This window comes from Emys orbicularis, chromosome 14 (assembly GCF_028017835.1).
Source record: "Emys orbicularis isolate rEmyOrb1 chromosome 14, rEmyOrb1.hap1, whole genome shotgun sequence".
NCBI lineage: Eukaryota > Metazoa > Chordata > Testudines > Emydidae > Emys > Emys orbicularis.
In genome coordinates this window covers 8,673,970-8,818,148 of record NC_088696.1, presented here as the reverse complement: position 1 = coordinate 8,818,148, position 144,179 = coordinate 8,673,970, and the positions used below count along the sequence as shown (strand labels likewise).

General features: G+C 44.3%; 3 protein-coding genes across 3 annotated transcripts; 2 read left to right on the top strand and 1 right to left on the bottom strand.

The window, feature by feature from the left end:
• The first annotated feature begins 34,993 nt into the window (after positions 1-34,993).
• Positions 34,994-66,284, top strand: WFDC1 (WAP four-disulfide core domain 1). Its single transcript, XM_065416866.1, is given in 7 exon segments — positions 34,994-35,219; positions 35,222-35,466; positions 56,054-56,249; positions 58,041-58,124; positions 61,978-62,118; positions 65,229-65,270; positions 66,226-66,284. Coding segments are annotated over 7 exon segments (993 nt in total).
• Positions 66,285-77,496: 11,212 nt separating this feature from the next.
• ATP2C2 (ATPase secretory pathway Ca2+ transporting 2) lies at positions 77,497-122,616 on the top strand. The gene is made up of 27 exons (XM_065416342.1): positions 77,497-77,595; positions 92,548-92,658; positions 94,350-94,466; positions 96,550-96,639; positions 96,976-97,011; positions 97,121-97,182; positions 99,435-99,543; positions 99,631-99,780; positions 99,889-99,957; positions 100,421-100,496; positions 100,713-100,779; positions 103,226-103,350; positions 106,528-106,625; positions 107,569-107,670; positions 108,721-108,810; positions 110,435-110,536; positions 111,165-111,321; positions 113,653-113,823; positions 117,322-117,419; positions 117,521-117,571; positions 118,024-118,190; positions 118,790-118,858; positions 118,955-119,071; positions 119,768-119,915; positions 120,901-120,996; positions 121,340-121,481; positions 122,501-122,616. The coding sequence occupies exons 1-27, from the start codon at positions 77,497-77,499 to the stop codon at positions 122,614-122,616; spliced, it is 2,835 nt and encodes a 944-aa protein (XP_065272414.1).
• A 5,097-nt stretch (positions 122,617-127,713) lies between these two features.
• MEAK7 (MTOR associated protein, eak-7 homolog) lies at positions 127,714-142,521 on the bottom strand. Its single transcript, XM_065416827.1, has 7 exons — positions 142,354-142,521; positions 135,035-135,265; positions 134,115-134,259; positions 132,939-133,379; positions 130,200-130,318; positions 128,836-129,015; positions 127,714-127,836 (listed from the first exon to the last, which is right to left on the bottom strand). Exons 1-7 carry the CDS (start codon positions 142,519-142,521, stop codon positions 127,714-127,716), a joined length of 1,407 nt encoding a protein of 468 aa, XP_065272899.1.
• Between the last annotated feature and the right edge of the window lie 1,658 nt (positions 142,522-144,179).

Sequence of the window (144,179 nt, the reverse complement as noted above, 5' to 3'; positions counted from 1 at the left end):
ACATCAACCTACAGCCACTGCAGTTATTAAATCACTTGTGTGTGTGCAGTGCACACTTGGCTCCTTGTGTCGGCGGTGCGCGTCTCACCAGGAGCGCTCGTATCAATTGGACTATAAGGTGGATAGAAAGCTGGCTAGATTGCCGGGCTCAACAGGTAGTGATCAATGGCTCAATGTTTAGTTGGCAGCCGGTATCAAGCAGAGTGCCCCAGGGGTCGGTCCTGGGGCCAGTTTTGTTCAACATCTTCATTAATGATCTGGATGATGGGATGGATTTCACCCTCAGCAAGTTTGCGGATGACACTAAGCTGGGGGAAGAGGTAGATACGCTATAGGGTAGGGATAGGGTCCAGAGTGACCTAGACAAATCGAAGGATTGGGCCAAAAGAAATCGGATGACGGTCAACAAGGATAAGTGCAGAGTCCTGCACTTAGGATGTAAGAATCCCATGCACTGCTACAGGCTGGAGACCGACTGGCTAAGCGGCAGTTCTGCAGAAAAGGACCTGGGGATTACAGTGGACAAGAAGTTGGATATGAGTCATCAATGTGCCCTTGTTGCCAAGAAAGCTAACAGCATATTGGGCTGCATTAGTAGGAGCATTGCCAGCAGATCGAGGGAAGTGATTATTCCCCTGTATTCAGCACTGGTGAGGCCACATCTGGAGTAGTGTGTCCAGTTTTGGGCCCCCCACTACAGAAAGGATGTGGACAAATTGGAGAGAGTCCAGTGGAGGGCAACGGAAATGATCAGGGGTATGGGGCACATGATTTACAAGGAGAGGCTGAGGGAACTGGGATTATTTTTAGTCGGCAGAAGGATGAGTGAAGGGGGATTCGATAGCAGCCTTCAACTTCCTGAAGTGGGATTCCAAAGAGGATGGAGCTCAGCTGTTCTCAGTGGTGGCAGATGACGGAACAAGGAGCAATGGTCTCAAGTTGCAGTGAGGGAGGTCCAGGTTGGATATTAGGAAAAACTATTTCACTAGGAGGGTGGTGAAGCACTGGAATGGGTTACCTAGGGAGGTGGAATCACTATCCTTAGAGGTTTGACAAAGACCTGGCTGGGATGATTTAGTTGGGGTTGGTCCTGCCTTGAGCAGGAGGTTGGACTAGATGACCTCCTGGCGTCTCTTCCAACCCTAATCTTCTATGATTGTATTGTCAGTGTGGGGCATTGTGGGAGAGCTCCTGGAACCAGTAACAGTCCACGTAAACAACTCAGTGTCGACAGTGATGCGGCAGTGACCTAACTACATCTGTGACTCTACGCTGCTTGGGGAGCTGGTGTTACTAAATCGGCGTAGAGAGGCACTTACATCGGCGGGAGCCAAATTTAAGTGGAGACACTTCCACAGCGAGGTGAGCGCAAGGCAGCTTACATCGACCTAAGCAGGTAATGTAGTCCAGGCCTCAGGAAAATTAATCTGAGGGCTTGTCTATACTTGAAATGCTACAGCAACACAGCTGCAGCTGCTCAACTGTAGTACTTTAGTGTAGACACTACCTACATTGACAGAGGCAGTAGCTAGATCAATGTAAGAATTCTTCCATTGGTTTATATTGGTTTAACTACATCACTCTGGGGGTGGGGTGGATTTTTACACCCCTGAGCGACATAGCTGGGTCAAGCTAATTTTCTAATGTAAAGCAGCAGGGGAGGGGTCGGTGCCTATACAAGGAGCCGCTTATTAACTTCTGAAGAGCCGCATGTGGCTCCGGAGCCACAGGTTGGCCACCCCTGACTTAGAAGATGTCATGACATTTGAAGATGACACTAACAGCAGCATTACAAATAAATGGAATGCATCTTATCTATTTTTCTGAAAGGCTTTTACGTGAAAGTCATTAGGATGCCTTTTGGACTATTATCATTGAGGAGATTAACAGAGTATCATACATTTATATCGGTGTAATTTATCTTTCACCTTACTTGATATGACTGAAGCAATGGAGAATGTCAACTACAATTTAAGGTAGGGGAAAGGTTGGGTTATAAAATATAAGCTGCTATCATATAGGAAAGCAAAGAAGCCCTTGAAGATTAGAAATCTGGAGTTCCTGGCTTCCAGTTTATTACTCGGACGACTAGACCAGAAAGCTAGCTTGATCTACTGTAGAGCAAAATGTAGTGGTGTTGCTTCTCCAGGATTCTTGCAACTACATTTGAGATTAAACACACACCAAATTGAAATCAAAACTCCGTCCAAAATTTGGTTTAATCTCAAAATGGCAAGTTCCCCGTGGTTTTACATGAAACCATGAACCAACTGGCTTGCTCAGAATTAGTCTTCTCCACAAACCTATAGTGAGTGTCTTTTTAAAACCAGGCCTGTTTATGAGTTTGTAACAAAAACCACAAAGGAGGTGAATTTCATTGGGTTTAGGGATTTGCTGTGAACATTCCATATGGCTTCAGCTTGCACTGCGAAGAAAGAATGTAGTTGATTTGTGAAATGAGAATGTTTGCTATGGAAGGCACCAGTAGAGGATAAACATGTAGCTAGATGCAAGCTTGGGGTGTAGCATTCAGATCCTGATACACACTTCCCAGTTTGAACGTGTTTGGCCTGGGATTTTGGTTCAGTCCATTACCACATTTGAACTCTTCCAAGTTCAGAGTTTACTCAGACCTGGGATTCAAGCCCAGCTGTATATGGAATACCAAGGTCTTGTGATTTTACTCTCACAATTGTGGTATAATCATCCGCTTTAAACAGAGTCCAATGTGCTGAGTTATAACTCTTGGTAAAATGTTCATGTCATCTCACTTTGATAGCCCTGCACGGAGAGATTCACATGAAATGCACCTAGGTATTTAAATCCTGACTCTATTAAAACTGCAGGAAATGAATAACTCAAGTTGCAAAGTCAAAGAACCCTGGTTGTATGTGATCTAATAATATCTGCCACTTGAAGAAAGGGACCAAAACCAAAACACTCTCATTCAAAATATGTAACAAGCATATGTTTCCTTCCACAGCATCTCTATTTCCTTTATTACTTAATTAAGTAATTGCAAAGGCTGTCATTACAGACTGAAAAATCTGCAGTATGTTTATGAAACAGGCAAAAGATAAAAACTTCAGCCAGCTGTCTTATATCTTGCACTAATAAAGGAATGCCAACCTGTGATATACAGACAGATCTCAGTGCAGATCCTTATCTCAGTGACTCTTATGTAAGTTGGGGGTAGCGCCATTAAAGTGAATGGAGATGAACCAATGTAAATGAGATCAGAATCAGTCCCACAGAGTGTTATGGAAATCCAAAATCCAGTTCATGATCTGCATTCATTAGAGAATCATTTTAAAGTTTCAAAACAGTCCTGTGTGTTTTCTTTCTTTAATGACAACATCAGAGAGAGCTTCAGAGAGGAGAGAAAGAGAAGAGAGAGGCATGTTGTTCCCTGGGTTCTAAATGTGTTCAGGATGTGAATTTATACCTCGGGATCATTGCTGAAAGAGCCTACTCTTGATCCCACTGAACCCATTGGCAATTCTCCATCCTACTGATTTCTGAGGAAGCAGGAACAGACCAAAGTTGAGCTGTGAGCCGAAATTGAGCACAAAGTGCCACAGGATATAAAAACACAGACAAGTTTTTTTAATCACCTACCCCCCTCGTGTGCGTCTCTTTAGTTCAGCTCTAACCTGTGATGCTACAGAAGTACCCAAATATTTGTCTTCCCCCTTTGAGTAATGCCTGGGATACTAAAGCTCACATTTGTTTCTCTATGCCATTGACTGTTTGGAAATGCTTTGCATTTGTTCACTGGAAACTTAGACAGCAAACAGGCTACCTTCCTTTTCCAGTTCAAGTTCAGACTAATATCCTTTCCCAGTCAGTTAATCCAAACTGGACAATCAGTCATACTCCATTTTATAGGCTAAATGGTATTTCTAAACTTTTCACCTCTCTCTTAGATCTCACAAGTCTTTATTTGACATGTGGCATGGCTTCCAGGAGAGGGAGCTACAATCAAATCCAAAGCCTATCATCGGGCGGATGCTCTTGGGGAAAAGCATGTTTGCAAAAATCATTGCATGCAGAACGATCATTGTTAGCTCAACGCTACGGTTCCAGGCAGAATGATCAGTTTGTATGTGCAGCATCAATTAAAGTACGTGTCCTTTTTAGTGAAATTGTTCAACATGTATTCCTCGTTTTAAATATATTCACTACCTAAAGTGCCAAAGGTGTTTGAACACAGAACTCAAGTGAAATGACTGATGTGTTATACGTGTTATCCACTAGACTCTACTAGAGTGCATTGCTTTAAACTGACAATCATTAAAATACTCTTCTTTCTCCCCTGTCTACCAAACCTCTTTCTACTACCATCTTTCTTTGCTGTTGTCATGGGAAAGGAAGAGCGAACTTTACATTTTCTTCTGAAAGCACCAAGATCTGTGCTTATTTTAATCTCCCATGGAAGTGAGTTCCCCAATGCTGGTTCAGCTGTTCAGAATGCTGGCTCTCATGAATTTCACCCTTGTGATTGACAGTTCAGTAGTTCCACTGAGGGCTTTGAAGATTCGGACGGAGACTTTGAATCTGACCTGGTATTCTGTGAGGTGTCTGTGTAATGAGCTAGTGACGTGCTCTTGGTGGGCTGTGTTGCTGAGATGTGCAGACACATTGTGGACCATATCAGGCATCTTTTAAGACCATCATTTTCATTCCTAGATACAATGATCTACCGTAATGCAGCAGACTGACATGGTCAGAAGGAGGTGCAGTCCCCTGGCCACCAAAATTTAGTGGTGGACTTGGTTACTCATGCTATTTCTGTTGCTGAAAGGAGTGAAAATTCATTCTTACTCTGTCACTGGAAGGTCAATGTCCAGAAGAGGGATACTGTCTCTCAAGAAGGTCTCTGGTAGAGTGACCAGATGTCCCGATTTTATAGGGACAAGATTTTTGGGTCTTTTCCTTATATAGGCTCCTATTACCCCCCACCCCGTCCCGATTTTTCACACTTGCTGTCTGGTCACCCTAGTCTCTGGTAAAGAGAACAATATGAATCCCATTAGTCTGTTCTCTTTGAATCCTATGACCCATGCGCCACATAACAGCTCCCTGCATTTCTGAGGCTGGAATGGTTGAGCTTGAAGAATTCATGGAATGTTCAGCTGTTCTTAACTCACAGCCCTTTGAAGAGCTGCTTTCTTTTCTCTCCTGTCCTTTTTTCTGTCTCTGCTAATTGTGCTGCACTGAATCAAAGGAGTAAACCCTCCATCCCATATTTCTATTTATAATCACAAGCTCTTATTTGTGGCCAGCTGGGCTAGTGAACCTCTATTCTTTTAATTGGTCAAGTCATTTCATTTTGAAGCCCTCTAGAATATGTATGGTGAGAACAATAAGAGAAAAGGGCAGATGAACACAATTAAAATCATGTGCGAAGGAACAGTCATTGATGGTTATTTTTAATGCAGTAATTTTAATGGTCTCCCATTTCCTGCTATGGAAATGTGAAACTAATTAAATCTATGACATTTTTTAACTTGAGCAATAAAAAGTCCCTCATGTCAACAGAATTCTTTCCTAAGTAAGTGTCTTCCTGAAGGGGGGGAGAAAACCCCTTAAATGAAATCATAAAATAAATTGGCCGTAGCCTTTCTAGATTCTGATAAAGATATTGCTGACATTGAAGACTAAGGCGTCTCCAGTAACAAGAATGTTTCAGCCAAACAATATTTGGGAGTTGGGTTGGAAAATAATAACTCACCACGTGATCTGAGATTTGGTACCGAGATAGGAAGAGAAGAGGAAAGAGAAATGTTAACCTCCATAGCGATCATGCAGCGAGTTCACATAGTCATCTTGTACACTCAGGTCCTGGTCCTGTTCAGGTCTGTCTGCACTGCTATTAGACACTCATGGCTGGCCCGTGCCAGCTGACTCAGGCTTGCAGGGCTCAGGCTAAGGGGCTGATTAATTGCCAAGTAGGGCAAGTGCCGTGTAGGGGCTCGGGCCGCAGCCCAAGCTCTGGGACCCTCCTTCCCCGCAGGATCCTAGAGCCTGGGCACTAGCCCGAGCCGAAACGTCTACACTGCTGTTAAACAGCCCCTTGGCCTGAGCCCAAGTCAGCTGGCTTGGGCCAGCTGCAGGTTTTTAATTGCAGTTTAGATGTACTCTTAGTGAGCATCAGCTCTGAAATTGCCGTGAGAACCTTGTGTGGATATAGGTTATATTGCTGAACTTCTGAACCAAAGAAGAGATGGAAAAGATAAGACTAGAACTTTTCATCTCATGCTTCCTGGGTTTGTACAATGTGTGGCTTAGTGGATAAGTGCATTTGGGTCCCTCTCTATTAGCTAGTGCTAGTCCACTAAAAGGCTAAGAATCTACTATTACTACCAGCTAGCGAAGTTAGGCCTTTACCTCAAACAGCAAAGACTTGTGCTGAAGGTCCCTGCTAAAAACCCATGGTGGAGGTCATTGCATCTATCACTTCCCTATAGTAGGGAACTCCTTTTGTTCTCCATCTCGGAAATTTTCTATACCTACCTCTCAATATAGAGCAGTTTCTAGTTATAATGTCAGCATGATTTTCTTTTCTTTTTTTTACGGTTGATTTCATTGGCAACAAAAGTCAAAGGTCATGTGAAATCCAGGCTGTTTCCCATTCTTTTTATTTCATTTATTTTGTCAGTGAGGAAATTCTAAACAGAGCTGTTGGAATTAATAATAATATTTGAAATTATTAATATGGGAAATCACCAAACACCAATTTAGCCATAAATTCCTTTATTAAATCCAAAGGCCACAGGGTACTTTATGCAGTTTCTCTAAACATTCCAAAAAAGCCTAACTAATAAGCAATTTAATAGATCCAAACAGTCACAAAACATTTATAACACATTTGATCAATATACTTACAAATGGGCTAATCCCAGGGCTCAGTCCCATATTGATCGGCTCCAACGTGGTCAGGCAGGTATTAGCAATGAACCCTTTAAGAGTTTATTTTTTATACCCTTTAACAAACAAGTGATGTCATTGCCAATTACTGACTCCAGCTAAAAACCAATTTGAGACCATTCACCCTTATTTCCAGGCTTAATTCAGATAAAATTTAGTCTCATTTCTTCCCAAGGCATTTCCTTTCTTATCTTCTTCCCCACTCTTTGCTTACCAACAGAACAGTGGGAAGGTTTGGGCTTGTTTCTTTTAAGACAGTTTTTCTTTGTCTTCTTACTGCATCTCTTTATTTTATTGGTTACTTTTGAAACCATACATCCTTCCCACACTACAAGTAATACTACTTATTATTCTCACGGCCTCTTTTACTTGCTGATTGGGGCCTTCTTTTCAACACATATCTTTATCCTTAACCAAAAACTTAAGCTAACTTTAATTCTTTAATTTTATACTTATCCTTACAAGAGTTAAGGCTTTTCCTCCTCCAGCCCTCTTGAAATGAAGAAACCAACAGTGAAAGAGGAACTCAGGCAGGTGGGCAGGGCTGGGTTTGCTGTTTTCCAAAGAGTGCTTCTTGACACTATCAAGTTCCATGTCCCTCTTGTAAATTTCCTTCATCTCTAGCAGATACCGGCACCTGTAACGGCCTCCTGTACACCTTAGGGGCCAATCTTGAAAACACTGGTGCACATGATTAACTTTGCTCCATTAGCTAGGCCCGGTGATGGCAATGCAACTGCTCATATTCATGAAGTTACTTATAGTCTGTAGAAGCGTTTGTCGAATCAAAGCTCTAGACCGGGGGTTCTCAAACTGGGGGTCGTCATCACTCAGGGAGACATGAGGTTATTCCATGGGGGGTCCCGAGCTGTCAGCCTCCACCCCCAAAGCCCGTTTTGCCTACAGCATTTATAATAAATGTAAAATAAAACAATATAAAATAAATATTTAAAAAGTGTTTTCACTTTATGGGGGAGGGGTCATACTCATAGGCTTGCTGTGTGAAAGGGGTCACCAATACAAAAGTTTGAAAACCACTGCTCTAGACTATAAACTCTTTGGTGGCAGGAACTCATTTTTATTTTTACCTGTAAAGTAACCAGCACACTTTTGCGTTATTTACTCCTTCTCTTAACACAAGAACTGGGGCTCACCAAATGAAATTAATAGGCAGCAGGTTTACAACAAAGAAAAGGAAGTATTTCTTCACACAACGCACAGTCAGTCTGTGGAACTCTTTGTCAGAGGATGTTGTGAAGGCCAAGACGATAACAGGCTTAAAAAAACCTAGATAAATTCATAGAGGATAGGTCCATCAATGGCTATTAGCCAGTATGGGAAGGGATGGTGTCCCTAGCCTCTGTTTGCCAGAAGCTAGAAATGGGCAAGAGGGGATGGATCCCTTGATGATTACCTGTTCTGTTCATTCCCTCTGAAAGACCTGGCATTGGCCACTGTCAGCAGACAGGATACTGGGCTACATGGACTTTTGTTCTGACCCAGTATGGCCGTTCTTATGTTCTTATGTTGCCACTATACAAATAAAAATAATGGGCTCTATCCTGTAAGATGCTGAGCATTCTGTCCCCAATCCAGTACAGTCAGTGGGATTATTCATGTTCTTAAAGTAACCACGTGCTTATGCGCCTTGTTGGATTGAGGCCAGAGCTCTCAGAACCTTGCAGGACTGAACCCAAAAAGATCAAGTCAGAGAAAATAGAAAGAAATCCGAGAAGGAATCCCTTAGTTATTCCTGAAGTGAGATCTTCGGAAAGGTGTCAAGACAAACCACCAGTAAAACCTGTGTATTAGTTAAAGCAATTTACTGTAATTTAGTCTTCTGGAAGTTGCAGACATAAATCTCTTTCTGGCTGGCAATCTGGAAATTGCTAGCATTCTAAGTGTTAAATGTAGATTGTCCTGTAAAAAGCACAGAACAAAGAAGATGAAAACAGTTCTGTAAAATGTACTTTATTATGTATCATCTTCCCCTAAAGTGAAATCACTGTGAGCGTATTCAGACACCAGCAGGAATAATTCATTGTATCATCTCCGTGCAGGGTGGCAACTTGCTTTCATATCCCCTGTTGCTTTGAACAAATAAATGCTTTCTATGGTACCTGTTGTCATCAGACAACTCCGATAATAACAATGTCTAGCAAGGCTCGATGCGAGGAAATTATTGTAACTTGGGGGGAGGGGGAGAGGATGCAGCTGTTTTCCATTGAGCAAGCCAGTTTCAGAGCACTGCCCCAATTTCCCTTTAAGATAGAGTCGGCACTTGCACAAAGCAGGGGGATTTGCTTTGTGTCTGTTCGTGTTTCATTGCAAGTCCACCAAGCGTCTGACACGTAAACCGCATGCCGGACCCACATCACATACCTTCCAGCAAATCTAGTCATGGCTAATCATGCACAGTGGCAGGGCATATGTTTTGTTTAGTCTACTCAGTTTGCTTTGGTGCTCAGTATTACATAATTTATGCCTGGTAGTTCTGGGCAGTGTCTGTTGTTCCTAATTGAAGCGTATTGCAAGGGTCACAATAGAGAACAAAATGGGCAGTTTAGCTGAGCACGAGGTAATGAGTTAAAGTTGAAATAATGGACTTCAGAAGGGTTCCTCCTAAAACTCCCTATGACATCTCTACATTTCCTGCTGAAATCAGCATTGGGTGTAATCTCTGAAAGGATTCCAACAATGAAGTATGGGAGGGAGGGAGAAGAGAGCTGAACAATAATATAGAATGGACCTTTTGAAGTTTTTCATGAAAAACCAGAGAGAGACTCATCCCAGAATAGCCCAGTAGTTAGGAAACTCACCTCACAGACCCAGGTTCAAGTCCCTCTGAGAAGAGGGATTTGAATCAGGGTCTCCCACATTGCAAGAGAGTGCCCTAACCAATTGGCTATTTGGAGTAGGGTTATCTTTCTCCCCTTTTCTGGCTTTGACCAGAAATTCCATTCTGGACTTGAGAAACTTTCCCAACGAAACTGATAAAACTTTTCAGAGGAATGTGTTTTTGACAAATCAGCATTTTCCGTTGAAAACACGTCAAATAATTCCCCGACCAGCTCTATTCACAACAAGCATGCCAGCAAACCCCTCTTTCAGGGATCTCATCCTAAACACTGATCCCCCTTCCCAGGGAGCAACTCTGCTGCAAGAATTGACACCGGCTGCAGAGATTAAGGCAGAGAGCAAACTTCGTTGATGATTGCTGCAGCTCCCACAAAAAATCTGCCACAGAAAACCAACTCCAGCACAGCATTTTCTTCCAAGCCTGGAAACTTGCTCATGTACTAAGAAAAAGAACTTGTAAGACTCTGTGTGTTTCCCAAAAGCTTTCTTGTTTGCAAAGGACAATTCCAACAGAAGTTCTCACTCCTAAGATTAAGATGCATGGAGTGAAAGTTACAGATCTGTAACTTTCACTCCATGCATCTGAAGAAGTGAGGTTTTTTACCCACGAAAGCTTATGCCCAAATAAATCTGTTAGTCTTTAAGGTGCCACCGGACTCCTTGTTGTTTTTGTGGATACAGACTAACACGGCTACCCCCTGATACTAAGATTAAGAAAGATTGATAAATTTCTACAATAAAATAGGTGTGTCTCTGCAAAGTTATATTTCGCAAACTACCTCCTGCATGTCATATTGGAGTGTCATTCTCAATTTAAAATGCCATCATGAGAGTAATATGGTAACACAGAACAGTACACTCTAAATGGTATTTCCATCGGCTGTGAATATCCATCCAGTTCAACTGAAATATGCCAGTCTTGATGTGAAATTATTTATCTATTAAATGCAATATCATAAGATAAAATGTTTTAAAGGAGAAAAAATGGTTTAAGAGGAGACTTTAAACCTTTCTTTCTTTCTGTTTATAACTGTTTGGAAACTTGAAACTGCTTTCTAACCAAACTTTATATCCTCAAAACAAACAGTGGTTTGTTATTTACGGTTTCTCATGAGAAGCTCAGGTCCTGCTGGCTCTGAATTTTTTTTTTATTTGAGGGAATCACTGCAGCTGCTAATAAAAGTCTATAATGCATAACAGTGCTTAGTTTCTTGACCATGGGGTATTATAGTATAACATTTCTTCTAAAAGATGAACTAGTCTTTTTAATCTTTTCAGCTTGCCAGAAAAGTTAGATTTGAACAAGAAAGGAGGAATCTAAAATGAATTTTAAAAAGAAATCTGTCCGGTTTTATTTGTGGAATGTGTGATCTGGGGAAATTAAATCCATGTGGGTCTTCGTTGATCAAAATCTCCAAAGTCTACAAGCACTATAGAGATAAAGGACTCTAATGGCATTGATGGTCTTGGAATAAACAGATTTTATATTAGCTTTAACAATGAGTTTCATCTCATGTAGTTATAAGAAAGCCATCCTGATATCCTGCATGAGTGATTCTAACTGTTGTAGTGAAACAGACCAATGGTCCACCTAATCTAATATCCAGCCTCCAACAGTGACCCAGTCACAGATGCTTCAAAGGCAGGTATAATGTTCCCATAATACACATATTTTTGCAAAGATATGACACTGCATCATGGTATAAGGCAGTGCAGCTCTATGGAAATTAATGGATTTGTGCTGACACCAAGGCTAGATTTAGCATTTACTGTTCAGGCTTTAAAAGGATGTCACTGTGACATGTCATTCCATATTCTTTATGAAAAGATGCTTATGATAGGAATGTGATATAACTGAGATATACTTTATGCAAGATCACTCATGTGAGATATCATTGGAAAGGTTATGATTTACCGAATGCGTTATGCAATTTGTATGCCTGTGTCATTTCTGTATCTGAAGTTAGGAATATTGACTAGGTATCTGTAGTTCCACTATGCTACTTTGGGTGATGCCCACTGCTAACACTTCAGGTACAACAATGGAAAAGCCAGACAGGGCGGATGGCCCATCAGTGAGGACAATGGACTGTGAAAAGCTTGGCCTTCCTATGGAGGCTCCATACTGCCACTGACTCATGGACGCTGTGATCCTACAGAGTCAGGGGGTCTTGTCACCTGATACTAAAACATTACCTGGGACTTCTTGTAACTTTCCATTGGAAGGAAAGGGGGGGCAAGTTTGGGAAACGAAGGATTCCCTCCTTATGTAAATCCTATTTAAGGGTGAGGAGGAAGGCAAACTGGACTCCTCTCCACGGCTGTCTGCCCAAGAAGAAAGACTGCAAAAGCCACCTGAAGGGAAGGCAAAGGGGGAGTCCAGACTGAGACAGGGGTCCAGTCTGAAAAGGAATATAACTGGAACTCTGAACTACAGAAACTTTGCAACCTGCCTGCAACAACATCTAAAGTGAGAAATACTATTTGTAACCAATTTCTTTAGTGAAACCAGCTTAGTTTGAGTGTTTGATTTCATTTGGTCAGTAATCTGCTTTGTTCTGTTTCTTACCCCTTTTACCACTTAAAATCTGCCTGTTATAGTTAATAACATTTGTTTTGTTTATTATTAAACCCAGTTTCTGTAATTTCTAACTGGGGGGCAAGAAGTGTGCACACCTCTCTCCACATTGAGGGAGGGGGCGAATTTCATAAAACCTTTGGGTTTGCGCCCCTTAAAAGGAGTGAGCACCAGAGTGCTGGAGAATGTCCCTTAAGCTGAGTCTTCCCAGAGCTGATCTGCAGCTGGGTGTGGCTGTGCCTGTGTGTGTGTTAGAGCAGTGGTTCTCAAAGCCGGTCTGCTGCTTGTTCAGGGAAAGCCCCTGGCGGGCCGGGCTGGTTTGTTTACCTGCCGCGTCCGTAGGTTCGGCGGATCGTGGCTCCCACTGGCCGCGGTTCACTGCTCCAGGCCAATGGGGGCTGCAGGAAGCGGCGGCCAGTACATCCCTCGGCCCACCCCAGTTCCCGCAGCCAGGGCCGCCGAGAGCGGGTTCGGGCCCTGGTGAAAAAAAATTTTTGGTCCCCCCAGCAAAGGCAGACCGGCAAAAAATAATGATACTACCGAGAAAGACAAAAACATATGCAACATAGTCGGGCTCCGGGCCCCCTTCCGGACCGCCGGGCCCCAGTAATTTGTACCGGCTTCCCCCCCTCTCATCGGCCCTGCCCGCAGCCCCCATTGGCCTGGAGCAGTGATACTCAGTGGTATCTCAGCACATCAGGTGGCTTCCTAAGGGGCCACATAGCCCATCACAGCCACCTTATAGCCCTTGCCTAAACAATATGATACTGGTGCCCTCTGCTCCGAACTACAATTGCTGTCTGTGCATTATCATTTATAAACCCTTCCTTTGCCGTAACACCGAACAGTTCCTGGATCTAAAATGGACCTCAAATTACAGCCCTCTGAAGATTATACAGTGAAACTCCCACTGATTTTTGTAAAACAAAAAGGTTAAGTGATTTAAAAAAAACCTGATTTGAAAAGAAGCGTAATTCACATGTGGATAGTTCATTTTTATAAAAAAGAAGTCAGGTTGTAGCTGTGTGTATTCTTACCCAAAATTAGAACGAAGTGAATTTAATCCAAGATGTATGAAGAATCCATTATAAAGTTCAAAACACAAAAGGGAAAATTTCAGGGTGGGTTGCATTTCCCCCTTGAAAATAAAGCATCCTTCATCCATAAACAGCTGGCACAGTCTTTACTTACTCTTGGTGCTGACAAGCCTTTGAAACGATGGGAAATCCTGGGCTCATGTATCCCTGATATTCTGTTACATTGCAATCTGTGACCTTGCTGTCTGAGCCTGCTTGGGCACTGAAATATCTTTCTCCCTCACGGATTCCTGTCAGAGGTTGAGGTCATTAGGAGGGCAGTACACATAGCAACTACATTTTCTTCCTCTGAGTTGGGGACTCTTTGCTGCCAGTTTTCTGGCTTTCATGATCCCTGTCATTTGGTACCTTAAACAAAACAAAACAAAAACAAAAAACATTTTAGCATAATGCAAAAAATGTGTTCTCTGGTAGCTTAGAAGGGCCCTTTACATACAAGCAATGGATTTAATTCTTGCAGTAAGCAGCACAATATTTTACCTCCGTTGTACCATAGATGACAGGAAAGGGAAATCTCCCATAAATTACAGTTGCAATTTAAAATGTTGGCGACTAAGCGGTCATGAACTTCCTTTAGTCGTTGGAAGAGGCTCCTCTTGTTAGCTGCAGGGTACCTATTGTATGTGGTCTGGCTAGTGAAACATTCCAACGGCTTTCTCTGCTGTCCCGTGAGGGTCTACTGGCTGAAATGACACACACATTCAATCTCATTCATGAAGAACATGCTCATGCAGCGGAACAAGAAGACGCCCCACTAAATAACAAAGACATGGGGGCAGACTTTTATAGACTCAGCAACCACATCCCCTGCATTTTGCAAAAGACAAAGTAATCAATCCAAGTGTCAGAGGAAACCCTGATTCTTGGCTCCTGATCCCCTAGGGTCCTATTCTTATACAGTCAACAAAAGGGGTTTGTTCAGGGCCAACGACTCTGTTTTCCCAGTTTAGCTAAGTTTATGAGACTACAGGTGGAAGTATTCAAAACCTTATGCCCTCATTTATGTTTCTCTTTCTAGGTTTTCCTTAGCCCTCATTTCACAGCTGCAGCTGATTAACCATATCTCTGGGGCTGAGATTCGCCTTGGTTAACAACAGCATAAATCTGGAGTAACTCCCCTTTGGGACCCGAGTTTACACAAAATTGTCACTGTTCTTAAGGAATTTCCACTGCAGGGCTACAGTAGATGATTCTCCATGTACATTTTGGTTCTGGAATTGGTTCAGTATGGTTGGAACATTCCACTTGGTAGTTAGGAAGTTGAATGATGTAGTTAATTTTTTCCACTGTATTATAATATCTAACTGGTCTGTATTACAACATACAGTCTGTCCTTCCACTGATTGAACCACATTCCACTCTGATTCAGAACTGGGCAAGCCTGTTGAAGTTAATATGGGGTTACACAAGTGTACGTGATGGCTGAAGTGAGCCCCATATGGGTTGAAAGTGATGCTTTTATTCTGAAAACCTCCCAAGCGTTCCAACGTGCTTGGGAAAAATGAAGTGTCTGACTCCATGGCGCATTAACAAAACCTGCTAATGGTTTGAATCACAATTGATGCAGTTTTTCTAAAGGAAAAACCTTTCCTCAGAATCCCATCTCCACTCAGCAGGCAGCTTCCGCAATCATGCACTGTTGCTCCAGTCAAAAGAAATTAAGGCGACTAACAGCATTTCCCTAAGGCTTTCCAGTGGAAGCAGTGCTTGCTAATCTTTAGGAAATTATGCTAACAAGCTCTAGGCTTGAACTGCAGGAGTTCAATACACCAGTCTCTGAAATCATGCACAACCTTTAATCTATCAGGGCTTTAATGAACCAGAAAATTTGTGCTAAGCAGAGATAGGAAAGAGGCTGTAAAATTCCTCCTCTTCAGAAACTGGGTTGATGACAGTGAAATATGAAAGCGCTTTTTTCAGGGCTGATCCAGCCAGGGACTGAGAAGCTCCTGGTAAATTCGGAGCACTGTCAACTCCTACTGAAGTCACAGCATGTCAGCACGTCTCTGGATCAAGCCCATTGTGATTACAGATCAATAAGATGTTTGGTGTCAATGTCAGAAGGAAACTCACCTTTCAGACAATCTTCCATATTTCCTACTCTTTCAGGAGGCAGAAGCTGCGAGAGAGACCCTTAAAACACGTGGCTGATCAAAACACAATCACTAGAACTGGTCGGAAAATTTCAAAATAAAGATGAAATTTTGGCAAAATTTAAATTGTTTTTTAAAAAACATGTTTTGCCCCATTTTTCCCAATGACCCCTAAAAGTTACTTATTTCCTGTGCAGTATTCTAGCCTGCTTGATTTCTATGGAATAATATTGCTTGATTACTATGGAATAGTATTTCTTATTGGACAGCATGCAGGGTTGATTGGTCTGTAAAAGAAATAAGCTGCTGTTGTATTCATGGTAGACATCTGATTTAGTTTAATTAGAATCCCACACAATAGAAACTGGAGAGACTAGGAACAAATGATGAATGAAGTGTGGGGGGGCCTCCCCATTTAAGGGCTAGAAGCCTGGAGGTGGCCAGCCAGACCAGTACAATTATCCCTACCTGCCACACCTGGGAAAGGGGGTGGGGTTTAGTTAATAGAACCAGCTGGGTCTAGAGGAGATGATGCTCTGAGAAAGAACAGTGGGAAGGGGGATGTTTAGGGATAGGAAGCAGAGTTAAGCTGGGGGTGAGAAGGTTCAGCTGAAGTCTGCTAAAGCAGGAAATGGCTTCTAGGAGTAAATGGATTTCTGCTGGGGGCTCTGAGGTATTAGGTGGGAGCTGAGAGACTATAGAGTGAATTGGGAAAGATGATGCTAACTGCTGCAAGTGAGTAGGCTGCAGTCTTAGGGAAAAGACTCCGGGCAGGGAAGGCCTTGGAGGCCCCAGCATGAAGGATTACATGGGTGGACTTATGGGAGGTTTGAGAACTCTGTTTTGGGATTGATTTGGTTACTTTACTTGATAAATCCAGCCCCATGGAGGGGTTAGGTGAAACCAAAAAAGTCTTTGTTTTGGAGGTTGCTTTAAGGAGCCCTGAGTTGAAGGAGAGTGGGGAAACTGAGGTAGGGCTGCTGCAAACTGACCTCATAAGAGGGTACTTGGGAGCTGGCTGGCCTGGTTACAAAGGGTTTTACTTGCAAGGAATTCTAATGGGCAATCCACAAGCAGCTTGTTTTCATTTTCTCCTTAAAAGAAACAGCCTGAGAACTTATTTTTTTCACTGATCCTGCGAAGAGTTCAATCAGCATATTCATGTGCTTAAAGTTATGCACATGTAAGTCATTGCAGGATCAGTGCCTAAATTAAGGGGTCTCTGCTTTAAAGTTTATAGGACCACTGCCTAAGCCATCCTCCTATTATATCCAACAAACTATAAAGCCTGCCAAGAGTGAGGGTGGGGAATAACTAGCTGTTTTTAGAAGTTGGAGGAAAGTGTGGTGTGGTTTTTTTTTTTTTTTTTTTTTTTTTTTTTTTTAAGTTTCAGGGAAGGGGATCAGACAAATGTTGAAGGCTTTTTTTTAAAAAAAAAATAGAGGTGTGGGAAGAATCTTGGAGCTAATTACCATCCTTGTGGGGATGGGAAGGATATTTTCATTTGCTTCGCCCCCCTGCCTTCTATTTCAAACACTTGCATTCAAGTCACTGCATATGTTGGCCCCAACTCCAAACAGCTCTGCGGTGGTCTTCAGCAGCCCATCAATAGACTGTATACGCTGTTTGGCATAGCTCCAGCTTCTGCGTGATGTCTTCCCCTAGAGAAGGCCAGGGAAGTCTGCGTCTCTGTGTGTGGGCTTTATATTTGCAGTAATTTAAAAAATAATACACCATCTTTGTTTGTTTTTTGGGTCAACTATTTAGCCTTCTAATCTCTGGGGGCAGTTCATCTAAAACTAAAAGGCCCTCAGTGTCTCAGCTGTATTGGGATGAAAGGAGTGTCAATTCTATCTGGTGTTTTCTAATCGGGGACTGTTCCTCCTCTCTCATCAGCAGTTACTGCTTTGATCCTGTAATCTCTGCCAGGTACAAAGGGTCTAACAAAGCAAATTTAATGTTTATACATAAACTGCAAAGATATAATACAATAGAGCCAGGACTTTCACATATTTCTGATTGTCTTGACCCTTGTGAGATCACTTTGAAGCTTTTAATAAAATGCCTTTTATTTATTACATCATTCAATCTACATGATGAAAGGGAAAGCGCCAACTTAAACTTGGCTTCACATTGAAAATGTTGAAAGGAGATTCTGTGCCCCCTCAGACCGAGGGGAACGTTTCCGTGCACAAACTTCCCAATGAAAACTTAGCTGAAAGCTGGTATTCCCTCCCGTGCAGTGCTTACAACCCACCCATTTCAGCAGTGAGTGTAATTCTTGCCTTACTCGAGTCAAGGGGAGTTTTGCTGTTAATTTGGGTGGGGGTGCAGGATTTCACCATAAGGTTTGATGAGCCTATGACAATTTGTACCAGCTGAGGATCGCGCCTCTCCCCCCCCCCCCCACTTCTGTGAAATTGACCATAACTAAAAGCCAGAGGGTCACAACTTGAAAACCTAGCCGGTTTCAAAATACGAGTGAAAAGTCATTTCAGGACCTTGAGTTCCCATTGCCAAATGTTCTCGTTTTACAATCACGTTTCCCTTTTAAAGAAAAATGTTTTTCCTGTTTATTTTGTGAAAGACTCACATGGACAGCAGGGGCAACTGACTACTAGACACAAGGGGCCTGATTCTCAGTTCTTCTAAGGACACTACACTGACTCCTTAAGACACCTTTATGTTACCAGACCCATGTAAAGGAGCATCAATGAGAATCTGGCCCAATGTGCTGTCCTGAGCACAAAGTAAATTGAAAAGATAGGGAGCTCTATTTCAATACAGGGTGAGATCCTGGCCCTGTTGAAGTCAATGGGAACACTCCTATTGGTTGCAATAGGGCCAGGATTTCACTCCTGATCAGGGCCGGCTCCAGCGTTTTTGTCGCCCCAAGCGGTGGGGAAAAAAAGAAGCCGCGATCGGCGGCAGCTTTACCGCCGCCGCTTCATTCTTCGGTGTCAGGTCCTTCCCTCCGAGAGGGACTGAGGGACCTGCCGCCGAAGAGCCGGGCGTGCCGCCCCTTTCCGTTGGCCGCCCCAAGCACCTGCTTGCAGCGCTGGTGCCTGGAGCCGGCCCTGCTCCTGATCAGTTCCGGTGACACTTGCTTTTTGAGACAGGGACTATCTTTTGTGCTCTGTGTTTGAACAGCACTCAGCACAATGGGATCCTGACTAGGCTTCCAGGGCCCTAGGGCAATATAAATAATAATACTTGCAACAATAGGCAGTAAAACGTTTTCAGGCAGGAGTGGCAGTTTAAAGTCTCTGGGTGTCCCTTGAAATTGGCCTTCATTGAGTTTCATGGCCCAAGATGATAGAAATGCAAAAATTAACGGCTTGTATTTTACACAACAAACTACCACTTAAAGTGAATGTTGCTTCTTGCAGCATTTAGGGTCTCAATCAGTTGCTGCTCAGTGTTTACTCCCTAGACTTAAAAAGGAATTCTGCCTGTGTCAGGAGTCAGTGAAGATTCCAGCATTCGGCCCTATGTCCTGATATTTGGCTTTTACCCCCTTTCAAAGTAGGAGCCTGCTTGCAGGTATGAAAGGATAATCAATGGCAGCATGTTGGGCCAATCCAATCCCCATTGAGTTCAATGGAAAGATGCCAATTGTCATTGATGGGAGATGGATCAGACCCTTGATGGAGGGAGGGGTAGTGAGCTGGCCATGCTGCCTGGCAGCTGTGAGGCCAGAACAGCAAGCAGAGGTGCAGACATTACACATGTCCCAAGTTATGCAAGGATGGGGCCAAGAATCCATGTGGAACCTCATGCCCGGTTTGGTTCTAGGCAGTGCCTCCTGCCCTTTCCACTTCCCAGTGGTTCTGCCAGTAACTCAGCCTGGCAAACACCCATGTAGTGTTTTATGAGCCTTTTCCCCCTTTTATGGGTTTTTTTCCCCCATAGACTCAGAACATCAGGTTTGTAAAGAGCTAGTTTACAAAACTCTGAATCAAAAATTCACTGCTTATGGTTCAATGAAACTCTATCTATCTATCTATCTATCTATCTATCTATCTATCTATCTATCTATCTATCTATCTATCTATCTATCTATCCTTTTACATGTAAACGTTCTCATCTGAAACTGTGAGCCCAAACAGCACTGGACTAGTGCATGAGGATGAGACAGTGAAACTGACTAGACCCCCTCACTCCCCTCCCCCTCCTCCCCCCCCCTGCTGAAAAGTGAAACCGACCAATCCATTCCCAGTGTCTAAACTGAATGAAATGCACTGATTAAAAATATGGGGTAGGGGGAATTGATGGCTTTTGGATGGAGCTATGGAACTGAGGGAACTTATGAGTACACCTCTACCCCGATATAACGCTGTCCTCGGGAGCCAAAAAACCTTACTGCGTTATAGGTGAAACCGCGTTATATCGAACTTGCTTTGATCTGCCGGAGTGCGCAGCCCCACCCCCCGGAGCGCTGTTTTACCGCGTTATATCCAAATTCATGTTATATCGGGTCGCGTTATATCGGAGTAGAGATGTATTTGGCAGGGAAGAGAAGAATTTTATCCTGGGAATGTGCCATGTATCACCATCTGAGGCTATATCCACACTTGGAGCTAGGGGAGTGATTCCCAGCTTGCACAGACATGCTTGCACTAGCTCTCATTGAGCTAGTGCACTAAAAATAGTAGTGAAGCCGGGATAGCACAGGCCGTGGCAAGAGGCAGCATGAGCTAGCGGTGCCAAGTAGGTACCCGCAAGGTTCGGGCAGGTCTGTACTCCGCACCGCTAGCCCGTGCCATTGCTCACTGCCGCCCCGGCTACACTACTATTTTTAGCATCCTAGCAGGATGAGGGCTAGCATGGGTGTCTATGCAAGCTGGGAATCACACCTCCACTCCAACTCTAGACACATCGTGAGATGGACATTTTTTAAGGTAGCCTCCTGTTACATTACTGATAGCACATTACTGGGTAGAAGTGAGATAAATAATAAACCACCCTACTTTTGGGTAGCCATCTAGTTGAGCACAATTTCTCCATATGCCTGTCCATCTCTTGAAGTGACGGCTCTGTTTAATGAGTCACTGCTTCAGTGGGTAGACTGTGCCTAATGCTTTAGTATATGCATTCCTGAATCTGCATTTGGCTCATCAGCCCACAGGGAACACACATTTCACTAACAAGCTCTCAGAATAAAGGGCCTGGTTCTGAAAACAATTACTCACATTCTTAAATGTTAGCAGGATCAGGCCCTTAGCAAAAGAGTAATTTGCGAAGTGTGATATAATGGTGCACCCAATTTGAAATGAACCTGGCATCGGTGATGACGCGCAGACTGAGAACTGGAACGCTGGTTGACAAGAAACTTTGGAAGAAGTGGATACAAACAGATGTTGTAGCAATGTAGTCAGATTCTGCAAACGGCTTTGCATGGATGCCAGGGTCCATCTGTGCAGAGCAGCGTGTAGGAGTAAGCAGTCTTCACGCTAATTTTGTGTGACTTCCTGCTATGAATTTGGAAGTTGGGTTCAAATTCACTTTCCCTTGATAGGACCGGGTGGAGGTGATCTGTAATGATTTATGAATACTGTATGTGACCTGGACAGTGAATGTTTACTGTATGAATATGTTGCTTTAGTTTAAGAGCAGGCTGTTGGAAAAACAAGCGGGAACACAAGACAATGGCTCCAGTTAAGATACCTGGGGGCTCAAAGACAATGCCTGAGCCATTAACTGGGAAGATCACACTTCCTTGTCTCTAGCCAAGTTACACAGCTTGGTTTGCCAATGCTGAGAACCAACAGATCAAAAGGACCAGAAAGAGTTAAAAGGACTCTGGCCAGAGGTCAGGCTGTTGCAAAGGCATAGATTGACCCACAGACACCTGTTTGGGGGGCTGCCAAAGATACGCTTTCCTAGGCTTCAGGGGATAGTGAACCTTTAGCAAGACAGGCACGTGTAGCTCTTTTATTGTTTAAAACCCTCTTTCTCTTATATTCTGCTTTGTTCCTACTGTTTAGATTAAACAATACTTTGATTTCAGAAAGCTGCCTTGGGTCACTGTATTTACTGTTGGTCACAAGCTCGCAGAGTATCCACAGATACTCAACCCCATTCAGACCTGTTGGGGTAAGCACAGGCGACCCCCAGGGTGCTTTAGCGTGAAACCCAGTCTAAATGGGGAGAACTGTATGATTCCATCCCTGGGAGGTAATGGCACAAGACCTCATAATTGAGGGGTTTCACTCAGAGAAAACAGAGAAGGAGCCAGCAAGGCAGCTAGCCCTGTAACTTTGACAAGGGCTACCAGTGCTGGCAGCTCTTTAGTTGAGAATCTGGAAAATCTGGCTATCGGTAAATTATATGCAGGGCCGGCTCCAGGCACCAGGCAACCAAGCTGGTGCTTGGGGCGGCACCTGGAGGGGGGCGGCGCGGCGCTCGGGCCGCCGGGGAGAGCGGGGCCACAGCCGGGCTCGCCGCCCTCCCCCTGGCGCTCTGGCCGCCCTCCCCCCCGCGCGCCCTCCCCCCGGCTGCCGGGGGGAGAGCGGCGAGCCCCTGCCGGGACTCGCCGCCCTCTCGCCGCCCTGCCCCCGGCGCTCTGGCCGCCGGGGGGGGGGGGGGGGGGAGAGCCAAGCCCCCGCCGGGGCTCGCCGCCCTCCTCCCAGGGCTCTGGCCGCCCTCCCCTCTGGCGCCCTCCCCCCGGCCGCCGGGGGGAGAGCCGAGCCCCCGCCGGGGCTCGCCGCCCTGCCCCCGGCGCTCTGGCGGGGGGGGGAGCCGAGCCCCCGCCGGGGCTCGCTGCCCTCCTCCCAGGGCTCCGCCCTCCCCCCCCGCACCCTGCCCCCGGCCGCCGGGGGGAGAGCGGAGCCCCCGCCGGGGCTCGCTGCCCTCCTCCCAGGGCTCCGGCCGCCCTCCCCCCCCGGCGCCCTGCCTCCGGCCGCCGGGGGGAGAGCGGAGCCCCCGCCGGGGCTCGCCGCCCCCCCCCGGCTCGGCCCCCCCCCGCAGGGGGGGGGGGGCGGCCGGAGGCCTTTTTGCCTGGGGCGGCAAAAAAGCCAGAGCCGGCCCTGATTATATGTATTTTCATTCTGTGCAGCAGTAGCATGGATCTATCCAATACACTAAATCTACCCAATCTACACCTGATTCTTTGACTGAAGTGCCTATTGAATTCAGAGAGAAAGTTTGCATAAGAAAAATCTACAACTAAAAACATAGCAAAGATCCCTTCTCCATTATCTCATTGGGGGTAGGGTTTGCCCCCTCCCCGCACACACATCTTGCAGAAAAGACTGTGGGGCTTCCCCCAAGCCCAGAGGACCCCAGAGATCTATTTAAGCCCTGCACCAGCTCTAGCAGGTCCACTGTGACTGCGCTACCAAGGACATCCTGCCGCGGAAATTGTTCCACAGAAAACATAATCCAGCCCCATCCTCATCTTCTTTTCTCTCTGAAATATTTCGCAGCAGACACACAAAAGGGAACATAGAAGGAAACTGAATGTGACTGAGAATGCAAAACATCAACTTAGTGTGGCTATAGCACAGTACATCCAAAGCATTTCCAGGTTTCCCCTTTATCTCTGGAATAGGAAGATCTCCAATAGACAGCACCTATGGAAAAAACAAGGTCTGCCATACTTAAAGGCCGTGACTTACTGGGGACACTGCACTTCAATAGTGAAGTTAAACTAAGGACTCTATTCAGCTGAAAGTTTTGTGCACAATGTGACGGGGTGCACCAGGCCCGCACTGGGCTGCCAGGGTCAGACCAATCTTTGTGAGCCCAGGAGGCCACGCCTCCTCTTCCCTACTGCACATGCTACAAGTGGAGAACTCCGCTAAAAGGAGGCAGCCCAGGCCAGTCGGAGGGGGTGGAGAGGGGGGAATGGAGAAGGAAGGGAGTACACCCTTGGCTCCTGCAGTGCCCCTGGTGGTAAAACCCGGGGACCTGGACTACCTGCCAGATGACCCGCCGGCTACGGAGACCACCGTGGAAGCTGAGCTGCCGCCCGCTGAAACTACGCCCCAGCCCAGAGAGACATGAGGTCTATAGACTGCTTGTTCGCTTGCCTTGCCCCGCCCTGGGGTTGCAGTGTGCTTTGCCCTGCCCAGGGGGCTAATTCCCCAGACTGTTGGATTGTTTACTTCCCCAGCCAGGAGGCTGTCGGGCTATAGACTACTTGCTTACTTTGCCCCACCCAAGGGCTGCAGCCTGCTTGCTGCTTGCCCTGACCCGGGGGCTAATTCCCCAGACTGTTTTGCCACCCCAACCAGGGGGCTGCAGAGCTAAAGACTGTTGCTTACCTCACCCCGTGCCGGGGCTGCAGCCTGATTGCTGCCAATAACTATCGCCTGCCCCGCCAGGAGGCTGCGGGACCACAGAGTGTTTGACTGTTTTGCCGCTCAGAATCCACAGATTGCCCGTTTAGGTGACCCCATCTGGGGGCCGGGCCACGCTTGGCAGAAATCACCCGCTTACCAGGGAAGCCCACGACCGAGTGGTGGAGTGGGCCACACCCATACTGGACTAACAGGGGCGCCCCAACCAGCAAGGCCCCGCCCATCACATACAGCTCAAATGGTGGAAATCCTCAGTATACGCTTCCAAGCCTGCAGAACTTTCATAAGAAATTCCGCTGGAGTACTAAACCTTTCTGTTCTAGCCAGTTACACAGAGACCTCACACTCAGATACTGATGGGATTGAGGCCCTGATATTTATGCTTCTTCCAAAACCTGCACAAAACTAAGCTATGACTAAGAGGGCTGAAAAAAGTGACTTGAACAGCTGAGGGAGTTATATCAGCCAACATCCAGATTAGCAATGACTCATCCTCTTAATTATAGGTGCACAGATTCAAAAAGGGCACTGGTTGGGGGATCTTGCATTTGCCCACCTCATTTGATGTTCATAAAAGGTCTGCTAGCTGCCTACATTCAAGTCTCTGCAGCTAGACGGCCTTCTGCCCATTCACCACCTGTTTGGGAAAGCTATTCCTCCGGTGCTCAGCAAGATGGGTTAAAATGGACTAGCTGCATCATTTTTGGAAGCCATAGTATTTCTTCAGGAAGCTTTTCCACCATTGCTGTATTGTTGCCAGGTTTCTTTTTATGCGATGGCACCTGTTGATTGCTGCATGTGCCAAATAGAATAACTGCATAGCCCAGGGGTCGGCAACGTTTGGCACGCGGCTCGCCAGGGTAAGCACCCTAGCAGGCCGGGCCAGTTTATTTACCTGCTGACGCGGCAGGTTCGGCCGATCGCGGCCCCCACTGGCTGCGGTTCGCCGTCCCAGGCCAATGAGGGCGGCGAGAAGCGGCGCGGGCGAGGGATGTGCTGGCTGCGGCTTCCCACCGCCCTCATTGGCCCGGGACAGCGAACCGCGGCGAGTGGGGGCCGCGATCAGCCGAACCTGCCGCGTCAGCAGGTAAATGAACTGGCCCGGCCCGCCAGGGTGCTTACCCTGGCGAGCCGCATGCCAAACATTGCCGACCCCTGGCATAGTGCGATTGCAAAGAAGGGGGCCAGATTCTGATCTCAGTTACACTAGCATAAAACTGGAGTAAGTCCACTGAAGTCAGTGGAGAATGAGATCAGAATCAGATCCAGGAGTTTTGCATCATTAGCAGATTCCAACAAAACTGGGACATAGCAGAGAACCCAAGGACTGAAAGGAACAGCTGGATAAAGGAAATACATGTGATGTGACAGTTTCTGGTTCCCTGGCCCCCTTAAGGTTGCCAAATTTGGCTGGATGTATTCCTGGAGGAATCCTCATGCATTTGCATTGCAAGAGGGGACCAGCACATTGCTCACAGCCACTGCCAAAGTGACCCAGTGCCTCTCATCAGGCACAACAAAAAACGAAAGAAGCGGACACTGTTTTGAGGTGGTCACTTTGTTGAGAGCTGATGTAAAGAGCTGCACAAAGGAAGCCGAGTGCGGTGAACAACAACAAACTCTATAGCAGAGATCCCCAAACTGTGAGGAACATTCGGGGGGGGGGGGCACAGCAGGGCCCGGGCCAGTCCCCTCGGGGGACAGAATGCCATCCAGCCCTGCTCCGCTCCCAGCTCTGCTCCGGTCCCGCCCCCAGCCATGGCCCCACCCCCAGCCTCAGCCCCCAACCATGGCCCGGCTGTGCCCCCACTCCCAGGCCCCATCTCTGGCCCTGCTCCTGGCTCCAGACCCACCTCCAGCCTCGGTCCCAGCCTTGGCCCCCTTAACCCTGTCTTCCCCCCTATCCCCCATGGGAGCCACAGCTCCACTCCCAGCCCCTTATTTGATAACTATTTAACATCTATACAGCCATAGAGCACTCTCATAGCAGGGAATCATTTGTCTCCTGAATTACACGTAGGCACCATTCAAGCTCTCTCGGGGTGATGCCCTTTAAAAGCTCCATGCAGAAAACTGCCCAACTCTGTCTTGTTCGTGACTCAGCCACCCTGGGATCCAGGGCTCTGGGCTTCCAGAACAGGGGGCTCTGTGTTCTATCCCCCGCTGTCCCTGTGGAGTTCTGACTACCCACAATATGGTGAGGGTAAAGATCGTGCAGTCCCAAGATTATAGCAGCCTCCACAGGGCTGGAGGAGGGCACGGTGTGTCAGGCTGGCTCCACCAGCCTATGTAGTCTTCACCTCCTCCCCCTTTGCAGATTTTGAATGCTCAGAGAAGCCTCCAGGGAGGACTGGAGAGGTGGGGGAGACAGCCACAGAGGAAATGGACTCAAGGGGAGGGAAACCCACAGTTCTGCAGGGGACAGTCCTGCCCACAGGATCTATTTTGGTCTCCCACAAGTTCTTCCATGGGCCAATTAAAATAATAAAAGCTATTCATTGTACGAAAAAAGCAAAATTCTTCTCCAGACTGAGTAAGTGTGGCTCGGAAGCTTGTCTCTCTCTCCAACAGAAGTTGGTCCAATAGAAGATATTACCTCACCCACCTTGTCTCTGTAAACTTCCCCCTTGTAAGTGGTCAAATGTTTTGAATACAAATGTTGATGCTTCCTCCTAATTTTGTTAGCAGGACACCGTGTTTCCCTAATCAAATTCATTTGCCTAATGTATATCTTATGCACCATAAAACTAGTTAAGAAGAACAAACACTTTATATCCCATTTACAGTGCTTTCCAAACGTCTGGGGCCACTTATATTTGACCTTTGCAAGACTTTGTGATGCCTGAGGCCAGATGCTTAAACAGAATCACCTGCCTGCATTTTACATTCCCTTTCATCTTTTATTCCATGCTATAAATTCCCTGCACCCATTGGTAACAAACATCTGGCCCAGAACCCAGCAGCCAGTTTTTCCCACTCATAGAAGGAATCTATATTAAAAAGCAAGATTCATTATTTTCCAATGGTACTGAGCCTAAAACCACCACCTCCGAGGAGAAAGGTGTCATCTGGACTCTGTGAAATGAGCAATGCCCTTAGCTCTGTTCTTGGTGGGCAGTTTTGCACCAGGGGCCAAATTGATTATAATTTTTTTATTGTGCTCTCATTCCCCCATTTGTCAGATTCACTCACCTGTTGCTGGATGTTTGACCACCTAGAAGTTGCCATAATAGAAATAAATAATAACGCTAATAATATTTAAGTGGAGTGATGGATATAATATAGTGGCTTTTTTATTCTACAAGCTCAGGCGACCAATCTTGCATCCCAAGAGCAGGGTCCACATTTCCCATTGACTTCAACTGAACTTCAGGGGTATTGCTAGGTGAGAAAGGAAAGCAGGATCAGGAGCACAGATTTGCATGCTCTGATCATAAGGCTTCATCTGCCAAGAAGAAGAAAAGAAGAAGAAGAAATAATAATGGTAGATTTTAGCTCAATTTCCTCTCATCCATTCTTCTCTGTGTGCCTATCTCCTTGCTCTAATAGAACAGAACCTACGGCTGGATGATAAGATTGAAGGCAGTTCTCCTGTCATCGGAAGATATCTCAAAGTGAACAAGCAAGAGGGAGTTTCGTGTGGTTGTGACTTTTTCTATAATATTCAGCTAGTCTTTTGTCCGTGTGGCTAACTTCTTGGTTATGTTTTCCTGTAACAACACCCCACCAGCTGCATACTTTATCATGTGACATGAATAGCTTTTACTGAAATCCATATGTGTTTCTGTGAGTTGAAGAATCCTCTCCACCCATAGTTCAGTAAGTGCCCTTACACCTGTATTCCTGATATAAAAAGCTATAAAGGGAATTTGGATTAGGCCATATATGACTAACTAAAGGCACTAGATCCCTAATGAGCAAGTTATCCAACAAATTAAATGGCCTATTTTTTTTACAGACAACTTGACCTCCTGGTCATCAGCAATGTAGCATAACAATCTCACTTGACCCCCAGTCTCACTACTGCCCCTTACCTCATCATATAGACTTCATCCAGCAGCTGGCAGAGAAAACAGAAGGGCTGCAAGCTCTCAGTGTAGGCATGAAGGAACTGTGACTGAGTCTGGCCAGAGTGAGTTACCCTATCCTCCAGAGTGGTATGAGAGCCATGTATTCTGAGGAAACACGCAGCCTGACTTAACCTTTCCCTAAGAGCCAGACCTTTCTTCTGGGAAAGGGGGGAATCTTGGCACTGCCTAGCCAACCTAGTCTGTTTTTGGCTGAACAATGGCATTTTTTCCATGGCTGCACAAAACACCCTCTGAGTTCTATTTGGAGCCTCACTGAGAACATTTTTTTATTGTTATTTAATTTATTCTGGTTCAACAATGAGAGTCTGAATCCAAGTGTGATTTTGTTCGCCAAGTCCTACGAAGTTGTCTTCCCATCCGGATGCTGCTAACCTGATCCATCGCCCTGTGCTTCTCTATAATGAATAATGCAGCAGGAGCTCCTAGTCATGTCTCGCAGGTCTTAGGACCATATGCAAGCTTGCATCATTGGATGGATTCTACAGGTCACGTCCCATCATGGGGGCAAAGCCTCAGCTGCTGTGTATCATCATGACTACAATGGAACTACACCAATTTCCACCACTGGGGGATCTGGCCCATTACTTTGTTTTATACATTTGTTGATTGTAGAATTACACTGAGCCACGCATGTAGGAATGTGACTCTCTATGTTTAGGGATACTCAGCTAGGGTGATGAAACTGCCTCGTCTGACAGTTTTGAAGTCAATAGGAGTTTTGTGCCATGAAGACAGAAGGACCAAGCCCCACAGCTGTCCCACCGTTTTTATACACACTGTGAGTGCGGGAAACCGGACTCATTGTGGAATCGCATATCCCCAGGTTTTGTCCCATGACAAAATATGAAGAATATGGAATAAAATATTTTATTATGGGAAAGATCTTATACAAATGAGCCCAAGACAGTCTCTGGCTTTATCAAATATGTCTAAGACATGGTCTACACCTATTTTTTATGGTATAACTTTCTGTTTAGGGGGTGATTTTTCACTTTGGGGTTATGCTGGTGTAAATATTTATGTGCACGCAATTATACTGGTATAAAGGTGGCTTATACCGAGATAGCTGACTCCCTTTCCCATATGGGAATGACTATACTGATATAAGCATCTTTATATTGGTATAACTGCATGAATGGCACCAACTGGGGGCTTCCTGGGGGAGTAACCCCTGCTCCCCTCCCCCAAAGGTTTTTGCAGTTTCTCAAAATTCCATAGGTTGCCGAGCCAGCAGAGGTCATAGCTGTGATTCCATACTCAATTACTATGGATGCTAACGAAATGGTACAGAGTATCTCTCCAGCTGTGTGGTTGCAACGCCACTGAAATTTGATCCAGCCTCTCCTCTGTACAGACAGATGGATGTCTGGGCCAAATTTCCGTGAATAATGATGTGATCTGGCACACGGAAACTGGCGGGAACCAGATTTTGCCCCCCTCCATCCCTGTCCCAGGAAATATCTGAATTGGCGCCTCTGAACTGCACCCCCACTAGGGGGATGGTAACACTTAAAATATACCGGTGAAGTTGCATTAATGCATGAACCCCCAGAGTATGAAAGGGTGGGATCTCCAGGAGTGACTAGGGCCAGCTTTCTCTCCGCCCTTGTTTCCCATCCCTTGTAGAGGCCAGCCACAAGTTGAGCACAAGAACTGCTTAACTATACCCATAGAGCTACAGAGGTACAACTTTTGTGTGCAGATAAGCCCTAATTGAACAGAACAAGTGGTTAACATAATCCCTATGTTGCAATCTCTGTTTTAATACTTTCTTAAATACCTAGCAGTTAAAGTCATACAGTTCAGAACTCTGCTGAGAAGTAAAGACAGTTAAACTAAAGATTTCAACAAATCATAAAGAAGGGTTAGAGGAGATTCCTTTTAAACTTCTAATTATTGCCAGGGTCTCTCTTTGCTAAGGATTTGTGCCTGATTCCGATAATTACATCACAGGCTGCCAAAATCTTTTAGACGGATTGTGGGAGCCATAAACCCGCTGTGAACTACTTGGTTAAACTAGAGGTTCTTCAGCAAGTCAAAGCTCCTTTTTTTTTTGAATGGGTTGTTTAAATCCAAGCGTAAAAGTGAACTTGACAAAACATAGCAACGGGGAACAAAGCTGCACCAGCTAGTGGGTTCATATTGAGTCTACAGCAGAATTAAAGCAGCAGTTTCCAAGGCAGGAAGAAAGTGGAAACACTATCCCTGAGTGAAACCTCTCAGAGGACAATTTGTCCCTCCCTGCCCCAGCCAGGGTGAATCTGCCCGAGTGGTTCCCTTCTATCCCTGACTTCTGGGATTCTAAAATAGATTAGCATGAAGGGGCTGCGTCCTCTGAGCCCTCGGTGGATTTTCTGGCTCTTCTAGAACTTATTGCAAAGAATGGAAGCCATGCCATATGAGAAGTGAGCTGGGACTGGTGTGAGGAATTCGCAGCTGATAGAGAGTATAACTGATTAAGGGCTATGGCTACACTTGCAGATGTAGAGTGCCGGGAGTTAAACTAGCCCTCGGAGACCGCAGCAGGGAAAACGCTGCCACGTGTTCACACTGTCAGCTGCAAGCACAGGGGCGTGGCTACATTAGCAGCTCTTGCAATGCCACAGAGAGCAGTGCATTGTGGTAGCAATCCCAGTGTGCAAGTGGCTGCAGCGTGCTTTTCAAATCGGGGGGGTGGAGTGTGATAGGGAGCGTGTTGTGTGTATGTGGGGGGAGAGACTGTGTTTTGGGGGGCAGAGAGTGTGTCAACATGCTGTCTTGTAAGTTCAGACAGCGGCAGAGGGAAGGGGGAAACCCCGACATCAGCCCCCACCCCCACCTCTCTCTCTCACACACACGCACAAACGCCTGCCTCTGCAGCAGGAGCATTCCACAGTGATGGTTGCTTTGTGTCCCAGAGCAGATAAGCATGCCGGCTGTCAGAAACGGAGCTTTGAGAGGGGATATCCGCATGCCTGCAGCCCAGTTCAAAACAATGAGAAAAGTGGCCACTTGACTTCAAGGGATTATGGGACGTTTCTGGGGGCCAATCACAGCACAGTAATGCAACACGTCATCCACGCTGACACGCGGGCATTTCAGCTAGGAAGCAGCAAGCTTTATGCTTCTCGTGGAGGTGGATTACCAGGAGTGCTCCAGCTGCAGAGTCCAGGCGCTCTACGTGCCTTGCCAGTGTGGACACCTCAGGAGTTAGGATGCCCGGGGCTGATTTAATGCGCTCTAACTTGCAAGTATAGCCAAGGCCTAAAATAGGTGGAACTGTGCTCACGTATAAAAACGCTGGCACTAGGCCAGCGTTTAACAATTTGGTTAAATGGCTAAGACATGGGGGGAGGAGTCAGGAATCTGAGCTCCATGCCCAGTTCTGGTACTAACTAATCCTGTGACATTCAGCAAGTCGCTTTAAATAAAAGCCAAAGAAACCCCCTCTTTGACTCAGTTTTCCCATCTGTAAAGTGGGGTTAATAATGCTCCCACAGCTTTGTAAGGTGCTTTGGAAATTTAGGATGAAAACTACCAAGTAGATAAGTGCTAAGATTTCTTAGAACTCATGTGCTGGCTAGTGAGATGAGGGCTTTAAATTGAGCCCTTAACCACCTCCTAGATATTTAGTAATGCAAGGGAATTCTTACTTCCCCAGTGTGCAATCTATAAACTGTAGCACAAGTGCCCTTATTTCTAATGGGTATGTGTCAAAGCTGCATATCTGTCAAGAAAAGGGCCAGCAAATGATTGCTACCCTGACCATTAATCTCTAGAATTAGTAGCTCCAAATCCGGCATGTGCATGTATTCAACAAAAAAATGAACTCCGGGAGATTTATAGTGAATAACTGTCATTTAATGCAGATTTGGTTTCAGAGATGAAGAGAAATATCTACACAAGCATGTAGATGAAGTGGGAAAACTTTAATAAAAATCACTTGTTTCTTTAAAGCATTCGGTCCTGTCATTTATCACCCAACACACAATAGGCAGAATACTCAGATGTTAGCAACTGTGTATGATCAAAGCTTTATCAAAGTGTTCTTTATTATTAACAGCAACAAAAGGAGGAACCGCATTCTAAAAAGAATGAAAACAGTTTGAGGCATATAATCATGTCAGCTGAAGACAGATCTTGCTATTCAAGCTTTCCAAGCAACAACAGAATCTAAATCCAGCCACAAGCAGATGATTGATTTGATTTATATGAGGGATGAATTTGTCTTTGGAGGTACTAAAATATCTGAGCCATCACGGCACTACTCCAGGTTTATGCTGGTGATTAATTTCAGTCGAAATTTAGGATTGATTCAGGGGTTGAGGTGAAGGTGATTTGTAAAGAGACATAAGATGATGGGCTCTAACTTTGGTATTGGAACCACCCAGGATGGGGCTCAATTTCCCAGGGAAGGAAATAGGTCCGTTCAAGGCCCTCATTGACTATAAAGACATGGAGTATGGGCCTGATGCCTTTGCCATCAGTGGGGTAACTGAAAGTAACCTGCTAGACTGAACCACAGCCGTGAGATGGGTCTTATAAAACACAGAGGAAGCAGTGAAGGCTTTTGTGGCAAATAGCCTCCTTCAAGGAGAACCAGTCTGGCCAGTCCTTAGGTGCTCAGCACCTCAGCTAGAAGGTGGTGGTAAGGCCTCTGCTTCCCAAAGTGAAGGAAGAGCTCTCTAGAATGGTCTAACAGAGCACATTGGAGAGACAAGGGGCATGAGACAATATCTTTTATTGGACTAACTTCTGTTGGTGAGAGAGACAAGCTTCCAAGCTACACCAGCTTGTGTCTCTCACCAGCAGAATATAAGACATGACCTCACCCACCTTGTCTCTCTAATATCCTGGAACCAACCCAGCTACAACAACACTGTACATCCAGACCTGCGAAGCCCTAAAGACTCAACAGAGCAGTAAGACAGAGCCTTCCATGAACCATGGAAAAGAAGGGCCTAGATCCTCGGCTGTGGCTAAGACGCATACCTCACAACTCGGGAGGTGGGAGAACAAGGGTTAAGGCAGCTTTGCATTCTCATGATCATAGGCCAACAGCACAGCCAGAACTGCCGACAGGGGGCTAATTGCCCAGGGGCCCAGGCGATTTAAAAGGGCCTGGGAGGGCTGCATGCTCCTAGGCGGGTTCAACCGCTCCGGGCCGCATGCTTTGGGGGGCCCTGCGGGCCAGTGCGATTGCCAGCGCTGTCGGTTCCGGAAGTGAAGGATTCGTCACTTCTGCCCCGGGCCCCGCACTCCCCCTAGGGCCGTCCCTGTCCCCAGAGCCAGGAATTGCTGTTGGCGGGCCTGTGCCCAAGATAAGCTAAGGTAGGCCTGGAAGTGACACAATAGGAACGGGCCTGTTTCTAGGAGCAGCAAGATACTGGGGATTCATTTCAAAATACTTTTCAAGACTCTTGGACAGAGATGGAGCATGTCTCCCGAGCTGCTGGGAGGGGGGCTGCTCCATGGGGTCCCATTGTCACTATCTACAACCAGGGAGGCCGGCTCACAGTGTCCACTGCCAGCATTCTGCTTTCCATCTCTGGAGATAGACCGGTGCTAAAGCAATAACGTCTCCTCCCCTGGGCCACTCACCCATTCACCCTGGCCTCTGTAGGCAGGTGGTTAAGGTCATTCTCCTGAGGAGAGGGGTTACAGGAGGTCCGTCCCCCCTCTGGCTGAAAACTCCATGATTTCACTTTCATTTTCCAACCATGGTCACACAGCAGGCAAAACAAGTGTCCTGCTAATCAGCAGGTCACGGTGGTGCAGAAGCAGCACAGATCAGGCAGGCTTATCATGGGGAGTACACACTGGCCCCATCAGTGCCCTTTGTAACTCCTGCTCCACTGAATTCACTGGAGATTTTGCCTGGGTTAAGACTGAGTTCAGAATTTGTCCCCAAGGGGCAGAGCCAGGCAGGGCCCAGGCCTAGAATCTCAGCTGGGTTCTGGGAAGATCTGCAGAGGGAAGAGTGAGTCCTCCCATCAAAGCCAAGCTATGGCAGTAGAACTGTTCCACCAAGGCCATAGCCTAATGGCCTGATTAGACTCTGTGATGCTAACTCACTCACTCCAAGGTGGGGGAGGAGTTATACAGTATGGGATCCTCTGCCCAGGCCTCACCTCCAAATACTGCCTGGACACTGTTGTGCAGGGACCCCCTGCAGATCTGTGCTGCACAAAGTGCAGGGTTCCACGTAGCCCTGGCAGCTCCCTCAAATCCTGTCCCCACACCTGGGGCAATGGAATTGCCCTTGTTCTATGCTTGTTGGGAGTGTGGGGAGCAGGACTGGCCCCTAAGTGCATGGACTGACAAACACTTGAAATCATTTTAACGTTCCATAATTATTGTGTTGCACCCAAACCACAGAGAGCATAAAACATAGATTTCCACTGGCATTTGTGAATCCAATCTTCAGATGTGGGTGCCTCAGGATTGGGGCCTAAATTCAGGTATCAGCAGCTACCTGCTTCTCTAGAGGCACCTAGGGTTGGATTTAAGTGGCTAAAACAGGAATGTAGGTGCCTAAATAGTGATTTCTGCAATCAAGTTGGAAAATAGGGCCCTATCTTGTTATCCAAGATAACAGTCTCAAATCCAGTCCCTGCTCAATTCCACCCATTGTATGGCACTGTAAGCCAGCCATTCATACCATATTCCTTAAATCAACTCCTTTCCCCGGGCACAGCATTTCCAACTCGTTCCCAGCGCTTGCAGGCTCCTCTTCCCCCAGTGGCCCCCTCTTCCCCTAATTTAACTCAACCTTCAAATGAAAGCTAAAGTCAACTTGTTTTAATGACCACATCCGTTTGTTTATCGTGTTTTTAAATAATTTCCTTCTGGAAACGAAGCCTCCCTCAGAGAATAAACCACCTTGTAGAAATAGGGGACAACCCCACAAATCAGGGCATCTACTTGGGGGGTGGGGGAGGGTACACAATGAGAGTACTTGTTTTCTTGGAAAGTTTGCAGCTAGAAACTGCTCGGGACACTCCTCCAAGACCTTTCTTTCCCCCTGTAGCAGCTGCCATTTGATCCCATGCTTTGGCTTTGAATGGAGCGCCCTGAGAGAGCCAGATGTTGTGAACAAAGGTCTAAAATTAATCTGTCCAGTGATCATTCAAGGGGAATATGTGCCTCGTGGGAACATGAGATGGGAGAACCTGATCTATCTTTGAACAAGAAAGTTCAACAGCAACTCCTGGCTCCTGATTCTGGGCTCCCAAACTTTTTTTGTTTGTTTGTTTTTTTGCCTCCCAGAAGCTGCCCAGGAAAGAGCCGGTTGCTTCAGCAGTCAGCTCTCTCCCTCCCTCTGATTCGTCTGGCTCCTTGAAAGCTGGGATCCGTATTTTTTTATTTCTCATCAGGAGCATGGACTCCAGCAGCAATCACCTGGTGCCCAAGCTGCATTTCTGCAAAAAGCTCTTTGCTGCAGCCTTATGTGTCTCAATCTTACTCCCAGAATCGGGCTTTGCAAAGAATCTCTGGAAACGTGCTCTCCATCTGAAACTGGCAGAGAAGTATGATGTGAGTACCTAGCTTGGGGGGGGGGGGGGGGGCATGGCATGTGAACTAGCGGGAGGCAGGCGTATGTAATGGTGTGAGTTCTCTAAGTCCAGTGTGTCCTTTGAGAATGATCAGTGTTTGGATCCTACGCTTTTTCTGTTTGTAAGAGGGCTTGTTTAAGCTTGCTAGGCTGTGTTAAATTTTTACCACCTATTTGCTGCAACATGAGACATACAGATAAGGGCACACTTTATACATTGAAAAATAAATTTGTAATGCCATAGCCACAGCCCAAGGAGGTGCTCTGCACTGGGAGAGGCTGGGGAAGGGAAACTTAAAAGGAGAATGTGGTTGCAAGTGCAAAACCCATATAAATGTGCATAGAAGTGCTAGCATGAAATACCAAAAGGAAAGCAGCATAGTGCGCTGCTTAGAGCAGGGGGAATTGGGAGTCAGAATTCCTGGGTTCTAAGCCCAACTCAACCACTGGCTTGGTGTGTGAGTGATCTAGGGTAAGTCACTTCATCTTTCTGTGACTCATTTTACGCATCCACTGTAAAGTGAGGATAATATGTACAAGGGTTTTGTGACATTTAGCTAATGAACAATTTTGTAAAGTGTCTTGAGATCCATACATAAATGGTACTATGTATATACATGTAAAGAGGTCGTTCCTGTCATGGAGCAAGTAGTTCAAGGGAGAATCCATTCTCAGGTCTGCCTCCTCTTATAGAATCATCGAAATTCAGGGCTGGAAGGGATCTGGAGAGGTCTTCTAGTGCAGCTACCTGTGCTGAGGCAGGACCAAATATACCTAGAACCATCCCTGACAACAGGTGTTTGTCTAACCTGGTCTTAAAAACTACCAGTGATGGGGATTCCACAACCTCCCTGAAAGCCTGTTCCAGTGCCTAACTATCCTTAGAGTTAGAAAGTTTTCCCCAATATTTAACCTAAATCTCCACTGCTGCTGATTAATCCCATTTCTTCTTGTTCTACCTTCAGTGGACATGAAGAACAATTGATCACCATCCTCTTTATAACAGCCCTTAACATATTTGGAGGCAGTTAGCAGGTCCCCCCTCTGTCTTTTTTTCTCAAGACTAAACATGCCCAGTTTTTTTAACCTTTCCTCATAGGTCAGGTTTTCTAAACCTTTTAGCATTTTTGTTGCTCTCCTCTGGACTCTCTGCAATTTGTACACATCTTTCTTAGTGTGCTGCCCAGAACGGGACACAGTACTCCCACTGAGGTCTCACCAGTGCCAAATAAAGTGGGGCAATTAACTCCGGTGGCCTACATACAGACAGAGGTGAAAGTAAAATGGAGCTCTTATTGGTACGGGGCCAGCTCTGCCCCCCCCCCCCAGAAGGGGTGGGGCCTCGGGCGGAAGGGGCGGGGCTGGGGTCAGTGTCCCCCAGCCAGCCCATCTGCGCTGCCTGGCCCGCGCCACCCGGGGCTCCAGTGGCAGCGGCGGCCGGAGCCCTGGGCCCTTTTAAATCGCAGCCCAGGAGCAGCTATTTCTTCCCCCCCCCCCTCCATTGGCGGCTGGGGGGGCACAAAAGGGGCAACGACATTCAAGCGTTGCCACGGCAGTGCTTGAAAGTCAGCGGTATGGGCCGGTACTGATGGCTACTTTTTACCGGTACGCCGTACCGGCCCGTACCGCCTTACTTTCACCCGTGCAGACAGTGCTCCTGTTAATATACCCCAGGATACTAGCCTTTTTCGCAACTGCATCACATTGTTGACTCTCATCCAATTTGTGATTCACTATAGTCCCCAAATCCTTTTCTACAGTACTACCACTTAGCCAGTTATTCCCCATTTGGTAGCTGTGCATGTGATGGTTCCTTCCCGAGTGTAGTACTTTGCACTTGTCTTTAGTGAATTTCAGCTTATTGATTTCAGACCAATTCTCCAATTTTTCAAGGTCATTTTACATTCTAATTCTGTCCTCCAAAGTGCTGGCAAACCCTCCCAGCTTGGTGTCATCTGCAAATGTTATAAGCATACTCTCCACACCATTATCCCAGTTACTAATGACAATATTGACTAGTACCAGACCCAGGACAGACCCCTGCAGGACTCCACTAGATATGCCTCCCCCTCCCCCTCAGTTTGACAGTGAACAGTTAATAACTACTCTTTGAGTACAGTCTTTCAACCAGTTTTGCACTCACCTTATAGAAATTTCCTCTAGACCACAATTCCCTCGTTTGCTTATGAGAATGTCATGTGGATCTGTGTCAAAGCCTTACTAACAGCTTTGCCCCCTATCCACTAGGAGAGTAACCCTGTCAACGAAGGAAATTAGATTGGTTTGGCTTGATTTGTTCTTGAGAGATAAAGTGGGTGATGTAATAACTTTAATAAAAATTGTAAATCTTTTATTGGACCAACTTCTGTTGGCGAGAGAGACAGACTTTCCTTTCCCCCCTATGACTAGAGAGGTGTTAATGGGCCACTTCACCTTGAATGATCCCTTGAAATATGTGTTAACAACGCATGCTAAACAATCTGCTCCACCTTGCATTTAGCTGTGACACTCTGAGTACACTTCCCAGACCTGAGGAAGAGTTCTGCCTAAACTTGAAAACTTGTCTCTCTCTCCTTGTCTCTCTAATATCCTGGGACCAACATGGCTACAACACTGCAAAAATGATTTGTTCTTGACTATTCTCTGGAAGTTCCTCCTCCATTCTGCCTCCCCAGACTTTTGACAGGTGTTCATTAGCACTGCTTGCTGGCATGGGTTTCTGGCTGACATGCCGTCATCTGGGACCAGCCTCACTCTTATCTTCAGGCCATTACAGCTGAGAACAAACCAGTGAAATGCAGGAAACTTCCTGCAAAAGCACAACACGCTTTTCTAGCAAGATTCAAATGTTTCCTACCCAGTAATCCAGTTGCAATGTACTTGAAAACCCTTTTTGCCTAATTAGTATGTTGCAAAGAGAAAACTAGCCAGGCAGTTAGTCTCCAAAGTGGTACTAGACACTGTGATCACAGTGTTCCAACTCTGAAAGGTTGTCCATCAGGATCAGTAGCAGCAAAGCTGCAACTATTCTGGGTACACAGAACAGAAGGGGAGGGGTTGGGCCTGAGCAGGTTTCTGGAGTTCAAAATATTCTGGGCCAAAAGACTTTTCTCAGTATTGCCAAACGTTCAAAAATCATGAGTCAGGCTCACCAAAAATCATGAGATTGCCTTTAAAATCATGAGATTATGTAAAAAAACAATAGATTTGGGGTTCTTTTTATTTGCCTTCTACTTTTTGAGTCTTTAGGTTCGGGGTTTAGTGCACTGGGGTCACATTTTGAAGCTTTCTCCACAGTCACGAGGCCAAGAAACTTACTTTTTCTTTAAGCATGAAGGCTGAAATCATCACATATCCACTTGACTCCAGGAGCTGGGGCTTTAAGGAAAACAATAATTATCATGAGACTTATGACAAAATCATGAGAGTTGGCAACACTGTTCTAAATGTCAACAAAAAGGAGGAAAAAGGTATACAATTTTTGTAAAAAGAAAATTCCTAGTTAAAAATTCAAGGCATGCTATTTAAAGGGGATCTCAGAAAAAGGGTTGCTTTTTTTAAAGTAGCAAATTAAAAAAAAATTCACGTTGACCTTGTCCTTTTAAAAGCCAACATTGGCCAATGCCTTTTGCCTCCTGAATACGTTGGGTCAACATTTCAGCCATTGTTAAGCTGGCATCTGTTTCTGCATGCTCAAGTTTGATTGGCCCACAAAGTAGATGCTAAACTTGTTTTACCTGTGCACTATTGGTGCAGGCACCCAGCTACTCCAGAGGAGCACAGCGAATGGGTTGTGCACACCGAAAGGTTGGGCACTCACATTAGGAGGCACAACCAAGGTCCACAAAGACAAAATGCCAGGGGCTATGGCCCATGAGGCTGACAATGACATGTTTTGTAAAGTGTGGTGCACTGGAAAAAATACCATTATTATTAACAATAATAAGTCTGCCATGTTGCAAAACCACTGTGAAGTCAAAATCTGCAATATTCTGCTTTCCACAAAAACTATGAAGCAAAAGACCCAGACAGATAGGATCCTATGTTTTGATGTTCAGATAGCTTGTTCTATAAAGGCACAGAATCCTTTCCCTTAAATATGCCCTGCTCCTGGAACCAGTGGCTTTTCAAAGGACTGTTTTTCTGGCAGCAGCTAATCCAGGTGCTACTGATCTAGCAAGCTCAGGAGTAATCACTTTCTCTAGGAGGGAGTGGAAGCTGCATTTCTCTCTCCCTTCCCTTGCACGCTTGAAGAAGGAGAGTTCCAATGTCTGACTTTTCCCTTTGCAGAGTCTCTCTCTGTCTGGTGTTTGGTTCTGCACAAATGTGCTGCATTGTCCATTCCTGGCTGAATGCACACCAGTCATGCAGAGTGGGGAATGCTCCTGTGATCAGCCTTTTTCTTTCTCCACCTAGACCCTCGCATCTCATCGGACAGGGTTGTCTTTTTGGGGAAGAGGGAACATTGTTCTTAGTCCGTTGTTTGACCTGCCCCAAGCTAATGTATTTGTTGCCTCCTGCTTATACCGAGAACTGTATTTAGAATGAATGCAGGATCATGTTTCGGATCCTTTGCTTCTGACAGCAAAAGGAAGGAGTGGGAATATTTGGGACATTCAGTTTTAGCCAAGTTAGATTTCAGTTGATGGAAGGATGTCAGAGAAGCAGTCAGTGATACAAGAGTGGCCCAAAGGGAAGAGGTTGGGGTTGGAACAACAGATTTGTGCGGTATTAACCTAGAAGTGCAATCAGATGGAGTCCCGAGGGATAGGGCATAGTGAGACAGCAGAGGGCCAAAGATGTAACCCAGTGGGAATCCCTATCGAGAGTGGGAGAAGTTTCCAAAGATCCAGCAGTAGCAGTGAAATGGAGATGATGATCTATCAGGTATTCCTATCCCTCGTTTCCATAAATATGCACATCATGCACAAGATGTTTATTCTTTATTGTTTCAGAGGAAAGATGACTGGTGGCCGTTAACTGAACAAATCTCACCAATCACACGGCACACACTGAAATCAATGGCAACACTCCTATTGATTTGTAGTGGGCCAAGATTGGGCTCTAAGCATTGTCTCACTAGGGCAAGCATCTAGAACAATGAAAGGAAGCCGTAAACGTAAAGGATCTGACCCTCATCTGGTGTACATTGGTGTAGCATTATTGACTTAAATGGTGCTGTGCATATTTACACCAGATGAGAATCTGGCCCTAACTCTGTCTCAACAGGAACCCCAACTAGAAATGTGTCTCGCCGGATCCATTCTGCATTGTAATATCCTTATGTGCAGCAGAAATCTATTTAGATTTCCTTGGAGTTCAAGTGTCAGTGCATTGTGCTTAGAGGCAAACTGGTTCTCATTTGCAGACAAGAAAAATATACGGGTGGATGGAATTTTTATGAGGCAGGTCAGATCCCTCAGATGTTATTGAAAGTCTGGGAATACAGTGAGTGATTTAGGATAATGAGGCTTCATTCCTTTTTTTTTTCCTAGTCACTCTGGACTTGGCGTTCCAGGTTCCTCAGCTGAACTTTTAACTTTCCACTGTTAACTAGTTTTCGAAGTCTTTAATGCAGATATCGCCATTAAAATGAGTTCATGAGCCTCCTGAGACAAACAGCAACTCGCCTCCACGATTGAAAAATATCTTCAAGTGCAGAAATGTTAAGACTGCCAGAATCCATAATGTTTAAAAATTCAAGTCATGCTGACAGCCAAAATGTAAATCCTAGGCAAGCTATGAAATAGGCACTCGTGGAAATCATTATTCCAAGACAGCATTAATAAAAGACTTTGTAAATGAGGGAATTACTTTCCCCCCTTTTTCCTAAAAATCTTATGATACCCAAAGCAGTGGCAGCATGTTGATTAGTTATATTTTACAAACATGCTGTACAGCAGTGAATTTTTAAGTGCCGAGATATCAGAACACTAGGAACACTGAGAAAGTAAGGAGAAACTTAGTAGGGAAAAGGCCACTCTGGGAATTCTTGGCCTTAGAACTTTTATTGTTCTAAAAGGGAAGCCACATTCATTATGGTCAACTGTTCATTATGAATTTTGCCCTTTCAATTAGTGAATCATCTGTGAATCAATCATATTCATTTTCTTTTAACTATCAGTTACCCATCTGTATTTGGTAAATATTTTTGGTAAATACATTTCAGACTATGGGTTGAGTGGCAATAACATTTTAAATAGGTGAATAACAAATAATGAACTTCCAAAATGAATGCTTTGATGAATAATCGTCCCTGCTAAAGTCTATGGAACTTTTGGGATTCCTGAACATTTTCACTGATATCCAGTGTTTGGACTGGATTATGAATTATGAATAGACCTGGTTCCATAAAAATAAAAAAATATGTTGTGATTAAAAAAAATCTAATTTCCCAAAATTTCAAATTTGATTTTTTTTAATTTTTTTGAAATTCAAAACTTCAAAATTGGAAGTTAGTGTTCTGACCAACTCTACTGCTGGTTAAAAATGCAGGAGAGGGTGGGAAATTGGGGATATCTTCATCAAAAAAATTTCTTTTTGTTGTTGCTGTTGTTTTGCATTTTGAAATCAAAATATTGAACTTAAAAAAAATCAAAGAGCTCTCATGATTAATAATGTGACCCATCAATTCATAGGAAGAGATTCTGATGCCTTTCCTCACTTTGAGCAGCACCTTACTCCATGAGTAGTGCCTGTTAAATACATGGACTGCTAGTGGAATAAGGTGCTTGTCAACATGATTAGGCGTATTAGAACCTGACAGTGTGAATATAACTTGGGGCTTTCATTTGTGGAAATACTGGTGAATTAGGTTTTTTCCCCCTCACTTCTCAACAAATTAAAAACCAATCATCATCTGGATTTTCCCTACCACACCCCATGAGCTACAAGCTGCAATTGTTTGTTTATTTAGAACCTGGGTGGGTTTACACTACAGTTCCCAGGTAATACACTGGATGCATCTCAATCAGAGGGCATTTCAGACATCTGGGAATGTTCCCTATTATTAAGGGTGGTTCTTGTCATTGCACAAATGTAGGAGATTGGCTGAAATAAAGAAATATCATATCGTTGTCTCTATATGTTATGCATGATCCATTACAAAGAAAGTAGAGGTAAAATCTATCATGTCAGCATTACAAAAAATATACATCATTTCCCCTTATCACGTTGAACTGAATTGCATCAGTTTTCTATTAAATGAACTATTAGTTATTCCTAATTCCATTTTCAAATAACTGATTCCAATCCAGTCATTCCTAACAACAAGGCCATAGTAGCTGCAGCCAGTCCCAAAGTTAATAAATGGAGTTATTTTTGCACTGGCTCTCAACAGTTGCAAACTGAGGCCATCTGTTGGAATCGAAAAGCATTGCAGTGAAGCCTTCAATGTTTCCTTGTACATGGATGTAATGACAATATTTGAATGAAGGGCTGCCATGATTCCCCCCCCCCCTTAACCTATGTCCGCGGGGTGCATTTATTTGGAAAAGGGAAAAATGAGTGATTGGAAAATCTATTTGCGTTCTTATTTAAACAAAAGCAGTTTCCCACACATAACCATTACCAGGCCCAAGGAGAGAGGCAGAAACTCTTGGCAAGCAGACTTATCTTAGATGCAAATCATGGGAAATGCTTATACATTTCAGAGTAGTAGCCGTGTTAGTCTGTATCCGCAAAAAGAACAGGAGTACTTGTGGCTACAGCCCACTTCTTCGGATGCATATAGAATGGAACATATATTGAGGAGATATATATTCACACATACAGAGAGCATGAACAGGTGGGAGTCGTCTTACCAACTCTGAGAGGCTGAGCCATTAAAAACATTGAATCTATCTCCCCTTGTAAGTATTCTCACACTTCTTATCAAACTGTCTGTACTGGGCTATCTTGATTATCACTTCAAAAGTTTTTTTTCCTCTTACTTAATTGGCCTCTCAGAGTTGGTAAGACAACTCCCACCTGTTCATGCTCTCTGTATGTGTGTATATATATCTCCTCAATACATGTTCCATTCTATATGCATCCGAAGAAGTGGGCTGTAGCCCACGAAAGCTTATGTTCTAATAAATGTGTTAGTCTCTAAGGTGCCACAAGTACTCCTGTTCTTTTTGCTTATACATTGTACCTGATAAACATACTGGGTGTGTTGATACTACAGGGGAGTATCCAGCTTGGGAGTTCAAGGTTTTGCAGGGGATCCTCTCCCAGGAAGTTTGTTTTGACAACACCTAGTTCAATGGGCGGTACCCTAAAGACAAACATTTGCTTTCCAGAAGTGTTGTTGAGTCCCAGGGATAGGGTACCTCTGGCAGGGATGGTTTAACAGCGCCCAGACATGGGGAGAATCTCTCAATGTCAATCCAAATTCCTCTGTAACCTGATGGCACCCTCTTGAGAACAGCCTGACTAGAGTGGTGCAATACAGCAGAGCAGGGGTCGGCAACCTTTCAGAAGCGGTGTGCCGAGTCTTCATTTATTCACTCTAATTTAAGGTTTTGCGTGCAGTAATACATGTTAACGTTTTTAGAAGGTCTCTTTCTATAAGTCTTTAATATATAACTAAACTATTATTGTATGTAAAGTAAATAAGGTTTTTAAAATGTTTAAGAAGCTTCATTTAAAATTAAATTAAAATGCAGAGCTCCCCAGACCGGTGGGCAGGACCTGGGCAGTGTGAGTGCCACTGAAAATCAGCTTGTGTGCCGCCTTTGGCACGCGTGCCATAGGTTGCCTACCCCTGCAGTAGAGAATCGGGCCCTTTGTGACTGATTTGCAAAGGCTAGGGTGCTGGACATCATTACGAGAGTGTAGGTAGATTCTTAAACCAAACGCTCAGATAGCAAGTTCTTTTCTTGTCTCCATTTGCAGCTTTATCATTTTGGGCCAAATGCTGATCTCAGTTACAGGGTGTAAATCCAGAGTAACGCCTTTGGCTTCGGTGCAGCTTATTTGGCATTGCACCTGTGTTCATGAGAGCTGAATCTGGCTATGTGAGTCTAGTTTGATCCCACTGTTTGATTATAGTCAAACTTTTCTACTCTCTATTTCTGAAGTTTGCTCTGTTCAGTTTAGCTTAGTTTCACTTACATTCCCCAGGTTCTCTGTCTCTCTCACGTGCTCAGACACTTTGACACCATATTCTTTTGCAAATCCAATAAAAGTTATTTTTTTCATACTCCAGAGCATGAATAGACACTTTGCTGGTAGCACATGTTAATAGTTAGATAGCAAAAAAGACAAGAAATGTTTGTGTCTGAAGAACATAAAAATTCGGAAGTCAAAAATCATTCCTCCGAGGCGTGATGTATTTTTTAGACAATGGGTCTGATTTTCCCCTGCACTGAGATGCTTTGCATTGTCCCACCAACAGAAAGCAGCCCTAAGGCTGATGTAGCTAGCCAGGGAATGCTTGCTGTGATGTGTCAGAGCCACCTGTTGTGACAAAGACCCAGTATATCTGATCCTTGGCTACCCTCTTCCCAGCCCTCCGCATAGCTTCCCAACCGCTGAGAAGAGGGTGGACCCAATCATATTCTTTTCCCCTTGGGAAAAGGAGTATGACCAAGGGAAAAGGGCATGCCTGGGGGCGGGCTCCCTGTATTAGCTCCTTAGGGAAGTTGGCAGCTAGTGCAAATGATAGCAGCTGCCAGGTTGCTCTAATTGACACCGTGGGATGGGACTGGCCCACAGACAGCTGATGGTTGGAAGGTTACATAGGTGACTTAGAGCCAACTTTGTGTGCATGCACACCCGCGTACACGCATCCTTCCTTTGTTGTGCTGTGTGCGTCTCAGCTACAGACCATGACCTGAGCCACTGAATTCCCTTTCCAGGGGGTGAGGCTGACAGAGCGGTTCTCCTGATCTGAGCAGCTTGTGCAGAGAGGCTTTGCATCATCAGTATCTCACAGAGCTGAGCGCACAAGTCCCTAGGCTCCGCCACAAGCAGGGAAGCACAGGAGTAGAAGCGTGGCCGGTGGGTGGGCTGATCCACCTACACAGCCCCCACCAGGGCAGGTGGAAGCTGAGGCAGCAGTAGTGTCTGCAGAGCGCTTGAGGTGGGGAAATTGGTTCCTCCCCCTTTCCCACAGAACTCCCCCACCTCACACAGCATGTCTGAGCGCAGGGACGAGGGGTTTGGCCCATGGTGAGTAGGAATCGGGCTTCAGTGGCTTGTCAATTTCTGTGGAATGCAGGGAGTTGACTCCTCGTCCAAATGCCATCTGTGTGAATCATGTGACTTTGTAAGCTGCTGCTTATGCTTGTCAGGGAAACATAAGAACATAAGAACATAAGAAAGGCCGTACTGGGTCAGACCAAAGGTCCATCTAGCCCAGTATCTGTCTACCGACAGTGGCCAATGCCAGGTGCCCCAGAGGGAGTGAACCTAAGGGTATGTCTACACTACAGGATTAATTCGAATTTATATAATTCGAATTTAGGAAACCGATTTTATAAATTCGAATGTATTCGGCCACACTAGGCACCATTAATTCGGTGGTTTGCGTCCAAGCTACCATAGTAGCATCGATTTCCAGAGCGTTGCATTGTGGGTAGCTTTTACATAGCTATCCCATAGTTCCCGCAGTCTCCACCCCCCTTGGAATTCTGGGTTGAGACCCCAGTGCATGATGGGGCAAAAAACATTGTCGCAGGTAGTTCTGGGTACAGCCTCCCCCTCCCTCCCTGAAAGCAACGGCAGACAACCATTTCGCGCCTTTTTTCCTGAGTGAACTCTGCAGACTCCATTCTGCATCAAGCATGGATCCCGTTGTGCTCCAGAACGCAGTCTTGAACATTATAAACACCTCGCGCTTTCTCGTGGAGTTTATGCTTACACAGGACCAGAAAAAAGAGGCGAGGAGGAGGAGGCGGCGATTGCAGCGCAGCGACCAGCGTGATGAGGACATGGACACGGACACAGAATTCTCTGAGACCGCGGGCCCCGGTGCTTTGGAGATTATGATGTTAATGGGCCAGGTTATAGGCTTGGAACGCCGATTCTGGGCCCGGGAAACAAGCACAGACTGGTGGGACCGCATAGTGTTGCAGGTGTGGGACGATTCCCAGTGGCTGAGAAACTTCCGCATGCGTAAGGGCACTTTCATGGAACTTTGTGACTTGCTTTCCCCTGCCCTGAAGCGCCAGAATACCAAGATGAGAGCAGCCCTCACAGTTGAGAAGCGAGTGGCGATAGCCCTGTGGAAGCTTGCAACGCCAGACAGCTACCGGTCAGTCGGGAATCAATTTGGAGTGGGCAAATCTACTGTGGGGGCTGCTGTGATGCAAGTAGCCAAAGCAATCACGGAGGTGCTGCTACGAAAGGTAGTGACTCTGGGAAATGTGCAGGTCATAGTGGATGGCTTTGCTGCAATGGGATTCCCTAACTGTGGTGGGGCAATAGATGGAACCCATATTCCTATCTTGGCACCGGAGCACCAGGGTACCCAGTACATAAACCGCAAGGGGTACTTCTCAATGGTGCTGCAAGCACTTGTGGATCACAAGGGACGTTTCACCAACATCCATGTGGGCTGGCCGGGAAGGGTTCATGACGCTCGCGTCTTCAGGAACACCAATCTGTTTAAACGGCTGCAGCAAGGGACTTACTTTCCGGACCAGAAAATAACCGTGGGGGATGTTGAAATGCCAATTGTTATTCTTGGGGACCCAGCCTACCCCTTAATGCCATGGCTCATGAAGCCATACACAGGCAGCCTGGACAGGAGTCAGGAGTTGTTCAACTACAGGCTGAGCAAGTGCAGAATGGTGGTAGAATGTGCATTTGGCCGTTTAAAAGGTCGCTGGCGATCCTTATTGACTCGCTCAGACCTCAGCCAAACCAATATCCCCATTGTTATTACTGCTTGCTGTGTGCTTCACAATCTCTGTGAGAGCAAGGGGGAGACCTTTATGGCAGGGTGGGAGGCTGAGGCAAATCGCCTGGCTGCTGATTACTCGCAGCCAGACACCAGGGCGATTAGAAGAGCACACGATGAAGCGCTGCGCATTAGGGAAGCTTTGAAAACCAGTTTCATGACTGGCCAGGCTACAGTGTGAAATTTATGTTTGTTTATCCTTCCTGAAAACCCGCTCCCTTTATTGACTCATTCTCTGTAAGGAACCCACCCTCCCCCTTCCCCCAGCTTGCTTTCAAAGGAAATAAAGTCACCATTGTTTAAAAATCATTTATTCTTTATTAATTGATTATAAAAAGAGGGAGAGAACCTGAGTGGGGTTTGGGAGGAGGATCAGCGGGAAGGAAAAGCCCAGTAAAAAAAGGTTAAGAAAATGGCAGCCTTTTGCTTGGGCTGTCCACTGGGGTGGAATGGGAGGGTGTACGGAGCCTCCCCCCCCGTGTTCTTACACATCTGGGTGTGGAGGCTATGGAACATGGTGAGGAGGTAGGGGGGTTATACAGGGGCTGTAGCGGCACAGAACCTGAGTGGGGTTTGGGAGGAGGATCTGCGGGAAGGAAAAGCCCAGTAAAAAAAGGTTAAAAAAATGGCAGCCTTTTGCTTGGGCTGTCCACTGGGGTGGAATGGGAGGGTGTACGGAGCCTCCCCCCCCGTGTTCTTACACGTCTGGGTGTGGAGGCTATGGGACATGGTGAGGAGGTAGGGGGGTTATACAGGGGCTGTAGCGGCACTCTGTTCTCCAGCAGCCGTTCCTGAAGCTCCACCAGACGCCGGAGCATGTCTGTTTGCTCACGCAGCAGCCCCAGCGTTGCTTCCCGACTCCTCTGATCTTCCTGCCGCCACCTCTCATCTCGAGCGTCTCTCCTCTCCTCACGTTGGTCCCTTCTGTCCTCACGTTGGTCCCTCATGTCCTCACGTTGGTCCCTCCTGTCCTCACGGTCACTGGCTTCTTTCCTATACTTGCAAACCGTCTCCTTCCACTCATTCAGATGAGCTCTTTCATTCCTGGTGGATTGCATGATTTCGGAAAACATCTCTTCTCTCGTCTTTTTTTTACGACGCCTTATCTGGGATAGCCTTCGGGAAGGAGGAGGGAGGCTTGAAACATTTGCACCTGCTGGAGGGAGTGAAAAAAGGAGAGAATTTTTTTAAAAGATACATTTTTCAGAACAATGCTTATACTCTTTCACGGTGTATACTATTCACATTACATAGCACATGTGATTTCTGTGCAAGGTCGCATTTTGCCTCTTAATATTGAGTGCCTGTGGCTTTGCTGCTAGAGATCACAGACGCAGGTCGGGGCAACAGAATTCACCTTGCATGCTGCCATGGTAAGCCACTGTCTTTAGGCTTCTGCGCCCTGCTTTCCCACATACCAAGCAAAGCCTGTTGTGCTGCAGTTTTCCTGTTAGCTTGTTTTCTGCTGCTGAAGGTTAACACCCCCCCCCATCCAATTCTCTGGGATGAGTGCTTTCTCCCTCCCCCCACCGCGTGGCTGGTATCAGGGAAGATCCCTGCAGGAACCAAACTAACACCCCCCCCCCCACCCGCCATGAATTCTCTGGGATGAGTGCTTTCTCCCTCCCCCCACCGCGTAGCTGGTATCAGGGAAGATCCCTGCAGGAACCAAACTAACACCCCCCCCCCACACCCGCCATGAATTCTCTGGGATGAGTGCTTTCTCCCTCCCCCCACCGCGTGGCTGGTATCAGGGAAGATCCCTGCAGGAACCAAACTAACACCCCCCCCCCACCCGCCATGAATTCTCTGGGATGAGTGCTTTCTCCCTCCCCCCACCGCGTGGCTGGTATCAGGGAAGATCCCTGCAGGAACCAAACTAACACCCCCCCCCCCACCCGCCATGAATTCTCTGGGATGAGTGCTTTCTCCCTCCCCCCACCGCGTGGCTGGTATCAGGGAAGATCCCTGCAGGAACCAAACTAACACCCCCCCCCCACCCGCCATGAATTCTCTGGGATGAGTGCTTTCTCCCTCCCCCCACCGCGTGGCTGGTATCAGGGAAGATCCCTGCTAGCAAAACGCGAAAAGCTCTGGGCCAATCCTCCCCCCCCCTTTGCACTTGGCTAAATGCAGGGAAGGATTTCTTTTCAGCCACAGGCAAACAGCCCAGTAGGAACGGCCACCTCAGTCCCCTTAATTAAATTCCCTTATTTCAACCAGGTTACCCTAAGCGATATCACTCTCCTGAGGATTACACAGCAAGATAAAGAACGGATGTTGCTTGAATGCCAGCAAACACCGGGACCATACGCTGCCAGGCTCTGTCAGGCAATGATACCAGATTACTTGCTACTAGCATGGCGTGGTCAAGTGTCCTAACATGGAGGACGGAATAAGGCTGCACTGCCCAGAAACCTTGTGGCAAGGCTTTTGGAGTACCTCCAGGAGAGCTTCATGGAGATGTCCCTGGAGGATTTCCGCTCCATCCCCAGACATGTTAACAGACTTTTCCAGTAGCTGTACTGGCTGCGAATGCATCCCAAGTGCTCAGGGCAAATTAATCATTAAAAATGCTTGCTTTTAAACCATGTTTTCTATTTTAAAAGGTAAACTCACCTGAGGTCCCTTCCATGGGGTCATGGTCTTGGGTGCTGGCTTGGGAGGCTTGGGAGGGTACTTCAGTCAGGGTGAGAAACAGTTCCTGGCTGTTGGGGAGAACGGAGAGCTGGGTGCTCTCTGCCAGCTCGTCCTCCTCCTCCTCTTCCCCTTCCACGGAATCATCAGGTGTACCTGATGAGATTATCCCCAGCTCGGAATCCACAGTCAGAGGTGGGGTAGTGGTGGCGGCCCCCCCTAGAAATGCATTTAGCTCAGCGTAGAAGCGGCATGTCCGCGGCTCTGACCCGGAGCGACCGTTTGCCTCCTTTGCTTTTTGATAGGCTTGTCTGAGCTCCTTGACTTTCACGCGGCACTGATCTGTGTCCCTATTGTGGCCTCTCTCCATCATGCCCTTGGAAATTTTTTCATAAGTTTTGGCATTTCGTCTTTTCGAACGCAGTTCAGCTAGCACTGAATCCTCTCCCCATATAGAGATCAAATCCAGTACCTCCTGTACGGTCCATGCTGGTGCTCTTTTTCGATTATCAGCCTGCATGGTTACCTGTGCTGATGAGCTCTCTGTGGTCACCTGTGCTCTCCACGCTGTGCAAACAGGAAATGAAATTCAAATGTTCCCGGGGCTTTTCCTGTCCACCTGGCCAGTGCATGCGAGTTCAGATTGCTGGCCAGAGCGGTCACAATGGTGCACTGTGGGATAGCTCCTGGAGGCCAATAACATCGAATTGCGGCCACACTAACGCTAATTCGAATTGACAAATTCGATTTTGGCGCTACTCCGCTCGTCGGGGTGGAGTACAGAAATCGAATTAAAGGGCCCTTTAATTCGAATTAAATGGCTTCGTTGTGTGGACGGGTCAAGCGTTAATTCGAATTAAGGCAGCTAAATCCGAATTAAAGTCGTAGTGTAGACCAGGCCAAACAGGCAATGATCAAGTGATCTCTCTCCTGCCATCCATCTCCATCCTCTGACAAACAGAGGCTAGGGACACTATTCTTACCCATCCTGGCTAATAGCCATTTATGGACTTAGCCACCATGAATTTATCCAGTCCCCTTTTAAACATTGTTATAGTCCTAGCCTTCACAACCTCCTCAGGTAAGGAGTTCCACAAGTTGACTGTGCGCTGCGTGAAGAAGAACTTCCTTTTATTTGTTTTAAACCCGCTGCCTATTAATTTCATTTGGTGACCCCTAGTTCTTGTATTATGGGAATAAGTAAATAACTTTTCCTTATCCACTTTCTCAACATCACTCATGATTTTAATACCTCTATCATGTCCCCCCTTAGTCTTCTCTTTTCCAAACTGAAGAGTCCTAGCCTCTTTAATCTTTCCTCATATGGGACCCTCTCTAAACCCTTAATCATTTTAGTTGCTCTTTTCTGAACCTTTTCTAGTGCTAGAATATCTTTTTTGAGGTGAGGAGACCACATCTGTACACAGTATTCGAGATGTGGGCGTACCATGGATTTATATAAGGGCAATAATATATTCTCGGTCTTATTCTCTATCCCCTTTTTAATGATTCCTAACATCCTGTTTGCTTTTTTGACCGCCTCTGCACACTGCGTGGACATCTTTAGAGAACTATCCACGATGACGCCAAGATCTTTTTCCTGACTCGTTGTAGCTAAATTAGCCCCCATCATGTTCTATGTATAGTTGGGGTTATTTTTTCCAATGTGCATTACTTTACATTTATCCACATTAAATTTCATTTGCCATTTTGCTGCCCAATCACTTAGTTTTGTGAGATCTTTTTGAAGTTCTTCACAATCTGCTTTGGTCTTAACTATCTTGAGTAGTTTAGTATCATCTGCAAACTTTGCCACCTCACTGTTTACCCCTTTCTCCAGATCATTTATGAATAAATTGAATAGGATTGGTCCTAGGACTGACCCTTGGGGAACACCACTAGTTACCCCTCTCCATTCTGAGAATTTACCATTAATTCCTACCCTTTGTTCCCTGTCCTTTAACCAGTTCTCAATCCATGAAAGGACCTTCCCTTTTATCCCATGACAGCTTAATTTACGTAAGAGCCTTTGATGAGGGACCTTGTCAAAGGCTTTCTGGAAATCTAAGTACACTATGTCCACCGGATCCCCCTTGTCCACATGTTTGTTGACCCCTTCAAAGAACTCTAATAGATTAGTAAGACACGATTTCCCTTTACAGAAACCATGTTGACTATTGCTCAAGAGTTTATGTTTTTCTATGTGTCTGACAATTTTGTTCTTTACTATTGTTTCAACTAATTTGCCCGGTACCGACGTGAGACTTACCAGTCTGTAATTGCCGGGATCACCCCTAGTGCCCTTTTTAAATATTGGCGTTACATTAACTAACTTCCAGTCATTGGGTACCGAAGCCGATTTAAAGGACAGGTTACAAACCTTAGTTAATAGTTCCGCAACTTCACATTTGAGTTCTTTCAGAACTCTTGGGTGAATGCCATCTGGTCCCGGTGACTTGTTAATGTTGAGTTTATCAATTAATTCCAAAACCTCCTCTAGTGATACTTCAATCTGTGACAGTTCCTCAGATTTGTCACCTACAAAAGCCAGCTCAGGTTTGGGAATCTCCCTAACATCCTCAGCCGTGAAGACTGAAGCAAAGAATCCATTTAGTTTCTCCGCAATGACTTTATCATCTTTAAGCGCTCCTTTTGTATTTTCATCGTCAAGGGGCCCCACTGGTTGTTTAGCAGGCTTCCTGCTTCTGATGTACTTAAAAAACATTTTGTTATTACCTTTGGAGGTTTTGGCTAGCCGTTCTTCAAACTCCTCTTTGGCTTTTCTTATTACACTCTTGCACTTAAGTTGGCAGTGTTTGTGCTCCTTTCTATTTGCCTCACTAGGATTTGACTTCCACTTTTTAAAGGAAGTCTTTTTATCTCTCACTGCTTCTTTTACATGATTGTTAAGCCACGGTGGCTCTTTTTTAGTTCTTTTACTGTTTTTCTTAATTTGGGGTATACATTGAAGTTGAGCCTCTATTATGGTGTCTTTAAAAAGGGCCCACGCAACTTGCAGGGATTTCACTTTAGTCACTGTACCTTTTAACTTTTGTCTAACTAACCCCCTCATTTTTGTATAGTTCCCCCTTTTGAAATTAAAGGCCACGGTGTTGGGCAGTTGAGGTGTTCTTCCCACCACAGGGATGTTGAATGCTATTGTATTATGGTCACTATTTCCAAGCGGTCCCGCTATAGTTACCTCTTGGACCAGCTCCTGCGCTCCACTCAGGATTAAATCTAGAGTCGCCTCTCCCCTTGTGGGTTCCCGTACCAGCTGCTCCATGAAGCAGTCATTTAAAGTATCGAGAAATTTTATCTCTGCATTTCGTCCTGAAGTGAAATGTTCCCAGTCAATATGGGGATAATTGAAATCCCCCACTATTATTGGGTTCTTAATTTTGATAGCCTCTCTAATTTCCCTTAGCATTTCATCATCACTATTACTGTCCTGGTCAGGTGGTCGATAATAGATCCCTAATGTTATATTTTTACTAGAGCATGAAATTTCTATCCATAGAGACTCTATGGAACCTGTGGATTCGCTTAAGATTTTTACTTCATTTGAATCTACACTTTCTTTAACATATAGTGCCACTCCTCCCCCTGCACGGCCTGTTCTGTCCTTCCGATATATTTTGTACCCCGGAATGATTGTGTCCCATTGATTGCTCTCAGTTCACCAGGTTTCTGTGATGCCTATTATATCTATATCCTCCTTTATCACAAGGCACTCTAGTTCACCCATCTTATTATTTAGACTTCTGGCATTTGTGTACAAGCACTTTAAAAACTTGTCCCTGTTTATTAGCCTGCCTTTTTCTGATGTGCCAGATTCTTTTTTATGTGACTGTTTATCATCTGATCCGGCCCTTACATTATACTTTTCAGTCCCCTGCTCCTGACTATAACCTGGAGATTCTCTATCATCAGACTCTCCCCTAAGAGAAGTCTGTGTCCGATCCACACGCTCCTCTGCAGCAGTCGGCTTTCCCCCATCTCCTAGTTTAAAAACTGCTCTACAACCTTTTTAATGTTTAGTGCCAGCAGTCTGGTTCCACTTTGGTTTAGGTGGAGCCCATCTCTCCTGTATAGGCTCCTCCCATCCCAGAAGTTTCCCCAATTCCTAATGAACGTGAACCCCTCCTCTCTACACCATCGTCTCATCCACGCATTGAGACTCTGAAGCTCTGCCTGCCTACCTGGCCCTGCGCGTGGAACTGGGAGCATTTCTGAAAATGCCACCATAGAGGTCCTGGATTTCAGTCTCTTCCCTAGCAGCCTAAATTTGGCTTCCAGGACATCTCTCCTACCCTTCCCTATGTCATTGGTACCTACATGTACCACGACCACCGGCTCCTCCCCAGCACTACACATAAGTCTATCTAGATGCCTCGAGAGATCCGCAACCTTCGCACCAGGCAGGCAAGTCACCATACGGTTCTCCCGGTCATCACAGACCCAGCTATCTACATTTCTAATAATCGAATCTCCCATTACTAACACCTGCCTTTTCCTAGAAACTGGAGTTCCCTCCCCCGGAGAGGCAAACTCAGTGCGAGAGGCAACCCCAGAACCATCTGGAAGGAGGGTCCCAACTACGGGAAAGTTTCCCTCTGCTCCCATTGACTGCTCTACTTCCCTGGGCCCTTCTTCCTCCTTAACAGCACAGGTGCTGTCTAAGCGGAGGTGGGACAATTCTACAGTGTCCCGGAAAGCCTCATCAACATACCTCTCTGCCTCTCTCAGCTCCTCCAGTTCCGCCACCCTGGCCTCCAAAGTCTGCTATTTCTACTTGAGAGTTTTCCTCATAGTTTGTGTGTGATTAAGAATAGGGCGTATTTGCCCCATAGCCAAATACAGTTTGACTTGGCACAGTATTAAATGGGCATGTGTCCTCCTCTGCAGCTTCTGGTACAAAGCTGGACATTTCATACACAGGGAATCCCAAGTCCTGAGTGTTATACAAGTCTGGAAATTAAAAAACAAAAACTTAAGGCCAAGCGTAGGCATAACTTTCAAAAATAACTGGTGATTAAGAGGCCTGATTTTCAAACAACACTGAGCACCTGCACTCTGGAAAAAAAAAAAAGGCCCCTTAAAGGTGCCTTATGTTGGAGAGGCCTAAACTATGGCATCCCAAATCATGAATCTTGCCCAGGATTTTCAAAAATAAGAGACTATATTTAGGCTGCTTAATCCACAGGCAGACAGATTTTCAGACCTGCAGAACATCCCAGTCTTCCTCCAACCGTGCTGTCACCTAGCCAGATCATGTGTTTGATAACATAGTCTTCCAACCAAAAATATCTAATCCCATGGTGAGCATGCCTGAAAACTCCTATAGCCTCCCTGAGGTAAACTAATTTAAAAGGTCAGAGGAGGGGAAAAGCAGAACATTCAGAACTCTGATACTACAGGTGAGGCATAAGATATTGTCCAGAAAGGGAACAGATTAGGCACCAATGCATGAAAGAAAGATTAAGCTTCTTTACAACGCCTTCAGTTACTAATCTCACTTTACAGAAAGGTTTTAAATTAGTAAAAGGCTGCTGGAATTAATCACAACAAACACAGAATGATTATGAAACACAGGAACAATAAGACCTCTATATCATCATCTTCATTTCAACTGATCTCTCTTTCTCGCTAGAATATTTTTAAGGCACCAGTTACTGAAGTGTCTACTGCCTTTCTCTCTTACTCTCTCAGACAAGTGTAATGAACATTTTAGGGATTTAAAAATTAGACTCCTGAACGCTTCCACATCATTAAAACAATGTAATAAATAGTAGTACTTGGGTAACACATTTCATCAGCTGATCTCCAAACACTTTGCTAAGGTAGCGACAGATTAGAATCTTCACTTTACAGGTGGGGAAACTGAGGCACAGGGTAGTGGGGCCACTTCCTCGATGAATACTTGAAGTCAGTCGCTTCTTAGTGCTCACTCCAGCTATTTCAGTTTGCAATATGTTTGGTGTTGACCAAATGTTCTCCCTTATGCCAAATCTGTGTTTTCTTTTTTTTTATTTTTTTGCAAGGATTATGAGTACCCTCTTCATTCTCACAGCGCCCACTACCAGAAGAATGACCGCTGCCCCCCACCCCCGCAGACTTTACCAGAGCGAGCATGTGAGGTGCCCAGCTGCCGTTCAGATTCCGAATGTGAAAGACACAAGCGTTGTTGTTACAATGGGTGCATCTATGCCTGCTTAGAATCAGTACAGCCACCTCCAGGTATGGTGGGCTGTGAGATCAAACTGCTTCAGAAAGAAATGTCCACGATGTTGCCCAGTTACAAATAGAAACAGCTGCAATAACAATGGTAGGCAGTAAAACGGGGGTATATCCCCATATATATTAGGTCTAAAATAGGACTTGGGGTTTGAGCCTGAATGAAGAACTAAGCTTTGGTTCCATGGCGGTGAATAGTTGAAAGCTGCCCTGGTGTGATTTTTGGCTCACGAGAGAGGAAGTTACACACGATCTGTTGATCTTGCAAGATTTCCACCAACTTGAATGGCAGAAATCACGAGATCAGTTATTTTCACTGTATTATACATTAGCCCAAGTTCATGGCCACATGGCTGGTAATGAGAGAGAGTGGACAATTTTTGAATTTTCAAAATTTAAGTGAAAACTTTGAAAAAAAATCTGAGAACATTTTTTTGCTGGTCTTCAATCAGTTTGGAACTTTTCCAAAATTCAAAATTATGACAAAAAGTGTTTGGAAAAGGTTTTCTGCATTTTTCGACCAGTTCTGCTGGTAACCTTTTTATAGGAAAGACCAAACTGCTTTAACCAGCTACTTGCCAAAGTCAGAGATTTTGATTATTGTTGAGAGCTAGGTTCAGGACAGTCATTTTTCTTTTTATTCTAGTGGATACTCTTAATGTTGCAATGTGTTTAGTCTCTGCCTGTAGATGAATTTATTTGAAAAGTTTGAGCAAAATCCTTTCTTCTGTTTCCGAGTTAAGGGAGAGTTCAAAGAGATATTCTTTTCCAACTGTGAAATAATTCTAACACCATATTTTTAAAGAGACGGCTGGTCTACACTTACTGCAGCGTGTACAGATGCTGCACGCCCAGTTAGTACAGGTATAAATAGCAGCGTAGATGGTGAGGCACCGCTTAGGTAAGTAGAGTAGAGTAAGTGCCCTGCATGCCTGAACCCCCGGGGTACGTACCCTACATGGCTGTCTACTTACCCAAGCAGTACCTACCATGCCTACGTTGCTATTTTTAGCAGTATAGTGTCTTGCTGCCGGAGCCTTTCCCCTCTGCAGTGAAAGGCTCTGGCAGTGGTGAAAGCCTCCATCAGCTCCCCACTGCCTCCTCCCTGCCAGAACCTTTCCCGTTGCTTCCCAGCTGCCAGAGACATTTGTTGCCATGTTGAGCTACACACTGTGGTGACGAGTATGGACACAGCCTGTCTGCCATGCAGTGGGTAGTGGCACATGTAATGCCTGTACTCTACACTCCGACATAAGTTTAGACATAGCCAAGGATACAGTAAAAATGGCTTGAAACTTGGCACGGACATCATTCTCATTGAACTATGACTTCTCTTGGGTTACACAGGGAGCAAGAAAGAAGCTTCTGAGTGTGCTCCGGGGGGTATTTGCTATGACTTTTAGCAGCACTCAATGACGCCCTATCCACTTTGGGCCAGATCTTACAAGGTGCTGAGTCATGGCTCGATCCAAAGCCAACGAAAGTCAATGAGAGTCCTTCCGTTAACTTCAATGGATTTTGGATCAGGGTCTCAAAGGTTGCTCAGCATTTTGCAGGCTTAGGCCCTTTGTACCGCCACGTTGCAGGGGTCCTTGATATGACTGCTGCAATCAGGCTGCGGCTGGGACATTTTGAATGACTGTGAATGTAAATACGTCACTGAAACACACACAGCAAAACCCTCCCTGAAGAACTCCACCTGCCTTATCATCAGGGACTGGAGAAAATCAGTGGCATGAAAATAATTGTGTGCCCTGTGACTGCTCATCCTTAACAATGTGGATTTTTTAATAGTTTTAGACTGGTTGGTGCAGCCGAAACCACGTTGGCTTGGAGGAAACGGTTGGTTGTTAGACGGACCAGAGGAAGTTTTACAAGGTACCGTGAGAGCAACTCGGCATTTTAATCACCTGGGCATTGTGGGTTGTTGAATTCTGCAGGACGAAGGACACTGATTTGGAAAATAATATGCAAGTCAGATGCAGTTCAATGCCAATAAATCAGCCCTTTTTCGAGGGAGAATAGTAAGTCCTGTGGTTTCAGTTCAGAGCCTCAGGCTCCTCTGAAACACCACTTAATCAACTTTGCAGACTCAGTGTTAGCGTGGAAAGAACACGTCCTGTAAACTCATTGTCCATTAAATGAGATACGGATGTACAGTGCAAAAGGCCAAATAATAACCGATTTGTGATTGTACCCCATGTGGAAAGGTGACTCCAGGGCCTGTGAAGTGAACAGTATTTCAAATCTAGAGCAAAAGATTTGTTTTTAATATACAGCTCTGCTGAAAGCCTCCTTAATAGGGGCAAAATTCTCCTCTTCTGTCTGCCATGCAGATGCATAACCAGTGCTCATTAGTGTATGAAAATGTGATTAATGTCAGGGAAAGTGATGTGAACAGGATGAGCAAAGAATATACCCAATGCAACTTGTAGAAGAAGATTTTGCCCTCAGAGTCGGGTGTGACATGATACTATAACCTGACAATACAATATTGCATGTCATTCTGTATGCATGGGTGTTTGGGTTAGATGGACGGGTGAATAAGGGAGAGCCCTTTCCTTCCCAACTAAATAGAACTGATTTACATGACTCAATGGCGAGATTAGTTTGTGTGATGTATTTGGTGACAAACGCGATCCACTCCCATTCAGGCTTACACAGTTTCATGTAGCCTTTATTTTGTACATTTTAAGACAGTTCTGTTGCCACCTATGAATGACCTGGGTGAGGTAATATCTTTTATTGGCTCAACTTCTGTTAGTGAGAGAGACAAGCTTTCAAGCCACACAGAGCTCTTATCTTATCTTGCCTCTCTCACCAACAGAAGTTGGTCCAATAAAAGATATTACATGATTCCCCTTGTGTCTCTAACCTCCTGGGACTGACACAGCTACAACTACGCTGCATATACATGCAAAAACAGATAAGCCCAGGAAAGTAATTGATCAGGTTACCTCTCCTAGCACACTCCCCATCAGTACCCGGCCTGGGCCGTGGAAGCTAATGATCCAACCAGTGATGAATCCTGGTCATGTGCTACCTGAGGAACATTGTGTATACGCAAAGAAGAAGGGACAAGGTGACTTCTTTTGCAAATCTCTGGCCTCTGCTATGTTCTTCTGCTGTGTCTTCTTCACTCTCTGGTTGTCTACCACTGTCTTTTATACCCTGTTCCGTGACTTTACTCAGACTCAGTTACCTCATCTGTGTACCTACCCATTCTAAACCCGACTAAACATTTTTATGCCTAAATCCTAACTAACCAAAACGAATACATTTTTGCTTACCCTGTTAAAACTTTTTTTTGTCTACTTTTATACTGATCTCCTTTATATTCGCTGCTGTTAATTTTACTGGCTCCATCTAGTTTTATCTTACTGGTTTGTTTTTGTGACCTTGGGTTTTTGCTTGTTAGCATCTCTTGCGGGGCACCTGAAGTTAACAATTCCCTCATGACGATCTGTTCCACCCTGCTATGTCCATAGATAAGGCTTTACAAAGCAAGACACACAAACTAGGTGTCATGGTTTACATAACCCTGAAGCTGTTATAACTAGTCTCTGAAATGTTGCATCAGCAGGGACTCACAGAAAAGCCAAAATTCCTTTATATTTTTCTACTCTCTATATAATTCATTTCTCCAACACTGTTTAATATATATATATTGGACTAACACAGTTCATTGCACTGTTTTCCAACTGACGCTTGAGATGCACTTTATTCAAACAACGAGTTTTATTAATAGATTAATAGAAATTAATAGATTTCAAGGCCAGGAGGGATTATGGTAACCTTCTAGCCTGATCTCCTCTATAACACAGGCCAGAGGATTTCACACAGTAAATTCCTGCATCAAGCCCTTGAGCAAGTCATGCCCCTGATCTGTGCCTCAGTTTCCCCATCTGTAAAATGGGGATAATGATACTGACCTCCTTTGTAAAGTGCTTTGAGATCTACTGATGAAAAGCTCTATGTAAGAGCTAGATGCCATTATCTTTATATCATTTGTATAGTATCAGCTTCCAGCCACTCGATTTTGTTAGGCTTGGTCTTCTAAATTAAAGACCCCTCTGTTATCAGAAATATTTTCCCTGTGTAGGTACTTATAGATCATGGTCATGTCACCTCTTAAATAAAGATGAAATCACATCCCATTACCAATTCTCTGAGCCATGCAATCCCACCTCAGTTGAGGGAGATGGGATCTGATCACAGGCCTGGAAAGTAGGAACCTGAGAATTGTCATTCCCAACCCTGACACTGACACCCTTGGTGGCCTTAAGCCAGTCTCTTGTGACCTGATTTTCAGATTCCAGAAGTTGCTCATGCCGTTTCGTGTGTGTTTCGCATGCATGCACAGCTGAGCATGCAGAATGTAGGTTCCTAAAGTAAGCGCAGGCCTGAAATCTGAAAATCAGGCCTTTCACCTCATTGCCTCAATTTCTAGATGTATAAAGTGAGCATAAAATGATCTGCCTCGCAGGTTTGTTTAATTAATCAATGGTTCTAAAGTACTCGGACAGTCCTGCTTCAAGGCTTATTAGAGACCAGGATGAGACCTAAGAAATGGGGCAGATTATCCCACATCTGTCTACTGTGGGGGTCCTTCCACCTTCCTCTGAAATATCTGGGGCTGGTCACTATCAGAGACAGGATATATGGATGCCAGCTCACTATCAGAGACAGGATATATGGATGCCAGCTCTGATCCAGACTGGCAATTCCTAATGAGAAAAGTCTGCCTTCAACTCCACTGACTTCACTAGGGTTGTACAAGTGTCAGTAAAACATACCTCTCCTCCCCCCGTATTTATTTTTGACTCTTATTTTATTTGATCACAGCTGAATGGAGCAGTTAGCAAGAAGTGCTCCAGAAGTGAGTACCCTCAATCAAGGCATGGGCATTATAGGAGACTCTCTTGAAATTAAAATTCCAACAAATTAAAGCAAGAAAGTGTGGGGTGGTCTTGTGGTTAAAGTACAGAAACAGGCATTAGAAGTCCCAGGTTCTGTTCCTAGCTCTGAGACACACACTTGCTGCATAACCTTGGCCATGTCACTTAACCTCTCTGTGCTTCAGTTTCCACATTTTACAGATGGGGATAATACTGGGTTACCCCACAGGAGTCATGTGTGAAAATCAATTCATTAGTTAATAGATGTAGAGCATCTTGAATATTTTGGAACCATTTTGCCTTGCTGTGCCCAGCGACCTCTGGGCACAGAAGAAGGGGAGAACTACCAGGGAGTTGGTAACGGTTCCCTGGTTCTTGACTCAATCCCGGGTGCTGCTTAAGGCAGCTTGATGGCTGCTCTAAACTGTGCCAGCTGGTAACAGTCCTGGAGAGGCCACCCACTGTTCAGAGCACGGCCAGCAACCCCTCTTTTCCACCAGTCCCCAGCCCCAGCACACACCCTGTAGAATGGGCCGCGGGAAGAACGGAAAGGCAGCTAGCTAGCTTGGTTCCACAGCTGCGGGGCACTCTCCCACATCAGGGACTCACCAGTTAGCGGAAGCAGTCATTCTCCCCTCTCTTTGAGTGGAGTAAAGCAGACAGCATGTTGTGTCAAGCTCTCTATACATGTTAAATATTCCATATGATTGTTTGTAAAACACTTTGAGCTCTTGGTCTGGGAGGGGCTACAGAAGAACACAGCAGGATTCTCCTTCTACGGTTCGCCCAGCGTAATCAGATCTAGGTTTCTGACACACAGGCTTGTTTTCCAGCGGAGGCCTGCAGCACCACTGAGGATGGGGATGAGCCACTGCATTGCCCTACAGGATATGAATGCCACATCATCAATCCTGGCAACACAGCCGAAGGAATCCCTAACAGGGGTCAGTGCATCAAGCTACGTGGAAATCCCGGTCAGTGCATTCAAAAACATCCGTCCTCGCTTGCTCTATCCAACTTAGGGGCTATGCTGAGGGGTCTCTCACCTGCCCTGAGGCAAATAACAGCTCAAAATGTCAGGTCAAGCTAAGTAGAGTTCCTGGGTTTTCACGTCCTCCCTCTTTTAATCCCGGGTTTCTTCGGCGATGTATCTGATCTTTCCACCATGGCTCCATCACACTTCCATATGACAAAGGAAATGTTCCTGCTGCATTGAGTGAACATCATCCCCCCTTGCAGCCTCTCCATTGCCTGCTGTCTCAGTCGAGTGGATGCTTTAGAAACCAAGTCTCACCTGCACGTGGTGCTGGCAACCAAGTCATTGCTCTGGCCTTAAAAGAAAATGCCACAAGTTCAAATATGTGAGCAAAATTCAGGGGGGTTAGGGAGTGGGGGAGTTCAGCGTGAGATGAACACCCTGTATAAACATGGGGGGCTAACATCTGGGCCTACTTATACATTAGCCACCCCACAGAGAGAACAGTAGGTTGCCATGATGTAACTGGGGGGCAGACTCTGGAGCATATGTTTTTGTGACTAGTCTTTACTGTGTGTTCTTTTGATCATACTAGTATGATACTCAATGATAAGGCACCATGAGGATGCAGGACAGGAAACCATTTAATTGGAGGAACCACTGAACAGTTAACAGCTGTCTACGTGTAATGCCTTAAATTACAAGAGAAAATTAAACTGCTGCCTTTGAGTATCAATACAAATAGCTCATGTTCATGGTCTTTCAGCGCTTCTGGAAAGGTGCTGACTGACCTCAATCCCCATGGAAGCCAAAGGGAGTTGAGTGTTCGGCATCATTGAGGATCAGTCACTAAATAAATCCTAGCAGCAATTCACTTTTCTCCGTGTTTGCAGTACATGACATTCTGGACTGTAAGCCAAATTCTCAGCATAGCTCCACTGCAGGGCTGGCTCCAGGCACCAGCTAAAGAAGCAGGTGCTTGGGACAGCCAATACCAAGGGGCGGCACCTCTGGGTCTTCGGAGGCAATTCGGCGGCGGGTCCCTCAGTCCCTCTCAGAGTGAAGGACCTGCCGCCGAATTGCCGCCGAAGAGTGGAGCAGCGCGATCGTGCTGCCGCGGCATTTTTTTTTTTTTTTTTGCCACTTGGGGCGGCAGAAAACCTGGAGCTGGTCCTGCTCCGCTGAGCTCTTTAATTTACTTGACATCAATAGAGCTAGGGCAATTGACAAGCTGAGGAATAGGTCCTGTAAATGTATTTTATCAATGTCTGTGCATTTGCATTTTGGCTGGGACAGGAAAGCATTTCTTCCTCTCTACAGACGATAGTAAACCTCAGCTCCTTCTATTTAAATATCAAACAGTAAAGTTCTTAAACGACAGTAGAAAAATCAAGATGGAAATTGTTTTCTGTCATCTGACCATAGTTTCTGTTGTTGTCTGAGTCACAGAGATCATCTCTTTTTTTTCCTCCACTGGACTGTTCGCCAATAAGGGAGCTCACACATGCCGATGTGTTTTCTGAGACTGTTTTCAACCTGTACAAGAGTGTGCAGCTTCTGTGAAAGATTAATAGACTATATACTCTGATGCAACTCATCACAGGCCAAAAACATCAGCAGCCCCTTTTCCTACTTAACCACAATAAAATCCAGTAGAAGTATCAAACCAGAGCCCTCTTTCTTTTTTTTTTTTTTTTCTGGTAATAAAGACTAAAGGCTTAAGAATTTCAACTTCCTTTGCCTTTCTTGTGTCTTTTGGTTTTTTTTTTTTTTTTAATGTTCTCTAGTCCAGTTCTTCTCAAAGCCGGTCCGCCACTTGTTCAGGGAAAGCCCCTGGCGGGCCGGGCCGGCTTGTTTACCTGCCGCATCTGCAGGTTTGGCCGATCTCGGCTCCCACTGGCCGCGGTTCGCCGCTCCAGGCCAATGGGGGCTGCGGGAAGCGGCGCGGGCCGAGGGACGTACTGGCCGCGGCTTCCTGCAGACCCCATTGGCCTGGAGCGCCGAACTGCAGCCAGTGGGAGCCGCGATCAGCCAAATCTGCGGACGCGGCAGGTAAACAAACTGGCCCGGACCACCAGGGGCTTTCCCTGAACCAGCGGTGGATCGACTTTGAGAAGCACTGCTTGAGTCACTAACGTAATGATATGTATCTGTGTTCATGGTGTTCGTGCACTAGATGTCTCTTTGAGCTGTAAAAGTTTCAGATACAGTGTGGTCCCTGGTAAACAAAGGAGATGAAGCTGGAACTGAATTGTGCAGAAGCCTGTTAGATTGTCTCAAATTCTAGCTGTTTTCTTTAATAAATGCTTTCTGTGTAAGAAAGACTGGTTCCTTAGATCATGACTACTTTTAATGGTCAGCGTATTTAGGAGAAGGATGTGACTGCATGGATCCACTGGTCGAAATGTACTGGTAGGAGCTGCATAGCAGCCTACGGATACCCAGACAACACAGGTGCAGCCATGGGAAGGCGAGATGCATGCTCTGTTCCCTACCCAAATGTTGAGGGTAGGAATCTTGGTCCCCCTAGTTCCCTGTAGAGGTTTCAGGCTATGCACAGGGGCCAGGATTTAATCCAAAGGAAGCAGTTAAGAGTGAAGCCTGGTTGGATACGTTATCATAACTAGGCTTGGACGGATTCAATTTTTATCAGTAAATGTCCATTTCACCATACACCCAAAAACTGATGAAAAATACTTCCGTCAATAATATTCTAAATTTATAGATCGGCGAAGTAAGAAAAGTGCTGCTTGTGAACTTAACAGAGTTTGCTTTAAAGATATTTACCTTATATATTTTGACATGCGATGTTGACACTTTGTGTTAATGGTTATCAAGCTTTATCTTTTTCAACACCTACTGTCATTAATAATTATTGTCTGACCCCCCCACACACACCCCAGTTTCCAGCGACTGTGAAAATTTAAATTGATGAAAATAGCCAACAAAATTGCTTAAAAACCATAATTTTGCACAACTGTAAAAAATTTAAAATCAATACAAATAGAGAAAAATGCTTAAAAATAAACATGGATCTCATCTGTCGAAATTATTTTAAAAAATCCAATTCTGCCAAGCCTGATCATAATGTATCTTCTTGTTTTGCAGATGGACGCAATCTAAGGCATAAATATTACAAGGAGTATTTTGGTAAGACACCATCTGTGGGTCTTTGGTATTGCTGGGCTTTACACTGGTCCAATTGGTTACGAGGAATTTGCTGCTTATGAAATGGCATAGTGGGGAGACGTTCCTCGGAAGCTTTTCAGCACACCTTTGCCAGTGCATCTCAGGGCAGACATGTGAGGCCCCTACCACAAGGTCCTCCAGAGCTGAGACTGCCAACAGTGCTGCAATGTATGGTGGGTTTATGATATGGAAGTCACGTCTGGAATGGGAAACACCCAATCAAATTCATTTTAACTTATGATTTAATCAGGAAAGGAATCCTGTTCTTGAAAGGCGAAAAGCTAGGAAAAGCTACCCACTACTTTGCACCTTTTTTTTTTTTTCCTTGCTTGTTTTCCAAACCTTAGGGTACATCCACACTACCCGCCGGATCGGCGGGTAGCGATCTATCTATCGGGGATTGATTTATCGCATCTCGTCTAGACGTGATAAATCGATCCCCGAACGTGCTCCCCGTCGACTCCGGAACTCCACCAGGGCGAGAGGCGGAAGCGGAGTCGACGGGGGAGCCGCAGCCATCGATCCCGCGCCGTGAGGACGGGAGGTAAATTGATCTAAGATACGTCGACTTCAGCAACGCTATTCTCGTAGCTGAAGTTGCGTATCTTAGATCGATCCCCCCCCAGTGTAGACCAGGCCTTAGTTAGATCATGATAACTCTCAGATCTAGAATGGAATGGTCAATCTCCCCTCGCTTAGTCCTATGCAACCTAACTGATGTGTTGGGAGTAATTAAAGGCAGAATTTGGGGACTTCACTGGTGTAATTTAAACCTACCACTGCTACAACAGCCCCACCAAAGAACTGGAAAACAAGACACAGACCATTTAAAATATACAGCTAGAAATCTTTCTGGAGCGTTCATTACTGAAAGGGCATGCCATAAACCCTAATTTGGCAGAGTTTTGTTTTACAGGGAGTAATTCCAATAACGTACTTGGCTACGTGAAACAACAGCAGAAGCACTTAGGTTAACTTGGGTAAGTACCTTCTGAATAAAGGGATGGATGTGTGAAAATCATATGCAGATATACCTATCTCATAAAGCTGGAAGGGACCTTGAAAGGTCATTGAGTCCAGTCCCCTGCCTTCACAGCAGATCCCTAAATAGCTCCCTCAAGGATTGAGCTCTCAACCCTGGGTTTAGCAGGCCAATGCTCAAACCACTGAGCTATCCCCCCCAATGTATGACAGTTGCCCAATGTACAGTGATTTAAAGACAGTCTTTTACGGGTGAAATTACCCCTCTCTGGCATCAGGCATATTGTCCACCTAGGTGTCCTTGAAGCCCTAATGGTGCTGAGACCATCAGAATGGCCATACTGGGTCAGACCAATGGTTCATCTAGCCTAGTATCCTGTCTTCTGACAGTGGCCAGTGCCAGATGCTTCAAAGGGAATGAACAGATTATACTGGCCCTCTGCACAGGGTTGAAATTCACTATAGGGGTCTGTCTACACTACACTGTAAGCCCATGTTCAGTATCAGCTTTGAACCCCAACCCCCCTTCCATTCACACACAAAATCAGTCTGACTCAGGCCAGGACCCCCACTGGATCAGGCCTGTGGACCCTGCTGGAGGGGTGGGTCAGAGCCTGAGTCCTGCTGAGGCTTGAGTCCAAACCCTGTCATTTTGCAGTGTGGATGCAGCTCAAGCCGCAGACTCCAGTCAGAAGAGCTGCATATTGCAGTGTGGCCACGTTAGCATGACTGTGAGACCTGGATCCAGCAATTGTAAACCCAGGTTTACGATGCAGTGTGGATGCTCAAGCACAGGCTTGGAAACATCAAGTCCACAGGCGCAGGTCCCACAGCCCCGGAGTTACAATGCCGTGTAGACGTACCCTAAGTGAATTTAGTTGAAAGGCATATGCTGACAAACAGGAAATGGTATTTACCATCCCAAGGCTGGTCTGTGCTGCAGGAAGATCTCTGCAAAATATTCATGGTGAAATTCATCTCTTCAGGTTCCTTTTCATTTGGTTTTGATTTCTCAATATTTGTCCGGCTTCCTGAAAAAACCTCTGACATTTGGTGGGTTTTCTTTTCTCATGTAGAATAGGACCATACAGCAGAATTTGGGGATTCTCAAACATTTCAAAACAGCAGTTAGCCAAAGATTAACGTTCATGTCCATGCAATGTATGCAATTCTTTTTATAGTAAATGCCCAAATGTTTTATACTGCACGTCTAAGGGCCCAAGCCTAAGGCAGCCACGTCTGATCCTGAATGAGAAAACGCAGAGACCGGTAGTTTAGAAGGAGACTACAGTGGAACCCAATCTTGCAAACACTTAGGCATGGGAATATCTTTATAGTAGTACTACTGAGCACCATGGATTCTTCACATGAATACGCTTACTCACACAGGGCCTGATCCAAAGCCCACTGAAATCAGTGGAAAGACCTCCAGTGACTTCAGTAGATTTTGGGGTCAGGCTCATATGTAAGAATTTGCATCATCAGACAATCTGTCCCAAACCGGTGGTGTCTTTATCTTTCAGAATCAGATGCGGCTGCTTTAAAGCAACAGGGACAAAATGAATCAGTTAACTTTTCATTAGGCCTAAGTGAGGCCAATTGCTGAGGTTACATGGTTGGGTAAGAATGTGTTCTATGCAAACACCACAGCGATGATAAACATTTACATTCCGGGTTTTTTTTATTTGATTTTCATGCAGTGGGACCTAACTCTTAAGGAGCTTTTAAAGAAAGAAATACCCGGCAGTTGTCTGGTTCAGACGAACTGCAGCCCTCGGTCTCCAGATACAGCTATTCAGCATCTTCCTGATCTCTGCAAGTTGTTGATTAAAGACCTGCCTGGTGCAAGAGCAGCTATTCTAGAACTCAGCCCTGTGAAGAGGGGGAGAAATCCATTCCTTTGACAGCAGCTGTAGTGTTTGAGCAGCACCTTTGCAACTGGAACAGATGACCAGTCTCATCCACAATTTCATTTCAGATCTGTATCAGCACAGTACACACTATAATGCACATTAGGGGACCGAGTCTGATTTTGCTTACGTAGGAGTAACTCAGGAGTGACACTGGTATAAAAATGGTGCACGTGGGTTTAGAATCAGGCCCTAGGTATAAACAGCCTGCTTGATTTTTCTAGTATGTGTGTGCTGAATACAATCAGTGATTTTCATACTGCACGTACATCATATTAACAGAACTCAGAGGTCTCTTACCTAAAAGGAAATGAATCGACTGGTAGTTTATGAATAGCATGAATGACTTTAATATGTTCACTAAAGAAAATGGGACAAATTGGTCTCTGTTGTGTCACCATTGAAATCAGTGGAAGCTACACCAGGGATGAATTTGCCCCAGTGAACAACTATCCTTTTATGATTTAGTCTACAAGGTGATCTATGTATTTAACAACATGAGGCTGGAAATGGTCTACCATGGTGCTCTGTCTGATATTCCCTTAAGTACTACAGTATATGCAAATGTTTATTCTTCCCCTAGAGTTTGCAATCCCTATATGGTAAAGGGGAAGTTAAAAATACTGAGTGTTTATTTTTTGACCAGGTAAAATTATCAGGTTTTGAAAAATTTCATTCCAGTGTTAGACTCAGAGACTAGGCCAGAAGGGACCATTATGATCATCTAGTCTGACCTCCTGCACATCGCAGGCCACAGAACCCCACCCACTCCTGAAATAGACCCTTAACCTCTGGCTGAGTTACTGAAGTCCTCAAATCATCGTTTAAAGACTTCAAGTTACAGAGAATCTACCATTTACTCTAGTTTAAGCCAGCAAATGATCCCTGCCCCACACTGTAGTGGAAGGAGAAAAAAACCAAACCCCCCGCCCCCCCAAAAAAACCATTGAAAAATGTGTACAAAACATTTTACTATTTTTAAATCAGCTCTAGAGCTCAGTGCCCTCAATTCCTATTGGTTTCAGTCAATGTTATGTGTTTTAAGGACCTTGCAGGATCAAACACCTAGGCTCCGGTCTCATGCTTAACCCGAGGTGGGCATTTTGCTTTGCAATGCTAGTTAAGCTCATGGCTGAGTACTTTGCTGGATAGGAGCTGTAGAGCAGGAATTTAATCATTGCAAAATGAATCTTAAAAAAAAAATGGCAGACTGATAAAATAAGGTACTGCTGAATGTTTGCTGTTTACTACATGCTGTAGAAAATCCAGCCTACCTAATGGTGCTAGGGTATTAATTTTTCTTTTCAAGTTCTTTTAAATTGTCAAACTTAGAAAAAATCAGCCGGCGCGGAGATCTGAAGGCAACGTTTCCAATATTAACATTCATACTGCTTTTGACGACACCATATCTTGCAAGACAAATTTTCCTGAGTTCTTACTGCTGCCCAGAAAACAAATGGTTTTAAGGCAACACTGTAAAAGCTCAAAGGGGAATTGGTAATGTTAGCTTTTAAATGTGTGTGTTTGGTATCATTTTAAGGCTTGTCTGGTGCTACAATAAACTTTTCATGTAATGTTATATGCTCACAGTGCTCATGAGCTGCCAGCGTCTCAGCTGGTGTCAGTCCGTGCCTTCAGTGGAGTCGCTCTGACCTCCACTACGTGAGAATCTGGCCCAATGACTCATTCAATACTATCACTCATGTTTTGTGCTGCTTGTGATTAGAAACGTAGGTTCTCCTACTTTGGTGCTCAATAAAAACAAAACCAGTATATTTTTCAACTCTGTCTAGTTTCAGGTGTGTGTTTTTAACACCGATCCCGCTCTTCTTTACATTAAAAGAAAGTAAATTTCACGATGAATTTGAGTTCTTGTGAAAGCTGCCAGAGCAAAAGCCTGGATAACCAAAGCGCTTCATTTATCTGTAGGACAGTATAGCTGGCAGCAGCCTGAGCGTTCCTTAACCGTTGCCCTCCTCACCAATGTACCATGACCACCTGGAGGAGGCAGGGGTGCTGGAACAATTTGAGAGCCATTGAACCAAACTGTAAACCCTGTATATGCTGGACACCTCTTCAAGGCAGGGTGTGTAGCAGCACCCATAGTTCCAGCATCTATGCCTGCAGGGGCCGGAAGGTTGAGGTGCCAAGGCCCAGTCAGTCCTTGGCTTTTCTGCTGCAAGTGCCCACCAATTATCAGGGTGGATTATTGCGATGTTGCCAGCCAGGGCCAGCTTTAGGCCGATTCCCCTGAATGGGGCCCCGCGTCTAGAGGGCCCCGCGCAGCTGTCCACCCCACCCCCAGCCACTTCCCCCTCCTCCCCTGAACGCTCCGCCCCCCTTCTCCTCCCCCTCCCCTGCTTCCCGCGAATCAGATGTTCGCGGGAAGCCTGAAACAAGCAGCAGGCAGGAGGTAAGCTGGGGCGGGGAGGGCCCAGTCCGGCCCTGGCCGAGCGCGCGGCTCCCTCTGGCCTGGCCCCGGCCAAACGCCCCCAGCCCCAGCCCCAGCCCCATCCCGGCCAAGCAGCTCCAGCCCGGCTCGGGCCCCGCGGCGCCGGTCTTGGCCCCGGCCGAGCAGCTCCGACCCGGCCCTGGCCGAGCGGCTCCGGCCCTGCCCTGGACCCAGCCCCGGCCGAGCGGCTCCGGCCCTGGACCCGGACCCTGCCCAGACTGAGCGGACCCAGACCCGGACCCGGCCGAGCGGCTCCAGGCAGCGCAGTAAGGGGGCAGGGAGGGGGTGTTGGAAGAGGGCAGGGAAGTTCGGGGGGTTGTGGGGGGGTGGATAGGGGTCAGGGTGGTCAGAGGGCAGGGAACGGGGATTGAATGGGGGCAAGGGTCCTGGGGGGGGCAGTCAGGAAGGAGCAGGGGTTGGACTGGGCAGTGGGGGGCAGTCAGGGGCAGGGGTTCCAGGGGCAGTCAGGGACAGAAAGAAGGGGTGGTTGGATGGGGCAGGGGTCCCAGGGGGCCATCAGGAATGAGAGGAGGGGTTGGATGGGGCGGCAGGGGGCAGTCAGGAGACAGGGAAGGGGGGTGGATGGGGCAGGGGTCCTGGGGGGGGGGGAGCATCAAGAACTTTAGGGTTAGCATGCATCCGCATACATTACGCAATGTATGTAAAATATATAATTTTGTTGTTATTTATATCGTTATGGAAAGTAAATAATACATGGAAGAAATGAAAGGGGGTTTTTTACTTGTGGTTTTTTTTTGTCAAGTCATCCCGCACTTCCTAAAGCCGGCCCTGTTGCCAGCTGCCTGCTGGGAACTGACTCCACCCAGCTCATTTCACTTACCTCACCAGCCATCGGCTCGGAAATGTTTGATCACTACTGATGGGCTTGAACTACAAGAGGCTTCACATCCCATTAGAGATGCCCTACTCTGCATCAGAGTGAACAAGAATGTTTCAGGAGAGTAAGGGCTAAATTATACCTTCCCCTACGTGACTGAGCTAAGGAAGGGGCACAGAATCTCCACCCCAGCGCAGCCACCCAGACACCAGCTCTCAGCACTGGCTGGTCTCAGCTCAGTGTGGAGTGGGGGGCTGGATGCTGCTAACCAAGGTGTTTCTAGATGCCAGCAGAGCCATGACCCCATTCCCCCCCGCTCCTCCACCCACACTCTGGATGGGTGCACTGTATTTGCTGCTCCTGCTGTACAGGTATAGCAAGGGGTGCACCTCCCCTCACATCTCCATAAGTATAAGTGTAGTAGGAGCAAAGAACCCATCAGTTTACCCACCGAGGAGAGAGAGAATAGTTTTTAAATTGTGTTTGGGGAAGGGGTTCAATGGCGTTGGGGTCGGATGAGATCAGGTGGGAATAGGATCAGGGCAGGTGTTTGGGGTAGAGCTAGTGCTAGTCCTGAAATATTCTGCTTTTAGCGTGGCCCAGCAGAGCAAGAAAGTCTGGTTTGGCTGTTTAGCTGGGGAGCCTCTGTCAATCCAACTGGTTGGATCTAGCTAATGTATATTGATTGTATAACCATCTCACACCCACACTGAGCACTCAGCCCACTCAGAAGAATGTAACCTATGTCAACTTCCTGTTTATTTTATGACTTTTCCAGCTCACACAAACACAAGGGGCACAGTGAGGTCCAAAGGCTCCAGGCACACACTTCCCTGAGGTCAGAGAGAGGATTTGTGTAGCAGGCTTGGCTTCGGAAGGCTCACTGGCAAAGCAATTTTCATTTTAATGGGTGCTGCTTCTCTTACGGCAGAACAGATCTCACTGTGAGACTCACAGCACAGAAGCATAGAAGTGTAGGACTGGAAGGGACATATATCTAGGTTTTTGGTTTCTGCTGGTGGCGCACATCTGCACATTACCTCAATAGTGGTGCACATAACAAAATTCATTCTGCACATGGATGGGAAAAATTAGAGCAGGGGCTGTCAAAGGTGCAGTTAACCCTGAAACTGTGACACTATAGTGGCAGCGGGTGTGGGGTCTATGACGGTGTGAATTGCTGTAAGTGCCAACAGCAGGGAACACAAGTACTGTAGAAGGAAAAAGCATCACAGAGAAAAACATAATAAGAACAATGCACAGATTTAACTGCACACTAAACATACCAGGAGTCATGCATCAGTTTCTGGGGCCCTGGTGGGGCCTTCTGTGAGCACCGGGGCTCCCCTTGGACAGAAGAGCCTGTGTTTGCTGGATCAGAAAGAAGCCCCATGCCAGTTCAAGCTCAGCTTTTTATACCAAAAGTCCTTTCCTCAGGGGGTGGTGCTTTGCGGCAGTTACCCCCAGGGGTAATCACCCATTTTTAGTTCCTGAAGGAGCTGTGGTAACCATCCCCCATGGAATAAAACACTCTTTTACATAAACCATTCATAAATGCAATACAGTGGTCCCCAAAGCTGCTGCATAGGGTTGCAATATCTGTCGCACTAGCCATACATGATACCCCCAGACACACAAACCTTGAGTTCTCTGCTCTGCCCAGGACCTGATTCAATGCGGCCTATCGCTTACTAGAAGAGATCTTCACTTGAAAGTCTTGTGTAGATGCCTTTTCATGCTGAGGGCAGGATTTGGCCTATGCCAGAAGCTGGTTGCCAAGACTAAATAAAGCCGTGAGTCAGCCGGTCTGGAAATAGTGACGACACATTTTTGCAAGCATAGAATTAGACTCTCTTAATATTAACGTGTCATTGCTATGAGTCATGTATACATTATCCTCATTAACACAGTATGCAGAGAAGCCTCCTTAGCATGCCGTGGAGCCAGATGTTAGCCTTCACCACTCAATTTGCTCTCTTTGACAGAGGGTGCAATTGTGTATTACACGATTCCCTGCTCCTTGTCACCTTATGTAACTACAGACTATTTGCCTTAATAGTAATCAGTTTTGCTTTAGATCACTGGCAATAGGGTGGCATCTTACTTTCCCCTGATGTGCCATTTTGCATTCCTGTAGCCTAGAAGGATGTTAATTTATAATGGTTCTGCCTTCTGTGTGCTTTGGAGAAAAAGATTCCTGCCTCTTTAAAATATTAGCATTCCTAGAGTTATTTTACTTAAAAAAAAAACCCAGGCACGATATATAATAATAATCATATAATATAATAAGGATCTGAGTTGCTATGCCAGCACTTAGGAAATACAAGTTGTATCAGGGCCCTGTTGTTAATGTTACTGTCTCTACAAGGATTCTTCATGCCACAAATTTTCTGTGCATTGTAATGGCGAAAGGAGTGGTACTTCCTTTTAAGGGCATGACACGTAGAAATCGAAGGCAATAGAAAGAGAAAACTTCATCCACTCCATAATTCCTATGAAATGTCTAGTGAATATTCTGAGTGAACTGCACGTTCATTCTGTATTTATTCAGCTAAATGGGTACTAAAATATAATTGATTCAAACAGGCCTAAATTTACACAGAAAGGCTGACAGAGCTATGTCTCAGGGTCTTGACCTCTGATAATAGCATTGAATGCTAGCTGAAGGCCCATTCTATGATGGAGTGTAAGCTACAAATTTGGTATTATGCTTGTCCAGTTGTACCGCTCCACTTCTGTGGTCGGGCTGTCTGTGTTTTTTGTCATACTGTACCATTCCATCTCCTCAGCACTGGTTATTCTCAACTCATATAATGTCAAGGAAATGAAAATTCCAGACCAAATGGTCCAGTGGTACAAGTGGATTACACTCCATAGAAGTCAGTAGTGTAGCACCCATGTACACAAACAGACAATTTGGCCTTCCATCTGCTTTTGACCAAACGAATCAGTGAAATATGGAAATCAGCAGATAATAACTTGCCAGCCATCTGTGCATGGCTAAGGAAACCTGTGTTCAAGCACATTGCACAAAAATACATGAATTGTTTACCCAGTAGGAAATTGGCATGATCATAGAAGATTAGGGTTGAAAGAGACCTCAGGAGGTCATCTAGTCCAATCCCCCACTCAAAGCAGGGCCAACCCCAACTAAATCATCCCTTCCAGGGCTTTGTCAAATCTCTAAAGATAGAGATTCCACCACCTCCCTAGGTAACCCATTCCAGTGTTTCACAACCCTCCTAGTGAAATAGTGTTTCCTAATATCCAACCTAAACCTCCCCCACTGCAACTTGAGACCATTACTCCTTGTTCTGTCATCTGTCACCACTGAGAACAGCCAAGCTCCATCCTCTTTGGAACCCCCCTTCAGGTAGTTGAAGGCTACTATCAAATTTCCCCTCACTCTTCTCTTCTGCAGACTAAACAAGCCCAGTTCCCTCAACCTCTCCTCATAGGTCATGTGCCCCAGCCCCCCGATCACTTTCATGATCTATATATTGGTCCTTCATGTGGGTCCCTACGTGAGTGATTGCAGTAGACTAGTCATGTGGGTGTCTGGTGAGATCTATCAGACAAAATGGTCTCTTTGTTAGCTGATGATGAAAGAAAAATATTTCCAGACGCTTTTGCTACCTGGGAAACTGGGAGCTGTCTGGTATGATCCTGAGACTAAAAACTGCAACAGACACATTCAAAGGAGTAGTTAATATCTCACCCTCTGAGCAGAATTTATTTCCCTGACAAACAGCACCACCTACGCTTTATCTGGATTCAGCTGAGCCAGCTGGCTTTTGTCCAGATCCTCACCTATTCTTAGGAAATCAGGAAACAGAGGTAAAGCAGATATGGAGCTTAGTGTCTTCAACATACTGGTGACACCATGGCGCTAAATATCGAGCAACCTTGCACAGGGCCCTCCCTCAAACATTGAACAAGAGCTGGGGGTGACAGATCTGAAAGTAGATGTCCAACACCATCCTCTGGTGTCTTTCCAGGTGAATAAGAATAACCACATGCCAGCAATTCATGAACTCCTTTCATTTAGCCTACGGCACATCCAGATCAGTTCATCAGGCAAGGACTTCTCAGTAGGCAGCCAGATGGCTAAGAATAGTATAACTGTGCTCAATACTCTAAGGCACATTCTGTTTAAAGGTCTCCAAAGGATCTGCAATCAATTACATTTCACAATACCCCTCTGAAGTAAGAACTGGCCCCAACCTTCTCCACCTGGAGCTGTCCCTGTAATCTTTGAGATATGCTATCTCCATTAAGCCTATACCCTTTGAATGAGATGTAATGTCTGTGATCCCAGGGCTCCTGGAAGTCCTGCCTGAGACATAAAGCTTCTAGATATCCCATTGGGATGGTGCATCTCCACTATAGCTGGTTGGAAATTTTTAATGAAACATCTTCCCATTCGAAAAGGGCAGATCATTGAAATCGAAACGTTCCACAACAATGTGTTGCTTTTGACAAAACTTGAGACAGAACCGAGGCAGGATTCCTACCTGGCAGGCTGCCACAGACCTGGGGCTTCCAGGACTTTAGGGCATCCTGGGTCGTGGCTCCTTAGCAGCTCACCCGGTGGCTTGCAATGCAGCCAGGGAGCTGGGACTGGACATTTTTGAAATATTCCAAAACTAATTTTTTTTAAATGACCATCTTGTGGGAAATTTTGCATATCTGACTTTTCATTCAGATTCAGAAGGATTTTTTTTTTCCAAAAATGCTAAATTTGTTGGGGGAGGGAAATTCTGTTTCCAACACAGCTCTAATATTCATACCACCAAAAACTCTGGGCTGTGCTTTAATTCCACAAAGTTAGACCTAGCTAGCAATTTAGAGCTAAGTGAGTTACCTAACAAGTCAATGAAAGTATCAGGGAGAGAACCCAGGAATTCTGATTCAACTGCCCTGGTTCAAACCACAAGACAACGCTCCATGTCAACAGATGAGAATTTGTGGTCACAGGAAAGGGGTAACTGATTAAGTATTGCTCCAGCAGGTTGTAATCCACCACAGAAATGCTCCCCAAATAGGGAAAGGATGTACAAGTAAACCTACATAAAATTAAACGGGACATTTTTGTTAGGAGATAAACATCTTGAATTCATGCCAGTTTTTAACAAATTGGGAGTGTCACAGTCTTCCAACAAGTTTGTGGTTTCCTCTGTCTCCCCTGACACTGATATACTTCACCTTGAAATGCCCCTTAAATATGTGTTAACTACATATGCTAAGCAATCTGTTCCATGTTGTATTTAACTGTGACACACCAAATAAGTTTCCCAGACCTGAAGAAGAGCACTGTGTGAGCTCAAAAGCTTGTCTCTCTCACTAAGGGAAAGAGGTCCAATAAAAGAAATTACCTCACCACCTTGTCTCTCTCTCTCTCTCTCACACACACAGATTCAAACATTTCTTAAGGAAGCTTTTCCCCAGTGATTCCCACACACTCACCTTGTGAACTTACAAACAGCTCAGCAGTGACTATAACCTGCATTTGCATGGAGCTGCCTGCAGAAAACAATCCACCATTTCTGCCTAAAGCTGAAGTGCAGCACAAGGTGCTGCTGTTGCATTTTATCAGTGAGTGTGGAAAACAATAGAGCTGAAAGACCTCCAGGTGCAAAAGTCAATTGCTTTACACTCCCTTAACAGCTACTGCATCCTGAGTTACAGCCAAGACTGCTCCATACAAATACTAACCATGTTTTTGACTAAGCACGCACAGGAATCCTTTGGCATGGCGTTGAATAAGCTAAGCACTCTGTAGGTATCTGCTGCTCTGAGCAGCCAGAGTGAAGGAGGGTGTGCAGCCTCTCCCAGGCACCTGTGGCTGGCAGTGGGCGTGGCTTCCTCTGTAGGCATCAGGTAACACCTGCCTATCCCTCTTGTGTAGCTACAACCCTGGCTTGCAAGGGAATTCGAGCCACAGCCAGGAACAGGTGACATTCAAGCAACAGCAGCAGAATGAGGAGCTGCTGAGGCAAAGCGAAGATGGTAGAAAGACGCTTCTTCAAACTCTTCCAGAAAGGGTCACTTTTCCGCTTAGCCCAGAAATACCAGTCAGTTGGGAATGGGGAGCCAGAAGGGGAGGTAAGGATTCCCTATGCCTCTTGCCTGTAAGTTATGAAATGTGGTGTGTAGATGGGGCTAAGCCTACTGTGCGTTGCTGGCAACATTACATCTCTATTAGCTATGGCAGTTTTGCGGTGCTACTTTGTTTTATCATCATACGTAAAATGGAGGATAATATTAACGACGACACCGACCTGCCTATTGGGGTGTTGTGTGGGTTAATTAACGTGTGTGCAAGCTGAATAGCTCTATGATCAATCCTAAGTATTAACATTCATCTTCATGTCAAGGCTTCGCTAACTATACTCAGATTTGCAGCATATGTCATTGTGTTGGCACTGACTTTAAGGTCAGACAGATTTAAACAATGCAGGCCTGTATTCTAAGCAGAAAGGCCCAAAGATGGGAATGAGTCTGAACTTCCAAATGAACATTTCTGAAATATCCATTTTTTGGTGGCCCCTCTATTTGCCACTGAATGTGAGAGAATGAAATTGTTGGTTTCTGTGGTTTTCCATATGTTCAACTTTCTTTTTTTACATTTTTCCTCTAGCCACTCTGTAAGCTCTCTGTGGCTGTGCCTGCCTCTTATTACTATGGGTTTGTCCAGTGCAATGGTGCTCTGATTTCTGTTGAGGTCTCTAGGGTCTATTGTAATAGAATTAATAATAATGACAGGATTGGATATTTTCAAGTAACAAAGAGGGGGGGGAGGGGAGGGATAGCTCAGTGGTTTGAACATTGGCCTGTTAAACCTAGAATGGTGAGTTCAATCCTTGAGCAGGCCACTTAGGGATCTGGGGCAAAAAATCAGTACTTGATCCTTCTAGTGAAGGCAGGGGGCTAGGCTCAATGACCTTCCAGGGTCCCTTCCAGTTCTATGAGATAGGTATATCTCCATATATTATTATTATTAAAGTGTGAGCCAAATCCTGATCCCTGCCATACTCGTGAGGTGTTGACCTTTGGACCCATTCACATGGGTAAGAGGAATCTGATTTCATCCTTTCTTCCATACCTGGATTGATTCCTTCTGGTTATAACACTACATTGCTTTCCCTCCTTGGCATTTGCACCTTCCAAATACTTCTGGCAGTTATGTGCCCCTTAATCATCATTTGCCCAAGCTCTGTATATCGCAGATAATATTCTTAATCTTTCTTCAAAAGCTATTCCCTCCAACCAGGCCCGGCTCTAGGTTTTTTTGCTGCCCCAAGCAAAAAAAATTTTGGCTGCCCCCCACCCCAGCCCTGGACTCCCTCCCTCCCCCACCCCCCTGTCGCCCCAACCCTGGGCTCTCCCCCACTGGTGCTGACTCCGCCCGCTCCCCACTCGCCTCCAGCCTGTCCGGCGCTGGCAGGGTCGGGGTAAGCAGCGGGACTCCCGGGCCGCGCCTCAGATCAGGGTTCCTCCAGTCGGGGCACCCGCCTCCCGGACCGGCTGGGACCCGGATGGGAAGAGCTGGGGGACCGCCCGGCAGAGGGCTGAGAAGCTGGGGCAGGGCAGCCCCAGAGGGAGCGGAGCCCCGGAGAGCAGGGGGGCGGCCACCCTGCGGCACTTGCAGGCGGCTCCGTGCGCCCCGCGGGCTGGCCCCCAGCCCGAGTGTCCCGTGCTCGGAGCCCCCCTGGCCATAAGGTGCGGGCGCTGCTCCCCGACGCGAACTGCAGCGGCCCCAGGGTGCCTCCCGTGCAGGACGTGCTGCTGCTGCCAAGGCCGGCTCTAGGCTTTTGCCGCCCCAAGCAAAAAAAAAAAAAGGCTGGCTGGAATGCCACCCCTGAAAATGTGCCGCCCCAAGCACGTGCTTGGTTTGCTGGTGCCTGGAGCCGGCCCTGCCTCCAACTCTCTAATCTGCTCTTCATTCCTTCCCATTTGTTGTCTTCTTTCTAGTATCAAGTTGGCCTAAACTGCTGGCAGTATTATATGTGTAGCCTCACTAGTGCTACACAGGGAGAGGGAGAGCGAGACCATCCTCTTTCTGCACCTGTGTGTGATGCTACGGCATACACAGCCCAACTTCACAGAGTAAAATGGAGACATGGCTGGGATGCCAAAAATTATTTCTGATCTTGCTGTGATGGGAGTTTAAGACAGCAAAATAATCTCTCTCTTTTGGTAATCTGTTAACCCAATAAAGAGGAATGCAGATGCAGTTTTTAAACGCCGGTCCACTGATTTGGCCAATATTCGAGTGAGGGTCCAGTCACTTGTCCACAGTCAGGGAGCTATAGTCAGTCAGTAACTTATTCCGAATTAGCACTTGCAGTCTTCTGGCTCTGCCATTCTCTCTACAGCATAGTAAATAATTATGAACATTTGGGATCTCTGTGAGCACATGATCTCCTTGAATTCCAGTTTAAGTCTATGCAGAACATGATAGCACTGTAATATGCCTCTACAATGTGGACTAGCATGTGAAAAAGGGCGATCCAGTGCATACAGTGTATTTGGACCTTCAGAAAGCCTTTGACCAGGTCCCATGCCAAAGGCTCTTAAGCAAAGTAAGCAGTCGTGGGATAAGAGGGTGGGCCCTCTCACAGATCAGTAACTGGTTAAAAGATAGGAAACAAAGGGTAGGAATAAATGATCAGTTTACACAGTGGAGAGAGGTAAATAGCAGGATCGCTCAAGGATCTGTACTGGGACTGGTATTCATATTCATAAATGATCTGGAAAAGAGAGTAAACAGTGAGTTGGCAAAGTTTAAGCCCCGGCTCGGATGATTTAGTTGGGGTTGGTTCTGCTTTGAGCAGGGGGTTGGACTAGGTGACCTCCTCAGGACTCTTTCAATCCTAATCTTCTCTGATTCTATGATGCAGAATTACACAAGATAGTTAAATCCAAAGCTGACTGTGAGAGTTACAAAGGGATCTCACAAAACTGGGTGATTGGGCAACAAAATGGCAGATGAAATTCAATGTTGATAAATGCTAAGTAATGCACATTGGAAAACATAATCCTACCAATGCATACAAAATGATGGGGTCTAAATTAGCTGTTACCATTCCAGAAAGAGATCTTGGAGTCATTGTGGATAGTTCTCTGAAAACATCCACTCAGGGTGCAGCAGGAGTAAAAAAAAACGAACAATGTTAGGAAGTATTAGGGGAAAAAATAGATAATAAGACAGAAAATATCATAATGCCACTATGTAAATCCATGATACGCCCACACCTTGAATACTGTTGCAGTTTCTGGTCGCCCCATCTCCAGAATGATATATTAGAATTGGAAAAGGTACAGAGAAGGGCAACAAAAATGATTAGGGGTATGGAACAGCTTCCATATAAAAGATGAAAAAGACTGGGACTGTTCAGCTTAGAAAAGAGAGAACTAAGGGAGAGGCCTGGGGATATGATAGAGGTCTATAAAATCTTGACTGTTGCGGAGAAAGTGAATGAGGAAGTGTTATTTACCCCTTCACATAACACAAGAACCAGGGGTCACCCAATGAATTTAATAGGCAGTAGGTTTAAAAATAAAATAAAATGAAGTATTTTTTTCACGATGCACAGACAGCCTGTGGAACTCATTGCCAGGGGATGTTGTGAAGGCCAAAGGTATAATTGGATTCAAAAAAGAATTAGATAAGTTAACGGAGGATAGGTCCATCAATGGCTATTAGCCAGGATGGCCAGGGATGCAACCCCATGCTCTGGGAGTCTCTAAACATCTGCCTACCTGAAGCTGGGACCGGATAACAGGGGTATGGATCACTTGACATTTGCCCTGTTCTGTTCATTCCCTCTGAAGCATCTGGCACTGGCTGCTGTTAAAAGACAGGATACTGGGCTAGATGGACCATTGGTCAGACCCAGTATTACCATTCTTATGTTCCTAAAGGCCTACATTTTCAGTGTAAGCCTGGGAAGAATCTGAAACAATGGGGAAATGATTTCCATTCAAGTCCACGGAGACCTCATTACAATGCAAATACAATGTCAGAATGATTTCAATGCAAGTCTACAAAGATACTAAAATCATTTAAATGTACAACTGGAGACCTTTCCACAATGCCATTAGGATGTGATAATAACATGTCAAAACAATTTCAGTGGTAATCCATGGAGAATCTGAAAGCATAATGCCAAATATGGTTGTTACATCCAAATGGAAGAAAGGTTTTAATTTACTACACACACAAGTGCTCCAAGACTTTATTATATTGTTGCTATTGACAATCATTATTATTATTATTATAACCATTAACATGGCATAATTTAAACAACGTGATAACTAAATTCTCTGCTTTTGTTATTGTCTAGTAATTTACTAATACGCCGTCTACTTTCTATTTGGAAACACTTTTACAGTGACAAATAGAGGGATAAAAAAGTTTAAGCCCCAGTTCAAAAAGTCTGTGCCTGTTATGGTGTAATGCAGGGGTCGGCAACGTTTGGCACGTGGCTCGCCAGGGTAAGCACCCTAGCGGGCCGGGCCAGTTTATTTACCTGCTGACGTGGCAGGTTCGGCCGATGGCGGCCCCCACTCGCTGCGGTTCGCGGTCCCAGGCCAATGGGGGTGGTGGGAAGCCGCGGCCAGCACATCCCTCGCCTGCGCCGCTTCCCGCCGCCCCCATTGGCCCGGGACGGCGAACCGCGGCCAGTGGGGGCCGCGATCGGCCGAACCTGCCGCGTCAGCAGGTAAATAAACTGGCCCGGCCCGCTAGGGTGCTTACCTTGGCGAGCCGCGTGCCAAACGTTGCCGACCCCTGGTGTAATGGTTAAGGCACTAACCTGGGATCTAGTATACTGAAGTTCAGTTCCTACTTATGTCATCACACTCTAAGTCATTTAATTTCTGTGTGCCTCATCACTAAAATGGGAATAATAATTGTCTTTTCTATTTAAACTTGTTGTTTAAACTTCTGTTTAAAATTGTTAACATCTCAGATCTGAGTTTGTTTCTGAAAATACATGTGCCTAGGAAAATGGGGCTCTGATCTCAGTGGCTAGAGTAACACAAAAAACAATTATATGTGAGCTAAGGCACAAACATGATTCAAACAGGAAATCTGAAAGTGGAAAGTTTAGAATAGAGTAAAAAGTAGACTACTCTGAAATATTTATGTAATGACACCCACAGCCAAGTCAGCTGCTGAGACAGAAGCAAGAACTGCTAAAAATATAGGTTTTGATAGCTTGAGCTAAAGGACCCAGGCCTGGAGCTCCAATGATTTCAATGGAAGCTAGGAGCCTAGGCAGAGCTCAGAGGCAGTAGCCAATTCAAGACCTTATTCATGGCATTGCCACAACAGGAGGACACAGATTCATGGGTTATGTTCATATCAAACCTCTAATATAGCCTCGATTTGAACTTCAATACAAGCAGACGACAAGGACAGCGGGTGTTCACACAGTGGGTGTTCAACCTCCACTTTAACTTCTGTCTCCCCCACCCTTTCCTCACAATAGTCACCTCATTCTCTCTAAAACTGCTGGGATCTGCTCTCTTGCACCCTCTTCCACATATATCCCCTTTGCTTGGGGGACTTGGGGCTGGTTGAGGGACCTGAGGGCCAGGGCCGGCTCCAGGCACCAGCATAGCAAGCTGGTGCTTGGGGCGGCACATGGAAGGGGGCGGCATGTCCAGCTCTTTGGCGGCGGGTCCCTCACTCCCTCTCGGCGGGAAGGACCTGCCGCCGAAGAAGCGGCGGCGGAAGTGCCGCAGATCGCAATTTTTTTTGGCTGCTTGGGGCGGCAAAAACCCTGGAGCCGGCCCTGCTGAGGGCAGGGTTCCCCAGAGGTTGGAGTTTGTCCAGCTTTAACCTCCATGACCAACACCAAGTGCTGGTCTCTTCTAAACCCTAAAACCAAACTGCAGAGATCAGTTTCTGAGCTGTGTTATAGTAGCTTCACACATCTCTAATGATGCTTTCCCCGCACAGATGGTGCTTGATATCAAATGGAGATGAATCTGTTCAGTAGCTATCATGGGTCTCATAGTCTCCTACTGCAGCAAAACTCCCAGGAAGGGAAGGATGGTTGGCCTGCAAGATTTGCTTCCTATCTATCTTCCCTTCAAGGGGATGGTGCTCCTGACCATGGTTTATATCCCCAGGGGTCCGCTGAGAGCCATGCTGCCACTGGCTTACCCCTGTCCCCACCGTCCTCGCTTTCAGGCTGTAAGGGAGAGAAAAGTCAGAGGGAGGGTTAAAGGTTTATGAAGAGGCTCAAAGGAGAGTATGATGCATTGAGTGGCTGCTCCCTAGCTCTCCAACATGACTCTACAAATATAGAGAGACCCCAACATATAGTATGCATGTGGAGGGACCTTTGATGAGCTCCTGGAGTGGGAAACAGCATGCCATTAATCTGCTGCTTCCTTCTTTTTCTCTCCTCTGTGAGCATTGTTGGATACCATCCAGCCCTGGGAGATTTTGCAGCAAAGGAGATTTAGGTTAGATATTAGGAATAACTTTCCAACTATAAGGCTAGTTAAGCTCTAGAATAGGCTTCCAAGGGAGGTTGTGGAAGCTCCATCCCTAGAGGTTTTTAATAACAGGTTGGACAAACCCCTGTCAGGGATGGACTAGATTTACTTGGTCTACCTCAGTACTGGGGGCTGGACTTGATGACTTCTCAAGGTTCCATCCAGCCCTACATTTCTATGATTCCCATAGCTTTGTGTGCATGAGCATTGTAAATACTGTAGAGAGAATAGAGACAGATGGGCAGAGTTATATGTGAACATAGGTGAGGCGTTTCCCTCTCTTTTAAAAGGAAAAATGCCTTCTTTGGCTGGAATTATCGTTTGCTGCATTCACACAAAAGCCACTTACAATGACCTGGGCCTTGCAAATATAATCTTTCAATTCCAAAGCCTTAGGCAATGATAGTGTAAACCCTGAATCAATACTTCTGAATTAAAGTCAAGACAAAGTTGACTGGCCAACATTTTGGATGGGATTTTCAAAAGGTCCATCGTCCCTGTTTGCAGGCAAAATTTACACCTAAAATATATGTGACCTGACAAAATGAATTAGGGTTCAAATCAGATTCCTTGCATCTCCAGTTAAATGTTTGCTCCCATAACTGGATTGGAAAATTTGTCCCTTTCCATTGAAGAACTTCTTAAACAGTAGCACTTGTTAAAAAATGTCAAAGCTTGACATTTTTTGATGGGGGAAAAAAAGGAAAAATTTCATCATGAAATGTTTCCCATTTTCCTATCAGTTCTATTGCTCCGTCTGTTTTTCCAGTCCTTTCATTCGACTGTGCCTTGTACTTGTTGTGCTCGTTCTCTGTGTTGCAATTTATTCATGTCTATGAATTTTTCTTAATTTAGTTTCCTCTTCGTGGACCTGGTGCTGCAAACACTCACACAAATAGCTCTAGGACTGTAAGGATTCCGCACAGACATTCACACTGGGTCAAAATGTTCCAACCGGTTTGTTTTTTTAACAAAAAATGCAATTTTATTGAAAGTTGGAATATTTTTTGAAAATATTTTGATTTCAATATTTTTTTTTATTTTTTTGACAAAAAAATAAAAAAGAAACAAAGCAGTTCATTTAAAAAAAATGTGTTTAATTCTGGTGTTTGAAAACCCAAAACAAAATGAAAATGTCCATTCAAAGCAAAATAAATAATGGTGTCCTGAGTTTTTTCATTTAAAAAAAAAAAATCAAAATCTTCTGCAAAAAATGTTAAACAAAACCATTTGATTCAAGTTCTTCATGGAAACAAAATTGGATTTTTCTACCAGCTCTACATATACATGTATGGGTTTGCAGGATCAAATTTAAGTTTCCTGTCCATTAGACAATGGAAATAGGTTGGCTTTTGTTCTTCGCCCTAAATGTAGTGCTGAGTTACAATTCCAGTATATGCCTGCTTTTTTTTTTTTTTTTAGCATCTACTGTAATGGGGTATGTGCTTTCTGCTGCTAGTCATTCACTTCTCACCAGAGGTGTAGAAGACGGCCCATAGTTATCACTCTTTACTTACTCAACTGTATGTTTATACATTGTCAGTAAAGTTGGTAATATGTGCCCTTTAAAAGAAAATTACAGGAAGGAAAGGAGTGTTATTTTAAAACAGACAAAATGAAAGGTCAGCACAGCATATCACACATTAGCAAAAAGTCAGAGCCTATTTACATAGTCTTTAAGTGTTTGATTAAAGATTTTCTAAGGGAACAAGTTTGCTGGCTGACACATTTAGCTCTTTAGGGGTCATCTTGCCCTTGATCCTTCTGAATTTGCCCCCAGAAATACCAAAAGAGAAAAATGCTGCCATGGAAACCAGTCATTGTTATAATGAATACATTCTGGTTCCTAGTCAGGTGCCCAGGTCTTTGGCAAACACTAACTTCCTTTAACGAAAAGAAAAACAGCTTGTCCCCAACAGGGCATGAAAGGGACCAGTGGCCCTAATGTTTTCTAGCAAGCTGGGGGTTAACTTCATTTTCTGCAGCTCCCACACAGGTTTACAGAGTGGAGTAATGAAGCAGGGCTGAGGCTTGAAGGCCCAATCAGGCCTTCAGAGGAAACCCAGGAAACTCTATATAAGCAGCTACCTTACAAAGCTGAGCTTCTAGGGTCCCACCTTGTTGCTGAGTGGAGTGAGTGGAACTGCACTTTGTGCGGGTCTGGGTTTAGGTTAAAAACTCCTTGTGGTTGTAATCTGCAAACCCTAAGGCATGAGTGAAGACCTGGAACATGTACTTCCAGTCTGCCTGTCTTTACTTTAGAGTCAGGAAACACAATGAGAACAAGAAGGAACACATTTAAAATCTCTCTCAAGGGAAGAGTGAGAGAGCACTGTGTGTTTGTGTGTATGTGTGTGATATGCTGTGTGGCAGCAGTGGTGAACTAACTAATTGGGGGTGCAAGCGGGCTGGGGTGAGGGGGTCTCTGTACGTGGGACCTGTCAACTGTATTGCTAGCTGCAAACATTCAAAAGCCATGAGTGAGGCCGTCAAAATCATGAGCCTGGCTTAAAAATATTTTAAAATATATTTAAAGTTTACGTGTCTTGTGGCTTTAGAACCATCAGCGTTCACATTCAAGCTTACCTCTACAACCATGAAAGCTAGAAACTTCTTTTTTTTTTTTTTTTTTTTTTTTAAGTGAAAGCTGAGATTCTGGTATATTCACAGGACTTCAGGGCCTAGGGCTGTAAGAAAAACACCAAATATTGTGAGACTCGCAATGAGAGTGGAAGAGTTGGCAACAGGATTAAACGGCAGGTTGGCAGGATTAAACGGCACTAGTGACACAGCACCACAGACAGGGGGGAAAATACCCTGCCGTGGAATTCTAGTTTGTAGGATGAAGTTTTACATTTGGAAAGGTTCCTTGTTTGACCAAATCACTCACTCTCCCCACTTGCACTTCACCAAATTACAGTTTAACAGCTAGCCCAACTAAATATAGGAAGGAGAAGGGAGCAAACAATACTCCAGAATGAACAACCTAACCAAAACAGAAACTAAAAGTCTTCATATGCCCTGGTGAATGTTGAGGAGATGAGCATTTGAGATTCGTAGCAAGCTCTGCCTTTCTCACCCTTTCCAGATTTGCTTTGTGTCCCAATGTGATCTATAATGAATTATAGATCAAAAACAACAGCAGCCAGAGAGCTAAAAGAAGATGTGACATTTTGTAAGGTGTGGTGGTGCAGAACATTATGCATGACTTGTAGCCTAAATGTCTGCTCCTTTGTAACTTGCAGCACTGTTTGAGCTTGCCAAACAATAGTTCCGCTCATAATTTTTATTTTCTCCTGCCAACCCCTCCTTGAGTGACACACTCTTTATTGTGTTTAAGTAGGTTGTATCTACATGCTAGTCTACCACATTGTGATCTTTGTCTTACAAAGCCATTCTGAGTGGCATGTCCCAATAAATGCAGATGAACTCATTTTAATAATTGTGCCTTTGTAACAATACAGTTTATTTAAGCAAAACCTATAACTTTTATATATCAGCAAAATAAAAAATGTAATGGCTTTCTATGTATAACTCAGTCCAAATTTCAAATCAGAGGGTCTGACATCTTTCCACATTATTAAAAGGAGTGAGTGAATTATAATTATAGATAATATAAAAGAGATTATAAAACATCTAGATAAGGCACTTGGTTGGGACTCGGGTGACCTGGGTTCTATATCTGGCTCTGTCATTAATCAGCTGTGTGACTCTGAGAGAGTCACTTTCCCTCTCTGTGCCTCAGTTTCCTCCTCCACCCTTTGTTTGGAGTGCCTATTTAGATTGTAAAGGTACTGTCTATCACTTTGTTTATGTAGTTTCCAGCGCAATGGATTCTTGTTCTCAACTAAAGTGTCTAAAGCCTACTGTAATACAAATAATACTTAATAATAATGAACATGACATTGCCTAACCACCACTGTTTCTGTAAAGGAAAAGCATGCTGTTTCTCCCTAGCAGAATTTTTTCTATCTATCCATGTAGGGGCTTGTCCAGCTTTCATTGGGGTGGAATCTGAGTGCTTTTGAGGGAGTCAACAAATTTAAAGGACAAAGGAGAACTGTTGATTTATCTGGACAATGATATAGTAGCGAAATGTGTGCCCGACCCAGCAACCTGAGAGTGCTGCTGCACAAAGATGTCCAATGGACTTGGGATGCAAATCTTACTAAAGAGTTTGTGAAACTAAATGAGTTAATTAAAGAGGCCCCAATCCCAGGGCCGCCCAGAGGATTCAGGGGACCTGGGGCAAAGCAATTTCGGGGACCCCTTCCATAAAAAAAAGTTGCAATACTATAGAATACTATATTTTCGTGGGGGCCCCTGTGGGGCCTGGGGCAAATTGCCCCACTTGCCCCCCCCCCCCGGGCGGCCCTGTCCAGTCCTGAGGTACTATGACAGTAAGCACTACAGCCAAGTCTACGCTACAAGCGTGGGTCGACACAAGTTATGGCAGCATAAAGCCATCATCATTAGTATATCGCTTGTGCTAAGTTATCCTCAGATGACTCCAAGGAGGGTCTCGATGCAGTCCTCTTAAAGCAGTATGGTCAAAACTGGACCATACTCAAATACTGGAGGTCAAGTGGCTTATGCGTCAAAGGTGCTAACAAAAGTTGAGTGTCAATATGCTCAGAAAAGAAGGCTTTGACCTTAGTCCATGTGTGTAAGAAGTTTTGTGTCTTTATTGACGTGAAAAAGCGACAGAGTCCCGTGGCACCTTATAGACTAACAGACAGGGCCGGCTCCAGGCACCAGCCAACCAAGCAAGTGCTTGGGACGGCACCTGGAGGGGGGCGGCGCTCAGGCCCCGAGAGCGGGGCCGCGACTGGGCTCGCCGCCCTCCCCGCGGCGCTCCGGCCCGCTGGGGAAATCGGGGCTGCCCTCCCCTGGCGCTCCGGTTGGCCGGGGAGAGCCGGGCCGCGGCCGGGCTCTCCGCGCTCCTCGCGGCGCTCCGGCCAGTCGGGGAGAGCGGGGCCCCGGCCGGGCTCGCCGTCCTCCCCCCGGCGCTCCTGCCGCCGGGGAGAGCGGGGCCCCGGCCGGGCTCTCCGCCCTCCTCCCGGCGCTCTGGCTGGTCGGGGAGAGCGGGGCCCCGGCCGAACTCGCCGCCCTCCCCGCAGCGCTCCCCGCCGGGGGGCGGCGGGAGGCTTTTTCGCCTGGAGCGGCAAAAAAGCCAGAGCCGGCCCTGCTAACAGACATATTGGAGCATAAGCTTTTGTGGGTGAATACCCACTTCGTCAGATGCATGTAGTGGAAATTTCCAGAGGCAGGTATAAATATGCAGGCAAGAATCAGTCTAGAGATAACGAGGTTAGTTCAATAGCAATGGATTTTTCACCTTCAGTCCATTTGGTATGATGTCCATCCGTTTGCATTTGGAAAGGAAGATGATATCTGTCTGTTCTTGTGCAAGTTTCTTCATGAGGCTGATGGATTTCCACTCCATACCGCTAAATGCAGTGCCTTGCATGGTGTCAAGTATCAGAGGGGTAGCCGTGTTAGTCTGGATCTGTAAAAAGCGACAAAGAAGACAGTGTGAGCTGAAACTGACCATAAACCGCTTATTATTGCCAAAAGAGCCCTTCCCTTCCCCTTCTCCCTCCCGCCGAGAATACAGATCTTAGTTTTTCACTTACAAATGTATGATTTGCAAATCAAATACAAACCTGGGAGAGATTCGATGGGGTCAGACACTCTCTGGAGAGCATTCAGCCAAAGTACCGTGGAGCAAAGTCCAGAGCTAGCCATTATGCATGTCTATTTGGTTTTAAAAGAAAACTCTCGGGTCTCACAGGCCATGTGGACTGTGACTTCCATAGCAGCAGCTCAGGATGAGAACCTGCAGAAAGTGATTAAAGCTACTAGCCCAGGGTGACCAGGACAGCATGTTCCCAGGCCCTATCACCGATTCAGGGGGAACTCTCGCTCCGAGGTCGGATTTTATTTAAAGACACTAGGATGGTGATTCTTAAGGTGTTCAAGAAAAATATATTGAAAAGGATACATGGAGGTCATTTAGAGATTGTAAAATCTAAGAGAAGGCCTATAGACCTTTTTATACTGGCCTCAAATTACCAGTGCTTTGAGGAAGTTTTCAAGCCTTGTTGCATATGCTAAAAATACAGACTAAGTTGAGCGAAAGAGCCCATGTTGGTGGCATAGGAAAAATTGGCCCCATTGGAGCAAAGTAGGCATAGATTTGTTTATGTTGCCTGGAAAAAACTATGCCCTCATTCATGACTTATTCTCACTTCTCTGAAATCGCTTTACTGGGAGGCTTTGTCTACACTGGCAACTGAACGACGAGGTGTGAAAAAAACACACACCCTGAAAGACAAAAGTTTTGCAGATGAAAAGCGCCGGTGTGGACAGCGATTTGTCGGCAGGAGTGCTCTCCTGCCAACAACGTTACCACCACTCATTGGGGGTGGAAGTGTTTTGTTGGCGGGAAAGCTCTCTCCTGCCGACAAACAGCGGCTACCCTGCGTGCCTTTTAGCTGCATGGCTGTAGCAGCACAACTGTGTCGCTAAAAGGTGCGTAGTGTAGACAAAGCCTAAGACACCACATTAAACAGGTGATTGTGCACGTCAAACCTATTTTTGCTAGACATGCTGTACTTAACCTAGTAATATCTGACAATGGGCTGCACTTGAGTGGATGTGAGTTTAAGCAGTTTGCAGTAAAGTCTGAGTTTAGAAGCTCGTCCGCAATCCAAGGGGTTGGTGGAAAATGGTGTTTATAATAGTAACGTGGCAACTGAAAAAGGCTGTGGATTCAGACTCATATTTAGCACTGTTAAACTACAGGATGGCACCAGTGAAACGTGTTTTGTCACCTGCAGACATTTTGCTTAACCAAAAACTCAGAGCCTGTAATGAGTGAAGCTGACATCAGAGGGACTGGGGATCTGTAGAAGTACAAAGAAACAGATACAGCTAACCAAAAAAGCAATATGATTTGGGTCCCAGGAGCTGACACCATTCCATGAACATGGTGCAGTGTGCTTCTATGGTCCACAGGACCAACCGTGTGAATGGCTCAGACCCTTCAGGAATCATATCCGTAGTATCCATGTCCCAGCATCCCTAATGAAGGGAGGCAACATCTGAGCTAAGACCCAGAGGAGCTTACTCAGGAAGCAGAACAGCTGCACCTAATTTTCCAAAAAAGCACATGGAAAGAGGGCAGTCTCCTAGGAAGGTCGGTGCTGCTTCCAGGAGAAAAAAAAAAAAAACAATCTTCTTCACTCCCTGAGTGATTGCTGCAGACACACACCATTTTTGGCTTGGTTGCCTTGTGATTCCTTGCATCAGGCATCTCCCAAGAACTTCCTGAAGCAGTTTTATAAATAAATGGAGATATCCTATCTCCTAGAACTGGAAGGGACCTTGAAAGGTCATCGAGTCCAGCCCCCTGCCTTCACTAGCAGGACCAAGTACTGATTTTGCCCCAGATCCCTAAGTGGCCCCCTGAAGGATTGAACTCTCAATGCTGGGTTTAGCAGGCCAATGCTCAAACCACTGAGCTATCCCTCCCCCCCCAACTTGAGCTGACTCTAAAATAAATCACCAGCTCTCTTTCCCAGGAACAGCTTCTCTCTTCTGTACCAAGAAGGATTTCTGGTTATTTGGGGGGAAGACTCTGGAACTAGGTCTGGCCATGTTCTCCTTCTGCCTCTTTCCTTTCCAGCCCATTATGTGCAACCCCCTTGCTACTCCTCCGTGGAACTCCTGCCAAGCGGCTGGCTGTTTTTCTCAGCATTTAGCAAAGTATTTACCTCATACTTTCTTTCTCCTCCCCTCTTCCTGTGGCATGGCCTGATTTCCTGGAACTGTTGGAGAATAAGTTTCCTCTTCCAACGTAAAATGGACACATGCGCACACACACACAGTACAAGCGGGAACTGTATCCAGGGGCAGCTCTAGCTTTTTTGCCACCCCAAGCACAGCAGGCAGGCTGCCTTCGGCAGCTTGCCTGCAGGAGGTCCGCTGGTCCCACGGCTTCGGCGTACCCGCCGCCGAATTGCCGCCAAATCCGCGGGACCGGCGGACCTCCCGCAGGCATGCCGCCGAAGGCTGCCTGACTGCCGCCCTTGCAGGGACTGGCAGGGTGCCCCCCGTGGCTTGCCGCCCCAGGCACGTTCTTGGAGCTCTGGTGCCTGGAGCCGCCGCTGACTGTATCCCCTCTCAGGAGCATAACAATTTGTGAGTTATAGGTATGACTGAATGGTCAGACCAGAGGAGTGGTCAGACCAGCCATTCCAACTCAGACACTGACTACCTCTTTGGTCTTGGACAAATAATTTAACCTCTCTGCCTTTCCCCATCTATAAAACAGAGATTGATAATATGTACCTGCCACAGGATGGGGAGAGGGGTTGCAAGGGTTAATTATTTAACTGTTAGATAAGTGTGAAGATCTCTATGACTGAAGGATAAGGAAAGAGAGAGGCCAGATAAAGGGAGGAACCAAAAAACTAATGAAATGACTGTACTAGCTAAGTTCTTCTTCCTTAACAGTTGCTTTATCTGTATTATCAGAGAGATGAAGAACGGGCGCTGACAGCAATTGAACAAGAGAAAGAAGTGACCGCTCCACCCCCCAAAGAAGCTTGCAAATGCCATAAAGAAGACTTGGCAAAAAGTTTACATGTAAGGCTCATTACATAATGGATAACCGCACTTTGTGGAAATACGGACTCACCCCAATATCCCACATTATTTTACTCAGAGAGGGGGCCAACCTGCGAAATTCATGTCTAGTTTTAGATGCAAACTTCCTCATGCATCTTGGTGGGGTTCAGATCTGTCCTTTTCATTTGGGTGGCTTTCTGAGACTTAACAGTTGAATAATTGATTTACTTTGTTCTGATCAGTGATGACGGTGAGTTAAGTGAACTTCTGAACCGCAAATGACACACAGCACTGCACAGACAACTAACTGCTCTTGGTCCATCACCAACGGGTAGAGGATTTAGCACAGTTCTGCAAACGTACATGCAAGATGCACAGCTCTTCAGGTGTGACACTCTGTCCCAGCTCAGTTCAAGCAAACTCGTCATAAAATCTTAGTGCATGTAGGACACAGGACTGGAAGGGACCTGCTGGGTCATCAAGTCCAGTCCCTTGTTATTGCAAGCAACCCTGTCACGTAATCCCTTTCATAAATTTATCGAGCTCCATCTTAAAACTTGTTAGGTGGTTTGCCCCCACTACTCCTATTGGGAGCTGCTCCATGATGGTTAGGAATTACCTTCTAATTTCCAGCCTAAATTCATTCATGTCCAGTTTATAACCAGTTTACACTCATATGGCCCCATTTTCTTCCCTTAGTCCCACAGCATTCCTAGCATCTAAATCAATGATATTCATGTCATGGCTCTAGAACCATAGATGATTCCCTGAAACATCACATAGGGCTTTCACTGGGCCTGGATCATGTGATTTACACATAGCCATGTGTAAGAGATGATGTGGGGGAAGGCACACATATACACCTCCCTGGAAGGAACATTGGATTGCATTCTGCCTCTGAAGGAATATTTTAAATACTCAATTTATATTACAGTTTGCAATGGGGAAAAACTAATAATATGCTGTAAGGAATATATACATGATCATATATGTATGGGAAGAATATGCTGGAGGATAGAAATCTAGGAAATGCTGATCTGCTAAAGCTAGGGACCAGGGAATATTGTAGTACTGAGTATTTTATCTAGTTTTTAATGTTTAGTTTGTTCTCCACTGCTGCCATCTCTCAAACTTGCAGACACAATTTATTTCCATGTTTATTTGTTCTTTTTTATTTGGCAAAACATTGACTATTTTTTCTTGTGTTTCTACTGAACCTAGAAGTTAGTTATTTTCTTAGTTGATTTTTAATTTGTCATTCATCAAATGGCATCACAAATCTGGAAATTAGGGTGACCAGATGTCCGGATTTGATAGGGACGGTCCCGATATTTGGGGCTTTTTTTTTATATGGGCTCCTATTACCCCCAACCCCATCCTGATTTTTCACACTTGCTGTCTGGTCACCCTACTGGAAATAGGATTTGTTAATGAATTTGTACTCCCTCTGCTGGATCTATGATAGTAGCTTCCAAAGATTTGTAGTTGGTACAAAAGCAGTGGTTCTCTTTTATTGTTGTTTTTCATGTCTGATCGTTCTGGATATTTGGTCAGTGTTGTACACCCCACACAGATAAATGAAAGCTGTAAGACTTGGTCAAATATTAGACCTGCACTTCTGGCCAAATTTATTTATTATTTTGAATGCAGCTTGATTGCATGTTGCAGTTTTCCTGGATCATTTTACACTGATTTTAACCTCCCGCCAGGTTGATTTACAAGCTGGACTCTCGGAATTTTCTGTGCTACAACGCAGAATAACACATGGCTGGAATGAGTTTATAGTAGATAATACAGAACCAATATGGAAGAAATATCTAGACCAGGTAAGGATTACATGTGTAGCTATGGTGCAGCCCATTAAAAGGCGGTTTCAAATTTCTGTGGTATGCAGTAGTACTCAACAGTGAGAAAATCTGTTCTGATTGGATCTGAGCACTTCCGTATATTAGAAATTGTATGGCTTTCTATGGCCCTGTCAAAGTTCGACTCAGGACTCAGTTTGTCAGACCATTCTGTTTTATTAGCGCAGCGCTCTGCTAATAACACTCAGCTAATGTGAGCACCGTGCAAGATTCAAACAGTCTTATTTATACAGATAAAAGGGTGCGAACTAAACAAAGGGACAGAGAGAGCAAAATTGTAAAATTTGCCTGGGGCACAATATGCATATCCTGCTTCCTTATTAACTCTTATCGATCTAAGGCTAATGCGTCACCAATCGCCCTTAAGTGGAGCAATTGATTAACAGTTAATGTCTGCTTTCCTGACACCTGGATTGCAGCATTTCTCATTTCTACTTAAAGGTACATACAGGATTCTTTAATTTATTCTATTTCTTTAATATAATTCATTTCACTTTCACAGCCCCAATCCAGCAATGAGCTCTTCATAGAGACACAGGGACCCACTGAGCCTGGGGGGAAATCATTGCAAGATCATGGTCCATATTTGTATTACATGGAGATAGATTTAAAGAACCACCCTTTTCTTAAGAGGCTGTACCCTGTGTATAAATCAAGAGCCTTACCATTCTTTGCACCAGCTGCAAAACAATAACAATATTGTTATTGAATAACAATATTCATTTCCTTCTCAGGCCAGTGATAAAAGAATGACAAGTTGTATAAAGAAAGTGATAACTGGGACATATTCTGATTTCAGTTACGACACATTTCAGTGAATGAAACTGATGAGCACTAAATCTTCAGCAAGAAAGGATGAAGTTTAAAGCTCAGATGAAAGTTAACTTCAGCTCTTGTGCTAGTGTAATAAATGCAATATTGCGATATCACTTTGAAGATCGAGTGATTCAAATAATGCAAGAAACAAACTATAGGGGTGGTGTCTTTAATCTTATTCTTCCTAGGCTGAGTTATCCTTCATTAGGTGCATATGGAATCTCATGTGTATTAACGGATCTCACAAGCTGAATGTAACTTTCGTCTGTGCCTTGGAGCTTTTACCAGAACAGGGATTATTTTTTTATAGAGATTTATTGTTTTGATTTTTTCTTACTAATCAGTTTTGTCTTTGGTTTCATTTTAGATGGATCCTAAGGATTGTAAATTTTGTTTATTTTATTTAAGGGTTCATTTTTGTTTCACTGATTTCACCCCCCCTCCTACTTATTCAGTGTCCTTTAAGCAGCTTCATGTAACCATCAGTAAATTTTCTAAGCTTGTTTCTAAAGCATTCTTTGCACCTAATTAAAAATGACACATTGGTGCTTTGCCCCTCACCTGCTTGACCCTTTTAACAAGGGATTTTCTTTTGAGGGTACAGAATGGATTTTTTAGTACAGTCATGCTCTCTAACAACCCTTCAGTCTCCTTGGAAGTGTTACTTGTTGGAGTACACAATTCACACTCATAAATTTGAATGATCCGTAACATGCATTTTTAAATTTCACAATGGCCTGGCTCCTTTCACTTACTGTATTTTATGCATCTATGCCCAATCTTTTCTTAAGAATGGGAACTAAGGACTTGAGTTTCACGATTGACTTCAATGAGAGCTGGCTCAAGCCCGAATTCCTCTAAGGTGTATCTTCATAACCCATGCGGGGCGGGAAGAGTTTCTTTTCTTTATCTTACTTAACTCAATTACATCACTTCCAGTGGTTACTAAGTGAGGTCAAGATTTTCACAAATCCATATTTAGATGCCTAAATAAGTGGCCAGATTTTCAAACGACCCGAGTATCCAACAGTTCCTATTGATTTGCAAGAATGATGCAGTAGCACTAATTAAAGGAATTCTTTATCTCAATTACATGTTTCTTCTTATTTGTAAAGAAGTCCATCATTAAAATGTGTCACTAACAGGGAACTAATTAGCCTTATTTTTTTAAAATAAAATGTTTTTTTGAACCAAAACCAAAACCTCTTATTTTTTTTTTTTTTTTTAGTTTAAGAATCCACTCATTCTATTGCTGCTGGCTTCTGCTTTAGTAAGTGTAATTACTAAAGAATATGAGGATGCTGTGAGTATTGCAGTGGTAAGTTATTCACCTGGAAGTGGAATCACCTGGAAATTGAAGCTAGACAAATTCAGACAGGAAATAAGGCGTACAGTTTTAACAGTGAGCACAATTAATCAGTGGATCAGGTTTATGGAGGATTCTCCATCACTGGCAATTTTTAAATTGCGATTGGATGTTTTTTCTAAAACAGCTGCTCTAGGAATTATTTTGGGGAAGTTCTATGGCTTGTGGTCAGACTTAGATGCTCACAGTAGTCCCTTCTGGCCTTAGAATCTCAGAATCACCTGTAATGCAAGCACTGCATTAGCTGCAGTTAATATGCCTATGAATGTAATACCTCTTTCTCCTTAGGCAGTACTAATTGTGGTTACAGTGGCCTTCATTCAGGTATGTCCTAGGAATCCTTAACTTTGCAGCAGAGCTCTGCATCTCAGTTTATGGCCCATTTGGAGTAATCCTGCTTTTGTAACTTAGTTTTATGCTGCTCTCTCATAAGGAGTATCGCTCTGAAAAATCTTTGGAAGAGCTCAACAAACTAGTCCCCCCAGAATGCAACTGGTAAGTCATGCATAGGTATTCATTTTCTTTTAGTTCAGGTTGTGGGGGGAAAGCCAGATAATGAAGGCAACAATTCTGATGCTTGTGCATGTAATGAATTGCTGATAACTGTCTTTGGATGGGGCATTTTACGGGTGTCCAGTTGGTAATACATTGCCTTAGTGCATGCGATTATATCACCGTCTTATGACTTACCCTGGTGTTCACAGTTGCAGGAATTCTCCTTCATCAGAAATGGCTGAAGTTCGTGTTTCGGTGCTTACATTCCTGGGTTTGAGCCCCGGTGATTAGCATGGGGTTTATATGTGACTAGCCAAAGGTTCCTTACATGTGATCCAAGGATGAGCTAGCTTCAGTCAATAAGACTGAGAGTCCAGCTACGCCTACAAGTCAAATATTGGTTTCTGAGTTGTGCAGTAAACAAATTTTTGCCAGTGAGCATATGTAAATAACCATCAATCCCAGGTTGGCATTTGTGCCTGATGGGCTGAGAAATGATCCTACCATATTTGTTAGGCTTCCCAACCCCCACTAACGTGCCCTAGGGGAAAAAGTAGGATTTCTCATCCTATTTTATACACATCTATCTCATTTTCATTTCCTTTTTTTTTTTGGCCCTGTGACTGAATCCTTGAACTAATCCTTCCCCCCCCCCCCCCGGTACCATCTTTGCACCACTGCTGTCTGTAATTCATATGTACTGAGTTGTACCAGCTGCCAGCGACACCCCCCCCCCTTCCCCCAAGGATAAATCCATCATCTGGAAATTCCTGAAGTGTAAGGATGGCCCAGACATGTCCCCTTTTCCTTGGATGCAACCCCCCTAAACTGGAAGCTGGAGGGACTGGCAAAGGAGTCACTACAGCACGTTTACACTATCTGATGATTCCCCAGTACAGGGAGAATCCCCCACTGGCCATATTCTCTGGCATTAGGGTACCTTTGCCCTGGGAGACTCACAAAAAGCAACTCTAATGGACTGAAGAACCTGGCTCATTGGTGTGCATATTAGGAATTTGCATACACCCAAGTAAATCTCACCCTCAGAGATGTTCCAATAAGCTTCTTTCACAGACTAGACTCCTTCCTAGTCTGGGCCCAGTCCTTTCCCCTGGTACAGTCCTCGTTAGTTCCAGCAGGCATTTTAGGTGAAAAGCAAGGACTTTCTCATGACTGGGACCACCCTTGTTCTGCTCCACCCCCCTTTATAGCTTTGGCATAAGGCGGGAATCCTTTGTCTCTCTGGGTCCCCACCCCTCCTTCTAAATGGAAAAGCATCAGGTTTAAGATGGGTTCCAGTATCATGTGACGTGTTCACATGTCCTGTGAGACCCCTAGTCTCCATTTTCTAAAGGGCTGGCCCGCACGTACCCTGGAAGGTTTGCAAATAAACAGCCATTTACAACCAATTGTCCTAGTCAATGGGAGCCATCAAGATTTTAAACCACCATTCATGGCCAACACTTTGCATAATTACAATAGGACCCCAGAGTTATACTTCATATTTCTAGCTTCAGATACAAGAATGATACATTCATACAAATAGGATGAATATATTCAGTAGGTTATAACCTTTGTAATGATACCTTACAAGAGACCTTTTGCATAAAGCATATTCCAGTTACATCATATTCACATTCATAAAGCATATGGAGTGTAACATCATACTTGTGTCTTTCATACTTTGAAAATCAGCTCTGTCATGACCAATACAAATAAATGGTTCATGTTGAGGTTATAATTATTGTGTCAAAAATGAGGCGTGGCCTTTTCTACTTCAGTGGTCCTAGAACTTTGTACCTTACAAATACTCTGGATACCTTTGCCTAGTTCCTCCAATGAATTTCACAGAGTAGGCACCTAATCTTTTCAAAGGTGAACATTTAGTACAACAACATGGAAAAACACCAATTCAGTAATTCTACCTTTAAACAGCTTGCCAAGTATGATAGTCCCTTGGATCAGCCTGTAAGCAGTCTTTAAAGTTCAAACAGGGGGGAAAGCACTCCAATTCAGGATATTCAGGTTAAATGTACATTATTACTGAAATCTAAAGCTTCTATAATCCACCCATGTGTTTGTGCATTAAAACTAAATTTGGGGTAGGAATATAATCTCCTTTCCTCATTCTTAGTTAGATGATAAACTCTTATTTAGATCAGAATATCTCTGGGGCAAGGACCTGCTCCTTATATTTGCCTAGCATGCTGTTTGGCCTATTTAAATAGTATCATTTTCTCAATGTAATGCAGCATAAGGGAAGGAAAACTGCAGCATCTTCTCGCCCGAGACCTGGTCCCAGGAGACATTGTGTGTCTTTCTATTGGAGACAGGGTTCCTGCAGATATCAGACTGATAGAGGTAAACACCAGCTCACACATAAATGATAACATTGGTTTGCTCGTCTATATTGTGATAAAGGCTCCACGGAGTTACATTTTTAATTAGGTTACAGACCTGTTGGTGGACGAATCCAGTTTTACTGGAGAAGCTGAGCCTTGCAGTAAGACAGATGATCCCTTACTGGAAGCTGGAGACCTAACAACGCTGAGTAATGTTGTTTTCATGGGAACACTGGTGCGATATGGGAAGGGAAAAGTGAGTCCTATATACTCTCCATATCATCCACCTCTAGATAATAGCTAGAGAAGCTTTTAAGTAAGGTCAGTATTTTGCATGATTCTCATTGCTATTTTCCTAATCCAGGGGATAGTTATCGGAACTGGCGAAAACTCACAGTTTGGAGAGGTGTTTAAACTGATGCAAGCGGAAGAGGTAAGGGACAAGAATTCTGTTTGTTTTGTTGGTACAGAGCTGTGTGGTACTGTCGTGGGACCCGAGTCTCCATATTGTTACTCAAATACTGGAGGTCAAAGGGCAGTTTGTAGGGAGGGTGGTCATGAGCTACAGGCATTGCAGTAGGATTTAAGAGAGCTGGGTTCAAGTCCACAAACTTTGGTGACCTTGGGCATGTCACTTATTCTTTCTATGCCTCAGGTCCCCATCTGTGAACTGACTAATGCTTCTGTCTTGTCTATTGAGATTATAAACTCTTTAATGGGCATTTTTCTCTCACTGTGTATATGGTCTACAGTGCCTGCACAATAAGCCCCCAATCTCAGTTTAGGGTTGCTCCAGTGATAATAATTATGGCTGTATTTCTTGTCACTGATTCTACTCACGCACCTCATTTTACATAACAGAAACCAATTTTGTTTTTTTCTCTTCACATTTCCAGACCCCTAAAACGCCTCTACAGAAAAGCATGGATAAACTGGGGAAACAACTTACCCTTTTCTCCTTTTGCATCATTGGTGAGTTTGCCTGAATGCTCTGTATAAACTATGATGCATTCCATTATGAATGTATTCCCGTGTCCCTGGAGCAACTTTTTCGAAAGTGCCCTTTCATGTAGAGTGCCTCCGTTTTTGAGTGTCTGGCCTGCGACGCCTTGAGATGAGAAATCTCTTGAAATCCCTCACAGATCCTTAACTTCCATTTTTCAACTGGCTTTTCCTCCCCTCTCCTAGGTTTAATAATGCTGATTGGCTGGTTGCAAGGAAAGCATCTTCTCAGTATGTTCACTATTGGAGTGAGGTGAGAATTGGAAAGAACTCTTTTATTATTAAAGGGAAACATGTCCCGCTGAGTGGTTGCATTTAAGAGGTTGCTTGAGACAATGGAGGGCAGTTCTTTCTGTGGGGGGAAAAAACCTCAATACTTGTGTTAGTCTCTTAATATGTGGCTTGGTTCTGCACCACAGAAGCCAATGGGAGTTTTACCACTGATTTCAGTGAATGTAGAATCTGACCTTACTATTCATTTAATGGCAAATGAAGGAACAAAAGAAAGCTTAAGGTTTTATTTTATTTTTATTTTATTTTATTTTTTGGGGGAAACAGACTGGTGCATAATTTCACTAATGTCCAAATTCTGCCATGAACATATTTCCACTGAGCAGTGCCTTGGAAGACATCCTCATAAGCATAGCCTTCCCCACCTCGATCCCTGCCATAAAAGTCCTGCAACGTCTTAGTAGGCAGCAATTTTAAAACAAACACAAGAAAGCACTTCTTCACACAATGTACAGTCAACCTGTGGAACTCGTTGCTAGGGGATGTTGTGAAGACCAAAAGTATAACTGGGTTCAACAAAGAATTAGATAAGTTCATGGAGGATATGCCCATCGATGGCTATTCAGCCAAGATGATCAGGGATACAACCCCGTGTTCTGGTTGTCCCTAAACCTCCAACTGCCAGAAGATGGGACTGGATGACAGGGGATGAACCACTCAAAATTGCCTTGTTCTGTTCATTCTCTCTGAAGCATCTGGCACTGGCCACTGTCAGAGACAGGATACTGGCCTAGATAGACCATAGGTCTGACCCAGTATGGCCATTGTTCTAGTCTTGTGTCTATGCTATAAATTAAGAGGAATATTACATCTGCAAATATTCGCCCTTCTCTGATGTGTTTATAAAGCCAGGAATGTTACATTTGTACCTGACACATGGAAATACGTGCACAACCCCTCAATCAAATACTATAAACCATCTGTTTGAGTAATATTTGGAAGATGTATCCTTAAGTGTTGCCATAGCTCTAAGATTATTCATTATCTAGCACTGTGTGGAAATAAAAATATGGATGGAGGTCAGCATGGAAGACACTAAAGTAGTTCGGTTTCATACTCACAATGGCTAGGGGGACATTGATGACAAAGGAGAAAAGAGTTTGTCAGCATTTCTTGACTAAGAATTTCAAAGGTGCTGAGACACAAAGCTCCAACTGGCTCCAGTTGGGGCTGAATCTGGGTCTACTACATCCCAAGCCAGTGGTCTGACCACCGGTTTATTGGCTATTCTGGGGTCTTTTGCTCTCATTTTTTTGTGAAAAAATTTCCAAAGGTCTCCGTTTCACTCCTTATCTAAATGAAAACAAATTTCAAAGTTCCAACATTTTCCACGAAATGGAATTGTTGCTTTCTGGCCAGCCTTAGTACTAATCACCCCAGGAAACTGAGCCTGCCCGAGTTGTCTGCAATTTGACACCCGGAAATTCAGGCAATTAAAATCAGTAGTCACCCTTGAAAATGTTTGCCTTAACCTATGTTTTAATCCTGAGTTAGTTTTTATGCTTAATATAAACATTTATTGCCTTATAACAGCAGATATCCTTTATGACTCATTCGTACCTGCCTACAGAACAACAGAGGGTTATAAAATGATTGTCAGTTTGTATTTTCTCTGGCATAACTGTGCACAGTGCCAGATGCCAGTCTGGTTTACTAGGGCTATGTCTACACTACTGCGGTAAGTCAACCTACGCTACGCAACTCCAGCTACGTGAATAACGTAGCTGGAGTCAACGTACCTTAGGTCGAGTTACTGCGTGGTCTACACCACGGGGGGTTGATGGGAGAAACTCTCCCGTTGACTTACCTTACTCTTCTCATCGTGGATAGAGTACAGGGGTTGACTGTAGAGCGATCTGCTGTCAATTTGGCGGGTCTTCACTAGACCTGCTAAATCAACTGTCGGTGGATCGATCTCAGAGCGTTGATCCCGGCTGTAGTGTAGACATAGCCTGTGGCACCAAGAGATCATTTGGGAGTCCAGGCTGCTCAGAATAGAATTAACTCTCCGAGAATAGCTTTGATGCATCAAGGAGAGGAGGTCAGTGGGTATGATTGAACATGCTGCCAAGCAAGGTTGAACCTTCATCTTCAGAGATTAAAAATCCCAAATTCCCAGATGTAAGGAAATGAACTATCCCTGGCAATGTTCAAAATTGTGCTCACTGTTCGGACTCATTTAAATGGAGAAGGACATGTAGAGGATTATTGTACATTATGTATTGGGAATTCGAACTGTTAATATTCAACAGTCACAAGATTTCCATTCCAGACCGTCATATTCAAGAGGACATTCATGCCTTCTGGAAATGCTTATTTGCCATGTTTGAGTGTATGCTTGTGTGCAGCGCCTTGTGGTGTGACACATTGTAACTGGAAACCTAATCTTTTGTTATACTGCAACCCAGCCTGGCCGTGGCTGCCATCCCAGAGGGGCTGCCCATTGTGGTCACGGTGACGCTGGTGCTGGGCGTTCTAAGGATGGCCAAGAAAAGAGTGATTGTGAAGAAGCTGCCCATAGTAGAAACTCTAGGTAAGGCTGATGATGGTCACACCAAAAACAAAGCCATGTATTCATCTGTCCAGTCTATACAAATCTGCAACTAAATTGGCTACTAGCTTGCTTAGATAACCCAGGGGACTGGTGTTGTGATTTGAACCAAGGGCTGGAGCAACCCCATAACCCAAATTCTTTAAAATTGTCTCTCTTCCTCTTCACCCCCCACCATGTTCTTCATCCTCTTCCTTTAGTCCCAAGGGCCACTAAAGTGGCATACCAGGGACACTGCCGAGATCAAAAGGCTAATGTGCTGTTGTAACCCTTTCTTTCCATGGAATTGGCTGTCCCTGACCAGCTGTTCTCTCCTCCTAAGACCTACCTATCTTGCTCATGGACCCAGGCCTGCCTCTTCACTTCCGTCCCACTCTGTTGGTCCATATGCTTCTCCTGTCCTGTACCTGGTTGGAAGGCAGCTGCTGCCCCTTCACTAGAGCAACTGGCACAATGGTATAGGCCAACTCAACTGCTGTTCTTCCCTGTCTACCTGCCCACCTCACTGATACTCCTCTGCCTTCTCTTCACAATGGCACCCCCAAAATCACTGTCTCCTAGTAGGGTCCCTGACCCTGTGGTTTAGTATGGAGCATTGCATAGGGGGAAACAGAGATTTCCTTTATTGAGCACCACTCTAAATTCTGATGATGGAATGCATTTAATTACAAGGGTCTAGAAGCACAAGACAGCATCATGCAGCTTCACATGGCTACTGGGGAGCCTTATCCGGCATTTATGACACAGATATAACTCCCATTGACTGAGGAACACGGAACATAAGACTGGAAGGGACCTCCTGGCTCTCTGAATCCAGTCCCCGGCTATCACAGGCAACCCTGTCTCATAATCCCATTTATAAATTTATCAAGTTGCATCTTAAAACGAGTTAGGTGGTTTGCCTCCTCTACTTGCATTGAAAGGCTGTTCTAGTACCTCACTCCTCTGATGGTAAGAAACCTTCTAATTTCCAGCCTAAATTTATTCATGGCCAGTTTAGCCCCATTTGTTCTTCTGCCAACATTGTCCTTAGCTTAAATGGTTCTTCTCTCTCCCTAGTGTTTATCTCCCTGATATTGAAAGCAATTGTGTTCCTTTTTGCCCTTGTTAGGTCTCCAGGATCAGGGACCCTGTTTGCTAAGCAACAACAGAGTCCTCTCACCCTTTTCTCCATCTTATCTGCACTGACTCTAACGCCAGGACATGTGGAGCTGCCTGCCCCAACCTCATAAAGAATTGATTGGATTCTAAAAGTGCCAGCCCTAAATGGGCCTTTTCAGCCAATAACTAGGACCTTTGTGATAATGTCCAAGCATTACAAGGAGCAACGTTCTCCTACTTGTTAACGACACAAGTCCACAAAACATTTGTAAAGAGCATTTGTCCTTCATTCAACTTTTTATTTAATTCTGCAAATAATTAAATTCGGACTAATTAAAAACAATGATTTCCTCTGCATTAATCCTTCAAAATTGCAATTAACTTAATCACAGGCCAATCTGCTTTCGTCTGTCTGGGTTCTTATACGGCCCTCGTCATCATCACCGTATCTGAGCTCAACCCATTTTGCCACCTCCGGTAGAAATGATTCCGTCCATTTAAGTGACTAAAATTAGCGGACCTGATTTTCCTTTACATTAAAGCCTCTTTGTACTGTGGTAGCAGTGTAAACTGGCCCTAAAATGGGCATCAGTCTAATTCACTCCTACTCTAAATCTGCTTAAATTGTCAGTGCAGTGCAAAGAGGCATTAGTGTAAATGAGAATCAGGTCCAGAATTTGTGTTGAATTGTATTGTATTTGTATTGAATGCTTTATTATTTCAAAGCAGAGTTTGAATGTGGAATTGCCTCTCTCAGCATCCTATCTGCCTTAGGGACTCTTATGGCCCCCATTATTGTCATAACTAATCACCTCACAATCTTCAATGTATTTATCCTCACAACACCCCTGTGAGGTAGGGAACAGCTTTTATCCCCATTGTACAAATAGGGAACTGAGGCCTGGTCTACATTGGGGGGGGATCAACCTAAGATATGCAACTTCAGCTACAAGAATAGCGTAGCTGAAGTTGACGTATCTTAGGTTGACTTACCTCGCGTCCTCACGGCGCGGGGTCAACTGCCGCTGCTCCCCCGTTGACTCTGCTTCCGCCTCTCGCCGCGGTGGAGTACAGGAGTCGACGGCAGAGCGATCGGGGATTGATTTATCGCGTCTACACTAGACGCGATAAATCGATCCCCGATAGATCGATCACCACCTGCCGATCCGGCGGATAGTGTAGACATACCCTCTGTGTCTCAGGATATGTCTAGACTGCACCAAAACACCCGTAGATGGCCCACGTCAGCTGACAAGGACTTAAGGGGATTGGGTGGTGGGGCTATAAAATTGTTGTGTAGCTCTCCGAGCTCAGACATTTAAACTGCAATTTTATAGCCCACAGCCCAGGCCCTGCAAGCTTGAGTTAGCTGAGTCGGGCCAGCTGTGGGTGTTTTATTGCAGTGTAGACATACCCTGTGAGGCTAAATGACTTGCCCAAGGTCCCATAAAAAGTTTGTGGTGGAGCAGGGACTTGAACCCCTCTTGACCCAAAACAAAAATAGGTGTCATTGGGAACCCCCTTGCACCATTGTCCAAGAGAATGATGAACTGCTGAGTGAGTCTTTGGGCGCCTGGGCACCCACTGTCTCACCATCGGTCTCTTAGGCTGCTGGGTTTTTATCTTTTTTTCCCCATATTTCCTCCCAGCTTGTCAGTCATGACCTTGCAGCTCTGAGAAACTTATCGCTTCCTCAGAAATTAACACCTTCTCTGAACCATGCAACGTGTGATGTTCAAGAGTGATGGAACCTTCCTTCCAACAGCTGTCTCCTACCAGATCCCAAACCCAAATCAGATACATGGTAGTGCAATGCCTTATCAAGCCACGGGAGAGGCACAAACTTTTTGCACTGGTTTTCTCTTAGTCCTTAATGAGGGGTTAGAAAACTCACCCAGCTTTTTGTATTTTGTTCTTTCTCTCACATAGATCTTTGCCGGTAACGGCTCATGTTTGTAACGTACAAGTAATATGTTATAACATTTCTATGGCATCTAAACTAGTTGCTCATTTGCACATTGTATTAGCTCTGATTTAAAAAAATGTTCCTCCCATCAGGTTGCTGCAATGTCATCTGTTCAGATAAGACAGGGACTTTGACAGCCAATGAGATGACAGTAACTCAGCTAGTAACCTCAGATGGATTCCAGGCAGAGGTATGGTCCATGAAATTATATAAACTTCATCATTCAAGCCCACAAAAGATTGCTCAAATTCCAGTCCTGGACATCCATCCGTCTCAGTTCTTGGCATGGTCAATTCCTATATAAGTTATTTTTATATTAGACTACGGGCTTATTCCTTGTGCATTTGAAGTTCCCGCTGACATGAATGGGAGAGTGGGGTGTTGAAGGAATGCTGAATGAGGCCCCATAGTCACAGAAGCTGCTCACGCAAAGTGAGCATGCTGTACTTGAAAGAGCGTGTTTGAAATCACATATGCTTGCACACAAAGCTCCCAGCAATATCATGAGCATAAACACAAATGTTAGAATATTTAGCCGGTCCTGCCACCAGTGCTAATGCTGCTGTTGGCATTTCGAGCAGACACATTTTCAACCATTTTCTAGCAGGTTGACTTGATCCTCCCTTTTTTTATTATTATTTTTTTTATTTTATTTTTTTTATAGCCATGGGGCCTGATTAGCCATGGCCTTACATGTTGTCATCACACCAGTGCATAGTGAGTGTAAACTACTACCATATAAGACAGTGGAGAATCACACCTTCAATAATCCTAAAACAGGAGCATAGGTTAGTATATTGTATTCCAGCTGGCAAATCTAATGTAGCTGCACCTAACTAAGAATTTGGCCCATTGATTGAACTGTACCCATGATGAACAAATAGGACTGAAATACGGCAAAATGAGTTTTCTCATCCCTAGATAGTACTGCACTTTGATTATTACAGTATTTGCAACCTTAGCTATAAATATTGCTCCCAGCAAAACACATTAATCCCAGCATGCCTTGAAAATAGATCAGAAATGTCCCCAGAGATGTTGTGCTGTATAAGGAGAAAATATTGATAGTCATATATTTCAGCTAGACGCTGGGAAATTTTATGTATGTACCTTCCAAATTTATTTCCCCCTAGGTGAGCGGGGTTGGATACAGTGGGAAAGGAAGTGTATGTCTGTTACCATCAAAGGAAGTTATTAAGGAATTTTCCAATGTCTCAGTAGGAAAGCTAGTGGAGGTAAGTATAAAATATGAATCAAACTGCTCCATTTTCATTCGATTATAATTTGATGCTCTCCTTGTACGATGAATGTTACTGAAACTGCACTTTTGTTGACTCTAATTGAACATGTCCTTGCTATAGCAAGAGGACCTAAAGAAGGGTTTTGTGCAGTTATTATATCAGACATGACAGTGATTTATAGCAGGTGACAATCATCAGAAATATCTAGGGAGAAGCCAGAGACATTGGCTTGCAGAAATGCTGTGCAGTTTTGGATGAGAGTTTGTGCAGGGGTGATGCATAGAGCAAGGAGCAATTAACATTATACGTTTTTGTTTGTATAGAGTAGCTGCAATTCCAAAATACAGCCAGCTGGTTAGGCAGAATCTGCATTGATTTCAAAGGGTACTGGGGATCTGATTTTCATAGACACGCATGTGCAATTTTACTACTAATTTTGCACACACCATTGTATGCGGAAATCAGATACTTGCATATGCAAATGGCCTGAACTGGAACCTCAGATTTAATCGCCTTTCAATTTTGGGAAGGGTTAGATCCAGACCCACCCCTCAGATTTATATTGCATGTTAAAGCCACAATTAGAAGGGACTAATCTTTCCAGGTCTGATTTGTAGAGCTGATTCAAAGAGGGGGAAATCATGAAAATATAGTCCAACATTTTCTTGTTCATTTTTCAAAATTTGAAATATTAAACATTTTTACCAGTTCTACCGATTTGGAAGTGCCTCAAAATGGTGGAAAAGTGCAAGAGCCATCTTGTGAAATTGCTGGTATTTTGATCCAAAATATTATGCGATGGTTGTGTCCCTGAACTTGATCCTTAGCCCTCAAATTCAGCCTTGATGCCAAATTCTGACCTTGGGTTTTAACCTACCCTGGATCTGGACCCCACCTCCTTAGTTTCGCTCTACTTGACATGAATTGAAAGTTGTCACAATGCAGCCATTATAGCTCTGCAATATCTTATCAATTAATTAGAGGGAGATATGTAATGTATAATATTTTATATAAAAATAATGTGTGCAAATATATCACTTTTAGGCTGGCTGTGTAGCTAATAATGCTATTATCAGAAAAAATACTGTGATGGGTCAGCCAACGGAGGGAGCCCTTATTGCTCTGGCAATGAAGGTAGAGTTTCTTATATTTGTTTGTCTTTTGCAGATTTCTTCAAACTAGGGTCAGGTTCTGTGTAGGGAGTAAAATAATAGCTCCCTTATAAGCGCGGGGGAGAAAGAGAGAGAATATGATCCTTTAGTAACCCAGAAACCTGCAAAATAAACTGAATTCATTGGACATTATTAATTGTAGCCAGTAATTGAACAGACTGACTTCAGATTCTTCTTGCTTCTTTTTGGTCCTTCTTGCAAAAATCTTTGTCCCCTCTACCCCAGCTTACACACACACGCCTGTACACCTGCTGCCACAGGCAAAACACCTTCACAGAGCGTTTCCATGCTATAGCAATAATGGTTTTACTTGGCTGGTTTGTGTAATTACACTGCACAACGGATTTCTTTTGGGCTGGAATCAGACTGCTTTCCATTGTTCTGCAGACACCAGCAAGAAAACAGCAGACAAATGAACAGGCACAAGCCAAATTAGAAGTCATGGCATAGGGTTTTCTTGTATTTTTGTCATCTGTTACTTTCTTACCTTTTTTCCTACAGTTGTGGAAAAACAAAGAACTTTATTGAATGTTCTATTGACCTTCTTGTCTAGAGTTCAAAATACTGTCCACCACAAATAATGGGCCTGATTTAGCACTGCATTGCACCTTATGTAGTCACTTTCGCCTGTATGAATGCTACCATTGTGATTTGGAAAAGTACCAGAGTTGAGTGATTTTTTTTTTTTTACAAAGCGGTCAAAACCAGAGTGGCAGGAAACACACCCCAAAATGGAACCTTCGGAATGTAGCAACTTCAGTGCAGGGCATGGCTTATTTGACTACGTGATATTCAGCATGTTAAATATGAATCAATGTGTCACAATTTGGACAGAATGTATTTTTAAATTGAATTGTTTTTCAAGTTGTCCGCTCACCAGAGGAAGACCCTATGGGGGCTTTTTGGAGTTCAAGTTCCTTTCTAAGCTGAGGCTACAGGAAATAAATGAAACCATAGCCCATTATTTGCAATCTCCCTCTTTTCTGAAGGGTGGAATGTGTATGAATCAACAGAACTATGGTCCTGTAATTAAAGCACAAGACCAGGAGTCAGGAATTTTGGTTTCTATTCTGAGCTTTGACACAGACTTGGGAAAGCTACATAGACCTAAATGTTGATTAATTTCTGCATGCCCGGATTAAGACCCCAAGGCCCTGAATTTCAGAGTTGAACATCCACAACTGCAGATGAAGTTAATGAGCATCATGGCCACTTAGCACTTCTGAAAATTGGGCTTTTCATAAATTCTAAAGCCAGGAGGAACCATTGGGATCTTCTGGTCTGACCTTCTGCATAGCCATAGAACTTCCCTCAAATAATTCCTAGAGCAGATCTTTTAGACAAACCACCATACAGGCTTAAGGTATATCAAATTAGGCAGCCCAGATAAGCAAAAGCTTCTGAAACTGTGGGCCTTAATCTCTCGCTTTGCTTCTCTGTCCTCATCTGTAAAACACTACTGCATAAAGACATGTGATCATTGTTTAATGTTGGTAACTCACGGTACATAAAAGTGCTATACAGAGTATGCGCAAAAACTAGCATTGTTTAGTATTACAATAATATTTTTAATTTCCTTATTTTAGATGGAATTAAGTGATATAAAAGATATTTATATAAGAAAGAAGGAAATTCCATTTAGCTCGGAGCAAAAGTGGATGGCAGTAAAATGCACGCTGAAAAATCAGGTACAACAACAGTTATATAGACTGGCTTTGTGTTTCCTATCTTGTATGTAAATGTCAATGGAAATGAAGTGAAGTTTCTTAGGCAGTAGCCATACACAGGGTTTCAGACACAGGTAGACGGTGCTTTCATAAATTACATCATAATTTTCAAAAGCCACCATTTCAATGACATTTTGTTTTGACATTGTGGATAGCACTGAAAAAAAACAGGATGAGATTTCAATGTAAATTTTTGAGGAAAAATTCATCCTGTTTTGCAAACAGCTGTAAAACTAGTAAAAAATCAAATAAAATAAAAATGTCAATGATTTTTTGCATCAAAATTTCAATAGGGAAAAATGGACAACATTTCTGAGAAACTGCATCCTTTGTTGCCCTGCCTGCTTTAATTGTTCGAGTTAATTTTATTCTCTATTTTTAAAAAAACCAACTTTTTCACTACCAGGGTCACTCGGATTCAGTCTATAAAGTGTGCACCACAGAAATACTGCATTCTATAAGAGGCATGTGTCCATGTGTTTTATGGGATAGATAACGGCACAAACAAGGGAACCTGCACATCTCAGATGTAAAGGGTTTAACATTGTCAATATTTTTTAATGATGTAACTTGTCTTCTTATTTTAAAGGGGCAGGAAGATATTTATTTTATGAAGGGAGCCTTTGAAGAAGTTATTCAGTATTGTACCATGTATAACAATGGTGGCATCCCACTGCCTCTCATGCCACAGCAGAAAGCCTCCTACGTCCAGGAAGAGAGAAGAATGGGATCTCTAGGCCTGCGGGGTCAGTTAGTATTGCGTCCTTTAAGCTTACAGGTTATCCGATCTGTATGTTTTCCAATAACAAGAATAATAATAACTCTTTGCTTCTCTAGTGCCTCATGCACAAGTTGCAGGAGAAGGATAATTCTTTATATAGCAGCAGCAAAGTATTTTTCAGTGAGAACCACCCCCCATTTTCACCCCATGGAATTCTTCTCCGCCTAGCAATAACCAGGCATCTGCCGGTGTCCTTGCTGTCTCTAATAAAAATACTGGCCAGGAGAGGATCTGGCCCATTGTAAAAAGCCTCAGGTGCAATTTGTTCCTGCATAGTGGAACATAAAAGAATCAATCACTTGGCCCTTACTTATGTTAGTTGTCCCAAGGAAGGGCTGGGTGTTTTAGGGAAATCAGCACCGATTGGGAGCCAGGAATTCCTGATTTCCAGGCCCAACTCTGGTAGTGATTCTCTGTGTCTTGAGTCAAGTCACAACACCTGCCTGCTTCAGATCTCACATGTAAAATGAGCACAAGAATACTTACTGTATTTAACACTAGGGAGTGTTTGGGGGAAATTGTTAGAAAATATAGTGTCAGTTATTATCGTTACGCATATGAGTAACAGCAGCAGGATCAGGCCTGATGTTTTTATATTTCCCCTCTGTTTCCAAGAGCCTTGTCCTGAGTTTGTTGGCTGCTCATTTTCTAATAAAAATCTTTATTTCTTGGTGGTTTATATCAGTGAAATGCAAAGGAACTGTACACAACCACTGGAGAGTGTGAACAATTTTCCTCCACGAACAATTGCAATAGTCTGAGACATAGGTTAATGTTGTCACTAACAAACTGAACACTGTACCTTGCATAGTCTGTTCCGTAGCCAAGTTTTGATCAGAGCTATTTCAACAGCAACAAAAAGCACATTTGGAAGTGATACATGGAAGCCAATGGGAATCTTGCCTTTATAAAGACTGAACATAGTCTGTGTCAGGATTTCAGGACTTTGCCCTGTGGGCCTGCTGCTGTCCAATTTGAAATCCCTCCCATTGATTTCACTGGGAATGGGATCAGGCCCTATATTTCAGCATCAAGTTTTTACAAGTGATGTTGGTTGATTTATTTTTTTTTATTAGGGAAATATCTAGCCCTCAGTTTGACTCTTACTTCATATCAACGTATGTCCCACAGACAGACTATATAGAATCAGAGAAACGTGGTAGGAGCCTCAAGAGGTCATCTAGTCCAGCCCCCTGTGGTGAGGCAGGACCAAGTATATCTAGACCATCCCTGCCAGGTGTTTGTCTAACCTGTTCTTAAAAACCTCCGATGACAGGGATTCCACAGCCTCCTTTGGAGCCTTATTCCAGTACTTAACTATCCTGATAGAAAGTTTTTCCTAATATGTAACCTAGATCTTCCCTGCTTCAAATAAAGCCAGTTACTGGACATGGAGAACAATTGACCACCGTCGTCTTTATAACAACCTTTTAGAGGTTTGAAGACTGTTATCGGTCCATCCCGCCCCTTGGCCTTCTCTTGTATATAAATATATGTATTTTTGAATATTTATAAATTTCACAAGTTACAAAAAGCAAATGACACAGGAACATCACCATGATCTCACAGTATGAATCTTTAATTACTATCCTGCAGAAAAGTGATTGGCCCAAGCAACTGATGTGGAGTTTGTGATGGGTGAGAGAGATTATTTGAAACACTTTCATACACACATCTGACGAAGTATTCTGAAAGTTACACTTGTAAATCAATGCGGTAAATTCAAGAACTGTAGAATTAGATTTTTAGACACAAATTACAGCATCTAAATGTTTGTGGCCTTGTCTACCTGGAAAGTTGCATGGTTTTAACTAAAGATATGGTTTTTAACAGATTTAGTTCAACTGATGCAAGCCTCTGGGTAGACACTTATTTTAATTGAAGTGTGGCTTATTTTGGTTTAGCTCCAGTCAAGGAGCCTGGTCTATGCACAAGTTTTAAACATATAATTTTGTCCTGATTTAGTTAAATCGGTGCATCTCTTTGTGTAGGCACTCTCTTACCAGTGTTGGTAAGTTTACAGACTCAACCTGAACCAAGAAACCGAATTTTAAACCGAGAGAAGAGAATCCACACACTAAAGTTGCACTGGTATAACTAAACCAGCCCAATTAAGCCCAGATAAATTTGTGACTAGACATGGCCTAACTACCTGATTTTCATCTGCAAAAGTGGAAGTCTGATTAAGAATCTTTGAAAATGTCAAACTAAATGTAATATGGATTCTTATATGGAAACTAATGTGGAATAACTTGGTCCTTTGCCCCTCTCTCTCTCTCTCTCTCTCTCTCTATAGTACTTGCTCTGGCTTCAGGTCCAGAACTTGGCAGACTAACATTTTTAGGGCTGGTTGGAATAATTGATCCACCAAGAGCTGGAGTTAAAGAAGCCGTTCAACTCCTCTTTGAGTCTGGTGTATCCGTGAAGATGATAACTGGAGATGCCTTGGAAACTGCCATGGCTATCGGTAACAATTAGCTATTTCCCCACATTTTGCATTGTCTGTCTGTCAGACCAACACCAAATCTTATGTATTTTATTGAACTTCATAAGGTAAATTTAGCCCATTTACCTTTCTTTTCATTTCATAGAAGATTAGGGTTGGAAGAGCCCTCAGGAGGTCATCTAGCCCAACCCCCTGCTCAAAGCAGGACCAACCCCAACTAAGTCATCCCAGCCAAGGCTTTGTCAAGCCGGGCCTTAAAAACTTCTAAGGATGGAGATTACCTCCCTAGGTAATCCATTGCAGTGCTTCACCACCCTGCTAGTGAAATAGTGTTTCCTAATATCCAACATAGACCTCCCCCACTGCAACTTGAGACCATTGCTCCTTGTTCTGTCATCTGCCACCACTGAGAACAATCGAGCTCCATCCTCTTTGGACCCCCCCTTCAGGTAGTTGAAGGCTGCTATCAAATTCCCCCTCACTCTTCTTTTCTGCAGACTAAATAAGCCCAGTTCCCTCAGCCTCTCCTCATAAGTCATGTGCCCCAGCCCCCTAATAATTTTCATTTCCCTCCGTTGGACTCTCTCCAATTTGTCCACATCCTTTCTGTAGTGGGAGGGCCAAAACTGGACACAATACTCCAGATATGGCCTCACCAATGCCGAATAGAGGGGAATAATCACTTCCCTCGATCTGCTGTCAATACTCCTACTAATGCAGCCCAATATGCCGTTAGCCTTCTTGGCAACAAGGGCACACTGTTGACTCATATTCAGCTTCTCATCCACTGTAATCCTCAGGTCCTTTTCGGCAGAACTGCCACTTAGCCAATCAGTCCCCAGCCTGTAGAAGTGCATGAGATTCTTCCGTCCTAAGTGCAGGACTCTGCACTTGTCCTCACTGAACCTCATCAGATTTCTTTTGGCCCAATCCTCCAATTTGTCTAGGTCACTCTGGACCCTATCCCTACCCTCCAGCCTATCTACCTTTCCTCCAGCTTAGTGTCATCCGTGAACTTGCTGAGGGTGGAATCCATCCCATCATCCAGATCATTAATGATTTGTTGCAGTAGATTCCTTGAGTGCCAGATGTGACATTATACAGTAGTGCACTTTGTCTGGCTATGTCAGAAGCAGGGCCGGCTTTATGAAGGGCGGGGCCCGATTTGAATACCCGGTGGTGGTCCGGGGCTTTGGCGGCACTTCGGCAGCGAGGGGTCCGCTCTGGGTCTTCCACGGCACTGAAGGACCCCCCGCCACTGAAATGCCGCTGAAGCCCCGGAGCGGACAGCCTCCAACCCCACCCACACCGGGTGAGGGGAAAAAAAATTTAAAAGACGCCTAAGGTGCGGGGCCCTCTTAGGCGCAGGGCCCCATTCCGGGGATACAGGGGAATCGGCTTAAAGCCGGCCCTGGTCGGAAGGACAGGAGACACTGGGTGTGGTTTAATTAGGTTGCAGCTTTATTCCTAAATGTCTGGGAGTACCCGGCAGATAAAATTGTACAGTGCAGATAATTCCATGATCATTTACATATACCTGGGGGGCTGCTGGCAGCCCTCCCCTGTACCCATCCTGGTCCCCAACCAGCCTGCTGCTGGGACCTCACCCCTCTTGAACAAGAGATAAAGGGGGGGGGCTATAAAGAAGGACAGTGTTGGCTCCTTGCTGTACCAGTCCTAGAAGCCCTGAACTCCCATTGTTTCCACTCCTTTAAAGAATACCTCCTTTAAATCCTTTTCCAATCCATTTGATCAGATCATTGTATCCATTCCCGTTGGAATACCTGCCCTGGACATCTGCCCAAAGCTTACATAATGAGTGGTGATATCATAGTCTAACCCCGCTTTCATTCGGTGTCCCCCACTAAACCCCCAGCCCACTGTGGGGACAGCAAAGAAACCCACCTCCCCTTGGCCATGATCATCTGGCAATGATAGAAAAATTCCTCCCCGGCCCCCCAAGAAAAGAATGACTAGCATAATGCCCCCACAGCCGGTTGTGACAAAACCTGGTATTTCAAGTACTTCCATGGGTGGGAGGGTGGGTGCTGCTCGGCCTGACCTAGGTCTTGTACTGATCATATGTGGGCATAAATAGTCTCCTTCTCTTCCAGGCACCTGGTGGGGAGCATGGGCTAGCACTCCCGTGCTGACCTGGTATGGAGCTGCCTTCATGTAGCACAGGGGTGGCCAACCTGAGCCTGAGAAGGAGCCAGAATTTACCAATGTACATTGCCAAAGAGCCACAGTAATACGTCAGCAGCCCCCCATTAGCCCCCCCCCCTCCCAGTGCCTCCCACCCACCGGCAGTCCCGTCAATCAGCGCGCACACACACACACACCCTGCACCTCCTGATCAACTGTTTTGTGGCGTGCAGGAGGCTCTGGGGGGGAGCGAGAGCATAGCTGGCTCACGGGAGGGGGCGGGAAGGGGTGGAGTGGGGGCAGGGCTTGTGGCAGAGCCAGGGGTTGAGCAGTGAGCACCCCCCGGCACATTGGAAAGTTGGCGCCTGTAGCTCCAGCCCCGGAGTTGGTGCCTATACAAGGAGCCGCATATTAACTTCTGAAGAGCCACATGTGGCTCCAGAGCCACAGGTTGGCCACCCCAATGTAGCAGGTAACCGGCTCTCTAGCCACCCTTAAAGGGACAACACACCTTTTCCGACAAGCCACACAAATGTCCCCACCATGTCCCCACACAAATGTGTGATGAGGTCATTTTGCTGGTCCACTGAAACAAATCTAGTTAACTGTAGTGATCTAATTACAAAAGCAGTATGGATCCATTTCCAGCAATACAAAATCCACTGTAGCAGCAAGGTAAAGTTACTGCTGATACCCTTAAACAAATGAGAAAAATGTCCTCGCTGGGATTCATGTCTCTTTTAATATCACATGCAAACATCTCTGTATATCCAGTTATTCCATTTAGGGTTTTCAAATCGCCGTTAGAAATAAATCATGCAGGCAGCAGAAACTGGAACAACAAATCCTCAGATGGGGTCAATTTTCATTGCTCTAACTATCATCACTGGAAATTTGCTGATTGACCGCAGCTGAGGGTCTGGCCCAGTGTGATTCTGTTCTGCTTACTGTCTGTTCAGGAGATGAATCCATTGCCAAGTCCATGGCAGAGGCCTTGAAATGCTGCCTTGTTTTCACCCAAAGAAAATGATTAGAAGGAGTCCCTGCAAATGGAAACACATGAACTATCCTGTTCTCTCCGAAGGTTATTCCTCTGCAAAACTAAATTACCCTCTGTGGAAATGCACCTTAATATTGTACCCAGTTCTGTTCATCTAACTCTGCACTCATGCAAAATTCTCAATGAGTAAGAAATGCATGATTGACGCATTAGAGACCTCGAAAGAGAAATTTTTTCCCCATGCCTCCGTAGGTGACACCAGCTCATAGTCATTTTCTGTGATCCTCTTAAACGGGGTCTTTTGTTTCAAATCAGAAAATAATTAGCCACTCCTGGTGATAATGGACTGCTCTTATGTTGGGTTTTCTGTGCAGGACGGAGTATTGGACTCAGTAATGGGAAACTGAAAGCCATGTCTGGGGAAGAGCTGGACCATGTGGCAGAGTCAGAGTTATCGTCTGCAGTCAAAAATGTAATGCTTTTTAAACTGTTTCCAAGAGTGCTGTAGGATTCCACTTAAAATAGCATGAGTCTGATAGCTTTTTTCACCCTTTTTTCCTCTTCATCGTCCAGGTTTCTGTTTTCTTCAGAACAAGTCCAAAGCACAAGCTAAAAATCATAAAGGTACTGATTGCCTCCCAACACTGTTATATGAAATGGAAACCCAAACTAGGGCACCGATCCTGTTCCAGCCCATGTCGTTGGCAGGTCTCCTGCTGTATAGGACTGGGCTCTTTGAAAGAGGAGTCAATACAATAGAGCTATGATTACATGGGCAACTTAATATCTACGAGAGTGGAAGTATCCACTGCTCCTGTTGATGTGAGCTGAAATAATGGGGGTTGTGCACTTCTGGAATCCAGCCCCTAACTGAGTAGAATATCTCAGTTGTTTCTCTGTGCACTACCCATGGTACTTTGTGCACCTCCGGGCTGCTAAAGTCCATATTCCCGTCCGAGATGTGCAACCCTTCTTCTGCAATGGAATATAAATTACAAACATTGTAACTGCTGCACATTTATTTTGAAGAGCCCATCCTGGTGGCATTGAATTTATTCATCTCTCCATTTCCACAGGCTTTGCAAGGCATGGGTGCCATTGTGGGAATGACAGGGGATGGGGTCAATGATGCAGTGGCCCTAAAATCTGCTGATATTGGGGTGGCAATGGGACAAGCAGGCACAGATGTCAGCAAGGAGGCTGCCAACATGATACTGGTGGACGATGACTTCTCAACTATAATGTAGGTTGCGCTTCAGATACTTTCTTGACGTTGAATGCAATGAGTTTCTATGTGACTAGCATTGAAAATATGTCAAAGGCCAGATCCTCAGCTGGTGCAAATCTGCATGCAATCTGTGGAGTTATGCTAATTTACACCCACTGCAGGTCTAGCCCATTGTGTCTTTGGAGGCACATATGGAGGATTTGTCCACCATATCTCGCTCCATTCTGCCTGCCTCACCCAGGAAGCTTATAGAAAGGACTCCTGTAGCTTGTAATGCCCTGCGGTTCACAAGAACAGAGCCAGCAGGCACAGTGGTCAGAATGACATACCTCATGTACACTTATGTCCATGTACCAAAACAGAATGGACAGATCTCATCTCAGGCTTCCTAGTTCTGACAGCATCCCCTTTAATCAAATGGTTGTATGGATATCCCTGGCATGTTAGAGTTGTCCTAACCTGGTATTGGACTTCCATTGAAATGAAAGGGAATGGGGAGAATATAAACTAAGAGGCTGTTCTCGTCTATAAAGTTTCTTAGGTGATTACTAGGTTAGATATGAAATATCATGAATACCCATCAGTTTATAATTTACCACATCTCTCCTTTCCAGGAATGCCATAGAGGAGGGAAAGGGAATATTTTACAATATAAAAAATTTTGTCCGGTTTCAGCTTAGCACGTAAGTACACACTTGCTGAAGCTCCAGTGACGGGCAGCTTTTTGGCTCGGCTGGATGAAGTAATGTTGTGTTGTTCCTGCTCTGTCTCCTTTGCAGGAGCATTTCAGCATTGAGCTTAATCACTCTGTCGACAGTGTTCAATTTACCAAATCCACTCAACGCCATGCAGATCTTGTGGATCAACATTATAATGGATGGACCCCCGGCTCAAAGGTAATGAAATTACACAATGAGCCAAAATTAGCCTTGGAGAAAAGTGATGCAACTCCATTGACTTGAAAGGCATTAACAAGGCTTTGTAACAAAAGTTGTCATGGTCAGGTGCTGGGCCTCTTGGGGTGGAATCTCCAAATTCTTCCACCCATAGACTGGGAGTGGATCCACTACCCTATGTGTACCCACCGCCTATCACACGCAGGTCCAGCTGGGTTTTGGTCATCTGGGTTTCTTGCCTTCGGCAACCTGTGTCCAGTAATATAGCACCCAGCAGCTTTTTAAAAACAAAATATTTTTATGGAGCAATTGAAAGAAAGCCTTTATGCCTTGTAATCACTGGTCTTGTGACTGACTCTACCTGTGGGATGGTGTATAGAAATTGTCAGCTCCCCTCTGTTAATCCAGCACATTTTACAAGTCGAATACATAAATCACATGTTGGGGCACAAATCAGTAACTCTTTACCAGACACCCCTACATTCGCCCCACCCATCCCGAACAGGCTTGAGCCATGATGACCCCATAGAGGAGCTAGCACTAATGTTTCTCATGCTTTGCACCTTCAGCAACTAAGCAAAAGATTTCAGCCTCCTGGGCTCTGTCTGTTTCCTCGCACCAGCACTAAAGTTTTAGAACACATGTAACAGATCTGTATCTGCTAAACACGTTACACGTTGTTTTGTTTGATGACAGCCTGGGAGTTGAACCAGTTGACAAAGATGCCATCAAACAACCCCCTCGAAATATTACGGATACAATTCTCAGCAGAGCGTTGATCCTGAAAATCTTTATGTCTGCTATAATTATCATCAGTGGGACCCTCTTTGTCTTTTGGAAAGAGGTGAGATAAATATTTAATCCCATCTTGTTTGCACCGACATGGAGCACAATTCATCACATTTTAAGGACAATTTTCTCAGACGGTAGAATATCCAGTGGAGAGGACTTGGGACAACATATCAAGAAACTTGGCTCTGCTACTAACTTGCTGTGCAGTCTCTTCACCTTTCAGTATCTGAGTTTCCCACCTATAATATGAGGATAAGAATGCTTAACCTCCCTTCAAAAGTTCATTGAGGTCTAGAGATTAAAAGTACTATGTACGTGTCAGGTACTACAAATACTATTAGGTATTTCAAGGAGTACATTTGGCTGCAGGGTTTTGACTTTTTATGCCACAAAATTCAGCTACAATGTAATCTCTATTTTTGTTTGCAAACCTTTGCAACTGGAGTATTTGTACCCGAGTAAAATCACCATAAACCACACAAGTATCAGTAATTACCCTTTTGAAGGGAAATGTCAGGCTACAAACGGATCCTGATGCCCAGGTTCAGTAATATTAGGTTAATCACAATTACTGAGAAACTTAAAATTACAGCACTTGACCCCTAAATGAGAGACCTCTATTATGATGCTGGATTTGGAATACATTTTATCTCTATAGTAGTACATAAATAATTATTGCTAATTAGACAGAACGTGAAAATAAATTCTCTAAAGGACTTTTGACTAAATTCACCACTGGCCAAAGATTTTAAAATATTTGAAGATTTGATTGTAAAGCATAAATACTGACAGTGGGGAGTTAGGCCCAATTCCTCAGTGGTATTTAGGTAGCTGTCATTGAAATCTGAGGTTGGTGCTAGCTGGAGTGCCTGGAACTACTGTTATCTCTCTTTTTATAATTGGATTAGACTTCAAGTTGACCGTGACTTCTTTTTAAACAAAGGTGGCTATTATTAAACTAAAGTGCTGTGTTAACACGCTTTTATAAGGCCCAAACTTTTTTTTTTAATAACCTTGAATTTTACATGTGTTTCCAGATTTCTGAAAGTGGCACAACTCCCAGGACCACAACAATGACTTTTACTTGTTTTGTGTTCTTTGACCTCTTCAATGCCCTGACATGTCGATCTCAGGTGAGACAGACGATGGCCATGTCAGCATTGTCTTTAAATAGCAGTTTAAATGTATGCTTCACGTTAGTGGTAATCCAAATATTCTGAACAGGAAGTGGCACGTTTTCTTCATTGTAACTGAAAAAAGTTCAGGTTTTATCTTATTAACCAACTAGGTTTTATAACAACAGTAATGATTAACCAATTTACAACCAAGTTACGCTTGCCTGAGTTAGCATACACCTAACTTTAATTTGTTAACGGGCTATTGATGTTGGCTGTTGGACAGGCAGACTGACAAACGTGCAGATTCACATACAAACGAGAGGCTGAAAGATTTGACATTTCATTTTTTTCCCCCCAGACAAAGTTGATCTTTGAGATAGGCTTTTTCCGAAACCGCATGTTCTTATATTCTGTGCTGGGGTCACTGTTGGGGCAGATGGCTGTCATTTACATCCCGCCTTTACAAAAGATCTTCCTAACAGAGAATTTAGGCGCATTAGGTAAGTTATGAGGGAAATAGCAATAATCTTGTGGTTTTAAGCTATTTAAGAGGAATATGAGATTTACCAGATCAGATTAGACCTCTGTGGCATCTCGTGCAGCTCTCGTTGTTACGTGATGACTCAGAAGGAGGTGGGGAAACAATGCAGCCAGCCAGTTGTGTTATGTTGCACATTGCTGGGGCGGAGGAAGGTTCTTCCCTCCAGGCTGTCAGTTTGATTTGATCTTATTTCTGGTTGCATAGGTTATAACGGTTTATGTTCACGCCCTTATCCAACTCCCCTCACATTCCAGACAAAATATCTGAGTGGTTGTATTCACGTTTTCATATTTAGGCACGTCAAGTTCTTCACACAGCTTTGTAGACTAACCTCAGTCTCCACTAGAGAAATTTGTGCTACTGGAGCTATCTTGAACCCTGACACCAGTGCAAACCCCTAATGCACCTGTGTCAAGCAAGGTTCACATGGGTGTGTTTTACTACCAGACTAAGTCATAGCAATTCAAAGCCTCCTTCGCACTGGTGCATAGATGGTCGTGCTACTGTTACTATAGCAGAACTCCTATTTTATGAACTAACTGGGGAGTGAAGAGTTCATAAAATCCAAAAGTTCATAAAACGGAACATGTCCAAATTACAGCAGGGCCAGTCCCTGAGTTAATTTTTTATCATTCAGTGATAGTGTACATAACGACTGCTAATGAATGATACAGTGTGCCTGATTTCTCTTTGTTTGAGAGAGCTGCATCTCTTCTTTGCTGCCAAATCTCTCAGCCTTTTCAAACTGTACAGCCGCTTGACCATTAACTGAAGGATCGAGGTCACATTTGGCAACCAAAAGATGGGTCATATAACTGGTTGTTTATAAGATCAGGGTTCAGCTGTAGATCAATATAGTTACATCGGTGCAGATTTCTCTAATGTAGACAGGGCCTTATCTGAATACTCTTGCCCAGCACAAAAATGCAGTTGACCCACTGTGTTCCCCTTTCTCTTTCTTCCCTCACTCCTGGGCAGATCTGTTGTTTCTCACTGGCCTCTCGTCTTCAGTTTTTATTGTGTCGGAGCTCATCAAAGTGTGTGAAAAGCATTGCTGCAGAACGAAGAAAGTGAAGAATCGTGATGAAGTATAACAGATACAGACTTCTCTAAAGAATGTTCTTTGAATTAAACTGCCATTTTGTAATTTTAATGCGTCCTTCTGTGACTGTGCAAATCCTAGGTTGACAGCCCTTCCCATATCAGATAATATTCCTGCCACTTTCTTCACCCAGGCTAGTTCAAGCGGTCTGCCCCGGGGCGTAAACACTACCTCTGTTGCACAGATTTATATATATATATTCATAATACGTTGACCAGTCCGTTTGAGCTGGAGCTGTCACTCTGCGCAATGTGGCTATGCACCTGTACAGAACAATCTACTGCACACAGCTGATGTTTGTTTATTTAAATCACAAGGATTTTTGTTAATAAAATCTGGATTTAAAAAGTTAACTAGTGATTGTCTGAGGGAGAATCTTGCTATTACTTAGGCCAGGGGTGGCCAATCTATGGCTCCAGCGCCACATGTGGCTCTTCATAAGTTACTATGCGGCTCCTTGTATAGGCACCGACTCTGGGGCTGGAGCTACTGGTGCCAACTTTCCAATGTGCCGGGGGGTGCTCACTGCTCAACCCCTGGCTCTCCCACAGGCCCCGTCCCCTCCCCTCAGCCTGCAGTGTCCTCGCTCCTCCCCAGAGCCTCCTGCATGCCACAAAACAGTTGATCGGGAGGTGGGGGTGGGGGTGGGAGCGGGGGTGGGCAGGGAGCTGATGGGGGGGCTCTTTGTCAATGTACATTGGTAAATTCTGGCTCCTTCTCAGGCTCAGGTTGGCCACCCCTGACTTAGGCAGTACCCTCCACTTTTAAAAATGTCTTTCCATTCTTTTGCCTTTACTACCAGGACACCTTATCCCATTTCCCTTGGTGAATGCTGTGACCAGCTGACATTGATTCAGCAAAGGTCTTAAGCAAGTGCCTCGCTTGGGACTACTTACATTCATTTTTAAAGAGCTGCACATGCTTAGGTACCTTGCTGAATAGGGACTTAAAGGGGGCTTGTTTTTAGTTTATCCTCCCCATGAGGCTGCAGAATCCAAGCCTTTCAGCTGCCTTCACCTGATGGGAGTGTAATAAAGCAAGATACCCAGCAGCCCCATCTGTGACTCAGCACTGCTCATCTTCTTTCACACCCCTACAGGAATCTTTAGATCAAAAGCTTCTTGGATTTACAGGCTGTGGGCCGGATTTGTAAAGATAGTTAAGCATTGCTGTGCTCAGCATTGCAATGTCTAACTCATTGAGGAGCCTAGATCTCATTTTTAACTGGGATTTAAGCACTTAGAAGCCTAAATCCTATTGACAGTTGATGGGGTTTAGGCTCCTAAATGCTTCTATCCCTTTTGGAAATGAGATTTAGGCTCCTAAATCAGTTAGGTGTTACAGTGCCAAATACAGTGATGGAGCACCATGGAACGACAGTTCTACTCACCTAGGAGTTACTGCTCTTCATCATTCAAAGACCTTTACCATAGCCTAGGATAAGGGTTGTGATTAAAAAAAAAAAAAAAAAGTGGAGATATCCTATCTCCTAGAACTGGAAGGGACCTTGAAAGGTCATTGAGTCCAGCCCCCTGCCTTCACTAGCAGGACCAAGTACTGATTTTTGCCCCAGATCCCCAAGTGGCTCTCTCAAGGATTGAACTTACAACGCTGGGTTTAGGAGGCCAATGCTCAAACAACTGAGCTATCTCTCCCCCCCAACATACAGCATACTGTTGGCCAGTAGATAAGGTGCACAATTTTTTTGGTGGGAGGGAGGCATTATTAAAACCCGGAACAACAATGAAAACCTAAGAGGAGATGTTTTCATTGCTAGCTCATTCCTTTCTACATCCTTGCACTGGAATGCAGTGATGCATGGGAAACAGCCTTGGGCTTGACAGACAAGACCAGGGGGACAAAATACTCACTTGCAAATGGACTGCTTGTTTTGTACACTGGCATGTTCAGTTTCTGCACTCCATGACTACAGCTTAGCAGATTTAGATTAAATCTCAGGAAAAACTTCCTAACTGCAAGAACAGTAGGACAATGGACAGACTGCCGAGGGAGGCTGTAGAATCTCCTTCACTATGGTTTACAAAAGGAGGCTGGAGCCATCTGTCTTGGATGGTTTAGATACAACAAATCCTACATCTTGGCAGGGGGTTAGACTAGAGGGGCCTTTGGCCCCTTCTACCCATAAGATTCTATGTAATTACAGAACTTGGGAGTTTCATTTCCATACAAAAGATATTGCTGAAACACTTCTTGGAACATCACTCCATCCATAAGTTTGCTCTGTTCGTTAAAGTTACACTCGCTGATGTATGAGGTGTTTTTTCTGAACTGCTAAAATATAAAGCAGTTTTCATTCTTTGTTTAAACAGTGTTGAGAGGACTGGGCTGGGCAAGGTTAGTGTGGCAGAATACAACTTTTCAATACATAAGCATTCTGTCAGCAATTACAACATCCAAAGTTCCTTATTCACTTACCAGGAAGTGCCTTGTGTCAGCATCGTCTGTAAATAGATCCTCCTTCACTTCAGAACACTCACTCAGAGGACCACCCTGTTCCATTTCTCTCTCCCCCACCAACCACCTTCACCTTATATGATCTGATTTAAAGATAAAAAAGCCCAGCTCCTCAAAGGTCACAAATCACAGGACTTCAATGCAGTCAAATGCTACGCTGATTTACAGCAGGATGTTGCCCAACATGAATTTCCTTGACAATACCAGCCCTAGTTCCAACAAAGACAAGTCAGCTCTTCAGATATTAAGTTTTTGGTGAAGAGCAGTTTTCTGCAAATCACTTAACAAAATTAAATACAACCAACCAACCACAATAGCTATTCTTTGGTGACAATAGCCTCCACTTGTTCCTGCTTACCATAAACTATGAACTGGCTCTGGTTTGCTTAAAAACTGCTTAAAAAAAAAAAATCCCATAGATAATTTACTAAACTTTTCTTCTAAAAGATTCCAGAAATGCAGCAATCTCTGGGGTGGAACCCAGAAGCTATTTTAACAGCGCTCAGTCACACTACACAATCGTCTAGTACAGACAGAGAATAATAGCTAATTGAAATTGTTGGGGAAATTTCAGGAGGCAGGATGTAAAAATAACACTGTTACAGAAAGAACCAAATACATTTATTAATTGATCTTGTACAGCAGTTCTGTTACATATCATTTAAAATGATTATAAAAACATTCAGAGAAGAAAACAATTGTGTAAAAAGTTCAGTATAATTAACGTGCTCAAAATTCTGTGTTGAGTAAAGACTCTGGAACCTAACTTGATCATTTAGATAAACACACAATATTAGCTTAGCCTTCCCAACCTATACTGATGAATAGGTACCACATATACGCTAACCATTATTATGGGTAGGGTACAAAATGCACAGATGATTACCAGGGTCTACAGCAGGAGGGATTTGTCCATGTTCCCTTTCAACAATAATTTTATATATAGTAATCATGAATCCCACCTACTTCTCACATTATAAAGTGAAGACATAAATACAAGCTAATTTGAATGTCCTACTTTGGCACCCAATGAAGAAGCACCAGATAGCTAAGGATACACTAGAAAATACTTTCAGGGTGGCATTAGAGTTGATTGGACCCTGATCATATACACTGTTAAAGTATATTTTATGCACCATGCAGTGTCAACAGTGAACACCTAGACCCTTTATATGACAATGAATCCAGTCTAATACAAAGATGCTTTGATGTGATCTTCTGCTTTACTGGGAGAAAGATTCCTCAGTCATACATATCAATAAAGAGATCAATACTGATTTTCAATTCCCCATGTCACTTGCTGGGGCGAAAATTCTAGTTCTCAGTAGAAGTGGGTTTGTTTGGCGAGTAAATTACATAGCTAGAGGGTTAGCAATACTCAAAGAACTGAAATATTGATAGCTATGAATGGATTCTAGTAGAAAAAAGCCCTGAATGTGACCGATTGATTGTAGTTACTCACCAGCACAGACGAGTGTTGTAAATAACAGAGAAGGAGCTAATCAGAGGTCAAAATATTTTTTTTAAAATGAGTGATCATTGATTTCATTGTAACAAAATCTGTAATAAGACATTAACTCTAACATTTGTATAGGTTTTTAGTTGTATGGCTCCTTATGGCGTAATCGCGCACTCCAGTCTCAAGCGAGACTACCTCTGATGGCATTTTCCAAGAGAATTTCCATTGACATCAATGGGAGTTATGCCTGAGTAAGAACCACAGGACTGGGCCCACTGATAGAAGTCTTTGTGGTTGAATCCCTGAATGGCTGTTTTACAAAGGGAAAATTCTGTGCTGGCTTATTAATTAAGTGAAACTTCACTCAAATGAAGTCTAGCAAAAGTCAGTGCAGAACTGGATGCAGTCTATCCAGAGTTCTATGTTTCTGTGTACAATCCATATATGCCATGTGACTAAGCAGCAATAATAATATTAATAATAATATAATAATAAATGAAGTCTAGCACAAATCAGTGCAGAACTGGATGCAGTCTATCCAGAGTTCTATGTTTCTGTGTACAATCCACATACTGTAATTTATAGAAAAGCTGAGCTTAGAAATACATCCTAATTTGAAGCAGCTTTTACAGCCACAACGCAAATGAAGCACACCCTTTATAAAGACTGACCTGGACTGTTATACAAATCCCATTTTAAAATGTTAACAACTTGTACGCTGCAGAGACATTTAAATAATGAAGCCGATTTCACTGCATGCAAGGAATTATTTTCAGCTGAGATATCAAAAGCCTGTTTGACATCTTTGAAATTCTATATACAGTAAAAGTTAATACTCCATGTGACTAAGCAGCAATAATAATATTTGTACTTAATATCTGCATGCAGAGAGGAAAATGAACCTATTGCAAATGCTATTACATTTATTTCCAGCTACAACCAGGACTTAGACAGCTATCTAAATTCCCACTCTTCCAAAAGAAACCATCTGCAGTCATGACATCTTCCTGGACCTAACTATTACGCGAATACTCTTTACACTGTATTTTTGTTTCAGCTAATTATACAAGTGGAAACAGATGACAAAATATCCTGTCCAAGGAATATCAGCACTAGATGGGATCAGGCAGAACAATCCAAGTCACATGGGTCATCTTAGTTGTCATCATCATCTTCAATCTGCTCTCGCAAACCATCGCTCTGACGACTTTTTCCAGACATTTCTAACAAGGCGTGAGCCTCGGGGTCTGTATCCAGGATGCTCTTCTTACCCTTTAGCTTAAACAAAATCGAAAAGGCAATTTAAAATGTCATCACAAATGTCAACAAGGTCAAGTCACAAGTAAATTAAGCTTGAATATCCATAAGCTGCTTGTTTGGTTTTAAAGATTGTTATGATGATTTCCCAGGTGCATGTAAACGGAAAAGATTCACTAGGACATACCAACTACTTTGCGCCGCTCCAGTGACACAAGACAGCTGTAAGGTTGGCTTAGCAGGCCAGTTTACTGTTTATGGTTGCTTTGGGTCACAAACCAGTCAGAAGATACTGGTTAATCTGACCCAATATTTCAAGTGCAGACGTGAACTTTTAAGTGATTCAAATACAATTTGGCAGTCTTCCTAAAAGACTAGTTCTGTTTCTATTTCCAGATGTGTGCGCACTGTATAGCCTCTGGGCATGTTTACATAATGTGAAAAGAAAATATCAGCTGTGTAAAATAGACAATGTAACACACACACACACACCTGAGGAAAATTTACTGTACAAAGACAGATTTCCCAACCTGGCCTCAGGAGCAGAGAAACTTTCATACAAGTTTATTTATGCATGTCTTAGGCAATAAGACCTTCCCCACTTGTTCTTATTGAAACCAAGCCCCACAGAGATTTCCTGCATCCCTGACTAAATTATGGCTCTCTTGATTCCCTTCTCTTTAACACCCGAAATAATCCCACTCCCTCTTTGATATTTACATGCTTCAAATATATAGCATCATAGAGTTATTTTAAAGGATTACAATAGCACAGCCAATGTTTCATACAGACAGCTGCAGTAGTCGTGGTTTGTTCCATTTATGCCTCTTGTTCCAGTTGGCATATGTACTTTATGTGTTTTAAATTTCAGAAAGTATTTAGCTGACATAGCAATGGGTGCTAGGACAAAAAGTCAACATATTTAAAACATCGTAGAAATATGTTAAATATATTCTCTGTTGTATGTTTCTACACATGTAGGTTAATTTTGCCAGCTTTTGAAACACTGTATTCACTTACCACTGCGCTTTTTGGGAGATCTCCAACTGCCCACACCTCCATGGCATCTATTGTAAAGTTTTCATTAGCTGACAGCTGAGGACTGTTGTAGGTGGTACAGCTAGGTTTCGCTCTGCTGTGTCCATTCCCATAGTTACTGTCTATCCAGAGCCCAAAGTAATCATGCTGTCCTCCCATGCCCTGTGAAATAAATCATCACATTAAATACTTATTAAACACACATAAACCAGAAACTAGGCCAGGGCTCAGGGGTAGATTGTAAGCTGCTAGTTTCACTATTTATGGCCAAATTTCCAAAGCTGGTAAAATGGGGCATTTCAAATCAGCTTGTGTTTACATATCCAAATTGAACCTTTGTGTGTGCAAACTATCTGTACAATACCCGCCTTGCATGTCCTACAGGAGCATGATAATTCTGCAGCCACATCAGCTGTACCTTGCTTTAGAAATGTAACCCGCTATGTAGTCTAACAGCTACTGTTTGTTTGACAACATGCCTGTTTTAACAAGGCGATACCCATTTTAGCCAAGACTTTCCCATATAAAGCAACAAGTACAATTTGATGTGGCTTTCTTTAAAGCAAGATTTCACTGGGATGCAGTGATTACTGAAGTAACTATTGAGGCAATGCTGACACATTCTGTCTTAAAACATTTGCCTGCTTGTTTAAAATAACTGAAATCCACCATGGTGCTGAGGACTCATGCAAAGTCCTCTCCACCTGTAAGACCCTGAACAGAGAACTTCCGGGGGTAGTCACACAGAGACAGACTGTACAACCCTTGTGCATAGTTTTTGATGGGGGTTTCTTTATGCCAGCCATGCATAAACCAGCATGGAGCGTGGCAGTGAGAAGAGACTAAGGATGAGTCATATGGATCTTCAATTACGCAGGTCTTGGGAATCTAACACCAAGTAAATGGTGTGGACATGTGCAACCAACTCTTCCAGCCAATAGGATGGAGTGGCAGAATCCGGAGAGCTGCATGCCAACATTGAATGTTGTTCCCAACCTGAGGATGGATTCCACTCCTTAACTCCCCCAGAAACTTCACCTGCGCAAAGCCAAGTTACTTGGGTTAGAAATGCATGAAATGGATTTTACCCTAAACAGTTTACTGTTTAAATATGAACATCAGCTGTAAATAATCAGATAAACTGGCATCTTTACTCTGAATGAAAACGTATTAAGGTGAGAAATCCTCACAGTAAAAGTGCTGAGCTAATACACAAGGAGAAAACTTCCTTTAAGTATCATAGCACATGAAATATGTCAGCTTAAAAAGGCAGAAACAAATACACAAGACACTTTCAAAGACCAGCCACGAATCTGATTTCCAAACTGTCATTTCTTAGTACTTACGAGTCCATTTGGCATAGTTTGCTGCCCATGATTCAAATACATGTAGTGGTCATTGTATCCAGTGTCCGTGTACACCGCGAGAGAGGGAGAAACGGAAAACAAAAAGCATCTGTTGTCACCTATAAATTGCAGCAGCGTAAAGTGTCGGAGACAAAACAATGGACAAAGTGTGACTTACTTATGAATAGAACAGGAAAGCAAGATCCCAAAAAGCAGCAGCAAAACAGTTCAGAAACAGCGCTGATATGTCAGCAGTGCCAGTACTGATGCTCAGTCAAGACACATAGCCAAAGTCTGTTCTCTGTTATAGCTACACAGCACCACAGACATCAATGGGATTGCATGGCTATAAATGAGGGCAGAATCTAGGGATCCTGGGTATGTTTGATTACAATGTAAGGACTGGGCTACCCACAAAACATGCACGGGTTCACCTACATAGTTTTTAAATCTATTTAGTTGGAGCAGTGCAAACCCCTATGTGTGGACACTCTTGGTTCTATCTACAACTGGGATGTATCAATTCAGCTTGATCAACGTAAAAAACACTTTTAGTTAAGCTTGATGCAAGTTTTGTATGTAGAGAAGGCCTAAGGGTCTGATGCGTCAGCGCCTTGCACCTCTTATTTACACCTGTATAAGCGAGGTGTAAAATGCCATCTAATCAGCATGTAGCATATTATCTTTATCTTGCACAGGTGTTTTTACACACAGTACAAGATCAGGGCCTACATTTTCACAAATTAGGCCCCAATTCAGCAAAGTATGTGCTTAAGTACTTTGCCAAATCAAGACCTCAGCTAACATTTCCCCTTGAGTTTAAGAAACTCAGAACTAAAAATGTGAAACAATATCTTGGATAATGCCCTACTGAACAGTTGGCAAGGGATCCAGACCGAAAGGTTAATTAAAACCAATAACGTTTTACAAATGAGTAATATGGAGTAAAATGAGCAAATACGTAATTTAGGGAGTTGTATTAATAAATGAGAATGTTCAGCAGGGTAAGCTATCTTAAGTCAATGCAACAGAGTTTCTACTCTCACAAATCAATTTTCTCTGCAAAATTTCACAAGGATTTTTATCAAATATCATTTTTCCTGTCTAATTTATCAGGTCAAGGAGTGCTTGATTCAATATCTACAAGTTAAAAAGTATCCCCTGCACCGATTTCTGTAACCTGTCTGCCACAACTGTTCTCTAAGGGAGACCATGCGTCTGACGAAGTGGGTATTCACCCACGAAAGCTTATGCTCCAATACATCTGTTAGTCTATAAGGTGCCACAGGACTCTTTGTTGCTGTTCTCGAAGGGCAAGTGCTAAAGAACTGTTGCAAGAATTCTCACCAGAAAAAAACTGTGATAATGCGTGAGGCAAGCTGCATTTGAAAAGAAAATAACTTGGCCATTTAAAATTCTTCAAATCCTCTCCTCTCAAATTCCAACCAACCCAAAGGCACTCATTAACCCACATGATTAGCAACTGGCATGGCAATATATTTTGTAAATTAACCTGCTGGAGTGAGAGAAACACAAAAATCATATTCAAATGTTACCTTGTATATATTTTTTCTTCAGTTACTACTTCAAAAGCTAAAGTCCCCTCTGCCCAAGTTTTGTAAAGGGAAAATAAAGGGTTCGGCTAGCATGAATGAGAGCTTTTAGATCCAAGGGGAACCCCTTGTTGCTGTATTTTAAACAGGAACATAAATATCCATCTATTCATATACAGAAATATCCGTCTGTTAGATGTAAGACCAATTCTGCTGAGCTTCAGCAAGGCATTCCAGTGATACAGAGCAGAATTTGGCCGTGTGTGTGTGTATTGTGTGTGTGTGTGTGTGTATTATTTTTTACTATGTAGAGCAACAGCCAAACAAATGTAAGACCGCCATCTAGTGGACATTTATTTTAATCTATTAAATAATGAAGTTTGGTGGGCCACATTCTTCTCTCATTTACACCAATGGAGCTCCAGTGAAGTCTGTGGGTAGAACTGCAAAGATCATTTGTTCTAAGGTATTTATTCTGTGGTCAGTAAGTCCTGTGGATTTAAAAATTGTCAATGAATAACAGATACAAACTGTAAAGCAACCATCAGTATCGGATCTGAGTTCACAATAAGGCAGAGGAACTAGCCAGATTTTTACCAACATACAGAATTATAATTTCATTTTGAATGTAAGAAAGCAAGCATTTCCTACATTTTAGAGAAGCATAATATGTGTTACCCCAGTAAAATTCCTGAGTTCAGGAAGTGGATATAGAAAGGTATTCCTGCTAAACAACATGGAATGCAACAGATACCGATGAGCCACACATCAACGACCAGTGTGGCTACATTCTGCTCTTGTTAGAGCATCAACCTAGCAGGTGAAGAGACATTTTCTAAGGGAATCAATAAATGAAAGAAAGAATGGTTTGATTAAACTATGTTTTGTAAGGGTTCATCTACTGGATGTTGTCTTACCAATATTACGGGCAACTCTGTATATGAGAAAACAGAAAATAGGGAGTGGAGAAGAACTACAGGGTCAACAAATTATTCTTCTACTGAGACAGATAAGCTTTTGAAATTAAGGCAAAAGATAGCCACATGTTAAAATTTGGAAGAGGACAGAGTCAACGGTCTTGCAAGAGTTCCTTCCCCTTCGCTCCCTTGATAAAGTCTTCATTAACACATGCCATGCTGGTACTCTAAACCATGAGATTTTTGCCGAAACATAAAGCAATTCTTACCCTGAAATTGTGGTTTAGAATCCCACGATTGCGATGCAAACCCACCAAAGATATATCCATCCGAGTCCTTTAAGACCAATATACAAGGACCCTTGTTTATGATTTGCCCACACAGCTGTGAAAAACTTTCTCCGTGAACCCGAGAAGAAAACAAAAGCCTCCACTTGAGCTGTAGCTCCGAGGGGAGCTGGGAGTTGATGTATATGATGGATGGGATGTCCAGAAAACTAACAAAACTTCTTCCGTTGATGCCCTTGCACTCTGGAACCAAATTGACTAGGTCTTCAGCGTGATCTGGGAGTGAATGCAGGACAAGGAGCCCCTGCCTGACGATAACACTGAGGAAAGTAGAGATCTGTGGAACTTGGAACACCCAGTTCTCAATGGTACTTTGATCACACACGGCATCCATGAGAGGCGGTCCCACAAGTTTCTTCCCATCTACATAATGAACACATTAACACAAGATAGCTTGTACATTTCTCACAAGGGATCTGCAAAGCTGCTTATAGCATCCAAGTCTATATCTTCCCCTAAGTATATAATTACCTGCCTTCTAATTTTTTACAGTGGAAACACTTAGTCACATTTGCTCATTATTTGAATATTAAACTGCATATGGAAGGAGCTAATACGGTCCGCAAGATTCAGTAAACGTATGCGTTGGAAAGAGGCATAGCTCTTGGTAACTTGGGACAGCCTCTAGCTGTGTTGGAAAGATGGTTGAGAAATATGATGTCTCAGTTATAACGGATCAGATGGCTTCTACAAGATGAAAGCTCTAATACCGTGGCATAGCAAAGCATGATCTTTGTTCATCCAGCAGAAGCAAAGACTGCCATAAATGGATATAAATGCACCAAAACACCAATCAACTGTAAGCCAAGTAATTCTACAATGGTGACGAGGCCTAATGAGATAAAACACAGAGCTATAAATCTGCATGACTACAAATTAGATTGAATTGGGAATTGAAATCCAAACTGCTCCTGGATTCCATCAGGAAGTGTAGGTGGATAATTAACATCCCCAGATCTGAATTCAACCCTCTCGTTTTGGTTCTTGATCTGAATTTCTAACTCCAGGTCAGAGAGAGCAAATACCTTACAAGAACAGCTGACTCTGCAAGATTTCCACCATTTTAGCATAAATTATTTCAGGATTTTCACTGCTCACCTTCAAGTTTCAGTTCTGATAACAGCTGAGAAACCAGAGCCTTTACTCCACTGGCAGGACCTTGAGTCTTCTCCAGATTCCAGCCCTTCAGCAGATTCCTGTAGCTCAGTACATGAACTACAGAGGTGATCACATCCTCTGTGAACTTGAAGGGCATAACATTGCCATTACAACCTTAATTCCCTATTTAAAAGAAAATTGCCAAGAACACCACAGAGCACCCCCACAAGGGCATTAATCGGTGCTTATCGCAGTGGTCTGGGTGATATGGACGTCGTTGCCGTATGTAAATGTTATGAATAACACCTGTCTGCTATAGTTAAATAATCATAGTTCGCATTTGTTAAACATCCTTCCCCCAATGATCTCAAGTATAAACCTTAATTCTCAAACATCCTTCCATGGTATAGTAACTATTAAACAACTTTTACCGATGGGTAAACTGAGAAGAAACAGAGGGTCAGGCAGTGTAATTTACAATCTAGCCCATATTGGGGGTGAAGTGGAGCTACACTGCCCCCAGAGGAACTTAGGAGTGCTCGGGCTGCATCATCCCGTTTGTTTGTGAAGCTTGTTCTCCCTTTGGGCTACTCTACACCCCCTTTAGGTGTGTGACCCCTGAGTGTGCTTCGAGGGAGCAGTCTATATGCTCCTCCCAGTGCAGCCACTGACTCTTGAGACAGGTTGACGGGGGCAGAGAGGAAAAAGCCTACGTACTTCCATCCCCACAGCACACCTGCTCTACTGCCATACGCAATCTGGCCCTCAAATGATTTGCCCAAGGTCAGAGTGAGTGAGTGGCTGAGCTAGGAAAAGAGCCCAGAAGTCCTGAATCCCAGCCCGGGGCTCTAACCACTACCTCCCCAAAACATTTAAGAAAACAAAAACCAAACTACACACAAATGATTTTTTTCCTTTACCTCTTGGATTTGTTTTCCCTTCACAGGCCCTTCGGTACTAGATATCATTCTCATTATTATGCTGCTCTTCTCCTCTACGTTGCCTTTTAAAAGGGCTGACATAAAAATTATGAACTGCTCCTTAACAATCTGTTCACTTGACCCAGATGACTTCCCAGTCAGGTCAACACTTTTTATTCCATTGTATAGCCTAGAGGTCATTTGCTCTGGTAATGCTTCCTGGACATGGGCCTGTCAGAGAAAGAAGAGTTAAGGACAGATTTTTAACTAGGAAGAACAAGACTTCTATACGCAGCTAAAACAATCCAGCTGATCTGTGCCTAGGTGTACTGGTTAGGAACTGAATATCCCACTATCTAATATATATTAGAGTGAAACCTTCATAGAAGATCACTTCTCAAAGAGGCAGTCCCCATCTGCATCAACTACTTTATAGTATCCCCAAGGTTTCCAGCAGAATTTTGTAAGACCTTTAGTTATTTAGAAATTAATAGGCCAGGGATTCAAAACAAACAAAAGGAAGTACTTCTTCGCACAACACAGTCAACCCGTGGAACTTGTTGCCAGGGGATGTTGTGAAGGCCAAAGGTATAACCGTGCTAAAAAAAGAATTAGATAAGTTCATGGAGGATAGGTCCATCAATTGCTATTTAGCCAAGATGGTCAGGGATACAACCCCATGCTCTGGGAGTTCCTAAACCTCCAACTGCCAGAAGCTGGGACTGGAAGACAGGGGCTGGATCGCTCAAAAATGCCCTGTTCTGTTCATTCCCTCTGAAGCATCTGGCACAGGCCACTCTCAGAGACAGGATACTGGCCTGGATGGACCACTGGTCTGACCCAATATGGCCGTTCTTATGTAAAGGCCAGGGTCATTTTATAGTAACGATCTTAAACTACAACTTGTAAAAAGTTAAAAACATGCAAGTGAAGGATTTCCGTAAGAAAACACCGTTTCCAAGATCTGTGGCTCAGTTAGTCAGACCAAAGTTTTGAATGTATTATGCCAATTTTTCTTTTTGGAAATATAGCTCACAAATGCATTTAAAGAAATAAGTAAGTGAAATTTCCCCCGTCTAATTTTGCCTCTTAGAAACCAAATGCAGACAAGATAATTAACTCTGAAAAGTAACTAGAATGCATGTATAGTAACTACCTTTAGAAGGATTTTTACTCTGCAGAGCAATATTCAATTCAATCATTGGGCCAAATCTAGTTCACCTTACTCATGTAAAGAGTCCACCGATGCTGGACAACAGAAATCAAAGGGACTGATCATGAGAGTAAGATGAGTAAGATTTGGATTACTGTCTAATTTGTATACAGCTTCATACAATATATCATAGACATATAATATTAAAGGAGATCTCTGGCTCTTGACTTGAGAAGCTTTCACAGTATATAAAATAACTAAAATATACAAAATATATACATACACTAAAACAGAATGTGATTACATAGCATAACACAGAGGTGAGCAAACTATGGCCCGCGGGTCGCTTGAGGCCTGCGGGACCTTTTTATCCAGCCCTTGAGCTCTGGCCGGGGGACAGGGCCGGGGGCTTGCTGCGCTCTGCCCGGCACTCCGGCCGGGGGAGCGGGGCCAGGGGCTTGCCGCGCTCTGCCCAGCGCTCCCAGCCCCCGCCTCAGTGATGAGCAGTTCATTTTGAGCACCATCTTCTGGGAAGATTCTTCTGGCACGCTAAACGCCACATTGCACAGGTATGACTTCACCACCCCTACACAGCAGCGTGCCAAATCCCCTCCCAGTTTCCTATGGCCCCACCCTCGAGAGCCTCGAGTGGAGGGAAACCGCCCAGGGGCCGCAGCTGCTCCCGTCCTAACTCGGGTGCCTCCGCATGTGGCACAGCTGCCTTGGTGTCACACTGCCAGCAGGGCCCCTAGGAGTCCCTGATACCGCCCCGTGGAGCCCCCCGCGCGCCACCCCTCATAAGTCCTCTCGCCACACCGCGGTAACATCCCTTACTATATACAAACTTTTAATGAATACAACAGTGCAAACAGAACTCAAAGTACAACAGTAAGAACATTTTTGGGGGGAGGCTGGGGCATAAAGTTACAGGTGAATTTACACCTGCCTCTTCTTGTCCACATGGGTTCTGGGATAGAGCGCCATGGCTTAAAATTGTCAGGGGCACTGACGCCCGACAAATCCAGGCTAGAGAGAGGGCCCAGTTTTTTCACAGTGCCTGCCATCTTGTAAAACGGCCGTTTGACATAAGGGCAGCAGTTAGGATTTTCTTTTCTCTTTCAAAAATGAGCGCTGCAAAAAAAAAAAAAAAAAAGTGGACAGTGAGTGTCGGGTTTTCAACAAAGAATGGAACGCAAAATATTTTTTCACAAACGTGAACTTGAAGGCTGTATGCCTGATTTCTCAGGAGAGCATTGCGGTGTTTAAGGAGTACAATTTGAATCTCCATTTTTCAACGAAACATCCTAATGATGGCAGCAATTTAACAACTGAGGAAAGGGCAAGAAAGCTGAGAAACTCACCACGAACTTAAAAACTCAGCAAAATATTTATGTGCGACGAGCTGCAGTTCAGGAAGCCACTACAAAGGCAAGTTATATTCTGGCGTTTAAAATCGCTAAACAAAATAAGCCTTTTACTGAAGGGGAGTTTTTGAAAGATGCATGGTTGATGTTGCTGGAATACCAAAACATGTCAGAGAACATTAGTTTGTCATGCAGAACTGTTACTCGCCGTGTAGAAGTGATTGATGAACATTTGGCTTCTGAGTTGAACAAGAAAGCACAGGGCTTTACATTGTTTCCATTAGTTCTCGATGACAGCACTGACATTAAGGACACAGCAGTTACTGATTTTTGTCAGAGGAATTGACGACAAATTTGAAATCACAGAGGAATTTTGGAATCAATGAAAGGCACAACTAAGGGATCGGATTTATACGAGAGGGTGTCTGGGTGCCTTGAACATCTGAAGCTCCCCTGGAGTAAACTGGCAAACATAACCACAGATGGATCACCAAATTTAACTTGGAAAAATGTAGGACTTTTCAAAAGAATTCAGGACAAAGTAAAAGAAGATGACCCTGATAAAGAGGTGATTTTTCTGCATTGTATTATACATCAGGAGGCCCTCTGCAAAAATGTCCTGGACATTGATCATGTTGTTTGCACAGTAGTGAAAATAGTGAACTAAATAAGAGCGAGGGGACTTAATCATCAGCAATTCATTTCCCTTCTTGAAGACAATGACGCCGAACACCCTGACTTACTTTATCATACAAATGTCCGCTGGCTCAGCCTAGGAAAGATATTGCAGCAAGTGTGGGAGCTCAGAAATGAAATTCGCACTTTTCTGGAGATGCAGAGGAAAGAAAATGATTTCCCTGAATTAAAGAATTCAAACTGGGTGTGCGACCTCGCTTTTGGTGTGGCTACCTTGGCACATTTAAATGAAGTTAATGTAAACCTGCAAGGAAAGAATGTGATTGTACACAAATTGTATTCTAGTGTGACAGCTTTCAAAGCTTAGTCTTGTTTTCCAAACAAATTAAGGACAAAGTGTTCGCTTACTTTCCAACAGTGAAATATTTGGGAGTGTCACCAGAGCAGAGAGAAAAGTACAGCAAAATTTTGAATGACTTGCACGGAGAATTTTCTCATCGACTCTCTGACTTTGAGAAGATAGAGAAGACACTGGAGCTAGTGTCATGCCCACAGTCATTTGACTACAAGAAAGCCCCACAAGAATTACAACTGGAGCTCATTGATCTCCAGTGCGATTCCACCTTGAAGGAAAAGTACAATTCAGAAAAACTGGACGAGTTTTATGCCTCCTGGAGTGAATCAAAGCTCCCAAATATCTGCAAGGTGGCACAGAAAATCCTTGTTTTGTTCAGCTCCACCTATGTGTGAGAACAAACATTTTCCCTGCTGAATTACAACAAATCTCGCTACAGATCCCAGTTAACTGACCAGCATCTCAGCTCAGTATTGCGGATTTCCACGAGAATGACACCAGACTTTGATGCCATTTTAAAAAAGGGTGACCAGCTGCAGTGTTCACATTAATCAAAGAGGGCGTGGAAAGGGGTTACGTTTAGTTTAATTATTGTAATACGTTGTTATGATGGTATATTTATAATAGTAAGTAAGGTTTTATGTTTATTTCCACTAAAATGTATATTTATTAATTAGACGTTATTTGAATATCTCTGAATTGCTAATTTCATGAGCATTCATAGCGCGCCATACAATTTCCATACCCAGTTGCGGCCCTCAGGCCAAAAAGTTTGCCCTCCCCTGGCATAACACCTAAGGGAGAGTATGTAAAGCACTTCACATAATATGTTCAATACCTTGAGCCTAATTCATCTCTCATTTACACTGGTGTAAAACAGCAATAACTTCACTGCAGTCAATGTACTTACACTGGTGTAAAAGCATCAGAGATCAGAATCAGATCCCTTCAGTGCAGTGCCCTTCCTAGTCGTCCCTGTGAAATAAATGGCCACACTCCTGTAGACATCAATGGAAGCTGGACCACACGCTAGATGTACAGCAAAGCCAATATGTAGGGCTCAATCCCACTCCCACTGACACCAATGGTAAAACTCCCATTGACTTCAGCCGGAGCAGAACTGGAACCCACAGTCTTAGGGCAGGTATACACTAAGGCTTAAGTACACCCCCCCTCCCCCTCGCGACGCAAGTTACAGCAACCCAAGTGCTGTCCACACTGGCACTATGCCGACGGGAAAGCGCTCTCCTGTCGGCGTAGAGCATCTTCACCAGACGCGCTACAGTGGCGCAGCTGCATTGGTGCGCCAGTGTAGAGCTTCTAGGGTAGACCCACCCTTAGACATTTTAGCCTATTATATCAAGAGAGGGACTGACACCTAGGGTACTGGTACGTTCAAGAGGTTTTCTAAAAGTGCCATAGGATCTTGAAGTGAGACAAGTAGCAGGAACTTATGTCATGTCTACACTATCGGTGCTAGAGTGCACAGCCGCAGGGCTGCCGTATGCCACTACCAGGTGCAGTGTATACGTGTCCTATATTGATGGAAGGAGCTTTTCCGTCGATATAGGTAATCCACTTCCCCGAGCAGTGGTAGCTAGCTCGACAGAAGAATTTTTCCACTGACCTAGCTGTGTCTACACCAGGCGTTGGGGGGGCTTAATTACACCACTCAGGAGTATACATTTTTCCCATCCATGGGTGACGCATCTAGGTTGATGTAAATTTTAAGTGGAGATCAGGGCTTAGCTAAACATCTTACCTGAAGGCTGTCGCACCTTCACAGTGCAAAATTATTTGTTTCCCAGATCCCTTCACCACCATTACTACTGCATTGTTTTGTCACACTAGTAAATATGACATTTATTAGATTTGAATTTTTTTCCAAAAGGATGCCTAATAAACATTTAAAATAAATTTACACCTATGTTTGTATTTGGAATCCTTTTCTAGAATGGTATGAAGAGAACTAATTACATTAAATTACAAGGGCCATGGATCTCTTGAGAAGACACAAAATAGCAATGTCTGTTGTATCCTTCACCGTGTCCATTCATTATTATTATTTGTACTATGGTAACATCTAAAACTTTATTGTGCTAGGCAGTGTAAAAATGAAAAGTGAATAACAGTTGCTGTCCCGAACAGCTTTGGCACCGATTTTTAAAGGAAGCTAGGTGCTTTTGAAAATCACACTGGGCATCTATCTACATTTTTAGGTGTTAAATACCTTTAAAAAACTGGCCCTTACAATCTAAGATCTACACTTACGGCAGCATGCAGAGTACAGACACTGCACGCTCAGTTAGCATGAGTTTAAAGAGCAGTGTACAGTGCGAGGCACAGCTTAGGCGAGTAGAGTAGAAGCATGCCAGAACCTTAGGGTAGATACCCTACACGGCTCTCTTCATGCCCCAAGCAATGCATGCCACATCTACACTGCTATTGTTAGCAGTGTAGTGTCCCTCTAGCTCCCTTCTGCCACAGCCATTCCCCATCGCAGGGAAGATTCTGGCCACGGGAAGATGCTCTGGCAGAGGAGAAGCAGTGGGGAAAGGCTCCAGGAGCTTCCTGCTGCTGGAGACTGCCCCAGCCACCTTCCCCCTGGCAGAGCCTTTCACTGCTGCATGTAGCTACACATTCCCTAAATGTCGCCGCCAGTGTGGACAAGGACTACACTGATAATATAGTCAAAAGGGTAGCTGGGAAAACAGAGGCATAGAGAGGGGATGTTACTTGCCTACGTTCACAGAGCAAGTTAGGCTAGGTCTACACTGCAGCGGGGTTCCGACCTAAGATACGCAACTTCAGCTACGTGAATACCGTAGCTGAAGTTGCGTATTTTAGGTCGGCTTACCTAGCGGTGAGGACGCGGGAAAGTCGACCGCTGCCGCGCTGCCGCCGACTCCGCTGCCGCCTCCTGCCGAGGTGGATTTCCGGAGTCGACGGCAGAGCGATCAGGGATCGATTTTACCGCGTCTTGACTAGACGCGGTAAGTCGATCCCCGAAAAACCGATTGCTACCCGCCGGATCGGCGGGTAGTGAAGACAAAGCCTAAGTGGCAGAGCTGGGAAGATAACCTAGGTCTCTTGGCTCCCAGTCCAGTATCCTAGTCACTAAACCACATGCCCCTTTTCACTGAGCTCTTATTTAACGGATCCCATTCTGTAGTGTATATTAAAACACACTTTTAATATTACTTCAGTTTAGACATTTGACTGCTGTCACACTAAAGTTGTCAAATGCTACAAAAATATTTTTCCTCCTCTTACTTGATTAGAAAATTAATGCAAAGTTAATCACAGAGTGTAATATATGTTAATTTGCTAAAACAGACAGCCTTGGCTTAATCACGCAAAATTAAATGTTCTCACTTCAGCACAAGGGTGAAGATTAGTGGCTGTGAGTGCAGTCAAGAATGACTTAACCAAACATGATCTATTTATGTTACAACTTGCCAAGAAATTCTGTAAATTACAACACACCCATAAATTCTGGGTAAGAGAAATATTCTCTCCATTTGTTGGCTTCTGCAAACATATTCATATTGCTGCTAAGATGCATCAGAATCAGACCTGTTGTTTATTCAGTTGGGTGCAATTGAAGAGTACAAATAAACCTCAGTTATTAATAATCTTGAATTGTAAGAAAAAAATTAAATATATCCTTCCCCCTCAAAAAGAAATATTTAATATGCAATTAAAATGAAATAACACCTAAAATTAACTACCCATGAATCTCTATTTCTTCTCTAGAAAAATATTCAATAAATTACATTACAGACATGTTAAGCATGACAGATTTTCTTGCCTTTAACATTGCCAGGGTTACAGCTTTTCTGGTAGCTTTTCCAATCTTTACTCCTCCGGATCCATCCGACCCAGATAAGGTACCAAATACTCCATCTATATCTGTCTTTTCCTCAGGAAGAAACCTTGAAAGGTGGTTCTCATAGCAACTGCTTTCCACATTTCCCATCTTTTCAAAAAAGTGATGGAATCCTATGATGAAGAAGAAAGGAAAAAAGGATAAAAGCATGGGAAAAAACAAGTAATTTGGGGGGGGGAAATACCTCAACACTGAATAGAAAAAACTCCTCACATATATGTGCAAGTTTTGTGAAAGGGAGGGGGGGGGAAATAATCAAATTAGTCATAAAATATCGCCATTAGGACTCTGTGAAAGCAGAGATTGAACACACTTGAAGAAAAATGTGACCATTAAATAGGATTTTAAAAAAACAATATGTAGTGTAAGTTGCACACTGAGCCCACCCTTTCTACCAATACAAACATAATTTGGGGCTTATCAAATGGAAAAAACAATATGATTTAATGATTAAATCAGCTTCAATGGAGTTAATGTAAAACTGTGAGTTGGAATACATCAGTAAATGCAAGTGAACAAGTTGGTTATGGAATCTTTATGACTGATTATGCTATTTCTTTCTGATGGGTTTATGGACTAAAGCCAGCTCTGCCAATAGAACATGACAGGAAAAAAAACATCGGTCATAGGTAGGGTCTCAATGAAGAACAGCTGATATATTTTTTTTTCTATAGACTGACTTCATAAGTCATTCAAACAACAGCCACGGAAAATGACATGACAAAGCACTCAGAGATAACAGCTCAAGAACCTGGTTCCTATGGTGCTGGTAACTCATGAGAGATAGTACCCAACCCACAGGACTAAACAAAGCCCCAGTACTGGATTCAGTAGACTCTCCAATGTTAACATGAGTTCCCATACTATTTAGGTAGGTAACCTGCTTGACAATATCCTGACTAGTAGACATGTCCTATGCAAAGGAGGAAGGGGAATGGTGCTTAGTGTCTAATTTTGAACAAGACAGTCATTAAGGACTCTCAGCAAATGAACAGGCCTAGCCCTGGCAGCACAAAGGGACAGCTGCAACCCACATGAAACCAGTTCTCTCCAGAGCTTGAGAGGAAGAAGAAGGGAAAATCTCCATAAAGGAGAACAGCCACTTAAAAACTCAAAGGCTGAGAACTTTGAAAGGGAGGAACAAAAGGGACAGGACATACTTTTGGAAAAAGAGGGGACCTTCTACGTTGCCAGAGCACCATCTGAGGCTTGACCAGGAGAAGTGTGGTCCAGGAAAAAGGGGAGTTGGAACCCTGAAAGGACACTGACCGAAATCCCAAAGAACGCTCAAGAGTGATCAGGAAACTGAGGCAGGAAATTGCGTCGAGGCATTTCTTATTTTGCATGGATCTGTATTTCTCTTGTGCTGTCTGAAGTTGAGTGATTGTTTGAGAAATCCTTTTGCAAAGTCTATGTCCATTTGCTTAAACTATCACGTGTCTCTGTAGAGGGTAAACTATAAACCAGAGTGCCCACAAGAGTGAAGCTCTGAGGAAAGGAGTGCTTAAGTTACTGGGGATTCTTGGGGCTGGAGCAGCTGAGCTACAGAATCTCATTTCCAAAAGGCACCAGACAGGGGGTCTGTGACCAGGAAGTGTGTCAGAGATGCCACAGATGGTGGCTAGAGTCTACCCAGTGACCAGGAGGAGCTCAAAAGCACACAGGCCCAGCATGTGGGTCCAAATACAGCAGCCAGGTGTGTATCCAGTAGGGGGAGCTTTACCAGGGCTCTGACACCTATTAAGGGA

What these genes read in the sequence shown, in the direction of transcription:
- ATP2C2 (XM_065416342.1), top strand. Translation starts at nt 77,497, where the DNA reads ATGGTAGAAAGACGCTTCTTCAAACTCTTCCAGAAAGGGTCACTTTTC. An exon ending in ACTTGGCAAAAAGTTTACAT is followed by an intron (nt 92,659 to 94,349) that starts GTAAGGCTCATT and finishes ACCTCCCGCCAG; the next exon opens with GTTGATTTACAAGCTGGACT. An exon ending in GGGATCTCTAGGCCTGCGGG is followed by an intron (nt 111,322 to 113,652) that starts GTCAGTTAGTAT and finishes CTCTCTCTATAG; the next exon opens with TACTTGCTCTGGCTTCAGGT.
- MEAK7 (XM_065416827.1), bottom strand. Translation starts at nt 142,521, where the DNA reads ATGGGAAATGTGGAAAGCAGTTGCTATGAGAACCACCTTTCAAGGTTT. An exon ending in ATCAGAACTGAAACTTGAAG is followed by an intron (nt 133,380 to 134,114) that starts GTGAGCAGTGAA and finishes TTCATTATGTAG; the next exon opens with ATGGGAAGAAACTTGTGGGA. An exon ending in ATCTCCCAAAAAGCGCAGTG is followed by an intron (nt 127,837 to 128,835) that starts GTAAGTGAATAC and finishes ATTTTGTTTAAG; the next exon opens with CTAAAGGGTAAGAAGAGCAT.